Source organism: Pholcus phalangioides, unplaced genomic scaffold (genome assembly GCF_987345545.1).
Source record: "Pholcus phalangioides strain wild (caught in Gottingen) unplaced genomic scaffold, Ppha-v1.0 ptg000011l_1, whole genome shotgun sequence".
Classification (NCBI taxonomy): domain Eukaryota; kingdom Metazoa; phylum Arthropoda; class Arachnida; order Araneae; family Pholcidae; genus Pholcus; species Pholcus phalangioides.
The window spans coordinates 52,699,170-52,816,991 of NW_028301604.1; the positions used below are offsets into that span (position 1 = coordinate 52,699,170).

Genomic DNA, 117,822 nt, shown 5'->3' on the forward strand with positions numbered 1-117,822 from the left:
TAGCTTCACCGCGAAGAAAATGTGAAATTTTCGTGGCAGAAAACCTGTCACCTCTGGCGCTAATAAAAAAAGCGGTATGTTGGTGCGCTTACAGTATAAACCTATATACAGGGTGTCTGTTAACGGACCGACAAACTCAGAGGGTTGTTAATAGGCATCAAGAGGAACAAAAATTGCAATGGAACATGGTGTCGCAAGCCACGTTGAGAGGGTGAAATCGCGAAAAACGCATGCGGGTTTCGAAGTCACGCTGAAACGACAAAAAGTACAATAATAACTACAGAAAGATTTATTTGATTGATTATTACAAGAGTTGTTGGAAGTGGCGTCCGCTGACGTCATTGCACAGTCTACAACGACGTAATTACGATTCCCGGACGCGCTCGAAGATACTGGGTATGCTTTTGATGTCTGCCGCAGGGACGACAGTCCGCGCTATCAGATTCTCCGGTGTGTCCACAGGTGTTTCGCGACGCTGCTTACGTCAGATATGGTGAGCGAACCCACGAACGCATTCAGCGATCACCTGACATCCACCTTTCGTCTCCTCTGGACTCAGAAACTGCATGCGTTTTTCGCGATTTTCACCCTCTCAACGTGGCTTGCGACACCATGTTCCATTGCCATGTTTGCTCCTCTTGATGCCTACTGACAACCCTCTGAGTTTGTCGGTTCATTAACAGAACACCCTTTATTTTCGATTCCCCCTCGAGCGCAGCCGCGTCTGCTGCGACGCAGTGGGATCTCAGCTTTACAGATAAGAACTAGAAAAAGTTCTTAGAATAGGTTACTCTTTTTCCTTTGCAGCCTTATTAAAATTTGCTGTACTATATATATAGATCGATTCCGAAAAATGATTAACAATCTTCTCACACCCGCACATTGCTGTATTTTCTCCATTTTTTGAATTCAAATATCTCAGTGAATATTGCACATAGAAACGTGGATTTTTTTGTTGGCTTCAGGAAAGACAGGGCAACACCTTTCTAATTGGGTTTTTGAGCACAGGGGTGTTTATATGAAAATTTAATTTTTTTTATTTTAATGACTATACAACGCCTTACAATGTGAATGTCTTGTTTGAGGTCCACACGTTATTTGGACGGTTTTTCTTATTGGATCAACAGTTCGCCAGTAATTTGCGGTGCATGCTGTTATATATGCATCCTGTATATAACTTAATGTTTGCTAATAAATTGAAACTGCATAAAAAGTTATAGAAATGTCCTCTCCACTTGTTAGCGCAAGATTCATCGAAAGACTGGTTATTTATGGAGATGATGATTACACACAAGGAAGAAAATTCATCTCTGTCCCCACGGGGACTCGAACTCCGGTTTCTCGGACGAGTGCTCTACCAACTAAGCTATGGAAACAGATAGAGTATTTCAACCTTGGAGCATATATATATGTTGAAAGGCTCCGTAGATGGACGGCGGCAGCAATCAACTAATAGCTCATGAATGACATAGGCCACCAGATGGCCACATGTATATAGAAATGTTCTTTCCACTTGTTAGTACAAGATTCATCGAAAATTCTTCCTTGTAATCATCACATACATATCCACAAATAACCAGTCTTTCGATGAATCTTGCACTAATAAGTGGAGACGACATATCTATATACATCTGATGGCCTATGTCATTCACGAGCTTTTAGTTGATTGCTGCCGCCGTCCATGTACGGAGCCTTTCAACGTGTATATACGCTCCAAGAATGAAATTTGCTATCTGTTTTCATAGCTCAGTTGATGGAGCACTCGTCCGGCAAACGAGAGACCGGGGTTCGAGTCCCCGTGGAGACAGCGATGAATTTTCTTCCTTGTGGTCATCATTTCCACAAATAACCAGTCTGTAGATGAATCTTTTACTAACTGTGGCAGGTGTTATATAAAACTAAACGTCTATAACTCTTATAGACGTTTATAATGTTTTTAGATCGGGTTTCTCGAATAACGTTATTAGCGGGATCAACTGTAGATAAGATGTATATCTAGGGGGTGTTGGCCAAGCCTTAGGGGAAATATAAGCGAAAAAAACAATTCTAAACGGTGTGGCGTTCGGATTCGGTAATAAACTATGTAGGTCCCAGTCTAATTAGCCCTCGTATGTAGAAAATGACCATGGTGAAAAATGATCAAATGCTATTTTATTTGAACTTTAAAATGAACCACAGTATTTTCATTCCTTTGAACGTTTTTGGTGAAACACTATGTATAACAAGTCTAAAAATCGCCCTTATAATTCCATCGCATTGTTTTTATTCCAATCACGAGTGTACTATTAGTTTATTAACTATGATTTTGTAGCCACCTGGATATTAACCATGAGGTTCTTTCACGTGTGTGCCGAGTTTCATTTTCAAGATCACATTTTCTTTAGGTACATGAATAAATAATAATGTAATTTTTGATCGAACGACTCTTTCTAGGTGACTGGTGCAACTTTTTACCGCCAGGAGTGATTAAAAACGAGTAGCAGGACACATGCTGACATTTTTCTTTTCATTCGCGTCATCGTGACAGCGTTTCCAACGGTGGACTTGAACATAGGCTGGGGTCAAAGAGTACAACAGGATTTTCTACTCAAATTCATTTTAACCTTGAAAAAAAATATATGTTTTTAGATAGCTTTCTTTAAAATTCAACAAGCGTATCACCGGTTTCAGATCTTTGGGATGTCTTCTCAGCGGGTGTCCGAGTGAAGAACAACAATATAACACAAGGAAAAAAACTGAAACCTAGAAAGAATTATAAATGTGGAACCACAGATGTTTTGAATTAATTCCCTTCCACCTCTCAACCTTTAACATAAAAACGACATTTTACGAAAACCAAGAAACAAAACGATAAGAAACATAAGCTTTTTAGACGGTTGTGAAATTAGAACAGAATTAGTAAATGAGTGTGTAAATCCATATACTTTGAAAGCTACATCGACAGTTTATGAAGATGAGTAAGAAAAAAATATTCTGGTTATTCATATTATGAGAGGTACCCTTAGGCAGTTTCAGTGAGTTCCAAATTCAGCTGTGAATATTTAGACCAGCTTAGTGAAAGTATTTTTTATCTTATAAGAGAATAGTAAAAGAAAATCGGAAAAATTCATACTGGAATTAAAGTGTTTCTCTATATAGTGAAAAATAAACTTTTATGGGAATTTCTCGAATTAAAGATCAAATTTGGCTTTCAAGAACAAATGTTCCGATGAATTTTTAATCTCTCAAACGTACACAATTCACTACTATCATGAGCAACTGCAATGCCACAAGGCTAGATCACCGAGGGATGTTTCTGACTGAAGACGAATGAATCCCAGTGATGAGCTCCGTTTTAAACAAGCTCTGACCATCAGCGCAATTATGCCTGTAGATGCCCGTGCACTGCGATTATATGAATTTTTAAACTATTTACGAATTTACGAGACACCCTGTATAATGATAAAGTAGATGCATATGTTTACAGCGTTAGTTCTATTGGTCGGAGACAAAAACTTCCAACTGAAAAATATTTAAATGAAGTAAATAGTCATATTATACTTCTGAGTAAAATTAATTTAAAAAAAAAAATTAATATTGAATTTTTATATTTTCTCCAAGGGACCCATAGTCATAATTAGGAAAAGTTTCATCACCGTACAACAAAATAGTAACCAAGATATCATCTCATAAAGTTTGAGAGAGAATGCAGGGGTCGTTCACAAATTGGGTAGCAAAATACCCAAATTTGTACTTGACCAAATAATGAAACATCGGGTTTAAACAGGTTTCTGCTGTTAATAAATTGAGTTATTATGACTGACATTCCACTGGTTAGAAAAATTTTTACATAATAAACTTTGTAAAATTACTTGGCTCAACTTTTGTCGTACGGTGATGAAACTTGTTTTGTTTGTCATATTAGCCAGACACATGGTGAGGTGACCACGAGGTACGGGAGTGCATAATATAGACTAGAGACTAAAACAATTGTATTGTTTTGTTCTACACCGCACATACTGGAGGAGCGAGACAAAGAAGAGAAAGAGGCCACTCAACGAGAGATGCGTGACTTGGAACAATCCTGTTTGTTTTCACCTCGATCTGCTGATTTTCACTATCTGATAGGTCCGTTTCTCCCTGTTTTCTTTCCCTCTTTCGCGGAGGGATTATCATCATACCCTTACATTTCAGAACCTCTTCCGGCCATTTTCTCTATCCTCTTTCTCTTTTAGTATGTGCAGACATCTTTTCCTCCACCCCTATGCATTTTTTTTTCTTTTTAGTCGCTATTCTTGGAACTCGTATCTCTTCGCTTCCCCATGATCGCCACCTTACTGCGAGGATCGACAATTCAGATCGACCGTTTTGTTTTCTGTAATTATCTTGTACGCCAAATTACCACGGCATGCTGTATATCCCGCTATAATAGATTTTTTAACTAGTATTAGTTTTATGACGATGTGAAAAGAATAAAAGAGATGTCCCTTGTTTTATATGGGATAGTTTGTCTTGAGATACGAGTAAACTTCTGCAATGAATTTAACTTTTAAGTCGAAGTACCATCATGTCAGAATCAAATGTACTTATCTCATTGTTTTTTTTAATTAAGAATGTCACACATATGTATACAGTACATAAAAACGTATGTTTATTATAAATTACAAAAGCGTTACAAACATTTATAGCCCAGCAATTAGTTTTAAATTCAGAGTTAAGTTGTCAATGAGTTGAAAATATTAATAGGCCTATCAAGTCATAATAAAAAGTGAAAATGTTTATGGGCGTGTGCAAAAATCGGAAATGTAATTTTTTGGACTTTGAGCACATAATGCAGCGGTACCAAAGTTCGTTATTACGAAACTCTCCACAAATCATACACATTTCAACATCAGGATCAAATAAACCAAAAGCGTCATCATCGTTACCGTCACATAGGCGTTTCGACGGTTTTTTTTTTTTTTTTAAACAATTGGCTGTTGCGAAGATATATTTTGGAAAGAGAGAAAATTCAACTGCCCCTGCGGGGAATCGAACCAACGCCCTAGACCACTAGACTACAGAGGCACCGAATCTCTCAATCTTTCCTTGGGGCTCGTGTACACTGAAAGGGACCGTACATGGACGGCCGGGTGAACCCGGAAAGTGAAAGGACGTGGGTTCGATTTCCCGCAGGGGCAGTTGAATTTTTTCTCTTTCCAAAATATATCTTCGCAACAGCCAGTTGTTAAAAAAAAAAAAAACCCGTCGTATGGTAGCGGAGAGTGAGGTCATCCTTGTACGTAGGCTTTTCTCGTCAACATCTTCTGACGATGATGACGACTGATCAAAGTTGAGCTTCAACTTTGAACAGTCTGTTATTAGCGGTTTTTTTTAAGGTTCTTAGACTGCAATTTATTGACTTTTGCATCTATTTTGGTTTTTTCAGTTTGAATCCTGTTTTTTTTCAACTTTTTTTTTATTGTTTTTGTCGGTCTTATTGTTGACCTTATCTTTCTTGGATGCTCTCTGTTTTTGGGTCCAGGGTCTTTTGCTGGCACTGGTGAGAGCTCTTCAATTGTTTTTTTTAATTATCTTTCCGAAGATGTGCCTGGTTGAGGATTATTATACAAGTCTTCTAATACTGAAAGAGTTGCGCTGGTTAATGGAATCTGCCGTTTCAGAAGCAGCGTTCTCATCTTCAATAACTACTGGTTGGATTAGGGCAATACTGCCACATGGCGGAATTGTCCTACATAGGAGTGGCGGAATTACCCCATTACGACATTCTTGTAGTTTGGACCCTACAGCTGACAAAGAACTGGACGAAAACAAATGAAATTTTCGTACCAAGTACCTGATAATGTGCACTATTTATTTATATTCTAGCAAAACTGGAAAACACCCACCTTTTTACGATTGTCACAAGTTGAACAGATAGTGAAAACTACAGAACAATGAGGAAAATTTACTTATTTGCAAACAGCACACACACACTAGACAACAGGTGCAATGGCGGTACTGACTGAGACTTCCCGCGTTTCCCTCTAGGGCAGTGCCCAACTCGCTTGCGCCTAACAACACGAGAGCCAGTAGAATGGGAAAACTGACACCCACGCCACTCGGGCGTGGTGGTAAGATGCTCGTCTATCACCGTGAAGGTTGTCACGGTCCCGGGTTCGAACCCGAGAGAGAATATAAATAAGATATTTTCCCTAACGAGCTTGAAGTGACCACCCATAGACAACGCCTTCATTTCCAACATATCACATTAATGGCAGTAAATTGCAATGTAGCGATATGGCCAGAGTTGGTGGCTTGGTGAAGTAGTAGAATGGGAGTGACGGATTTGTACCACTCTCCCCTGTTCTTTATGTTTATAGTAATAACATATGCTTTTAACTTATACTCTTATCTGTTCACATAGCATGACTCGATCAAATATAACGTCTAATAAGACAAACACACGTTATTAATTTTCATAAATGCTACTTTTATTGAGCTGAGTGAAATATGTTACATGGCATGAATTTTTTCCTAATTTAATTTCAAAATTTAATGTTTTTTCATACCTATTCAGTCGACACTGGTTTCAGGTTTTTACGAACTAGAACAATTATTTCGAAAAATCGAAAGCTTGTAAATGGGAAAAACGGTCAAAGAAATGGTACATTACTCGTTACTAGAGACCAATTCGTAAAATCGAGCGGTGACTGTATACGTATAACACGCAATCACTTTATTTATTCATTTTATTTTAGGATGCAGAAATCATCAAAAGAAAGGGTAATGAAATTAGAGTTAAGTATTACCAACATATCATCGTCATGAAGTTTTATTTATAGAATAAAAGTTTGATTTTTAGATCATGAAAGAAAAATTTATTTTTACATTTCGACTTATTTAAATCTACCTCATATCTACATCAGAAGTTCGATCACAACATTAAAAAAAATCAGTAATTTTTGTCTTACTATAGGTTATTTAGATGGTCATATATTGCTGATTGACAGCAATTCTTTTGCTTTCTGATGATTGGGAAATTCCGAGAATGAGTATTGCACTTAGATTTGCGCAATGAATTGCACAACTCTTTAAATACCCCCCTCCCGAATGCGCAGTTTTACGAATGGTTGCCAGTTAGTTCAATACTTGGCTTGTGCAATATGCAGAAGAGACAGAAGGAATTGTGCCTGCTTATTATCTTCGAAATTTGTGATTTTATCGTATGAAATTCATTTTCAATTTATTCCGTCGAATCTTCTAACTTCCATCTCTAAAATGCATTATTCTATGGTTATTCAACTTCAACCATTACTTCATAGTTGTCAGCTTCAATTAAAAACTAGGTTACGTGTATGAGAGAGAGATTATGTTAGTGCGATTTATTCATGATTATCGAGTTTAAAAAATGGTTATGAGTACATATGCTTATTTTCTACCAACATTAGCTATTGCAAGTGAATATTAGAAAATTTCATTACCCTAAAAAACATTTTTCTGATTATTTTACTAGTTATGAAAAAATTACAAATATATACATATACACGTCAAGCAGAGCCGTAACTAGAGGGGGCAGTTGCCTCCGGCGGCAAGATGATACAAAAATCCTAGTTACGGCCCTGACGCCAAGTACCGTGTTTTTCCGAAAATAAAAGCGGTTTTATATTAATTTTTGATCCAAAAGATGCATTAGGTCTAATTTTCGTGTTATGTGCTATTTTTCCGATGTACAAAAATCTATATACATTAATCATCTTTGGATATCTACGAATTTTGGCTTGAATTCTTACGATTCCATTTACCGAGAGCCATTGGACTTATAGCTCATTTAATATACCAACAAAATCATGAATCTCGAGATAAGCAGTCATTTCTGCTTGAATCCTTACTCTGAAGGCGTTTACCTCTCGTCTAAGGTACCCATTTGAGTATTTACAGTTATTTCATTGATATTAGATATTGTCACTTATTTTAAGTAAACTGAAATTTAATGCACAAATACCAAAAAACTGTGAAGTAATTGAATTTTTTTGTAAATTCGTAGACTTTTCTTTCATTGGTTTTGTCAAATTTGTCTTTCACTAAAAAGCAGAAGAAAAAATGAACTTACTAACATATGCGCCATCGCTATGACTAGCATATAGTGGTACCTTGAGTTACGAGTTTCATTCATTACTTTTATCATGATAATCTCTTATCTAGAATCAAAATTTCCCATTTGAAATTTTAAATAATAGAGATACCACATCTATACATTATCAACGGGAAACGAGGAAAAGCTTTTTTCATTTCTCAGCACAGAAGACAGTAAACGCGGGTTATAACCCATCCACGATACAACATGATTTATAACAATACTTTCTGTAGGTCTTTTATAGCAGTCCGCTTGTGCCGATGAAAAATAATTCAGCGTGATTATCACACTGAATATCTTTTTTATTTCTCAGTTTTTGTGCTAAAACGTAAAAATGTTGAGATCGTAAATCTTTGATTATCAAATCCAATAATTGTAAAGATGAAAAAAAAAGAATATTTAGAGTATATATATTTGAAAAACTGGTGGTTTTATTTTCAGTTTAAATTTTACTTCAAAGTCACATGCAGGTACCGAAAGAACCACATGTGGCTTGTGAGTCGTAGTTTGTCGATTAGGGGTTAAAAGCGGACGAGACATATGCGGACATGTCGGAAATCGGGACATATGCGGACATTTTATGTTTACCAATAATCAAACGTTACTGGCGAGTAATTCTGGCGATTTTTTAAGGTACGTTCTCTGGTCGCGATCGGGTCAAAATCGGACATTTTATGTTAACCGATAATTTAACACTTATTGGCGAATGATTCTGGCGATTTTTCGAGCTACATTTTCTAAACGTGTTGAATGAGGGGGAGGGGGGGAAGTAATAAGTTCCTGGAAAGTTTGAAGAAGAATCAATATATGTCGGCTGCCGACCCCATGGGAGATTGTACTATGAAGAAGAATGAATTGACTGAGAGCTGAGAGGATTAGAGTCAGTTGTCTCCTTGTTTTCTTGTGAGAAACGTCGTTTTCTAACATTGCCGTCCGTACCTCCAAATACGACTCTTATCCAGCCCATGGATAAAAAAGTAATTTTAAAACTTTGAGAAGGTTTAAATCAGAAGACTTTTAAGAAGGTGTTTTGCAATAATAACTGCCTCAGAATTAACAATCGCTGACTTCCGCAAACATAATTTAATACACTAATACACTACATTCCTCATAATTTTTATTCCTGAAGCTTTGCAAAAAGTGACTTACACAGGGACGCCGTTATCAGACACGGGGCCATCTCAAAAATTTCGAGGCATCAAAAATGTTTAGGACACCCTTAGCCCCGATTTTATATATTTTGTGGGGGGGGGGGGTGAGATCATCAGCTATTATTTCAGAATATGCAGGAATGCTGAGAAATATCCTAAAAAAAAATTTTAAATACGCAATAAAATGTAAATAAAAAAAATTAATCATAATTCAGTACTTAAAGGTAGTTTCAAAGTAATGAGAGGAAACAATATTCCAGAAACTGATGAAAATTTCAGAATTTCAGAATTAAAAATAACTAAAAATGGATCCAACACCAATGAAAATTCAGAATTAATTAGAAAAATAGAGAAATTTAGAAAATTAGAAAATGAACGGAAGAAAAAATTCTAGAATTGATGAAAATTCGGAATTAATGCGAGAAATAATTTAAGAATTGATGGAAGCCTCCAATAAGTTACCGTGAGTCCGGGGCCCGGTGCAAACGCACCTGCCGCACACCTCTAAGGGCGGCTCTAGACTTACAGAACCATGAATTCCGTTTGGGACGCATTACAGCTAGATTGTTTTTCAGGCAGAAATTTCGAGTGCTTTGACACGTAGACTGCTCAACACTAATTTTATTGCCAAAAAATTTTCAGTGATTTCAGGGTTATTTTTTAGCGCTGATTCTGTGTGTGAATCTGGCATTATTTTTTTTCAGACGCTGTAATTTTTAACATAAAGTGAAAACTAAATTTCAGTAGTACTGCATAAGCAGCACACAAATCGCATTTAAATCTGCGAGCGGAGTTTACATCACTAGAAAACTTGAATCAATGGAATGAATAAATTTAATCATGAAAAGTAATCAATACATAAATTGCAAGATAAGTCAATACTGATGATACTAAGGGCCGGACTTGGGCAAGTGTGAAGGTTGGCCGCAACCGGGGCGTTAAATGTTAGGGGCCGCAAAAACGTGATGAAAGAAAATACTTTGATTGCATTTTAATTTAAAAACTTCGTTTTAAACAAAGCGAATGCATTTAAACCTCACTACAACGATACTCAATATAACGGTAAATTACTCTACAACGATATTTTTTCAAGCCTTGTTTGAAAATGCCTATACTCTAATGTTAAACTGTTACCTCTCGACATAACGATATATAATCCCTACATTATCTACAACGACATTTTTTCTTGGTCTGCAGAGTCGTGTTATCGAGGTTTCGCTGTAGCTTAAAATTTTGTCTAAAATCTTTAAAATTCAGACATCGAACCCTATTCCTCTTGCCTAGGGTTTTCACAGAACCCCTTCCTCCAAGTCAAGTAAAGGATGAAGGTGGATCTAGTGCTCCGGACGATGGGTTGCTAAATTCTTCTTTTAAAATTTAATAAATTACACAAGGCATACATAATGCATACTTGCCCGGCCGAAAGAGTATGAAGTTGAGGTCCTGGGTAGGTAATCGGTTCAATTTCCTCGACAGCTCTCCAACCTTTAAATGTCTGGAAGCAGCGGGCAATATCGTTTAAATTTATTGTCGAATAATTTTTTTCTCTGTGACCATTAAATAGTAGTTTGATGTTCATTCTGCCTATGTAAACCTGGCGTGCTCCAGGGTGTTCATGGTTACTCAGGGATTAGGAAGCTCCGTTTTCGAGGGCCAAAAAATGCTTAAGCCCGTCCTTGATAATAAAATAATGCGTACTTGTAAATCAATAAATGCACATCTTTAAAAACACCCACTCAATTATCAGATTTCAATATGCAGGCAATGCACGTCACACAAAATTTGTGGTACATTTATGTTCAGAATAAAAGTAAAACAATATATGTATGTATAATATACATTATACATGTACAATATACATTACACATGTATAATATACATTATACATATCGCGTATACATTTATATATCGTATAATATATGGAATGAAAATAACGGAATATATTTAGGATATCAGAATAGATCAATGCAGTAATGCTATGCTCTATAATGTTGCATTTTGTCCACTAAAATGAACACAAAATAATATTAAATTAATTCAAGGAGAAGCACTTGCATGATTTTCTGTTATGGGTTTTAAATGTCTTTCATAGGAGGCTTCGGTAGAGTAATCAGCCATCATATGCGAGGCTCGAGCTTGCCTTGATACTTCTGTTCAATTACTTTCATATCTTGATGAAACCGCCTCTCGTCATTAAAATGGCTCAGATTGTCTGTGAAATTGGACCAAGTAACTAGGAAGAAAATGCGCCTTTGTGCTCATATATTAACAGTCTATTTTTCAAACGTTTGAAAATTTTTAAATTCAAATTACAAGTTAATCGTATTGTACTGCAATTCTTCATCGTTCTCTGCTTTGTAATCATTCAAAAAATTCTCAACAACCGATACGAAACATGATCAAACTGAAGATTGACCGGATTGAACGGATATAGATAAATATCCGTCAAAAACGCTGAAAATTTCGAATCTTTAAGAAATTTATGAATTTGAGAACCATCAAAAATCCCTGCTCACAGCTTTTCATTGTTCAGTCCAGGAAACGTTTTACAAATTAATTGGAAGCACTCGCCACTTTATTTATTGAGTAACTTTATCAAATTGCTTCACTAAGCCGTGTTTTATATGAAGTGTTGTTGGGAGATGTATTTTGTCTATGAACCGCTGGCTCTCTAAAAATATTTTCTTTGTTGTCCCAGTAAGAGGTTCATCAGCTCAAGATCATGACAAATAACGAATGTCTGATGTGATATACGTAAATTTTGCGCATAAAATTTCGAAATTTCGCAAAAATAAAATTTTCTAAATCGGAGATTTTGCATTTATTCTCAAAAATGAACAAAACTAACGATACATTTTTCCTTCAGGTTTCATTTTGAAACGAAGTAATAAAGTACTTAATTAAAAGCTAATATTTCAGTAGTCTCTCCATATCTCCTTCAATAGTACTTCCCTCTGTGAGTAGTAACGGCGTTGTAGGTACATAATACAGTCGACTCTCGGTTTACGAACTTAATGCGTTCCTGAGGTAGGTTGGCAAACCGAAACACATTTGCCCATAGGAATTAATGTAAAAATAGATTCATTCGTTTCTAAGACCCTGAAGATTTCTACAGTGTAAATTTTTACACTTTTTCACGCTCAAAAAAGTGAATAACTCGAAACCTATTGAAATAATCATACTGACACTAAAAACACTTTTTTCCAGAGAAAATCCAGACTTTTCGAGAAAACGGGCATATATGCTATACATGGGCAGAGCTGTACCCATGTCTTGTCTGATTAATTTCACCTATTAATCTCAGTGTCAAAGCTCTCGAAATTTCTGCCTGCAAAGCAATCTGGCTACAATGCGTTCCAAACCGAATTCATGGTTTTATAAGTCACTTGCTGCCAAACTTCATCAATAAGTTCTATGAGCAATGTGGGACATTAAAATGATGTTTCTAGAAATCAGATAGTAGTAATTATATATGTGTCAGAGGTTATTGCAAAACGTGCTTCAAAAATTTCTTTGATGAAAACCGTCCCAAAATTTGAAATGACATGCTGATCTATGAGCTGGATAAAAGGAGTCGAATTCGGAAGAATGTATTAGAAAAAATCGAAATGCGGCCGTAGACACTACAATTTCTCCATTATCATTTCGAATTTAGTCAAATATTTTCCTGCTTGCGTGTTCGTAAACCGAATCAATTTTTGTTGTTGGTAAACCGAATTTTACGCAAACCGAGACGTTCGTAAACCGAAGGTTGACTGTGTCAGCATTCTTGCTATTAGCGGGACCACGAAGACTTTGAATAACTGCCTTTGCAAATTAGGTAGCAGAATTTCATGTGCATGGCCATCAACAGAAGTCTTTTAGATGACTACTGAACGTAGTATGATTCTATTTATCAATGACTTCATACCATGCCATAACAAAAAATATTACCTTGGAGAAGCTTTCCAAAGTACAAAATTTGGATGCAAAGTTGATGTAAGTGTTGTCACGACGTCAGATAGGCCCAGCATAAAACCACTGTATATGCTGCAGAGGTTAATTTGTTGCGTCGAATATCGTGTAAAAAATAAATGTATTTAAACTCTTCTGCTGCTGTCAAACTTTTTTCTGTCTTTTCGAAAAAAATGGCTGACTTTTGCGTTCATGAGAAAACTAACTTGATGAGCAAAACGTGCGCGAATGGATATATAGTTTGGTCTTTCTATAAATAGTCAATAACATCCATAATTTTCGGAAAGAACTCAGAAACGGAAGGCAACTGAACTCTTAATTCACGAGTGAGAATTCAAAAGCATTTTGCTCAGCAAAATCCCAACCTATTTTCGCTTAAAATTGTAAATCTTTAAGGAAAAGTTATAAAAATCAAAATTTTCGTATTTATTCACCTACATCGGCTAATTTCACTTTTATCGCATTTATTCCGTAAATATGAAAATTACGCTTCCTTAATGATGATATGAATGCAATAATATTGAGAATAAGTTAGGAAAATAAATAAAAAAAATAAAAGGAAAGTAAAAACAAAAGTAAAAATTTGCCACAAAAAATAGTGATTACACGTTGCATTGGAATGTTGGGAATATGTACTATCTCAAAACTAGAGTCATTTCGTCAAAACCAACACCAGTTTTGGAATCAGCAGCCCACTAAAACCTAAAACCTTTACCCTAAAACTGTTGAAGTTTCTTTGGTAAACCGATTTTTTTTTTGTTTTGGGCAGTGTTATAGAGGATATTTTAACACTTCTAACGAAATTAGACATTCCCTGTGTCTGCCCCAGTCTGGCTGGCTCTCTCTGAGGGAATTCGCGCGTTTTTAGTTTATTCAAAGTTCTTTATGACTTTTTTTCAAAAACGCTATAAGCGGGATCCGAATTGGACAAAAACCGAGACTGTCATGTAAAACCAACAGATCTATCCACCCTATTTTGTAGGTTAACTATCAGAAAAAGTTTACCCCCCCCCCCCCCGCACTCATGAGAAAATCTTACGTACACTACTGAATGGAATTCACTGCACACACAATGTACTTACAGTTCCCGTTTGAACTAGACTGGGACAGAAGGAGTCTTCTCCTGAACTGGGGTCTTCCGTGTACCTATAATAATTAGCTAAAATTTTTCACAAGCATCTTTATAGTTAATTTACTGTGCTATCAAACAAAAAATATGGCATTCATATATCTGCAAACAATGTCAGTCTCTCTTATAAAGATTTCATGGGTCTTCGCAGTCCTAATCTGTAACGAATTAAGTTATTGAATTAATAACAAAGCAGGGGAGATTGTGTCTGAATAGGCAGGTCCAAAGAAGGGAAACTAGAAAAATAATTGTTTTAATGTAATTATTCTACAGTATGTCATCAAATGGAAGTAATTTCCTTATAGCCGTTAACTGCTCATGTTTCAAATGCCGCTACACAAATAGAACGCGGATGGGGCTCCAGCTTTGTGACCCAGGATAAACGTAGTATTTACTTAACATTTTTTATTATATTTACCTTTAAATAAATATAGCCCCCCCCCTCTCGAGAGTCGTTTTCTATCGTTTTTCGGATAATCCGAGTCGGTGCTGTGGGTTCTGAGCACCCATGGTAATGGTAATTTTTGGCATGCATCCGACACCTGCAGAATCGATCAGAAAGCAAATTTATTTGTTTAAAACAAAGATGAGTACCTACTGGTTCAAAACACTTCCGAAACTCCTGATCTTAGTCCTTGGTAATTTGAGGTAGTCTCGGTGCCATTCACCCCCAGATTTTCGACCAGTGACCCCAGTAATTTTTCTCGAACGATTGAATATAAGCAAAGGGTGTCCGGCCTCCTCCTCCGGTCCATACTCCTCTGGAGCATTTGAAATAAATTTCTTAGTAAATGTTTCTTAGTTATTCGTGCTCTTCACCCATTTTCGGACAAGTGTAACTAATGATGGTTCATCAATAAGAGCTGCAATGTGGATCAAGTTATCAAGCATAATCAAGAACAATAAAAAATCCTGGACCACAAAACGGATAAGTTTATTCAAACGTGGGACGTATGGTCACGCTTATTTTTTTCTTCAATAAGGTGGAAGCTAGCATGAATTACGCAAGTTCCACTAACTGAAGGTTGTACCTAGACCAGATACGTATTGAGCTCCTGAATGAGACAAAGAACATGGAAAGAGAGGAAAAATAAGAAAATAAGTCGTAAATTTTATGATACATTACTATATAGTTGGGAGTAAATAATGGCTGAGACATTTTCTTGATTACAGACGTGAAACTGGTAACGAGTGTTGAAAACAAAATTGATTCCATAAGTAATATTGAAATACAGTACATCATCCTTAAATTTGATTGTCATTATCTTGGCAATAAAAATCTTTTAATATTTATTTAAATAATAAATAGTATAACTAAAATTCAATGTCAATCATTTGAAATTACAAACAATTTTATTTTCAATTAAAAACACCAGTTTTATATACGATTGTGTTGAATTTTAAGAAAATACATACTCGGCCGCCGAGTATTCGGTTATTCGCTCAAATCACTATTCGTCCCATCCTTAATAAGACAGTAATAGAATTTCAATTCTGAATCAATTAAGCATGAAGATCGCATGTATCTAATTGATATCTATCATTTCGATTCATTATGCTCAACTCAAAGATTTTTTAATAGACCACCTATTATATGCAAATGCATAAATATTATATAATACAGTGGATCCCGCTTATAACGTTTTCCAAAAAACTGTCATGGAAAACGTTGTAAGCGAGAACCGCTTTAAATGGGAAATCTTAATGAGAATTACAGTCGATCCTGCTTATATAGTTTTCCCGCTTAGTACGACTTATTCTGGTGTTTCCAACTCACTAATTCGCTCTAAGATTTTCCATTTAAAGCATTTCCCCGCCTACAATGTTTTTGTGACAGGTTTTTTGAAAAATGTTATAAGCGGGATCCACTGTACTTAGAGTTGAGACCACAGAAATAAGTCGTACTAAGCGGGAACGTTAAAAACGGGATTGACTGTAATCGGAATAAGTGTGTGTGTGTGCATAGTTTTAGATCACTTCATTAGAATAAAATCTTTTTTTAATGTTTCTGTCGAACTAGTTCACATGTTTTCTATATTATCATATTTCTATCCACGTGAGGCATCTGTGAATTGCCGTGATTTTTATTGATTAAATTTAGTTCAGTTGATGTAGTTATTTTTATTTTCCCACGATATATCTTGCATGTACGATCAATCGATATCGTTTATGTATATGATCGTATAAGTGCTCATTAATTTATGTATGATTTTACTAATTTTCCCTCTTATGAAACAATCAACTTCCTTTGGTTTGTCAATGCCGTAGTCCACGCACTGTGCTGATAATACTCAGGCGACATTAGTTGTAGAGACCCTTCCTAGGATAGAAATGCCTCGGGATAAGGACTTATGATCACCTCCGCGCCGAGCCCAGTAATAATAATGACAATAGTTTTACTGAAGCTATATATTATTATAGTGTTGGTTATGTCGGCGTTTTTTTTTTTTCGTGTAGCAATCCATCACTTGTCAGTGGTTCAAAGAGGACGGGTTTTTCTTAACTTGTTCTGGCGACTGGTAGACGACTCATGTCTTTCATTGTTCAAATTTCATCAAAAGTTTCTCTATGTATTGTCTTTATAATGTCCATCCAAGAGAAAATCGCCACTTAGCAGCTTGGTGGAAAAATTAGGGATAAACCGCCAACATCGCCGGCTCGGCAAAATTTGTCCGATTTTCACCCGGTTTCTTGTTGTATTCATTTTGTCGCCATTTAACAGGTTGGAGAAACAAATGGGAGATACAGCGCCAACATCGAGGGCGCGGCAAAATTTGTCCGATTTTGACCCTATTTCCATGTTGTCCGCATATGTCCCGTCCGATTTTGACTCGCTACCAGTTTGTCGACCTTTGGGCTTGGCCATTTATTGTATGCTATTGTTCATCCAATACAATGACCTACAAAGACCAATCCATCTCATACGATGACCGAACCTAGTTCTGCTCTGCCTCTGTTTTATAAATTCATTTGATCAGTTTTGTCACACCATGGTCATTTTCTGCACACGAGGGATCATTAGACCAGGACGTACAGTTTATTGTCGATTTCGAAAGGGCAGCAGTTTTTCATACTCATCGAGAGGTTGGTGCACTAACTCCTCGGTGTGGGACTCCCTGCGGTAGAAATTTTTTTCTGTCATTTCACCGTTTCTGTTGTACTCCTGGGTCAGAAAAGTTTCTGACAGGACGAACCCCGGCTATCGAACTCGCAACACCTCTATACATCCTTTGGTACTTTTGGCGAGTATCTTATTGACCTGGGCTACAGCACCCTTTGTAAATTCACAAATAAATGTACAAAATCCGCGTCAAAATAATGTTTGACCTTGATATTGTAGAATTCAGTACACGGGTTCGTGCGTGTTATTAATTATTAAAATTTTATTATATATATATATATATATAATATATATATATATATATATATATATATATATATATATATATATATATATATATATATATATATATATATATATATATATATATATATATATATATATATATATATATATATATATATATATATATATATATATTATCTGATCTGATGTATTTTCACTTTTCACTGAACTGCTCAAATTAAAACAAAATGAATAATTTTTATTCCGTCCAAATACAAATTCTCTTAATAAACAAAATTTTTTAAGCATTCGATATAACGACCTCCCAATGTCCGTTTTTAGTGGAACGATGGGATTCGTTATAATGAGCGTCGACTGCATTGCTGTAGGTATTACGGAGATGGCCGAAACTATTGGGGAGGAGCTCAGGCCCATGGGCCGGTTAGAAGTTTACGCCTATGTCAACAGAACGACAATATTGTTTTTTATGGGGAGGGGATGTTATAGATAAAAGAGTAAAGTTTGACTCTCAGAATAATCATAGTTTTTAGCAATTCCTTCGAATGGATTTACATCATTTATCAATATCTTTGATTTCTACGAAGAATGTAAGGAATAAGACGAGCGGGAAAACTTTGTTACCTAACTTGATTTTTTCCTCGTGTGCCTGATTCATTTATAGCAATTTCTGGTTCACCCTGTACAGGACGAGATCGATGGCTGTCTCTCACACAATGCGATTAAAAGCTGTAACTTTCATGGGTATTAGTTCAAACTACAAGTATGCAGAATGAACTCGAGTCATCGAAAACATTGAAGTTCTGAGGAATCTACTTATGATTCATAAAACACAGAGATAGCCTGTGATAAAAACTTTTTACATAAACAAAACAATTTTTAAACAAGGGAAAATATGTAACAACATGAAAGTGATAAGAAGAGAATGACATCAGTTTGGTGCAGTGGAACAAATGAGATTTGCAGTTGTATAATTGAGATTCATTGAAGAATAGCTGAGTGAAAAGTAAGTGAGAGCACACGACATATATATGTAAAAAGAGGTCATGTGGCCCATTCAACCGTATAGCTGCTTTTCTTATTTAGCACATGACTCACAACTGAAAAAAATGTGACATTGAATGTTCTCCAAATTCTTGTCATTTGAGTTAAAATAAATTTTCTTTCACGTTTAATTTTTCGTTTGATGCCTTCTTTTTAACCCATGCTGACGGGTATCTAGGCTCTGGGGCACAGATTCGACAAATAACGGAAATTGTTTATTTTGGACATCAGTATTGCACAACGATAATATTTATTCAAATACGCAAGTTCTAAAAAACTAAGGTCATATTCGTAAAATTTGACATTTTTACGAACACACGAGTCAGGAGCGTACGCAGGATTGATCTTTGGAGGGGGCACTCAAAATTCGTGGGGGGGAGCCGCAAGTAATCTCTTTCAATAATTTGAGTTTATAATAATTAAAAAGAATAGTACATTACTAAATTTAAAAAAATTAGTTAAGGTAACATAAAAAGGCATTATCATTCGATATTTCTCTTTTACGAAAATATTTCAGAATATTTTAATTTTTTATTGCCTCGGGGGATGGGACGGTACCATATGCCCCCTTCCCGCTCCTGCTCCTGAATAGAGTTGATTCCTCTTTGAGTGTCCTTTTCCCAAGTGATCCACAGTGAAAATTTCTTATAAAATGGCCTGCCAAGCTGGTATGATCGAGTATCCTTTTAGCGGTCGTTCTAACCGGTGATCACCAAGATTGCACAAAAGCATTGCCGTTGAATCGAAGATATAATGCGTCCTCAGTTGGTAGAAGGTTGGCAACACCTATTTGCTACGGAGACATACAGTTTGCGTAATTATTGAAGATTTGAGAGAAAGACCATTGTGAAGAATGACTTTTTGCTGACAAACAGTTCCGCGAGTTCTTTGTGGCGAACACACACACATTCTTAGGGGCGCGGTATATGTGTCGGTTTGGCGACCGGAGTCGAATACTAAAAAAAATGGAAAAAATGCAAATTCATCATTTCGGTATAATCTACACACACACACACACACTGTTATATTTTATTATTTAGTTTAGATATACAGTGAAACCTCGATATTTCAATATTCAATAAAAACATTATTCTACGGAATATGGAAAGAAAGAAATATGGTCGGTGGAGCTGGATCATCCGATTTTCCAGTACTTTATCGAAAAACAAAGTGGCGTCACCTGATTCTTCACGTGAAATGGCTGTTGTTTAATTTTTTTGCACTGTTTTAATCCACACAACTTTATCTTTTTTTTTTATCAGATATGCCACAGATATCACTTACTACCAAGATATTTTTTCATTTTTCTGAAATTTATTTGTTTTTTGATGAATTTCTTCCCTATCTCGCGCATGGAATGTTAAATCAATCAGAACGTTGGCGAAACAGATCCGCACGGTGCATTTCCGCATAGGGGAGAATTTGGACACATTTCCGCACAATCAACACTTTATCGCACTTACTGATTTAGCGTGTAGCATGAATTTGAATCCTCAACATAAATGCTATATTTGAAAATAGTGTGAAATACTAAAATTTTGACTTTCACGTCTGAAAAAAACCTTGCTTTAAAATTTTCAAAAGCACAATTACATGATGCTGGGGGAAAAAATCAGAGCTCCAAATAAGAAATCACGGTTAAATAATAATCGAAAATTTGCCTGCAAAATATTACGTTTACTTAATTCGACAGTAATTCGGTGCTATAATGAAAAAGCATAAAGAGAATATTTTTGCACATTTTTAAAGTTCAACTATTTTTCATCACTAGAATGTCGAATTTTTTTTTTGGAATATTGCACTCCAAACTATTTTTTACCCTTAATATTGCGGGAAAGTTGCTAAACTTGAGATTAATTAGAATGATCATAATCACTGATCGCCTCGGTGAATTCGATGAATTTTAATGTGTTTATCACTGATTATCCATAATTCCTAATTGAAGTCGGTATATTTGATAGATGTAAAAAAAAGAAATTATGACTTCTGTTCTCTTCATTTAACCAGTTTATTAGTTTGCGATACGTCTATATACGACACGTATTTTGCTAAAGATTAAATTAAAATAAGTGTCAGCCATGTTGAATGCACATTTTATCGGAATTAACTCAGAAAATAAACCAATAATTTACCGATTTGAAATCTGAATATTTATGCTGATGAAGAGTCATCATTGTTTACAAAATATTTAAAAACCCTTTTTTCCCCTTCAAATGAACAGTTTTGTCGCTCCGCCCATTTCCTCTGGAATAAATCGTTTGAAGGTGTACTTCCTAAAATTTATCACACTTACTGATTTAGCGTGTAACATGAATTTGAATCCAACATAAATGCTATATTTGAAAATAGTGTGAAATACTAAAATTTTGACTTTCACGTCTGAAAAAAACCTTGCTTTAAAATTTTCAAAAGCACAATTACATGATGCTGGGGGAAAAAATCAGAGCTCCAAATAAGAAATCACGGTTAAATAATAATCGAAAATTTGCCTGCAAAATATTACGTTTACTTAATTCGACAGTAATTCGGTGCTATAATGAAAAAGCATAAAGAGAATATTTCGGTTGGAAAGAGAAACACGGCTAATAAAATCTGATTAATTACGAAGTATTGTAATTATTTTTTCATTGAATATTTTGTTATTTCCTGGTTTTATATGATCAAACACATACTACAGTTCTGTTGCAAAAGTTCACTCTAATTTTTCAATACAAGCTAAGGATTCCGAAAATGTTTTAATATGTTTCGTGCTCTCATAATTAAGCAGGATGTTTGAAATGCGTTTGCGCAGTTTAGCGAACCTTTTGCATCTTTTTTTGAATCCTAAAAATCCATCTCTGCTCGACTCACGAGGAAGTGACTATTTAGGTTCCTCTTCCAAACCCAGAATAAGCATCAGATCTTTAGATTTGGTTTACCCATTATGGAATGCATGGAAGATAATTTCAGTGGCACAATTTCATGTGGATATAGCCAGCATCTGATATAGCCCCCTATAACTTCAGTCCATTTATGGTAGAGAAGAAAAGAAGGAAAAGACAGGAAGAAAGAAAGAAAGACGAGAAGGGTCTTTTTTCGCAAGTGCGGGAATAGACTGTGAGGATTTGTCCCCAAATTCCACATGTGCGGAACTGTTTATACATCGGTCTGACTGTATATAAATGATTCCCAGTGGGTGAGCCATATGCACCCCCAACCAACCAAGAAGGAAGGCCCCACAGGGCTCCAGGCTGGAGTATCGAAAGAATTTTTTTCGATTTTCTTCCATATATATTCATAACGGGGGGGGGGCGGCGCCATCAGAAATCCTGCCCTGTCACTCACAAAATATTTCAGTCCAGAAGCCCTGTCCTGTTCGATGAGGGGGGGGGGGGAATAGCTGAGAGATACTTTGCAGATAAAATTATATTGAATGTACTGTACTGTATTTTTATAGGGCTGTGATTACCAATCGGTTTGTCACAGCATTTATAAGCGCCACATACACCAGTTAATCGAACTAAGAGTGTAGATCATTGTTATCGAGGGGGGGGGGGGCTCTGAAATAAATGTAATTGTGCTTCACCTCCACTGTAAAAGTCAATCATTTTGAAAAGTAGCTTTTGTTTCCCCCGAAATTTGCCGCCCTCTCAAAATTGCTGCCCGTGGTCGAAAGTTTTTATTACTTCTCGAAACATCACAATGTTTTACACGCAACACGTCATTTTTTTGCAAAGACTGATGAAACACTGATACTTAAATAAAATTTAATTTCGTGCAGTGGCCCGGCCCAAAAGCTCCCGAACCGTTCAAATTTTTCATTTGTTTTTAATTTTATTTATTACTTCTTTTTAAATATTATGTAGCGACACCTCGCTACAACGATATACGCTATAATTATCTCTACAACATTTTTCAAATCTTGTTGGAATCGCTCAGTCTAATATTAAACTCCTCTCGATATAACGATGTTTCACTTCGATAAACGTCTCTATTACCATATTTTTTGAGGAAATTTCGAAACCGCTGCAACGATATTTTTCATAGTTTTGCTCGAAATTTTCTTAAATATATTTTTAAACTTGTCACATATTTTAGTTCTTCCGTGTAGTCTAATAATATCGGTATGTGCAGAGACGGAGTTAACGGCGGGTGCGCGCCCTGGGTCCGGACTTCTAAAAGGCCACGCAGAGCCCAAAAATTTACACATTTTCTTATAATTTAAGAGACCCAATATTTTCTTCAGCGCCCGGGTTTCAATCGGATTTAGTCCTCCTCTGCCTCTGAGTGTTTGGTACCACTGCTAACGATTTGTGTTGATGAAGTTTTCGGTGTCACTCCTTTTTGTGTGATACACCACAATGTACTGCGATTAACCTCTTTACAGGGGCAACACATCAAACCAAATGTTATTTACCAATTAAAATTTTTCTGAGGTGAATAAATACTCAAAAGCGCATTTTTTTTGGTGGTACTAACAACGCCGATTCAAAGAAGATGCAAACAGCAAGAAGAAATTTGAGAGCACGTGATGATAACGATCCCTTGATATAACGATAATCCCTCTACAAGATATTTTTCCTTGGTCAGCAGAGTACCGTTATATTGAGGTTTTACTGGTATTTAATTTCGCTATTGTTTATTTGTTTCGGTGTTATTAGTCATACAGTATTTTGTCGAAAATGTTTCGGCCCCGGGCTCAGAACTCGATAAGTAAAACATGGCTCAAAAGAGTGTACTCTTACTTATTTTAGTTTCAATCATTATCGGCCAATCAAAATTGGTGTACTCAAAAGAGACTCTGTGTGCCCTTCGAAGATTTGTACATAGCATTAAGAACTGAGGCTTTTCTGTTTCTTTCTATATTTTTTTGGTTTTCTTCATTTTCGTATTTTTATTTTATTTTTTAAGTTTTTTTTTTTTTTTGCTCTTAAACCATGTTTTTTGCTTCTTTCTTCTCTCACTATTTTCCTTTTTCTAATTTTATTACTTTTTTTCAAATTTTAAAAATTATTTTTTGTTACTTTATCTGTTTTCACATTATTATTATTATTTGTTATTACTATTAATTAATTTTTGTTATTATATTTTTCTTTAAAGACCGTTTTTCTCTTGTGTATAAGTTATTATAATTTTTCTTTTGTTTATTTTTCCACGTGAAATTTGTATTTACGAATGCTGATTGTACCATTATATATGACCTTATACTATACTGTGTGGTGCATACGGAGATGTCTTTGTGACACAAAAAGTAAAAAAAAAAATCATTATTGGCCTATTTTTTAACCGTTTTGCCCCTCCTGCATCGTCTGGACGCCTCCTTCCCAAAAGGGGCACGTTTAAACAAAAGAAGAAGAGATGCTGTTGAGTTTTCGGGCAGCGTCAACAAGAAAGGACCCCCACCCCATATCGTCTCCAGATGTCATCCAGATATTCCTTCGGGCAGAAACGATTGGCAGGGCCGCAACCAGATGCTTAGTCACACGGGGCAAGCGCGCATTTTGACGCCCCCTTGTAATGTTGAAGGAGAGGTTTCAGAATGAAATTTTCTCCCCTTCGGGTCCAGCGCCCGGGCACGAGACCCGCCTGTTCCCCCCTAGTTGTGGCCCTGACGATTGGCACCGAAGGGAGAATGGAACTGGAGATTAAGTGGCAGGGGGTGACCGTGAGAAAAATACTACAAATTGCCCCAAAAAAGAAAGTAAAGAACAAGTCAACTGCGGTTTTGAAAGAAGTATTAAAATAAAATTTTGAGCAGATTGTTTTTACCAAACTTTTTTTTAAACAATTTTTTTTTAATCATGAAAATTATTTTTCCGTGCCAAACATGGGAAACGTAAGCACGTGAATTTTGGGGGAGGGGGCTGAGCCAGCTCTTCAGAATTATTGGGGGGGGGGGAAGCTCGGGCCCATTGGCCGGATGCAAGTTTACGCCTATGGAGGCAGAGTATGTAAAAACCTTATGTAAGAAAAAACTTGTCATCAATATATTCATTCATTTTTTAAGTATATATGCTGCGATCAACATTCTTATTTATTTGCGCATTATCACTATTCAGATCTTGAACCAAAATAATTGATAGAGAAATCAAATCTTTCTGATTTGGTGATTTGTTAGCATCACGGTGGCACAGATTAATAGTGAAATTATTTGCTTTTTGAATTTAAAAAAAAGGTAACTAAAACTCAAATTTTGTTTGTCATATTCTTGGCAACCGGATGGCGCTGGCATCGCTTCGGTCAGCACGACAAAGAGAAAGACCTGTAGCTTGCTAAACAGGTATGCCAACAGATGGTGAAGGGCTTCTTTTCTCTTGTAGTGAATGACCCGTATTCACTAGACTGCGGCATTACCCGAGAATTCGAAACTCACAACCGTGATGCGGTTTATTGTGTGCCTACTGTTGGCCGCTTTTCTATTTCTGTTCCCGGGAAAATGCTGCTATGGTCGAACAGCGGATGGAGATCTGGAACAACTCGTCAATTTCATCCTCGACCGCAACAAAGATCGACACAGGGATTTCCAGCTTGCGGTCAATGAAACGGTTAGGGTTGCGGTCGATGGACTTATGGACCGTCTTCGTTGCGCACAGCAAGGACTTACACATCTTCAGTGCGTCGAGGTATGCCATCAACTTTAATTTTCTTGGTTGAAAGCTTTGAAAATTCGAATCGATTTTCATTTCTAACCAATATTTAGCTTTTATTTATTTATTTTCGGCATGCGCCGAGCAATTAAATTTCAGTAATCGAATCTGCTTGATATGAGTGGTTATGATGCCATTATTCCGAAACTATTTTTTTCACGCCCCGTATTTTCTGCATAAGGAAACCCAACATATACAGTACATACTCCGTAAACACATGTAAGAATTTATCACCTCCTTTGATAATTTCCGGGTGTTTTTGCAAAGGAACTCAATCTGGTCACGGAAGCTGATAGCTTAAATATGGTGAAAGGAGTACAGAGAAATTTGGACAAGGACAATTATTGGGATAAATTCAACATATTTTCTCGTTTTTGTTGACCAAATCTTTAAAATATGGAGCAGGTGGTGCGGGGGGGGGGGGGGCGGTACTTGTCCCTTTACCCAGACCTCTGGCTTCGGCGTCCCTGAAAGTGACTTATCGGCATTGATTGCATTTTATCCCACTTTTCAGTATTTTGAATATTTCTGGAAAAATAGTTGCTGCCAATTGGCGAAATCAACATATGAGATTTAAAATACTTCATACATTTCAACAGCCTGATAAAAAAGTAAATACTGTACAGCAGTCATCTTCAACCTGTTGTTCGCGACCACCAAGAGTGCTCAATGCACATGCTAGATTTCGTGCTCATGAGTGTTTGATCAACACTTCAATTAAATACCTTGTAAAAATTGAATTGAATTATACGATCATGAAGATTTCAGGCTGTAACGCTGTACATAACACTCATGTATGTAAACGCTGTCGCAAGGGTGCTTTCTGTTCAGTGCTCGCGACTCGAAGAAAGTTGAAGATCCCTGCTGTACAGTATTATAGGTTTTTATGTCTATTAAAACTATCAAAACTTCTAAACTATGAAAAAGCATTTGATGAAATAAAAAGTCACTTTCGTTTAGCCATAAAGATTGTGTATTACGCTTCAGGTCACTCATACCTGTAAATACAAAACACGGTTACAGTATAGCGTTGTTAAAATCAGCACCTGTTTCTCTCTAATCGTATCATAATATTTTTCATTAGGGATGTCCTTCGGTTTGTCGATTATTCTTCTCATGGAAAGTAACTGTATAGAAAAATCTGTTAAATATTACACACGATTAAGTTGTGCAAAGTAAATATATTCAAACAGCCATCAATCTTTCACTGGCTACTGAAAAATGTACAAATACAAATACAACGCCACAACAGGCAAAATGCCCAACGAGGTGGCTGATAAAAGGATGCCCGTAAAAATATGGATGTCATATTTAAAAAAAAAACAGCAACCCAATTAAAAATGCAATTAACACAAATTATAAACAATATATACACGTGATAAAATATTATACAATGCCCATAAAGAATACTTATGGTTGTCTTATTCTAAGAATGGATAGCTTCTCGATTTACCCCAACATGTTTATCGTATTTCTTTTTAAACGTGTCAATTGTGTTAGATTTGCAGTATTATGCAAGTATTTGCAATGTAGATTTGCAGTATTTGCAATGTAGATTTGCAGTATTATGCAATGTAGATTTGCAGTATTTGCAATGTAGATTTGCAGTATTATGCAATGTAGATTTGCAGTATTTGCAATGTAGATTTGCAGTATTATGCAATGTAGATTTGCAGTATTATGCAACAATCAGTTCATAGCATCTATCAGAACAAATTTTGAAAGTTATTGACGGAAGCTTGTTAAGCTTAAAGTTATTATTTTTTTACTTTCATCTTTTTATTATTTCATATGAATGCATTTATACTACGCCAATTAAACATTTACTTGGTACAATCTGAATACGACCAGAACCATTTATCTGAACCAAGACCGTAACTAGGATTTTTGCCACCCGGGGAAAACATGATTTTTCCGCCTCAACAACTTTAAAATTCGATAATTTTATAACGGTGTTCTTTGCTCCTACCTAAAACTGCCACCCCTCCCGCCCCCCCACCCCTAGTTCCGGCCCTGATCTGAACCACCAACCTCCGGTTCGACAGGCCTGAGGTTGAATTTCGGTTAAAACATGGAAGAAGCTGTATATCAATTTATTTGATGAGCGTCAAGATGTAAGTCCTTGTCTAACCAATCTCGAGGGGATAAAAAAAAGCCACATACAGTACTCATCATGGTTCTATACCCACCTAGCTCTTGAAACATGAACATGCTACAATCGGTTGTAATGAGTATATCTGTTGCTTTTTAGTTCAAATGAAGTTAAGACCGGACCCTCTCCTTCTCCACTGGTCTAATTAGATATTTGTAAAGTGAGCGTGTGATGTAGAAAAATAAAGTAAATTGACTATGAATGAAAATTTTCTAAATATGTCGGATTAAAAAGAGTGCACCACCGACTGTTCAAATGGATTTTTTTTTTAAGTTTCCACATTTGATCTTCTCTTAACTGTTGCACCTTTCGCAACAAAGTTTGATGATGTACTGTATAAGTTGCGTTTGCAGCGATGAATATAAAAAAGTGACATCTTTTTGTCCACCTTCAGGAAGTAGCAAAAAAGAGATGATTGAAGTTGATTGTTATTTTGTTATCGGCCAATGTATCGAGCCCATCCGCATCTTTTTCCTTTATTTCATTTGTTATTTACTTGGCAAAAATTAATGTCTCTCTCTACTCTCTTATTCTCTTCATTTAAAAAGAAGAAAGATACCACTACTGATGTGAATTAAAAAAGTGTTTTTCTTTTACCTCGCCCTTACGGTTATTTAGAAAAGTATTTCAGAAGTAAGTTGAAAGTATAACCAGTAAGTTTTTCTTCTCCGTACTAATTGCAGATTAGGACAATCTAACTCGTCCATGTCACAAAGCGGTTAAAATAATGCACTCGAACATACGGCTTACTGCTGTAGACCGATATGTACAACTTATGGAACAGCCATTTTCTCTGACATAGAATTATAGCTAACGGGAGAAATGTGATACTTACACTACTTCCAAACTCAAAATTAAACTTGAAATAGATGACGAACAAAAAAAGTAATAATAATTCAATTTAATACCATCGCTCCCCCCCCCCTCCCTTCAAAGGGGTAAAAAAAAAATTGTTGCTTTGGAGAAAGATTTCGTATCTTTCGTTCATAAGCGCCAAGTTTTCCTCAGTGTTCGCAAGTTTCCAATCGGAACATTTTTCCGGTAAATTTTCTTTCCAATGGCAGTTTTTCGATAAACTGGTATTTACTCGATTGTTAACATTCCAAAAATAATAGGATTTCAAATATTATTTCACAACATCACGTTCCACATGCATGCAATATGCTTAGTTGTAAAGTAGGTCAACTACTTTTTCTCCACACGTGTAGTCAATGAATTCAGCATTTCTCTCAATTATCGTGTCTTTTGCTTTTGAATGATTAATCAACATCAAGTCACATACGAATTAGATGAATTGCCAATTTTTAAGATCGATTTATCATTTTTTTGGAACTCATCTCAAAGGTGACTCATCTCTAAGTAGACTGTACAATTTGCAACTGCAGATAAAATCAATAAAATAAATAATTATCCCTAAAGGCTCATTTCGTAAAACTCAATACATGCAAATGATTGTAGTACGGGAGTTTCAGTGGCATATCTTTTGTCATGATCAAATGAATTTAAATGAAATAAATATGTATATCGTTCAAGTTCTTTAAATTTCCATTTCACTTTGTCTCTACATAAAAAAAAGCATTAAACCTTTCCAGCCTAACTACTAGATCATAAGCTTGAATAGTATAACCTCTAATGTTCCGCCAAACTTAAAAAATAATGTAAAAACTTTAGTATAAAAGTATGTACAGGGTGTCCTGTGAGTGCAGGCATGGCCTTTATGTCATCAACCGTCCGTCGTAGAGGTATGATTCCAATTAATTTAAAAAGTGCTCAAAAGGCGTTCAAAATTACCCCGTACCAGTTTTGAGAGTGAAAATACAGTGGTCACAAAATAATGAGATCTAAATTTTTTTACGATCCTGCTGTGCTCCAACTTCCAATTGAAAAGTTGCTGCCCTGTCTCTCCTGATGCTAACAAAAAAATTCATGTTCCTAAGTGCAATATTCACAGAGATATTCGAATTCGTAAAACGGAGGAAATTTGAGAAAGAACAGCATTAAATGCGGGAAAACCGTTTTACTCGCATTTAACGCTGTTCTTTCGCAAATTTTCTCAGTAGATCACGAGCCCTCTAAGGGGAGGCCTAAAATTCCTCTCCCCACAACACTAGTTTGACGCTCGAATAAGAAAGACTTTGACTTCTTTCCAAATCTTTCATCATCCTTGCCAAATTCAGAAAAGACTTCCAATTTTTATGATGGAGTGCGATCAAGAAAAGGCATACTTATTCATCAAATATCAAAAATTATCAAATGATCAAAATTTTTGCATTTATATTACGGTGCTAGTGTACCGTATCAAAAGAAGGGAGATATTCAAAGCAGAAAATATTTCCAAGGTACGCCGTAAGTGATCCTAACAGTATACTGGTGTTATGATCAGAAACAGACATTTAAACAAATCAACTGAAACTATTTTATTTACAGTAAAACCTGTGTAAATTGACCACCTACGGTATAAAAATATTTCCTGATCAACTCAGGCAGGTAGTTGACTTACAAAAGTGTAGCTCTGTGCAATCCTTTAGTCCTTCTTTGAAAAACGGTTCAACTTACACAAGTGGAAAACTGATGAAGGTGGTCAACTTAGCAAGTTTTACTGTAAATAGTTTGAATATGATGCTACTTGAGATGATTCATAACTAGAATAAATGTTGCACAGTGTCGAACCAACCAGTAATATCAATAAGACTGAGCTGTGTTTCTCCTGTCTTTCATTTCTTTTTTCCCCATATATTTTACAGCCATCCATCATCACTAATCGAAGGAAACCTTTTTCCTACGGAGTCATTATTAAACAGACTATCATAATTTGACTAAAGCAGTTTGAAGTTTTTTCGACGTGATTGATATCACACCAGCTCTTTACCGGTGAACTGTTTCATGTTACGATCGGCAAACGTTTGTTTCTATGCATGGTCTATACCAGTAGGTCTCAACCAGTGCCATATGGCCGGAACTAAGATTTTATGTTGTTTGGCCGCCCGGGATAAACATGATTTTGCCGCCTCACTTTAAAATTCGATAAATTTATAACAGTGTTTTCTGTTACCACCTAAAATTTGTCGCCCGGAGAAGTTGCCCCATCTGCTCTGCTCAGGGGGACCTAGGTTATTCCAGGGGGCCACGGATGAAAATCTCGCAAAAGGGGAGCCACGGTTGCTGATAGGGGGGCCGCGAAGAAATTTGTGAAAAGAGTGAACAAAAAAAATTTATTTTCAAACGACATGCATAGAATATAATTTTCACAATTTTTCTTCTTATTTAAGTAACATTAACATAAGGAAGGAAATCAAAAAATTGTTGCATGTAATAACTGTGGTTTCACGACTTGGGCTGACATACGCCCTGACACGAACTATAGAAGATTCTTCAGCAAAATGGAGTAACTGTAGACACGAAATTGTGTGTGTTCGAAGGCTTTTCATTCAAAGAGGGCTGCCGCTAACAAGGCAGACAAAAATTTCTTGATCATTCATTGATATTCTTTTGTGTGCTGGCTGTAGTGATGGTAATGAATGTAATCCAAGAAGTAGAGAAGTGAAAAATGAAAGTTTGTGAAAAAAACCCCCATCATTTTCAAGCAATTACAGACAGATCGCCATCTAGCTTAGTACAAAGCTATCCTCAGCTGGGTGGTGTATAGACAGTTCCGCACGGTGCATTTCCTCAGATGTGGAATTTGGTGACGAATCCTCAGTCTATTCCCGCATTCGCGAAAACAAAGACCCTTCTCGTCTTTCTTTTTCTGTTTTTCTTCCTGTCTCTTCCTTCTTCTCTACCATAAATGGACTGAAGTTATAGAGGGCTATATCCACATGAAATTGTGCCACTGAAATTATCTTCCATGCATTCCATAATGGGTAAACCAAATCTAAAGATCTGACGCTTATTCTGGGTTTGGAAGAGGAACCTAAATACAGTCACTTTCTCGTGAGTCGAGCAGAGATGGATTTTTAGGATTAAAAAAAAAGATGCAAAAGGTTCGCTAAACTGCGCAAACGCATTTCAAACATTCTGCTTAATTATGAGAGTACGAAACATGTTAAAACATTTTCGGAATCCTTAGCGTGTATTGAAAAATTAGAGTGAACTTTTGCAACAGAACTGTAGTATGTGTTTGATCATATAAAACCAGGAAATAACAAAATATTCAATGAAAAAATAATTACAATACTTCGTAATTAATCAGATTTTATTAGCCGTGTTTCTCTTTCCAACCGAAATATTCTCTTTATGCTTTTTCATTATAGCACCGAATTACTGTCGAATTAAGTAAACGTAATATTTTGCAGGCAAATTTTCGATTATTATTTAACCGTGATTTCTTATTTGGAGCTCTGATTTTTTCCCCCAGCATCATGTAATTGTGCTTTTGAAAATTTTAAAGCAAGGTTTTTTTCAGACGTGAAAGTCAAAATTTTAGTATTTCACACTATTTTCAAATATAGCATTTATGTTGGATTCAAATTCATGTTACACGCTAAATCAGTAAGTGCGATAAATTTTAGGAAGTACACCTTCAAACGATTTATTCCAGAGGAAATGGGCGGAGCGACAAAACTGTTCATTTGAAGGGGAAAAAAGGGTTTTTAAATATTTTGTAAACAATGATGACTCTTCATCAGCATAAATATTCAGATTTCAAATCGGTAAATTATTGGTTTATTTTCTGAGTTAATTCCGATAAAATGTGCATTCAACATGGCTGACACTTATTTTAATTTAATCTTTAGCAAAATACGTGTCGTATATAGACGTATCGCAAACTAATAAACTGGTTAAATGAAGAGAACAGAAGTCATAATTTCTTTTTTTTACATCTATCAAATATACCGACTTCAATTAGGAATTATGGATAATCAGTGATAAACACATTAAAATTCATCGAATTCACCGAGGCGATCAGTGATTATGATCATTCTAATTAATCTCAAGTTTAGCAACTTTCCCGCAATATTAAGGGTAAAAAATAGTTTGGAGTGCAATATTCCAAAAAAAAATTCGACATTCTAGTGATGAAAAATAGTTGAACTTTAAAAATGTGATGTGGATACAGCCCTCTTATACAACTCCTATCCACTTAAGGAAGGGAATAAAAGAAAGTAGGGGTAGAGAAAAAGGGGGGAAAAAAGATATGAAGAAGAGGCTTGATTGTGCGGAAATGTGTCCAAATTCTCCCCTATGCGGAAATGCACCGTGCGGATCTGTTTCACCAAACCTCACTGAGGCGCGGATCCCCTTGTGCACAAGTGGAATTTGGAGGCATTTACGCCTCTCTCTTGGCCATTTTTTTCTTTTTTCCCCCTCCCTTTCTTTCTTTTATGAACCAAAAACCACTTGAAAGCAGTTTATCACCCAGCGAGATATCAGATTTTCAGTTAAGTTAACAAACCGATAATTTTGTTATTCGAAAATCTGATTACTTATATTTTCTGATGGGCTTAAAATCCTGATAATGAATCATTACATGTTCACAAATCATTTTTAAACTCGGTTTTTTTTTTTCTCAAACGAACAGTTTTGTCACTGCGTACACGATTTCTCTGGAATGAAGGTGTGGTTCAAACAAATATTTTAAAATTTTTTACACTTAATTTATTTTTTTTAATTCAGAGTAGGGCATGAACCTTTATCCTTGATATATGTATTACAATTAAAAATGATGTGAAAGGTTGAACTTTTAACTTTCAATCGTGTGTGGCTACTTCATCATTACTATTTTATCTGCATGAAGAGAATAAAAGTAGTAAAACTGTAATTGCTACCACTTTTACGATTTTTATCATTCAATTATTATGATTATTATTATCATTATTATCAAAGATTGCTTGTTTTGAAAGCTACAACTGATAATTCTGAATAACATTGTGCCGTCTTCAAGCGAAAGTTTACATTGATTGAAAATAATTTATTCTATTTTTTTTACTATATTGTATTATGTTTATTTTGCTTTTTCGTTATTTTCAGAAATTCAAAGTTAATTAAATTAAAACATATTTATACTTCAAACAATATTTGAATAACTATCTTCTGATGGGAATGCGAGGGAGGGGGGTTGATAGGGGTAGGAAATTAATAATAGTCGCAAGGGTGCCACAGGAATGAGAAATGGTTGAAAGGGGGCCATGGGCAAAAAAAGGTTGAGAACCACTGATCTATACTTTTCTTTATTTCGTTGGAACGATTAATGATGATTTAAAAAAGAAGTGTGCCAGCAAACTTTTTAATTCAATTGAAAATTTTTGGCACGCAAAATGCAAGAAGTTGTATAGTTATTAAAATGAAAAATAAAGTTTTTATACAGTCTCCGTATGCTCAAAAAAAACACAGAAAGTTGTTGCCCTATCTAACATGATGCCAACTAAAAAATTCCACGTTTGCATGTGCAATATCCGCAGAAATATTTGAATTCGAGAAACGGAGGAAAGCTGGGAAAAAACAGCAATAAATGCGGGTAAAACGGTTTATCCGTATTTAACGCTGTTTTTTCCTAACTTTTCTCCGTTTTTTCAAATTTTTGAATATTGTAGCGAATATTGCACTCAGACACGTGGAATTTTTTTTAGTTGGCATGGCGTGAGACAGGGCAACATCTCTCTAATTGGGTTTTTGGGCACACTGGGACGGTATAAAAACTTAAATTTTTTTGTAATAATATATATATAACTATACAACCTCTCGCAACATAAATGACATATCTGAGTAATACATGTTATTTGGATACTTTTTTCTATTTGAAAGTATACCTCTAGCATCAACGGTTCGACAGTAAAATGCCATACGCCGTGTCACCTATGGACCCATTATACAGGGTGATTCAAAACTCGACATACAAATTTTTAGGGGAGATAGAAAACACAAAAACAAGACAGAATCACGTAGGAATGTATGATCGGAAACCCCAACCTGATCAGCTGGAGGATAAACGAAGATGCGGAAATGACAGGCCAATAATGGGTGGAAAAACTCTTTATTTAGCCATACGTTACACGAGAACAATACGTGTACACGTCAAGTTTCACAATAAGTGTTCACCCTAGTAGCACAACGACATAGTACAATATCTGGACGATATTGTTATGTATCAGAATGTCAGAGGAATATCAGATGTCATAACCACGATAAAGGACGATCTCGTCCTATATGGTGCAAATTATTTGACATTAATTGATTAAGTATTTAATTTTTCAGTCGAATATGTATCTGATTCCACGTGAATAATCTTTGCTTTGAAGGACAACAACTTGGAACAATAAGTTATCTTAATATAGTTTGAAATACACATAGATCTATATCGTGAACCTGACAAAGATATTTATATCAGGTACACAATATGTTGATGTATCAAAATCATTTCATTAATTACAATTGAATCCATATATATTATTGTGTATTTTTTATATCGTAGATGTTGGTATTTTAGGACGAGCATGAACTTATCTACCGTAGCTTTAATTGTCATTTTATAATTGCACATAATTTTTAATTTAGAAAAATTTGCTCTTGCTTGTGTTGTGTGAATGTTTTTCCTAAAATTGTTTATTATTATTTCTTTTTCATGTTTTGTTCATTTTGTACCATACATTGAGAATTTTGACTTTTTTGAGATGCGTGTTTTTTTTGTTTTTTTTTTTGTATTTTTCATTCTATCAGTATAAAAATTAATAATTTTAAATAAATAATTAATACATTACACAATAAATCAATTTTAATACATTACACAATAAATCAATTTTAATACATTACACAATAAATCAATTTTAATACATTACACAATAAATCAATTTTAATACATTACACAATAAATCAATTTTAATACATTACACAATAAATCAATTTTAATACATTACACAATAAATCAATTTTAATACATTACACAATAAATCAATTTTAATACATTACACAATAAATCAATTTTAATACATTACACAATAAATCAATTTTAATACATTACACAATAAATCAATTTTAATACATTACACAATAAATCAATTTTAATACATTACACAATAAATCAATTTTAATACATTAATTTGTCTTCCTTTATTTTGTTTTTTTGTTTATTTGTATTATATATAATTTCCTTAATTATAATTTTTTCAATCATTTGTCTCTAGATCATAAATATGTCTCAAATTTTTTCTTTTGTTATTTTTGTGTAGACATAAAAATGAATAAATTTGATCTGATTTGAAATAAAAGTTAAAAACCGTTACTTGTGAATTGATATTATAATGGCAAGATGTAATTATAATTTCGAGATGTAGCCAATGATGTCGTGGCGGGTTGGTAAGTCATGAAGTTGGAGGTGGAAAGTGTTCAGGGGCCTGGTATTCAAACCACACCAGAGGAAAGCTATAATCCATTTTTTTTTAATTTCTTCTGATAGGGTGCCATCTATCGGCCAAAAGTTGGAAATATTTGTATATGTCGCATTCACGATATAGATCTATTTATCTCTGACTATGCCTTTTTTAGCCAGAAAGATATCGTGGCCCGATATAGATCAATATTGGAAACTGAAATTTTACGATATGGATCTATATCTTTGTGCTACTGAGGCAAAGTTCATACCATCCACGTCGGAAGAAGCTCCGTCGCAGCTGCGTATTTTTGAAAGGATTCGACAATCAATGCGTCGCCGTTGTGAAGCGTGCATAACTGTGGATGGTAAGAACTTTGAGCACTTGTTGTGAAACTTAACGTGTACACGTACTGTCCTCGTGCAAAGTATCGTAAATAAAGAGCTTTTTCACCCATTATTGGCTTGCCATTTCAGCATCTTCGTTTATCCTCCAGCTGATCAGGTTGGGGGTTTCCGCTCATACATTCCTATGTGATTCTGTTTTGTGTTTTTGTGTTTTCTACCTCCCCTAAAAGTTTGTACGTTGAATATTGAATCACCCCGTATTTACTTATACTACAGGAGGTAAAGTTTCATGACAAAAATCGAGAAGCTATCCATACTCGGATAACAACAATGGGTGGTGTATTTTCCTTCCCCGAAAGCTTTTTAAATTTCTTTGATAGTTTCTTTCTCATTATTCATTTATTTCGTATTGCCTTATTCAGGTATTATGGACACATCCATATTTTTTATGGGCATTTTATTTATTTTTTCAGCACCTCGTTGGAAAATTCCCCTGTTGCGGCCTCAGGTTTTATATTTGTGACAGGAAATGATTTTGTTCGTGTAAGATAGCAAAGAAGGAATAAGCATTATTTGCCTCCGAGACTGAAAGCGAAGAATAAATTTCTAATCTTGAATAGTATATCACTGAGTAGATTGATTTAGGAGATATAACATGGAAGAAATCTTTCGTGCACTTAAAAGATTACTTTTAAAAAAAAAAATGTATTGTAGATAGTGCTAATGCATCGTTATGAGATTCTCTTCACGAACATTCTCACCTGCTAAAGAGATCTGATGATCGGGAGGAGGTCATTGTGGTAGATATATACCGAAGGAAACAACTACGGAATACGGAATGTACATCCACTCGTAAGACTCCATTCACTACAAATGTAGACGATCACAACCTTGAATACGAAGGTCATCTGGTCTACAATGTGACAGTTTTTATTCTTATATTTTATTATACCAACGAATGTCTAGCTTTATATGATAAATGCGATGCATTGGCACTTCGAGGTTTTTCGTCTAAATAAAGTTTGTATTGTTGGAGTATCATTGTTTCCTTAAAGAAAGTAGTTATGACCGGAATGTTTCTCGAAAACAAAAACCTTCTAAGTTTTAAAATTCTACGTCTGAAATATTCGCATATTTATTTCGTGTAAAAATTTAGAACTGTTTCATTTTTGAACAAAATTCAGTAACATCCATTTTCAAGCAATGAATACTCGCCAGTATACATTCCTTCGAGCTAGTGTTGGGAATACTGATGCAAACTTATGTAGAGTTTCTTTAAATTTCACTATCGTCGCCCATATGTAATGACATAAAATACTCGTATGAATATATATCGATATTTTCAAAAACTGGTTGACCCCATAAATCATTATCATTGACAAATAAATTATTTACTACATCTATACGCCGTCAAGTTACATTAATGGGATCGCTAGTCTTTATATGTTTGATCATTTTTTGCACACGAGGACTAATTAGACTGGGACCTTCAATTTATTGCCAATTCCGAACGGCAGGCTTGTTTTATATTCATCGTTCTTTCTACCGAGGGACCAAACCCTGTGGTAGCAATTTCTTCCTGCGGTCATGTCACCGTTTTTGTTGTACCCCTGCGTCATTAAATTTTTCTGACAAGGACGAACCGGGTATCGAACTCGCGACACCTCTAAACATCCTTTGGTACTTTAGGCGAGCATCTTATCGACCAGGGCTACCACGCCCGCCTTTACCCAGATAAAAGGTTTTGCGCAGTCTTAGAAGCAGTAAGATGGTATATAAGTGACAAAATTCTGAAAGGTTGTTACGTTTATATAAGAGCCAAGAAGATGGCAGTCAATTAAATAGCTTCTTGAAAGTACTTGAGAGAAGATCTGTACAGAAAGCGGGATGAGATCGAATTGGTGCAAATGTGCTCGATTGGATTCAAGTCTAAAGAATTAGAAAACAAGAAAAGAGTGCTGGCAAACATTAACTATGTTTTGTCAACAATTTTCAGACATTTCACGGTCACACGGTACGTCGTATTACCGTTCTTGAAGATTCCATACTCCCCAGGGTAAACCTTTATTGATATGTAAATGATCTTCAAGGATGAATTCATAGTCATAACGGTTGAAGCATCAGTGAGCCTATATACAATACAACAACATTTCTCAGCAATAGTACTACACTATCACTAGCTTGTGTTCTGCCAGCAATGGTGAGAGTTGCTGTCTGGGATTTGCTCGCGGATAAGACAGCAGGCAACCATTCCACGCTGTGTATAATGTGACTAATCCGAGGAGGCAGAGCTCTGCCAATCAAAAAAGCCTAATTTTGATAACGCCTTGTAAATTGAAGTCATTTGTACTAAAGAAACTTCACTATCATGGGTGCAGGATTATTCATCTGCTGCGGAACACTATACACAGCAGGATTCACTCAACACTATAATAATATAATTTGTGTATATATGTTTTTATCTGGTATGTAATTTCTATAGCCGAGCCCCGTACGCCTATTTTTTTATTTATTCAAAGTTACTCATTTATTTTTATTATTTAAAAATATTTATAATTATTTTTTTCACATTAACTTTTTTTAAAATATTTTCTTCGAGTGATCGCGGAGCTCCTGGAGAGTACACACGGAGCCCTCAGGGCTCCGCGGAGCACCCGTTGAGAAGCGCTGATTTAGATAGTGAATCGCTGATATTACGTCGGTCGGCCCTCACGCGTCTTCTTAGTGAACGTCCACCTCTCGCATCAACGTCACTTTGTGCTCCACTGCCTGTAGTTCAGTTAATCACACTGATGCCATATTGTGCTGTGTTGATTTAAAAAAAATTATGATCAAAGAAATAAGCATTGGAAGAAGTGTCGACATCGTTTTATCCGTGAACTAAGAATGAATTGAGTCTGGAATTGGGTTAGGTACTCATTCACTGGATTTACCTCCTTGAAGTGTTCTAAAGATAAACTTTTCTGCTCATATTCATTTATAATTCACTTCCGATCTATTTATTTATTTATTTTTTCTATTTATTTATTAAAGAAAACAGATAATATTTCATTTCTTGATTCCAGAAACTACATTCGATGCCAGAACAGGGATGTGATCTAGAGTTGGTGGGGGCTACTCACTTTGCACATGGTTATCTAAACAGCAGTAACAATTTACGTAAATGGATTCTTTTTTATGCTATTACTGGTTATTTCTGATGTTTTCAAGTCATCTGTTTCGATCATACGAACAGAAGTTGACGATAATAGCTCTTGCGATCAAGAAAAACAGTCAAGATGAACCTTAAAACTTTCTCTTTTTTTTTTTGAAGCACAACACTTCACCCTCATTTTAGGAAATTTGACCTCAATTTTTGTTGTTAAAGGAAAATAAGTAAATAAAATAGGACATGTCACACACACACATTTTCAGTCAATTGTTTTAAATAAGTTATGGCTTTTTAAAATTAATTTCAAATAAATGTACGTAGAAGCGATATTAATAAAAAGAAGTACCCGTATGCTATTCAATGAGATTTGTGTTTCAGCTAAATATTGTAGGCTTATAATGACTCGTATCGATAATACGCTTCACTGATTTCGGTCTCGAATATACAATATTATATACGTACAAATATGTATTTTTATCGGATGACGTAATGCGTACCTAACAATAACTCAAGTTTTTCACTGACCTAAAAAAATGTGCTGTGTATGTGAGACTAATAACTTTTGTTTAGGTCAGCTCATCACAACTTTTTTTTACTTGCCCGCAATAATAACGAAGATAAAACGAACGAAAATTTTTTAAAGCAACAAAAAAAGGTTTCCTTTTTATATATGAATTGTTGTTCTTTGAAAAAACACCAAAAATGGAGAATGATGTGCAAAAGTAATTCATTCAAAAAATTGAAAGAGTCACCGATTTCCCTTTCTCTCAGAAATGCAACAACGTTTGCATGTAACATTAGGACAAAATTCGCAGTCTAGTCAGGAGTGAATGCGTATTCATTGAAAAGTCAGAAAAGAGCGACTACAAATTACACGTAAATCTCTTTGCAAAGTCTCATCTATGTACATCACTAATTGTATCTGCCAATACAATACTGTATACGTGTTTAAAGCAGGGCTGGCCAGATTAATCGAATTAATTAACTACCGATTAAGTAATTGCTAAACATTTCAATTGAGTTAATCTACTCGATCAATCCGATTAAAATTCGATCATTTTTTCATTAAAGGTTTGTAAATCAATTCGATTTAGGCCCATTTGACGAACGATTTGATGTATAAATTATGTTTCTATACATAATTTAAGATCTCTCTCAAGACATTTATACATTTAAGATAAGGACCATGCTTAAAAATATTTGAATCCATATTTTATCGAATATACACCAAAATTTATTGTCTCCACATTGAACAGCAATTTTTATGAATCGACTCTGAGCAGGTCATACAGGAGGGATATTCCTTCTGATATTTTCTTTAAGGAAGAAACAACAATTATAAAGATCAAAAGTAGTTTTAAAATTAGTGATCAACCTAAAATAAGTGATTTTCTGAAAAAACGACGAGATGCACGTGAAGAAATTCCAGGATTTTACAAACATGTTTTGTATATTAAATTGCTTCAAGCGGGTAGCCTTTAATTTCATTAATCGATTCCTATATTTATTTTACATCAAGCGAATAAGGGCAGTATTCACCGACATGGTTTAAACTGTAGTCACAATTTTTGGATAAGAGATCAACATAGATTGGTTAAAAACCTGAATTTAACCAATATCCGTGTCGATCTCTTATCAAAAAATTGTGACTATAGGTTAAACCATGTCGGTGAATACCGCCCTAAGTGTGTGAAAAATGAATAAAATATATTTTTATAGCATCAATCAATATTATATTACTGTAGTTACAATAGTATGTACCGTACTAGGTTTGTTATGCTGGGATTACATCATAAAAGTTTGACGAAATATCTTTTACAAAACTTGAAAAAAAAACAACCGATAAGCCTATTGATTACATTCGCAATCCCGACCTTATAAATAGTCAGCATTTGGAAATATTCGATTAAACAGTTGATAAATCTATTAAAATGCTTTTATTAACCAGTTAAAAATTTTAATCGATTCCCAGCCTAATATTGAGTGATAGCTATTAACGAAATTTGTAGAGTTGTTTTTCCGCTGTGAAAACGTAAGTTTTTCATTCCAAAATTTCATTCAGTTTCTGTGAATGGTATGATAGTTAGGGGCCCATATGTCGGGATAGTTTTTTTATAATCACCCCGTACTTCGATGTTTTTGAATCTATTTTTTTAAACCAGCTGTGGCTTTCAAATAGCAAATGCCACCATATATTAATGTGTTTAATGTGGTATTGATGCTGTACCACGAATTCTCTGTTGAAGAAATGAAGCTGACAGATTTTACAGAAGCCGAAATAAATTTAAAAAATAAAATAATGGAAATTTTTTTGAAAGAACCTTCAATCTATTTGGGAAATGTTTAGTGATGAATTAGAAGACACTCTGGATTTCGAGTCATCGGTTGACGAAAGTGAATTTGAGAATTCTGATTTTGACATTATATAGATGAAAATGATGAAATGTATGTACGTGAGTTAAATGATTAAGTCCAGAGGTATCCCATTTGAAACTAAAAGAGCAGCCATTGAATACTGGCGTAGCAGTAAAAAAATGAAACATCGAACACTAAAATCTGTTCAAAGCAAGTATAGATTTGTAAAAAGTTAGTCTCATATGTATTTGTGGGAAAATCAAGTCAACAAATTTGGTGATAAGAGGCCCAAACTGTACGAAATTCAAAAATGTTTTTCAAAAGTTTCAGGATGCGAGGTTCAGGCATGTAAACGTGCATGACTCCGATTTGAAAAGCTGGGCTTGTAATAAAGCTTTGCCCCTAAAAATGCCATTCAAAGCTTCCAGGCTGTAATTTTAAACAGAAATGTAGAATTGTAAGCAGAAAAATTACTAAATGATCGCTCAAAGTCAGATTTATGGAGAGGATCATATAATAAATGCTTCAAAAGCATATGTAAATGATGTATTTTTTTTTAAGAAATAACAGTTGTAGGATAACCAGATGTTTAATACTGATCAATCGGGTTTTAATAAAGAAATTCATTCGGCGAGAACACTCGATTTTTTGGGTTCAAAACAGATTGAAAGTGCTGCACAATCTATCCATGCTACGACCCATTCATATACTGTAATACCAACTATCAGTAAAGATGGAATGCTGCTATTGCCTTTACTTATTGTGCATTCTGAACCTAAAGGACAATTCGGAACCCAAGTTCGGCAGAAAATGTTTCAAGCTGACAATATATTTACACCGTCACTTCTCTCGAAATCGGGAAAAATCGGATCAAGAAAGAACTGTGCGAATATTTATTGGAAGTGTATTTTAAAAACACACCCGATGAAACCGTACTTTTAGTGGATTCTTGGTCACCTTTCAAAAACAATGATTTGATTGATAGTATTACGCCACCGGGTAAAATCGTTCATGTGTTTGTGATGCCACCTAAACTCACTTATCTAATACAACCGCTTGATAGGTACGGTTTTCGGGTGTGCAAATTTCGTTCGAAAAATTTCAGATTTAGTTATACAAATACAAATACAACGCCACAACAGGCAAATTGCCCAACGAGGTGGCTGACTTAAGAACATCATGGATCCCCGAGCCATTTTTTGGAGGCCCTACCTACTACTGCTACACCACACATGCAACCCCCCCCCCCCGCGAAACCCCCCAACGAATCGGTACATGCGGGAATGTGCGTGTACGTGTAGTGCAACCTGACGTAAAGTTTGTTTCTGTGTAATGCTTGTTATGTGTAGTGCTGTCATCTGCCCCCAGTTTTTCTAACTATGCGTGAAGTGTTATGATTGAACGATTTATCGTTGTAGGACTGTTGCTCTCTGTGGCGAGACTTTTTAACGGGGAGATCGGCTCGCATTTGCGCCTTGAAGTTGGGAACCACAGAAAACCAACTTCAGCCGACCACCACTGTGGGGTTCGAACCCGGATCCTCGCATCACGAGTCCGGCACTATAACCACTCGACCACCACAGCGGATTGAACCAATACAAATCTATTTGTTTCATCGAGACAATATTTTTGAAGTACAATCCATTGCACACATAACCCCAGTTTTCTTCACCACGCTACCCGTCAACATGTGGAAATATTCATGGTATTGCATGCTCATACACAGAAACGCATCCTGGGTATTTCGAGAATCCTGTTGATTTCATATTTATTGCAAACAACGCACTTGGTTGCTGGAAACAAAACTGCATCCAAAATATTCGCTCGCTGGTGTAAAATACGTTTCTGCTCTTTATGCATTTCTTCAATGAGCCACATACTACTTATAACACTTTCAATTTATGAAGAAAATTTCATTCTTTCCCTTTCATTCGACATGAATCAATTGTAATCGATTATACCTGTTGCAAACTATACAAGATACTACTGATGCATCTAATCTGCCTATTCTGGTTTTCGAGTGATAATTTTAAGAAGCTATTCTTCTAATATTAACGTCTCTAAATACAGCATAAAGCACGTTTTAATAGTATAAACGCATTAGATGTTTTCGTTAATTTTCAAGAATGCAAAGTCGCCAATCGACGCTAATTGTATGGGTTTGGCATCCCAGACCCAATTTTCAACATTAATTTACTCCTCTCCTAATGCAATTCCGCAGCTACTTTTTTCACAGTATATTTTGAGCCATCTACTAACGCCTGTAAAATTGTCGTCGAATTCTATGAGTTTAGCTTGGGAGCGTTTCCTTGTGAGTATACAATGCATGCGATCAGCGATGATTGATAAGGATCGTCTCACATGTAATACTGTGACAACATAATTAACACGGAATTTCAATACTGGGGTTCCAACAAGCATCACTATGAGAACTATAGCCCCGTTCACATGTGCATGATTGGGGGTCGCTTTGGTGATAATTACCAGCATGGCAACTTTTTTCCTCTCATAGGGAAAAAAAGTTGGGAGAGAAGCTCATCTCAGAAAAAGCCCATCTTTCTTGGGGTGGATTGATGGTCGACAACGACCTTCTCTCCCATAATCTTTTGCGCCGCGAAAACTACTGTAAACTCCTTCGTCAGCCATCTTGAATCAACCATTTCCGTTAAACCCACGTAATCAGTGACGACTTCCAAAAAGAAGAGGGGATTACCGGCATAAACTAAACGTCATGTGAATGGTTTGTAGCGAAAATTTCCGTTACCGGGAACTTCCCGGGATGTTTTATTGCACATGTGAACGGGGCTTATGAAGCATTTCCTTAGTGACATACATACAGCCACGTACCAAACCTTTGTATTCTTGCCGAATGACCGAGACAGAGCTTTGCCGCGCCTGGGTACTCGATGATTAGAAACTAGAAGTACAGTAGAGTGGTCTAACGTGTGTTGCATTTGTATTTTCAATAAGCTAACGGAAGTCAAATAACATTAGCATTTGTTTTTATTTATATTGCCACGTTTATTGTTTTATTTCATGGATAATGGCATTGTGTGCGTATGTTATTTTCTATAACAATGTACAATGATACGTAATGCACGATGTGTGCTTCTATACTGGGTTGCTGTATTTTGGTTATATTTGACACCATGGTGGATGTCATCTTAATGGTCAATCATGGTCAATGTCTTCTTAATCGTCATAAATGGTCATGTTTTTTCAGCCACCTCGTTGGGCATTTGTTGCCTGTTGTGGCCTTTGTGTTTGTAAAAAATAAATTTCATTTTTTAATTGAATTTTTCATTTCTTGCAGTGCTTGAAGCCATACACTATCCTAAGCATGCTGGGTCCAGATGCCAGATCACCTTTCACTAACCATCTAGATCTTGAACACGTGAGCGTAGTGCTTTTGAATCACGCTTTAACTTTTCGATACGTCTGTCGACCTAATCCCAAAGACGGCAAAATTAGCCGCTGCGCAACCTACACAGCATGTCGAAATCAACTTCGAATTCGCCTTCCTATGGAAAACCCAACAAACAAACCAATGAAGCTCCTGGAAGACATAGAAACTGTACTACGAGAGATCAAAGCTTTCTATGAACCTATAGCAGGACAGAAGGTAAAAAAAAAATATTTTATCAAGTGGTGTTATCGTCAAGATCGAAATTACCAGGCATGTAATGAACACAGTTTGAACATAAAATACGTTATGTAAGGTTTGAAACATAAATTGCAGTTTTGTTTTGAAAGCATTCCCAAGAACATATTCTTTAGGGGAGAGGGTTACTTTTTTTCCTTCCCGATGGGTGGAGGATATATTTTTGCCACAGATAAAACACAATAATCTCATTACGCAAGGGAAGCCTACCCCTCACCTCTTGCGTACACCAGTGCTCCCAAAACTGTCACACCTCCACCCTTTGCCTGCAAAACAAGAAGGATGCATCGCTTCATGAGGTTTCCGTCACACACGCACTTTCCCATCGGTATAATGTGTAGATAAAAAAGAACCTCGATTCACATCTGACCAGATGACTCGTTTCCAATCATTAACGGTCTACTTGAACTGGGATCTTGCGGTCAACGGGGGAAAATTGTGTGGACGTCTGCCATCATGCCTCGGTTTTGCCATGGTACGATGAGCAGTCTTTGCACATAGGCTTGTAGGTGTACCTGCATTAAATGCTAAAGCGATTCGTTTCAAAGAACCCTTTCTATTGATTGGAAATATGCGAGATAGCCTATGATCACTACGAGAATTAAAGGCTCATTTACGACTTTAGTCTATTCTTTAAACTTGAGATTTTCCACATTTCGTATAGCCTAGACATACACTTGCTTCTGTATATATTACATGAAAATTCCAAAAGTTTCGCAGCTGCTGAAATCAGAAGTGTAGCCTTTCTCACACCTTCAATATGCCGCCATCAAAATCACTTATGTCACTACCTTTACCATGATGAAATTGTTATTCGTGATTTCCAAAGCTCGGATACATAATATATTCTAAAGCTCCTTGAAATACTAGGGTGACTACTCCGCCATCTTTGAACAAATGAGTGACGCCAGTATTATCGCTACAGCCAATCGCTGTTCCTTATCTTGCTTTTTTTTTTTTCAACGATTTCCGAAACACCACTTGGAGCGCTTCTTTGCTTAAAGAAAGACGACGAGTCTGCTCTCGGTTTTAAGTGCGTTAACCGTCTGAGTGGCACAGCAGAAATTCCTGAACCCTTTTCAAAATGTTATATCTTTTATAATAAAGTAGGCTTCGGCAACAAATTATAGGTCCCGGTCTAATAGCCCTCGTGTGCAGAAAATGACCGTGGTGCGACAAAAAATTATCAATGAAGTAGGCTTTCTTCCAATTTTCAGCAGGTGCGAACTAAGGGAAGAAAGGAAAAGTGTTCCATTGAGGAAATCAACTTTACAAAATATCTGGGCTTGTCAATGCTAAAATAAAAGGTTTTTAAGGAGGCGAGATATCTCGTCAACGCCACTTAAAGGGTTAATATGTTATGCCCATTGCCTACGCCAGCTTGACGCTGTCATTTGATTGGAAGTGCTTTTGCTGATTTGCATATTCCTGCCCGGGTGATTCTTTCCGGAACTCACGAAAAGCAGCGGACTAATTTTTCATATAAGAAATTATAAAGATGTATAAAAATTGCTCATAATCTCTCTCTCTCTCTCTGATATTTAGGAATAGCACAAAAATTCAGACTAAGAGCAGACATTAGAAGTAATAATCAGATACATGAAATAAAATTTAACACAATTGGAGAGATTAACTTCACACATAGTATAGCAAGCAGTGAATGATTAACGAGCCATGTCTACGTTTCCAGTTTTTTTTACACTTATTTACTGTTCGATCACTGGATAAGTTCACAATCTGGATTGCTAAAACTTGAACATAAGTAATTTATCCGTTCAATGCACTGTAATTTTTTATCTTTTCGTGTTAAATCATTATAATTATTGGTTTTATTTTTTTAAAAGCATCATGCTATGATAGTTAAGAGAAATTATTCAATATATACGCATTAGTTCTTTAATTAGATTATTAGTTAATCTATTTTTCTTCCGAGAAAGTATTTTTTAAACATTGTTTTTTTTTGAGAGATTTTATAAGACACAGAAGTATTCCAAGAAGCGTCATTTCCAAAGAGAAAATAAATAACCTCAGACACCGAGGAATTTTCATTGTCAAGGTCATAAGGTCAAAGGCACGTCATTATCTTTTTTCACGATCTGCTTTTTCCCTTTGATGATAAATTGTATACTTGAAAAGGAACCTTAAGCGTCGTCATATTAAATAGACAAAATATTTTATTTATGCAAAATGAAAAAAATTTACACACATTTGGAAGTAAAATACAATACGTACACCGAATCAAACCTTTGAAGGAACGTCGAAATGCAAAAATAGCATTTGCCCCTTGTTTTGTAGAAAAGACGTTGCGCGCGCGTGTTTAGACGTTCATCGTCATCTAAAGTTGCTCTTTTCACGTCTTTTTTTTCTTCTTTTTCATATACTACTGTATCATTTGCTCAAAGACGACGAAGTACCTGGTTATACTTTGGTGCTCGTCGGCGATTCCTTCCGGAACACACGACAAACAGCGGACTAAATTTTCGTATAAGGCCGAGATTATACTATAAAAGTTTTGTAAAAGTGCTTTTATAAAACTTGAAAATACAATCACAGTAAGCTGATCGGTTACATTAGCAAATGCAACTAATCAGCTTATTTGTTGTATTTTTTAATTTTCATAAAAAAACTTTTTAAAACTTTTATAGTGTAATGCCAGCCTAAGGCCGGGATTACACTATAAAAGTTTGATAAAAGTTATTTTATAAAACTTTAAAAATGTAACCAATAAGACTATTGGTTGCATTTGTGCGAATATAACCGGTACGATTATTGGTTGCATTTGCTCGAATGTAACCTATGAGCTTAATTGGCTGGATTTTTCAAGTTTTATAAAAGGGATTTTATCAAACTTTTACAGTGTAATCTCAGCCTAAGGACGGTATTACACTTTAGAAGTTTGGTAAAAGTCCTTTTATAAAATTTGAAAAATGCAGCCAATAATGTCACCGGTTGCATTTTCTAGAATGTAGAAAAATCTAATAAGATTATTGGCATGTTTTATAAAAGGGATTTTATCAAACTTTTAGTGTAACACCGGCCTAAGAAACAATACACATGTATGAAAGTTACTTGTAAACTGACAATTTAGGAACATCAAATTTGTAGTACTATATTTGAAATGGGTTTTAGTAACTTTGCACCAATATCATGATTCACATAAGCTAAAAATACAAATAGAAAAAGAATGGTCAGGGACGTCAACGCAACCGCAAGTTTTGACGTGACTCTTTTGTTTGACTCTTTTGACTCTTTTGTTTCCATCGTTTAGACGGCAGATAATTACTAAATTTCAGCTTGATATTTCAAGTAACGTTTGTTTTATAATCTGTTTAATATTAGCGTCTACTCATGTTAAAGTAACGAGAGTGAAGCTAGATATTTATTTAAATATCTCGTTCCGCAAACGCAGTTTGTTGAAATCGAACGGGACTGTATATTCATTCATATCATTAACTTCTACTTGCTTCGTACGTTTCCAAGGTACAGTTACACCGAGGGTTATATAATAAGGGCTGTTTCGTGACGCGCCGGAGTCTGTACCAACGGACGTAATGCGTGACGTCTTTGCCCTGACAGAACCGAGTGTGGTGCGCCCGCTTTGCTATATTGTCAATTACGATAGTATGCGATCGTTATACTGCTAGAAACTTAAACTGAATTCTTTCCAAAATTATCTTTTTGATTATTGTCATTGGTATTTTTATATTTATTAGTTTGCTTCTTTCAACCATTTAAACATTTAAAATAAGAAATTTTGCATTTGCTTATGAGATAACTTCCACTAAAAATATTTTTCTCGGACCTATTTCAGTTGAAATCTATTCAGTTAACTGACGTACGTGAATCACGTACGTAAGTTAACGTTTATTGGGTTCATTGCAATCCAACTGGAGGCAGTTATCTTTTGAACTTTCTAGAATTTTTAATTATCCTTTTGTTTCAATTTGCAATTAGGTGTAGCTTTCAGAAGTGTTGACTTCAATATTATCAAAACAACTGCAACATAAAAACATGGGAAGCAAATAAAAAAAAAAATCCTAATACACAATGTTTGAAGTTATTAATTTCCAATGGCATATATATAATACCAAAAGACACCATCTATTCGTAGGTTTAATCCATTTCTTAGCTTATAGATTATAAAAATACCATACTAGTGACACTAAAATAACACTATAACGAAAAATCTGTCACTTAAAACAGTAAAATAAGTAAATGAAATTTAAAATCAACCACGTCATTGCAGCACGTTTTGTGTGCTGATGTCGTTTGACATCTGCTAAAAAAAAGGAGCCATCATAGGAGCTCAGAGATCAAATCACTCCAACTGAGCCAAGGCAATATCACACTAGAAATATAGTTATAGATCAATATATATATAAAAATTACTTTAGTGTGGGGTTGGCCAAGGCGGCAAGCGCGACGACTTCAAAGGGATGAAACAGCCCTTACTATATAGCTCTGGTTATACCTTGGTACTCGTCGGTGATTCCTTCCGGAACACACGACAAGCACACACAGCGGACTAAATTTTCTTATAAGAAACAATAAAAATGTATAAAAGTTACTTGTAAACTGATACTTTAGGAATAGCAAAAATTCAAACTAAGAGCGGGCATTAGAAGTAATACTCAGATACACATGAAATAAAATTTAACATAATTGGAGAGACTAACTTCGCGCGCGCGCGTAGCACAATAAGAAGTGGGGAGAAACGAGTTATATCTATGTTTCCATTTTTTTTTAAACCTATTTACTGTTTGAACACTGAATAAGTTCACAATCTGGCTTGCTAAAGCTTGAAAACTAGTTCCTGAAGTTAGCAACGACTGCTGGTCAATTGACTGGATAAAAACTAATGTGCTAAAGAGCACGAACTTAACGATTATATAACTGAACACGCGGGCCACCAGAGGCGAGGGAGATCCTTGTTCATGAATTAAAAAGCCCCAGTGTTTCCTTGTAAATTAGTTGACGTGTTCCGAACACGTGTTGAGAATTTTAGGTCCCGTCAAAATGCGATGATAGACGTGTTTGACGAATACCGAAATATGACCATATAACAGTGATTCTCAAAGTGGCTCCTACAGATGTCGTCAACCTTTTTAAGGGGTGTCGCGCCAAGTTGGCAATGTTAATTAGTGCCTGTTCGGTCCTTTGAAGTAGTTCTTTGTTAGACTATTCGTGGTCCCCCAACATGGGGAATGTTTTACTTTTTTTTCCCCGCCAGTCCCCACAATTCTGGTCTATTGGCATTGCAGTATATATATATATATATATATATATATATATATATAAAATTTACTGCCGTTTTACTCCCGAAGACGACCATCTGCCTTTCGAATTGACAGTGAGTGTCATATGTAATGAATATACGATTGTATAGTAGATCTGATGTGACTGTGATGAGACTAGCTCGCATTTGTTTCTAGGGAGACCACAGAAAACCAAATCCAGCCGACCGAAACTGAGATCGCGGGGAGCACAGTACACTTATAACAGCACCCAAGTATGAAGCTTTCTTTTCCTTTTACTTCACACAACCCCGGTCTATCTCTATCACCACTAAATTAATTTACTGCCGTTCTAATTCCGAAGAGCTGAGTTGTGTCTAAATATTTTGTTGGTAAAGGTAAATGAGTTTTCGCGTAATTGTTTCAGATACAAATGACCGTAACAATGTTTCCTTCTAGTAATAGTATTCGAGTAAATATTATCGATAAATTCAACTTACAATTAAATTCTTGTTCTAGTCTAAGGAGAGGAAAATTACTTATGATGGATTAAGTGAAACCAGTCGAAAGTGATATGATAAAAAAGACCATTTTTAGAGCGAGACAGCTTCTTTCTCAGCCCAATATATCGAAGAAATAGACATTTTCTGGATATTATGCCGAGGTGAATTCGGAAAAAAAATGCATCTCGTCTCCGAATCATCCCATCTCGTTTGCAAGAGCACTGGGTCAATACCGTCTAGAGCAGACCATAGACTAAAGATATAAATAGACCGCGCACGCTATTCATAAAACTTGTCGAACGTGAAGAAAAGATGAGCAGTATTGTCGGGGAAAAAACAGGTTCTGCGCTATTACATTTGGCTCGTTTTCGCAGAATATAATGATTTCGTGTTAACGCAAGGATGTTGCTGTAACGAAATTTGACTCGATCGAGTTGATGCAAACTTTCCTTCATTTGTTCAATGAATTTCATTCATTCTTTTGTAAAATATTTAGGGAATGAGGGATTCGAAAAAAAAATCAATTCTATATAATATAAACAAATATAAGATATAAAAATAATAAAATTTTTTTTATTTTCCAAAAGGGATAATTCCTAATAATTTAAGACTTTTGAGTTTTTAAATCTTATTATATAACCTACCTCTTATATATACAGTCTATTTCATTTATATTTTTAAATATTCTCTTCTCATTTACTTTGTCACTTTTAATTTTGAAAATTTATTTTAACTAGGGGTTATTAAAACATAAAAATTATCTTCCAAGAACATTAAAATTACTTTAATCATACATTTATTTTGAGTATATAAGTATAATGCATCATATTATGTTATGTAATGTGACACATTCACACTCATACCATATTCAGTCATGAAATATTTAAATAATAAGTAAAAGTTTCATTTCCAACATTTTCTTGAAAAACCTTTTATAACCTTATCACACAAAAATGTGTGTATCACACTTACATAATATTTCAGGAATAAAATGAATTTTTCAAGAAAATTGCAAAACCTTATCATCAATACTTTTTCTAAATTATAAGAAATGAAATTTCGTGTAGCGTATATATGTAATAATTTAGAGTACGTAAATGTATGTTACATGTGACATATGTGTAACCTCTTCGCTCCAGAAGTATACATATGTGAATCTTCAATTTTTTTAGGCATTAAGTAGTTTTTAGAATGATTCTTTCTTCAAGTTAACATCTGAGGTACACATAGTGACTTCGATCTTAACTAAGATGGTCCTAATAAAGATATTGACTGAAAATCAATTAATCAATTAATTAATTGATTTTTTTCTTGTTTGAGGGCAATTTCACACAACACAAATTAATCAATAAAAAAATTTCTTTTCTGTAATAGTTTTATCTCAGGCTTGAAGAGAGGTAAAAATACTATTTTTAGAGGTAGTTATACATTTTTATGCAAAACTGCCATTGTCTAGAGGGTGAGTTTTCATTACATTCTATTTAAATAAAATATTTACCATAAATTCCTCATTCTGAAAAGCATATTTTCTTCAAGTTGAGCGAAACTCGAATAAACTCACTAGCTCGCCAAATCTCGTGGAGACGTACATTTCAGTTAAAAGTTAATAAAACTCATTACTTCAATCATCTATTACCAAAAATTATATTAAAACATTTAATAATGGCTCATGACATTTGAATTTTACTAAAACTTGGAACTTTAATTGAATTAAATCCAAAATGGAATCGTTAAAAACTGAGACTACGTCAGAAATCCATTGAATCGTCAATTTAATATTCCAAATTTGTAATTTATAAGAAGGAGAATAAGCAAAAAAGTATTCCCTTGTGAAAGGATACTGGCCCCCCTTTCCTAAACCGTTCAGCACATCCGAAAGCTGCGCAAGTGTTGACCATTCTAATCAAAAATAAGACAGCACGTGTAGATCGTCATAAGAATAGCCATAAGGAAAGCATTGCCAGCGAGATTCCCTGACCAGCCTTTTGACCGGAGTCACGTGACTCCGGATCTTTGCTTCACATTGTAACCCCTCGCGCGCTCTATATTATTCTTACTCTGTGGAGCAGACTGACACCTTCTGCTCTAGAAGGTACTGACTGGGTTGAAGTCCCGCGGAGACGAGATGACTTTGCTTCCGAGTTCACCTCGGCATAATATCCAGAAAATGTCTATTTCTGACCATTTTTAATTATGATTATCTAAAAAGACCCTTCAATTTTTAGTCTGTGATCAATGTTTTGTTTCGTTTGTCTTATGAACATAATTAATAATCGCACAAGAAAAGCAAAATATTAAAATAGTATTTAATATTTAATTTAATAATTTTATTTAATTTATATTTTTATATTAAAAAAGCTAAGCAGCTTGCAATAAGGGCAGATGTCAGCATTTAAACTTCGAGTTATAAGATTTCGTTTTTATCTTCGGTGTCACAGTTTTCAATAAATAAGTGGTATTTTAATGTAAGGTTTGAAAGGTTCTCGCAAAAAATTGAGCATTTCAATCCGAAAGTTCGATTATACAGCATGTACATAGTGACCTTTCAGACTTGTTGAAGAGTGAAGGATATTGTATGACATCGTATCGAGTAAACCACAGAATGTTTGATAGTTTTACACAGGCGAAATGAAAATAATTGCATAGGCGTATACGAGATAAAAAAAATGAGAAAATATCACGGAGATTTATGATGATTATTAATGATGTCCACATTAATACTTTATTAACACCCGTTTGAAAGTTCAAAAGGTCGATTTTTTTTCTAGACGCACTTGTAACTGAAGTAGTTGCGAGCAATCCCGTGTCACTATGAGAAAATAGCAATCGTGAGGATTACGAAATAGAATAATGGTTGTGAGCAATAATTTGCTGCACTATCTAGTCTTTTTAATAGGAGGAAAGCAATTTTCCTTTCTACCCTATTTTTACTTTCCGCATTTGCAAAGTGCTAGTAATTACGATTCGGCGTGTTGTGTGTGGCGCTAAAACTTTTGTCGAGGAAAAGGAAAATGATGCACACAGTTTCAGTTTACAAACCTGAATAACCGCTTTTATTTTATTGGAAAAACACGAGATAAAACCAACTCACAGTAAAATAAAATTGGCTTTGTATTTCTCGCAATGAGTCAATGCTTTCAGCACCATTGAAAAAAATTTTCCAGGCAGTTGTGAAACAAGTTTTGATCGTGGTTGTTATATCATTTTTATTTATGTGACTTATTGGCAAAAAAAAATAAAATTGCGCATTCATTATTTTCAATATAAAAGTTTCTGTTCAGATTTTTTTTGTACAAAGATTGCGATAGTTTCTTAGGCTGAGATTACACTATGAAAGCTTGATAAAATCCTTTTTATAAAACTTGAAAAATCCAACCAATAAAGCTCATAGGTTACATTCAAGCAAATGCAACCAATAATCTTACTGGTTGAATTTTTCAAATTTTATAAAAGAACTTTTAGAAAACATTTATAGTGTGATCCCGACACATTTCACAGTTAAAACTTTTCATATATTTTTTTACTCGCGTTATCAATTTTCAAAGACCCTCTTAACACATAGGTCCACCTGGCCTGAGATTGTCCATGCTAAAGAGATCATAATATAAAAATAGTGCATAATACAAAAGAACAGGATTTTTTACCGTTACCTTTGTGGGCAACTTTTGTTAAATGTCATAAGCCTGTCCATACTGTAAACAATATTTCGGAATAATAACACGCTCGTTAACTTGATATAATTCGTTTCTCACCCACTGCTTATTATGCTATTAGCCTCTCCAGTAGTGTTAAACTTTATTTTATGTATCTGACTATTACTTCTAATGTTTGCTCTTAGTTGGAATTTCTGCTATTCCTAAACATCAGTTTACAAGTAACTTTTACACATTTTTATTCTTATATGAAAATTTAGTCTCCTGCTTGTCGTGAGTTGCGGAAGGAATCACTGACGAGTATCGAGAGCTATCTTAACCAGGACCAAGTAAGGGCTGTTTCATCCCTTTGAAGTCACGCTTGCCGCCTTGGCTCAGTGGACGTAATCTTGGAGCTGCTATGTGACGTCACGGTCCGTTTTTGACGTGAAAACGTCTTTAAGGCCGTTATTACACTATACAAGTTTGAAAAAATCCCTTTTATAAAATTTGAAAAATCCAATCAATAAAGCTCATAGGTTACATTCAAGCAAATGCAACCAATAAGCTTATTGGTTGAATTTTTCGTGTTTTACAAAAGAACTTTTTAGAAAACTTTTATAGTGTAATCTCGACCTAAAATCGATGCCAGAAAGGAGAGACTATCGCGCCCAAATGAGTGACAGTTTCTGTCGAAGTAATTTCAAACTTGGTCTTGTTTTAAAAAAGAAAGAATGAAAGTTTATGCCAGTAAGTACTATTTGATATGCAAAGCACACACCCCGGGGTGTGCTTTGTAAACGTCGGGCCAGAACCAAAAACCATCATGCAGTACTGTCGCAAATATACAAAGCGATGCCTTGAGTCCCTTGGCCGCACATCCCTGGCCAACCGTTGATCCTAGAGGCATACTACCAATTGCAAAAAGTATTCAAATAATGCATGAAACTCAGTTGTGTGCATTATTCATGTTGCAAGGGGGTGTGTAGTTATTAAATTAAAAAAATAACTTTTTATACGGACACTCAGTCCCAAAAAACCCAATTAGAAAGTTGTTACCCTGTCTCACCTGCGGCCAAAAAAAATAATCCATGTTTTCAAGTGCAATAATAGCTGAGATATTTGAATTTAAAAAATGCTGGAAAAGTGGTTAAGAACAGCATTTTGAGCTTTTCCGGTTAGTTTATGCCGTTCATTCCCTTATTTTCAGCAATTTGGAATTGAAGTATCTCAGCGAATATTGCATGAATTGTTTTGTTAACTTTAGGAAAGAGAGGGCAACAACTAATTGGATTGTTTTAGGACAGCGTGACCAAATAAGAAGCTAATTTATTTTTCATTTGAATAACTATACAACCCTTTTGCAATATGAATGGCGTATCTTATCATTTTTGTGATTGTGTTTTTAATTGGGTTGCTGTATTTTTGACATCCATATTTATTATGGGCATCTTTTTCTCAGCCACCTCGTTGGGCAGTTTGCCTGTTGTGGCGTTGTATTTGTATTTGTTTGTATCTGAAATCTACACGTTATTTGGATAATTTCTGCAATTAGAAGTATGCATCTAGGACAGTGGTTTTCAATCTTTTGTCACCCTTGGCTTTCTTGCCCTGTTCATGATTCATCTCCGGCTCCCCAGAATAGTTTAGTAGATATTTTCAAACACACACACTTAAAAAAACCACTTCAATGCATAAATAGACGCACAAATCAATACTTTCATCAAATCGTGACGCTCCTGACAAATGTTGGTGACGCCCACTTTGAGGAACACTTGTCTAGTATCAACGGTTGAAAATAGATGGAAGCAGTGAAAAATAAGACACAACACTAGATACGCACTCAGGCTGTCGGGTACACACGTTCACACTTCCAGCACAACTCACTCATTAGTAAATTGCACTGGCGATAGGACCAAAGTGGTGCTCGGTTTGAAAGAAAAAAAGAAAGGATCAACGGTTCGCCAGTAATTAGCGACAAAGGGACTTGAGGATTCACCCTGTAGGCAACGTAAGCGCGCTCGGACAACTCAGGCGCCATCTGACGAGCCTGGGTCAAGTATGTATGTGGATATATTATGGATTACAAATATTCTGTTACATTGTTGAAGTATCTAAACTAAAGCTAAGATCCCCATCATAGCCATTCTCTAGTACGAAAAAAATAATTTCAATTCACTCTCTATACACGATTAACGTTTTCACGAAAATAATTATTGGTTTTTTTCAGAAAGAACAGAAAAAAACAGCGATTTCGTGTGCTGATGTTCTAAAAGCTAATGTTATTGTATTATTCTAACACAAAATGATATTGCTACAGTGTATTGCTTTATTTTTTTTCTGTCCAGTGTTTCAGTGCTGAAACGATCTTAACAGAAATAAAGACAGAAAACATGGAGCAGTTTCATTTAGAGGAGCTTTCTACGTTAATAGTTGCACATTTGTTAAACGGTACGTACCTCGTTAAATCATGATATACGGGTTTTCTTAGGCAGACATTACACTATAAAAGTTTTAGAAAAGTTATTTTATAAAACTTGCAACCAATAAGCATATAGGTTACATTTGAGCGAATGTAACCAATATTATATACTTTATCTGCTTTATTTCTGTCACCCCGAGATATTTTGACTTCTAAAAACGCAATGAAGCTGTTTTTACAATAAAACATATTTTCCATTTCCCCCCCCCCAATCAATCAACTGCAGTGGGCGAAGTCAGCTCTTCCGAGGAGAGATGATGTCACTCTCCTCTATCCACACGAAGGTTTTTTAAACAGCTGGCTGATGCAGAGATATATTTTGGAAAAAGAGAAAATTCAACTGCCCCAATGGAGAATCGAACCCACGTCCTTTCAAAAGGTGATTAGGACGTGAAAGGACGTGGGTTCGATTCTCCGCAGGGGCAGTGGTATTTTCTCTCTTTCCAAAATATATTTTCGCATCAGCCAGCTGTTAAAAAAACCTTCTGAAGTCAGCTCTTGTTCAACGTTAAATAAGGAGAAGCAAAAAAGAAATATACTCTCAGTATAAATGATGCAAAAGCAATTTCTCTTCCTAGAAAGTCACAACACATGGCAGGTGTTTTTGTATCATAGTCAGGGGAATAAAAGCTATTTTCGGAGTAAATTTTCTTGCTGGGGGGAGGGGGGAAGCAGTTATCTGCTGCAGTCCAAAAAATTCTTAAAATACGTGGCAATTTGAGGTGGTTTTGCAATTTCAAATGTGGCAGTTATAATGCGGATCAGGAAAATTTTAAAAACCTCTTAAAGGGTAAATGCAGATATCGTTTCGCTCATTGGGTTATAGACTTTCTTTAGGTTTTGTGATCTTATTGCAAGATACAAAATGTCAAGTTGCTATCTTGATTCGATGATTCTTAAAAATATGTTAAATTTGTTATATAGGTGAATGCATCGATGTAGGAGAAGCCGTTACAGACTTTTTGGAAGACATATTTCTACATTATGGAGATCGCTGCAATAGAATAATCACGGAACTAGGTGGGTGAATGTAACCTACAGAATAATAAACCATTACTCTTAAATTACTGAGAGGGGATTTTTTTTGTTATTCATATTTTAATTTATTCAATATTTTAATATTTTGTTTTCACTGACAGAAAATATCTTGGTGTCAATGTGAGGATCCATTAAATTTTGATTTCCATATTAAATTCTAATAAGTATTAGAATGCTGTATAGGAATAATTTTCACGAAATAATGTGATGGTGAACAACAAAATGTTCACATACAGTAGATTTCTTAGCAACACTGATTCTAAACAATTGAAATTATTTCTTGCTTTCTCACTCGTACCGTCAAATGTATGGGCCAAAATTTCAAGTCCGAGAAAAGATCGGGATTGATTATGTCAATAATTTTTTTGTAAAAGCCTAAGGGCAAGAACATGAACAGAATGTACGTTTTCTTAACTGAATATTTGCAGTAAAACTATAAAAGATAAAATTATAAGAAGCGCCCCTAAAGAAGGGTGCACACTGGACCGATACGACAAGCGATACGATCTGCGACGTGAACAAAATCGACACAGATTGGTTAAGAATATGGAATCAATTCCGGTTTCATGGTTTTAACCAATCTGTGTCGATTGCATTGCGGATTGTACTGCTTGTCGTATCTTTCCAGTGTGCACCCTGCCTTGAAGTCTAATACAGTATGCGTCATGCCAGCAATTGAAAATTTCGTTCTGAATAAGCATAAATAATTGCTTTCACACACATATTGTGAATCCAGTTTAATGATGTCAGACCGTATCGTTTTTAGGGTTCGAAAGACTGATGAATGACCTGAGAACACAAGACCGTGATGACCACATTGATCACGATGTGACCGAAAGTGCTTGTCTGACTCATTCTTCTGAAAATAAATTGACTGAAAAGACAGACAGTATTATCACCATGACAGAAATGGGTGGGATACCAAAAGAGATTCTTGATCAAAATGTATACCGAACACAAAACCCAAAAGAAGTGAATAAAAGGGCTATCCGGGGTTCTATTGGAGCCTCCAACCATAAACATAAAAGTCTTGCTAGTGAGGTAAGTTCAATGATTGCAAGTCTTTCATCTTCTTCGATGTTGTGGGGAAACTAAAAAATCTACGTTCATATAAAAATCTCTACCGGAACCTTCGCGTGAAGATAACAAGATATTCTCAAAAAAAGTACATAGTAATTAATTTTTTTTATATGCAAGATTTTCTTATATGTTGCTACCTCTACTTAGCTTCGAACGAACAGCTCTATCACATGCGGTGTATTGTAGTAGTGCTATTCGAAGTTTCAAGAAAAATCTTGAAGATAGATGACGTTTAGCAAATCAACTCCCGAGTATGGTCCAGACATGGATCCACACTATTATAAGCCAGCATATCAAAATAATAGTAATAACCTGACGTATCATGACGAAAGCCCGAGGGTTAGGATTTAATGGCGATTACACAGACCTGGAGGAAAAACGATGACGAATTCTTCCTTTAATCTCTTCGCTTACAAGCTATTGGCTAAAAATTCGGATGATCTCTATTTGTCGAACCGGTGATAAATGTGGTAACCTTGTCCTAACCTAACCGCACATTAGAAAAAGAGAAGAAAAAAAAAGAAGAGGAAGGAAAAAACAAATGAGGGGCAAACAGTAAGATAAGTAGATAAGAGAGTAGGTACAAAGTAGATTTTTCTTTTTACCCTCACACTACCTGTTCCCTTTCGCTTTTATATGTATAATATAGTGGAAAGATACATCATATGTGGGAAAAAACACTAACAGGAGTATAGAAATAAACCTATATAAAAAAACAACTTCGCTGTTCAAAAAGGGCTACAACAAAGCTTCGCGGTGACGAGGAGACAGGAAAAAAACAGATAACTGGCATTTGGACGCAATATTAGGTCCCTGATCGTGAAGTGGTTAAATTCCTCTGAACACTGCATTCTACAAAGTAAACGTGACCCGTTCTGCCAAACGAAAGGGGTGACAGACAAGCCCAAGTGGCAACAAGATAACAAGATATAAAACACTCTACCAACCCTGTCCTATTTCGAACCGTTTTCGAGTTATGGTGGATAATCGATTATGGGAAAAAATGTGTCAAGTCGGAAAAACCCAAATTTGTTAAGTTTCTAAAAATACTAAACGCAAACTAAGTACATATTTGCAGAGAGCAGAAAAAATCCTATACGGTGATACAGTTCCACCTAAAGATCTGGATTTAATGGCGAGCTACAAGCACCGAAAGACTGGCGAAGTTCAAAATCGAAATGTTTCCAAAATTTTTAATCGACGCTTCCGCACTCTTCAGGCTACAATCGGTCAAATTTACCAAAAACTTGTCCATTGCACCAGCTTTCGAAAAAACCTACAATAAGCTATATCAGTGATCTAGTTCAGGAGAAATTCGGCCTTTTATTTGCAATATATCACTGAAATCAGCGTTTGTCGAAGTAGATATTCAACAAAAATTAGGAATTGGCAGTTTCAGATTTTGGCGACAATTGGATTTTTCTCAAAAAATCCTATAGGGTGACACTTCTATCTGTAGGATATTGTAATAATATGCATTTAATGGCGTGCTATACAAGCGCTGAGAGATTGATGAAGTGAATATTCGAATTGTCGCTAAAAATTTGCTAAAATTACTTCGACGAACGCAGATTTCAGTAATGTATTGCGAACGAAAGGCTAAATTTCTCCTGAACTAGATATCCGCTATGGTTTGTTGTTAAGCTCTTTCGAAAGGTGGTGCAATAAAAAAGTTTTTGGCAAGTTTGACCGATTGTAACTAGAAAGGTATGGCGGAATTGGCGATTAAAAATTTTGGCTACAATTCGATTTTGAACCTTGTGAATTTTTCGGCTTTTGTGCTCGTCATTAAATCCAGATATTTCGGTGGAATTGGTGTTATGTGTTATAGGATTTTTTCTGCTCTCTTCAAATATGTGCTGAATTTGCACGTATGTTTTCAACAACTTCACAAATTTGGGTTTCTTCAGACTTGGGGAATGGTTTTCCCATAATTGATTATTCACCATAACTCGAAAACTGTTCGATATAGGGCAGGATTGGTAGAGTGTTTCATGTTCCACTTAGGCATGTCTATCATCCCCTTTCATTTGGCAAAACAGGTCTCGTTCACCCTGTATAAAAAAAAAAGTCAGATAAGAGTAAGGATGGGGTTTGATTTGTAATAAATTATAAATAATAATTTTAATCTAAATAATTAGTAGTCATTATCCTTATATTTGGCGCATGATACATGAGTGTATTTTTATTCTCTAAAGTTAGTCATGCAATTTAATACTTATTCAATTTTCATTCTAATAGTGCTTAAGTGCTAACCGATTGTTAAGAAAATTTGCTCTAATACCAACTCAAACGATATCACCAGTAGAGTTTCTTCAGCTGTGTCCAGCATTGGTTCAACAAGTAGCTAGTGGAGTATGTAATTACGCAACGAATGACACTGTCTTGATGAAAATAACAAAACCAACAAATCTGGAAAGTAAGTATAGAATGCAAAATAAGTTATTAAACAACAAAAATAGATAAGAACTCTTATAAAATTATAATAATAATTATAATAATAAATAATAAATTATATATATATATATATATATATTTTTTAATTAATTAATTTATTTATTTTATAATATAAAAACTCTTATAAAACTTTTATAGTGTAATCCTGGCTTAATTTAAGGTAGTGAAGGAGTATACAGTATTGAAAAAAGAAAGAAAAAGAGTACAGAGAGTATTTTTTTTCTCTCCTGTGTTCGATTATTCTCTGAGTTTGGGGGGGGAGGGTGTACTTGCACATGTTGAAAATTAGACGGACTCCTTCTTGAAAAAATATGTGCCAATAGTACAAAAAATTACGACATTTTTTTCATACTGTTTTTTACGTATTGTTTCACGCATCAGAAATGAAGCATGCATGTATATATTTTTATAAATAAAATACTTGAAAAATGCAACTAATAAGATTATCGGTTACATTCGAGCAAATGCAACCGATACGTTTATTGGTTGCATTTTTCAAATAACTTTCATAAAACTTTTATAGTGTAATCCCGGCCTTATTAAGCCTGTATTAGACTGTAAACGTTTTAGAAAAGTTTTTTTATAAAACTTGAAAAATACAACCTATAAGATCATTAGTTGCATTTGCTTGAATATAACCGATATGCTTATTGGTTGGATATTTCAAGTTCTGTAAAAGAACTTTTATAGTGTAATCCCAGCAGTAGACAAAAAGAAGAATGAAAAGATCGATTTCTTTTTATTCTCCCGGCAGAGATGAGTTTTTTCCCTTCCTTAAAAAATCAACATCTCAAAAAATAAATATCTTCGCAACATCCAGTTTTCCGTATATCTTGCAAAAGAAGGATTGCCGGTACTGCTAGTAAGTTGAAAAGGTATGCGAAGGGCGGGGGGGGGGGGAATGATCGATTGAGAAGAGTGCTTAACAAAATTTGTGGGATCGCCATTGCCGAAATAAGAGGCTTTTAAGGAGACAAGATATCTTGTAAATGCCACTGATAGGGGTATTTGAATTGAGCGATTTCTTTTTAATTTATATCTACGCTGTAATGGTCGAGTGGTCATAGTGATGGACTCGCAACCTGGGCTCGAACCCCACCGTTACTACAAATTGGTTTTCTGTGGTTTCCAACTTCCAGACGCAAATGCGAACCGATCTCCCCGTTAAAAAGTCTCGCCACAGAGAGCAACAGTCCTACAACGGCACAATTATTGACACACAATCATAACACTCCAGAATAATACCCTTTAACCTATTTATTTTTATATACCTTTTTATTATACCATAACCTTTTTATTTTTCTCTGGAAAAAAAACGGGGAATTTCTGCCATGGACTACTTTTTCAGCAAAAGCTGCCCAAGAACCGCAACTCGCCAAGAAAAAAAAACTCCTGCTGAGAACTATTCCCAAATAATGATAAGAAATAGCCCGACATTGGAAAAAAGACTGTCAAGCCTATAGTGAAGGGGGGAGGGGAATGGAGATGGCTTCTATTTGAAATGCTAGGTAGATTCTTGCCGTGGTAAGAGTGAATCATGGCCCCCCACATCCTGGAGCAGGGTCCCTAAGCTGGGACCTTTGGCGACCAGACCAGAGTTTTCACAAGCAAAGTGAAATTATAGCTTGAAAAAAAAATGATGAGAATCGTCCCGGGCCTTAAGGCTGCAGCCCCGTTAGCCCTACCATTGTGGGGGCCATAGAGTGAACGAATGAACGTTGAATATTTGTCGTGTTTCTTTCTTTCAAACCGAACACAACTTCGGTCTATCGCCAGGAGCAATTCACTACCAATTGAGTTGTTCCGGAAGTGTGAATGTGTGTACCTAACAATCTGAATGCATATAGTGCTGTGTGGGAATTTTTACTGCTGCCAATTTTTCAAATTGTGAATGAAGTTCGATAATGATCGAATATTTATTCCGTTGTAGGGCTGTTGCTCTCTATGACGAGACTTTTTAACGGGGAGATAGACTCGCATTCGCCCCACGAAGTTTGAAACCACAGAATACCAACTTCAGCCGTAGGGCCGGATTAACCATTAAACAAAATAAGCACGAGCTTAGAGCATCAGGAGAAAACGGGCACCACGAAAAATGATCAGTGTATATTTTTCAATGCACTACACATAACAAGCATTACAGAGAAACAAAAAACTTCATGTCAGGTTTCACTACACGCACACGCACATTTCCGCATGTACCGATTCGTTGGGGGTTCCGCGGGGGGGGGGGGGAGGTGCATGTGTGGTAGTAGTAGGTAGGGCCTCCAAAAAATGGCTCGGGGATCCATGATGTTCTTAAGTCAGCCACCTCGTTGGGCAATTTGCCTGTTATGGCGTTGTATTTGTATTTTTCCCCCAGCGTCAACCACCCGGTAGAAAACCCCAAAATTTTAAGAGCACTTGATTGTACCGTTGAAAATCTTTATCAAAAGGTTGACCAGGGTCCCACAATCAAGGGAGGGAAGGGGATGTGGTGCTCCGGGTGCTGGATCAGGAAAGGCGCTGAATTTACTCGATTTACGTTAAAAATTACGGAAATGTTTCCTAAATAGATACAGACCCCTCCCCGCCAAGTGACCAAATAATTTTTCGTTTCTAGTTGCATCACTGAGGGTGACACAAAAGCAGAGGAAACTAAGTTAATTGCAAACAAAAAACTCACGTTAATGCTCAGTTTTTGGATTGAGATTTCGCTTAATTTCCATAGATTAAGCCCAGAGCCGTCAGAGCAGCATTATAGGCCTCGGATAAAACAAATTTTTCTGAGGCCCCGCCCCTACCTAGCTATAGATACCTGCTTACCAATTTATATACTTTCTCTCCAAAATTTTAACCAGATTAAATTGTCATAAGGCTTCTACGGCACTTACCGACCCGTAGCATCATAGGCACCGGGAAAAATGATTTTTCTGAACCCCCCCCCCCCCACAAAAAAAAAAACCTGCTTATCACTTCACATGCCTACTCTCGAAAATTTTAAACAGATCTAATTGTCATGAGGCCCAGGTCCATGCGGTTAAGGGGATGTGGGCACCAAAATCATTAAAGTGCTTAGGGCCTTCATATGGGTTAATCCGGCCCTGTTCAGCCAATTACCACTGTGGTGGCAATGGGGTTCGAATCCGGGTTCTCGCGATGCGAGTCCGCCACCATGACCGAACTTATTGTGTATATTGCATGATGAGTTTCCGATTTGAATGGTAATTTCCGAAAGAGTGCTTTCACAAACGTGGCGCCTTAAGCGGAGTGGGAAGGTGTATTATCGGAGTTGAATAACATTAAAACCCCATAGAGAGGACAAATGGGTTTTCTAAACAGGGACCCGGTAAGCGGAATGACGTGTTGCCCGGGTGACGCACTTACGAGGTTTGACTGATGTCTATGAAATTTCAGAACGAAATTCAGACTTGAATAGAAACATGTGCTATCAATATCCACAATACAATACTATTTTTATTAGCAAGTTTTATCAGTAGAAGCCCGTTCTCTCACAATTCACTGGAGTAGGTGACCATCATTTTATTGGAAAGGACAATGAGGTCATAAAAATGTTGATGCCATTAAGAATATTTCATATTTTCATAAACGGTGGTTGATGACGTAAGCATCTTTCAAACCCGCCTCCTCATCAAAAGTAAGCAAATCGGAAACCCCCTCCCCCCATCGATGATGACGTAATACTTGAACGGCACCTTGCTAGCTTTTGCGAGACTTTTTAACGGGAGATCAGCTCGCATTCGCATCTGGAAGTTGGGAATCACAGAAAACTAACTACAGCCGACCACCATTGTGGCGACGGTAGGGTTTGAACCCGGGACCTCGTGATGCGAGTCCGTCACTATGATCACTCAACCACCATAGTGCCTAAAAGGAAGATTGCATCTTACATTAGTAAGTGCTCAAAATGTGCTCCGTCCTTTGAGATACATGAAGAAGCATGGCGTGGGATGGAGAGCTGAACCCGCTTCAGCATGGACGGTGTCACTGTTGTCACTGCCGCACGCAAGGCGGCTACGAGGCCTTCGTTCGAGTCAAGCCTATGCCTATAGATGCGCTTATACATGCTATATACATGCGCTTAAAGATGGCCCCATAAAAAAACCGAAAGGGTTTAGGTCAGGGGATCTAGCAGGCCACTGTATTGGGCCACCGCGGCCAATCCACCGATTTGGGTATTCTTGATTTAACCACTCGCGGGCATTCGATGCAATCAGACGTGGAAGCAGATATGGTCCCAGAAGATTATTTATAATGCCGCACGTGCATTAATAATGCATTAATATATGCATTACGTGTTGTAGTGCATCGCATGCTGTATTGCTGGGGGGGGGGGGGTTGGAACCTTTCAAGCAATACAACTAGTTGATGTATAAATTTTGAGACAAGGCATATATATTGATCTTCCAGGGAAAAATTGAAATTGTATCTTGAACACATAGCTGCAAAGTTTTGCAACGAATATGAAAAATTATGAAAGAAAAATTTTCTACTTACAGATAGGAATTTGATAATTAAATTTTCCTAAAAATCATTAAAAATCTTTTCTTTTTTTTGTCTAAAATTATATTATTTTTCTTGAATGTTTCTGAAATTGAAAAAAAGTTTTTATCCAATTTTTCTATTTTTATTAACTTGTATATATATATATATTTTTTCTCAAATTTTGATTCTATTTTTCTCCAATTTCAGCATTTTCTGTTTTTTATTTCTCAACTCATCCACTTCAGCCTTTATTCTGGTCTTTAATTCGATCGCTTTGGGGCCATATTAATTAATATATGGTTTCTACATAGAACAAGTTTGCCCTTTCTCTCTCTACGACGCCAGTCAAGTTATGTTAACACTCTGGAGACGCCACGAATGATCTCAGTTGGGGCAGAAAACCTCGTTTAACTTATCAGAAAGTCTAATTAAGTAAAATTTCAGAAAGTCTAAGGCAGAATTATGAAAGGCTGAGCTTTTCCCGTGTTATTTGCCTTTATCGTAGTTTCTTCTTTATTGCGTTATATCAGGCTAAGGACCTCTACTGTTCTATAATGACTAAATTAGAATGCAGTACATTAAATAGGCATAAGTAAAAAGAAACAAAAGGGAAATTTTTGTGGAATAATTTTAGACTACAGTGTTTCCAAGGTTTCAATTAACATGACATTGTTATATGTAAAGAGAAGCTAGCGAGGAATTTTTGAAAGTTATCTTAGAATGAATAAATTAATCCATTCTCATAAAATTCACTTTGACTCATGCTATTGTCTTTAGGTCATACGACTGTCGATCAACAACCTACGATCCCTTTACTTCCTACAATATCTATCTTATTCCGTGTCACTCTAAACTGCACCATTGCATTTGCGTACAAAACTAAAGAACTTCGTTCTTAAAAGATAGTTTTCTCTTGTATAGAAGAGAATTTGGCTTTTTAAACAAAAAGACGTTAAAATTTTAATTTTATGTTCAAAATAAACATAAGTTATTGAACATCTATTTAGTGATGTACACACATTTATTAACAGAAAACGACAGTTTGTGAAATTTTTGAATTGTCTCAACTTATTTTATTTTTTACTTTCGTTCTAGTATACGGATATGGAAGTCTGGCAGTTTTCGTTATTAGCATGACGTCCCTGTGTGGCATATTTCTTTTTCCTATTCTTGCTAAAAACTACTATAAATTCATCATGATGGGTTTCGTTGGATTGTCTTTCGGAACAATGGTTGGAGATGCTTTACTACATCTTATTCCTCAGGTTAGATGTTACAGATGCATGTATTTTTTTTTTATATCGCTAAATCAATGATCAAGAATTTCGAAATTTGTGCCCAGAAACTTGCCGACTTATCGGGGTGAACAGGGAGATGAAAATTAATTATGATTCTATGCATACATTTTCATCTCGTAATAATATAAAGTTTATGGAGTAATTCATGATTTCAATAATTCAGTGAATGATATACAGCAGTGTTTCTTAACCTTTTTTTTGCCCGTGGCCCCCTTTGAACCATATTTTTTTCTCGTGGCCCCCCTGTCTTACCCAGAGTTTACGACCCTCATCTAGAAGCAAGATACTTTATAGGTATTGAATTGATTTTTTCAGTGAATTTATACTGAACGAAAATATTGCAAATAAGATTGGCCTCCAGACCACTGGCCTAGAATTTGAGCTTCCCGCTAGTCCGAATTTAGTCAGGGCCGTCTCAACATCATGGGCGCTTTAGGCAAAGTGATGCTATGGTAGTCTCATAGTTAGCTGGAAATAAGCAACCTACATATTTCCTACTTATTTTCAAAATTTATTGTACTATACAAAATATCGTAAGGTAGGATCCACTTATGGACATGAGACCTCCGGGCATGACCCCTCACAAGAGTGGGACTGACAGAACTGCAGCCCGGGGCCTGATATGGTTTCATAATTTTTTGTTTTTCACACTATAATTTAATATAGAGGAGGGGTCTGTGCAAAATGTAGCTGAGGGCCAGCAAAAAAACCCCATCCTAGGGATCCTGCTGCAAAATGTAGGCGTGAGGCACGGGTGGGTCCATACCCTAAGACGGTCCTGGGTTTTATGGGTGGTTTTGTTAGATTCTGTAAGTGAATTAATATGGATTAATTAGTGAATTAACACCTTAATTTTTCTTCTCAGCTCTCTGCGGCCTTCCAAACCACCTGTCATGGCCCCTTTCTCCATTTTCTTCTGTGGCCCCCTGAAGTATCCCAGTACCACTAGGGGGCCATATGGCCCCCGGTTGAGAACCACTGATATACAGTATTATAACGAATGAAGGAACACGGTCCTTCCTATAAAGCAAGGGTTGTCAACCTCGCGGCCCGCGACGTTACAACAAAATCCAAAAAAATAGTTTTTTTTTTTGTTATTGAAAAAAAAATTCAAATAATTTTTTTGAACTAAAAGTATGAAGAATGTCAAAAAAATGAAACACAATGAATCGGCATCTACATATTCTCGCAAACAATTTCAAGCTTTTTAGTGACGATTCCTTGTTTCCGAATAAATGATTAAAATTGCAGAAAATGTATGAGTTGATATGAAAATTACTGAATAATTTTTTGAAATATTTTCTATTCACGAAACCACAACAAAGGGAGATATTTCTGACGTCGTATCAAAATGTATCAAATTATACATTTAAGAAAAATATTAATTTCCCTTGAACAAACTCATAGCAGTGAGAAAGGGTGGTACATCAACGATAGCTGGTAAAAATAAGTTTTGCTGAGACTTCAAGATCACCTGAAGGAAATATATTTAGACATCCTTTAACTGCAATATTCTCATTACGTCATTTATCAGCAGGTCATTTTCTGTAAAGACTTGCATTCAAATAAGTTGCATTCTAAAGCCTGTGACGAACGCTCTGAACTTCACCTAATCCGGAGCTTCAAACAGCACTTATTCCCGCAATTTCTTGAAAACCCTGAGAACAAATTCGATGTGCTACCTCATCCGCATAGAAATTCGTTTGTTGTCTTGTCATGAATTCTAAAAATTATTTTTGTTTTACTTTTAAACGAGGTAAAACTGTTCCTAGAAATGAAAGATCAAAAGGTTTCATTTATTAATAGTGAGACATGGGTGCGATCACTATCATTCTAAATTGCCATTGCAGGACATTTGAATGTAATTAATTAGAAACTTCTCAACGGAAAGATAAGATAATAACACATATGCATGATGCATTAACAAGCTTTAGTTATGAACTGGATTTGCTAAAAGTCCATTCCCATTTGGAATAGAATATGTTCAATTATTTTTCTCCATGTGTCAGCAGGTTGATCGGTAAAAATCTTGTTTGGTAGATAGAATTAATATGTTATAATTTATTTTTAATTCATCTTTCACTTCCCTTCGATTTCAATTGAACTGTTTTTAAAATGTTTATAATTATTTTAATCACTAACAAATTTTTATTATTAATTAATAGATTTTTCAATTAATTAAATTTTAATAATTGGTGGCCCACTTGAGAGATAATTTTGAAGCAAATGGCCAACGGTTCAATTGAGTTTGACACCCCTGCTATAAAGCATAGCTAACTGGATGCAATGGATTTTTGGAAGGAGAAGTTTATAGGCCTATGCGGGGAATCAAATTACCATCCTTTCGCAATCCGGGTAAGTGCGACAGATCACTACGCTACAGCACTGACATTTTCCTTCCTCAGAGTATACAGTGATACCCCGGCTTACGAATTTTTAGCTAACGAAGATTAGCTATACCGTCCCACAAGGGCGGACGATTAGCTATACCGTTAGATAAGGGAACCTTTATCTGAAGTTAAGAAAGTCTACTAATGCCTCTACTTCAGCGCCTCATGCCACAGTGAGTGAAATAAGGAAGGCAGAGTCGTGTTTCCGGTGGTGTAGATGGTAGCATGCTTCTCCGGTTTGCAAGAGTGTCTGGGTTCGAGAGTCCTGGCGGAAACCAGATGCCTTTTCATTCCAAGTTCACCTCGGCATAATATCCAGAAAATATCTGTTCTATTGATAACGAAGATTTTTTCGTAATTTTTTGCCCCGCGGCTACGTAGGTAAAACTACCACTTTGTGGGCTGAATTTTTTGCGCCAGTCATCACCTCAGAATTACTGTTTTTTTAGCAATTTTTACTTGAGCCCGATTAACTCATGCCCACCCCGGAAATGTACCTTCCTTTCTCTTTCTGAAAGTTTTGGAACCATTTTATGTGAAATCAAATATTTAACCGATAGAAAATGCATTTAAAAAAAAAAAGAAAAAAAAGAGTCCATGTTTCAGGGCGTTCTCGCGTTCTTTCAGTGCAAGACTCTTAGCATCAAACTGAACAGTCTGGACATTCTAGGAGCTTATCTTTTCCATCTTCATGTACGAGACAGGAATGAGCTGACCAAATCACAAATGGATGCGAGCTCTTGCGGGGTGTGTCAACACCAGCTTTGATAGACTAAAGCTGATGTTAGTTGTATTCATTGGTGTACGCAAAGGGGGATTTTGGGGTTCTAACCCCTCCCCCCCCCCCCCCCATGAGCCAAGATTAGTGTTATCTTTCAGGGAAAAACTTAACCCCCCTCAGAAGGGAAAAAAAAATCTGAAACCCCCCCCCCTCGAAAAAATTTTGCGTACGCCTATGGTTGTATTCATAATGTAAAATAAAAAGATCTCTTCAATATCTCATCTTCTCAGTTACACAATTTTGAAGCTGTTCATTTTACGATCAGTTTAGCTATATAACTGATCAGTTTCTTATAACTCTCCTTGGTGTTTTAAAAAAACTCATCTTTAAAGTTTGGGCAGTACCTGGAACGAATTAAACAATTTTTCATAGAAACCTAAAGGAAATCACGTTTCAACGAACTAACGAATTATCTTCGTTAGACGAGGTATCACTGTATATATGTAGATCGAACGGGACTGTGCAATTAGACAGCCTCTCTCAACTCAGCTAATAACTCATGACACTTCCCGGGTTGATCTCTATCCCATGAAAGTGGGAATCAGAATGCTCCTTTCCCGGGATTAGGTTAACCTTGAATATGTGAAAAATTTAAATATTAATATCAGAATATCCAAAAAAATATTAATATCAAAAATTTATTTAGTTATAATAATTAACAAATTTTTTATGTAACTGATACATGATACCTATCAAAGGTTCCGATCCAGTACAGGCTAAAGTGAAGTGTCTGGGAGGGGAGTGTGAGGACTATATTTTTTGTAAATATTATGGTGTAATGTTAGTCATTTCTACCAAAAGGGAACATATCCACCTCGTTCATTCACTTCGGTATCTTTTGTAGAACCTCTCGGTAACGATCAACCATGGGACCGGCCGCTGTGGTGGTCGGGTGGTCATAATGACGGACGCGCATCGCGGGGACCCGGGTTCGAGCCCCACCGTCACCACAGTGGTGGTCGGCTGAAGTTGGTTTTCTGTGGTTCCCAACTTCAAGGCGTAAAGGCGAGCCGATCTCCCCATTGAAAAGTCTCGCCACAGAGAGCAACAGTCCTACAAACAGTACAAATATTCAGTCATTACACTTCACTCACTTCTGAGATATAGATGGCAGCACTAAAAATCATACACAACACTAGATACGCACTCAGACTGTTAGGTACACATACTTACACTTCTGGCACAACTCACTAGGTAGTAAATTGCCCATGGCGATAGACCTGAGTTGTGCTCGGCTTGAAAAAAAAACATGGGACCTAAAATTTTGTTCGCTGGCTGACAAGGAGTGTCTGTTAATGGATAGCCCTGTCGTACTGAGTCCCGTCGACGTAATTCAAAATAGTGTCCATTAGTAGAAGTGTCCGGTATGGGAGGTTCCACTGTAGAATGATCGTGTTTGATATTAATGACGAGAGGACAGTAAGGGTACCAGCCTGGGGTGGGTAAAATCTTCTGGAATCAACAAGTGACGTAGAAACTTCCAATTTTTCTGACTTGACCAGATGCAATTTTAACCAAAAAAGGTAACATTTCCACAAATTTTCTTTCAAAACGGAACATTTCCAAAATTCAGATGTAGATAAACTTCCTTGAATGTTGATCAATGAACATGGGGGGGGGGGGTATTTAAATATTCTTCTATCATTCTTATATGCTACTATTTTATACTTTTGTAAAGCAAACTTTTTTGTTTTTCACTTCTACTGTAAATTTAGTGAGAGTGGATATGTTCCCGTTTGAAAATAAGCTCCTCAATTAATGATCGCCAGTAAAAACATTGGTCCCAACATTTGGTGTTCTAGCGCAGGGCTGGTTCCAGTGAGCCCCTTCTGTCCGAGAGGTAAGATACTCGTTTTCCACCCCATGAAGGTTACCGTCACGGTTCACGAGTTCGATCCGAGGGAAGAACATAGAAAACAAGTTCTATAGCTATCGAGCCTGGGGCGACCATCGATAGATGGTGCCTTCATTTCCCACCCAATTCTATCGGTAGGGAATCGCTGTATGGTGATATGACCGGAGCTGGTGTGTGGTAAAAATAGTGAGCCCCTTCTAAAAAAATACATCGTTCAATTTTGCTCGCCAAGTACTTTCCTATACGTGGTGTATTGGTTCATCAATTATTGCGACCAATCTTGAGACGCTGAGAATTCCTCTATTATATCTTGTTGTATATAGAAATTTACATTCCTTAAACCGTTTATACGCTTCACTGTTGTATTTTACGTGCGGGATCCCGCGGGAGAGAAACCTACTCATAGCAACACAATACACCTTCGAGATGGCAACGTAAAGGTATAGCAGAGTTACCGTAGATCGCTAAATTCATTCCCCACAGAGGTCTGTAGAATTTACCTTCCAAAAATTCATCTTCGCATCGCGCCTATTTAGCTATGATCATTTGATCATTTTTGTCGCACCGCGGTCATTTTCTGCACACGAGGGTTAATTAGACCAGGACCTACAATTTATTGCCGATACCGAACGGCAGCCTTTTTTCATACTCACTGAGGGGTTGATGCGCTAACCCCAAGTTATGGGACTTCCTGCAGTATTAATGTTTTTCTGTGGTCATGTTGCCGTTTCTGTTGTATCCCCTATGTCAGGGAAGTTTCTGACAAGGACGAACCCTGGATATTGAACTCGCAGTTGTTATCTACCTGGGCTACCGTGCCCTATTTGTCTATGCTTTGTATAAATAGAGGGGAGGGTGACATCATCATCTTTATAAGGTATTTCTTCTTCGCAACTCTCAAGTTAATCCTCTATAACACCAGTACTGAATGTTTTTGTTCGAATTTCTCGCGGACTTCTTTTTAATTAACCGATCGGTAGCGGTGATATATAGAAGATGATCTAGCGGCTAGATTCTAGCCTGTATCATCTTTTTTTAATTAACCGAAAAATTAAAAAAAAAAAGTGGACATATCACAAAATATTATTTTAATCCTTAAATTTCGAGTTAAGTAATTACTAAATAATATTTTGTCTCTAGCATTTACCCTAAGGCAGAGTCCACAGTGGACCGATACAATAAGTGATAATCTGCAATGAATTCAACACGGTTTAGTTAAAAAACCTTAAATTCAGGTTCCAATCTGCTCAATCATCTGTAAGCGATCGACGTGATGTTTTAAGTTTTGATAAAAATTAATTAATCTGACTTCTTGGAAAATTATAAACTGCATTTCACCTTGAGATTATAATTCTTCAATAAATGTTTCATACTCGTGCTATTTTCCCCAAAAATAAACTCCACAAAATAAGACTAAAAACAAAGATGGAATTTTTCGCACAGTGAAAGGGTTAAACAGCTGTTTTCCTTTATTATAAAACCAACCGAGTGAAAGACCACTCCTTCAAGAGGCCATTTTCTAAAAGTTCTGAAATAAAAGAAAAATATTGAATTTTTTTTTATGAAGTTATTAACTTTCTTGTCTTTTATTAGACTTCACACTTTACTTTTATTCAATATTCGGCTGAAAAAAAATAAAAAAACTCAAAATTTTCACATCCATGAACGAGTGAAAATAGGTGAATAATTTCACTAACCAGTAGAAATGGGAGAAATAATTTTTAGATCATCAAAAAATAAATAAATAAAAGAGGTATTATTCATAGACCTTCTGACGGTTTAGATAGAAATAAAAATTGAAAAATATAGATCGTATCTTAATGTATCTCTCTTCTCTTGTTACTTATTATATAACCTTTTATACTTCTTTCTTCATTGTTGGTTTTTGATTTTTTTTATACTTATATTTATACAGGCCTTAGGATTACACAGTCACGATGAAACAGAAGATCTTGACGGGAATGAAGTTCATAAAGAATTATCATTGGCTACCATACCAACTTACCTATGGCGGCAACTTGGGATCATGCTTGTCATTTACGTTTTGTTCTTCTTTGAAGCAATTGCTAATGCACTTTCTAATGATTCGCATGAACAGGTGGGAAATTTGTTATGTAATGAAAAAATATTAACTCTGTTGCAAAATGTAATACAGTTTCGAAATTTTTCGACGAGGAAACGTCTTTGAAATTGATGCCGGGTGTGGGGAGGTGCCCAAATAAGTGACAGTTTCTGTCGAAGTAATTTCAAACTTATATAAACGCTAAAAATAGACATAGTGCCACCATCTTGGTCTCGTTTTAAAGAGAGAGGATGAAAGTTTGTGCCAGTACCACTCCAACATTCGTGGCAGTCAGATGTTGAGAACTACACTTATTTTGGTCACCCCGAAACATCTCGGATTCTTAACACGCTTTCATTTCCAATGTGACAGGGAAAAACTTTAAGAGGTGATAGTACACACCAATACCAACAATTGTCATCAACGAATGGATGGTCTAACATGAAACGCAAACGCGCTAGCGCGTTTCGAAATGACCGCTCCGCTAACGTTAAAATGGCATTCCTGTTGAAATTTATAGAGAGAAAAAGAACACCATGTATATATGCAAATTTAACCTGGGGGAGAAGAAGAAACCGTATGTAAATCTGCGCCACAGTGAATAAAAGGCGCGGATGCCAGCCCTGTGAAATTATTCCAGCGTGCAACTGTTCTAACAGTTGTAACTTACGGGATAATGGCGGCATGTAGCACGTTTGCATTTCATTTTAGACCATGCAATCTTTGATAAAAATTGTTTGTTTTTGTGCGCACTACCACCTCTTAAAGTTTTTCCCATTTTTTCTGAATCACCCTGTATATATGTCGCGAGCAAAGTACTGTACAACCAGAATTACAAAAATCGAGCACGAATGCGCAAAACACAAAATTCCAAAGAGAATGACCAAAAAACGCTTGGCCTGGAACGAAAACCAACACGTAGTGCTGTCGCGAATATACAGTCTGATGCCTCACGTCTCTTGGCCACAAATTACAAGCGAACCGTTGATCCTAGAGGCATACTTCCAATTAGAAAAAGTATCCAAATAACGTGTAGATTTAAGATGTCATTGATATTGTAAGGGAGTTCTATAGTTATTAATGGGGCTCGGTTTTTTATGGCATTAAAAATGAAACGTCGTTGATGATCGGTTAAAAAAAACTTGAAATTCAGGTTTTTAACCTATCATCAGCCCTATCTATTAACATTAAAAAAATGACTTTTATTTGGTCACCCTGTCTTAAAAAAACACAATTAGAAAGTTCTGTTGTCCTGTCTCTTCTACGGTTATGAAAAGATTTCATGTTTCTAAGTGCATTATTTGCTGAATTATTTCTTTTTTCATTGTTGGTTTTTGATTTTTTTTTATACTTATATTTATACAGGCCTTAGGATTACACAATATTACTGAAATATTTGAATTCAAAAAATCGCTGAAAAGGTGGGGAAGAATAGCATTGTGATCTTTTCCGTTTGTTTATCCGTTCTTTTCCTCATTTACAGCCATTTTTGAATTCAAATATCCCAACGAATATTGCACTAAGGTTGGTATTCACCGACAAGAAAAGGGTCGGAAGGTGTCATCTTCAAAAAGCTTCGAAAAAATTATCACTAATTCTACTCATTTAAATATGCACAAAAATATAAAAATATCCGGTGGAATTATTATGGGTTACTCAAAAAACAATTGTAAATATAAATATTTTGAACAACAATATAGGCCAAGAATGAAATTAAAATCCCGAGTCTTAGAGTGACGTCATTCAAACAACATATGATTAGGTACAGCCCAGATAGAGAAAAAAAATACAGAAGAAATACAGCGGAACCTCGTCTATACGTCGCTCGGTATACGGTTATGCGACTTTCATGTTTATACGACGTTTGGCTACCGTCGCAATATGTTCCTATACATTTTAATGTTAAAATAATTCATTTATTCACCGCAAAAACTCAATTACTCGACGTTTTCACTTCGACTCGCACACCGAACCTTATGAAAAAACGTCCATCGAACAAGCACAATTTTTGTGTGCAGTAAAAACGCGTTGCTGCAACAGTTTTTCTTGCATATTGTCACCGCAACAGCCATAAATTTTAGGATGTTTACTGACATACGGAAATAGCCAGTGAGCTAGCCGGTGGTCATTTAGAGTGGACTCTCAATGACCACCATTTAGTTTTGTTTGTTTCTGAGAATACGCAGACGCAGTGAGTCTAAATGAAATGGGTTTCAATTGTTTTGACGGCCATATGTCCTTTCAGAATTTTTTTTTTCTCCCAATGTTTTATCACCGCTATCCTCAAAGGGTAAGAAAGTCCACACATTGTAAGCATTTAAGGGTACATTGCTGAAAAAACAGGTCTGCCGATAAGAGACACACACGGTACACATACACATTAAGTTCTTTCGATCGTTTCCTGTGGAATTTTCTTTCGTTGTGGTGCTTTGCTTGCTGGCTGTGTCAAATCCGCTGTTAATAATGTCGAAAAAACGAAAAGTGCTTTCTTTAAAAAAAATAACTGGAAAATTTGGAAGAATTCAATAAGAATTTAAAATTCATGACGAGAAAGTCAATCTTGCAAATCCACAAAGTAGTACGTCTATTCTTTTTTGTTCATTATAATTTCTAATTTGATGGCATTCAGCATATAAGAATATTGTGACATGCACTTTATATTAGGTGCACGTCACTCCCATTTCCGGCACAACTCAGTCGATAGTAAATTGGCCATGACGATTGATCGAAGTTGTGCTCGGGTTGAAAAAAAGAAATCTCTTCCTCATACCAAACTACTCTTAAAATTTTTGAGAGGGATGAAGTTACTCTTCAAAGTTATTTTTTTGAATAATACTTTCTCTAAAATAACTACCATAAAACTAAACGTTTGCGAGTAGATTAAAATCCAAGTTTTACGCCCGAAAAAAACCAGTTTCATGTTCCCAAAGGAAATTTTAATGGTTTTAGAGTATATTGGAGCTGCTGATTACAAAACTGTTGATTTTGCCGAACTGTCTCTAGTTTTTGAGATAATGAATGCATAATATCAATATTTCAATATAGTCAGCAGCCATAATTTTGCGTGGAAATATTTCTTTCAACTTTTTATTTACTTTCTTATTTTATTCAACACATTATCACGAGTTAGTCACTGTGAAAAGAGTAACCATGCGTCCTTCAGTTTGTCCCGTATTTTCCGGAATAGTACCGATTATTTGTTTTTTCTCCGTCCCGAATTTTTTGAAAAAATGTAGTGGTTTTTTCTATTTTTCAGAACTCTGATACAGGTAATTTTCAACGGATTGATTGAATGAAATAATTATCATATAAAAAGGTCCGAAAATTTCATGAATTATCGCATTTTCCTTGGGGAGGCATAGAGCCGTGCCCGGCTTATGGTATTACCATTGAAATTCAACTTTCACTTTAACTCAAAAACTAGAGCCGATCTAATAAAACCAATGTCAGATTCGGAATCAATGCCCTAAAATCACCATAAAACCATTGAGATATCTTTGAGAACAAAATCAGTGTTGAGCAGTGTAATCAATAGAAAAATCCGAAACCAAAAATTTTTAAAAATGCCAATTCATAACGTAATAAGTTTAAAATTTTCTGATTGAATCGTTATTATTTTACTGTTTCCACCAGTCACACCTTCGTCAAGCTACCATTTTGACATCTGGACGATAACTCACTCGAAAGAAGTGGACTGTAAACACTTTTAATAAATTTACGATAATTTTAATTCACAAATATAACAAATTAACTCGCACGAAATCCCGATCGAGGGAATCGTTGTACAATTGACCAGCTCGAGGTCTCAACTCATACTCCCTCACACACACACTGTCACACACTCATAAAAACACTTTTTTCTCTCTCTCTCTCTCTCTCTCCCTGGGGACGGGAGGGGAGCTCTCATCACCTTTTGACCTCTGCTCTCTCCTTACTTTTCTTCTTCTTCTTTTTTACTATTATTATTATTACGCAGCAACATACCGCCGGGCGTTGCAATGTTCTTCGAACATTCAACCAATTGCAATTATAATGTAATAATATATAAAACTGATCGTTTCAAAACCTGAACAAATACAAATTTTAACTAAATACACAGAATAAAGAAAATTGACACACTCAATTACATTATAAATCAACACCTTTCGATACATAATAAAGCATAATATACGATATTTACATTAATTTTCCATAGGTAAAATACACAATTTTGAAATAGGTCGCTTATATGTGCCTGAAGCCGTTTTCACAGCAACCACTCTAATCTTGTTATCCTGTTTGCCAGGATATGTTTCCGTAATTCGACCTATAAACCATTTACAAGGAGGTAAATTATCCTCTTTAACAATAACCATGTCACCTATTTCTACGTTTTCCTTTTCGAAGAACCACTTATTCCGTTGCTGTAATGTACTCAAATAGTCTCGATGCCACCTTTTCCAAATGACTTGTACGAATTTCGTTGTTTGTTGCCATCGGTTAAGCCGATTTTCTGGCACCGAAGTCAACTCTGGTTCTGGAAGTGAAGTGATCGGCCTTCCAATAAGAAAATGACCAGGTGTTAGGGCCTCCAAGTCATTTGGGTCTTCTGACATGGCAGATATTGGTCTAGAATTTAGGACTCCTTCTATTTGAGTCAAAACAGTAAGAAATTCTTCGTAAGTGAGCCTTGTCTGGCCGATGGTTCGTTTTAAGTGGTATTTGCAAGATTTCACTCCTGCTTCCCAGAGACCACCGAAGTTTGGTGTTCGGGGAGGAATGAATTTCCAATCTATGCCATCCGAGGATAAATAGCCAGCAAGGTCCTCATCTGGTTGAGCTACAAGGTTGTATAAGTTTTTGAGCTCAACATTTGCTCCCACAAAATTTTTTGCATTATCTGAATACAACTTAACACACTTTCCTCTTCGAGAAGTGAACCTTTTAAGAGTTGCAATAAATGCAGCAGTGGTAAGATCAGTAACAATATCCAGATGGATCGCTTTCGTCACTAAACATACAAAAATACACACATATATTTTATTCAAGGTACCCTTTCTTTGATTTTTGTACTTTATAGAAAAGGGTCCACAAAAATCAACACCAGAAATGTTGAATGCAAAATCTCTCGTTACCCGATCCTTAGGTAAAACACCCATAATTTGTTGAGCCGTTATAGGTTTAGCTTTAAAGCACACAATGCAATCATGAACAATTTTTCTACATACACTTTTACCATTTATAACCCAAAACTTTTGTCTGAGTTGATTCAATAATGCTTGTGGCCCTAAATGTAGATACTTATTATGATAATGTACAACAATCAACTTGGTTAATCGGTGTTTTGTGGGCAATAGAATAGGAAACTTCTGATTATAGCCCAGTGTACTATTATTTAATCGGCCACCAACTCTCAGATTCCTTTTTCGTCCACAAAAGGATTCAAACTTTTTATCGGACTGTCGAAAGGGACCTTACCTTTTCTTTCAGACCTTTGAGTTCTGGTTTGAACTCCTCACCTTGAATCAATTTCACGAGATGCAGCTCAGCATTATTGATTTCTTCAGCATCTAAAGGACTATATTTTTTCTTGTTTTTACAATTATTAAGAAACCTAAAAATGAAACTCAAAATACGAACAATCTTAATATACACATTACTAAGATTCAAAAAATCACTGATAAATGGTCAAACTGAAACACTAAAAGTTTGTATATCACAAATATTGTCACTAATACTGCAAATTTTGAATTCACGCTGAAAGTCATCTTGTATGACCGCTGACGGGATCGTTCTGTTTGGGTATTCACTGTCCATAAGAAACTTTGGACCGTTCCACCATAAGACACTTTGTTCCAGTCTCTCTGGAGCTAGACCTCTGGAAGTGAGATCTGCAGGATTTTCTTCGGATGAAACATGTCTCTATTGTTGCACAGTTGTTAGTTCCTGTATTGTAGCTACACGATTTGCCAAGAACGTTTTCAGAAGATGTGGTTCTTTCTGGATCCAAGACAGCACAATCATAGAATCACTCCACAAATACACTGCTGAAACGTCGATCTTCAGTGAAGCTTTTATACTCTTCATCAACTTAGCTAGTAACACTGCCGCGCACAGTTCCAACCGCGGAATAGTTGTACGTTTAATTGGAGCTACTCTTGATTTGCTCGAAACCATTTTTACTCTCACGCGTCCGGTAGATGAAGTAGACTTGCAATAGATAACAGCCCCGTATGCAGATTCAGAGGCATCTGCAAACCCATGAATCTCGATCGTAGTTGGCTCAGATATCAAAATACATCTATCTATTTTTAGGTTATTTATAGACAGAAGAGATTCGATGAACTCGTGCCACTCTTGTGCCTCCTTTGCTGGAAGTGGATCATTCCAGTCAATTTTCAGAAGCCACAGTTTCTGCATGAAAATTTTTGCTTTTGATACCACAGGTCCTATCAATCCCAGTGGATCAAAAAGTCTTGCGATGGTAGATAGAACATTCCGTTTGGTGAATACTGTATTGCTGTCAGCTTTCACACTGAAAGAAAAGCAATCTTCACTTGGCTTCCAGGAAATTCCCAGAGCCTTTATTTCACTTGGGTCGGAAAAGGTATAATCACAATCTGAAAATAATTTTGGGATGAGCGCTGGATTATTTCCGCACCACTTATGCAGCTTCATGCCTGCAGTATTGAGGATGCCTATCAGTTGCTGTTGGAGCTCTTTCGCTTCCAGCAAGGTTGGTGCCCCGGATAGGACGTCATCCATATAAAAATCACTGGTTAGGACAGAAGCCGCTAGAGGAAAATTGTTTCCTTCATCCTGTGCGAGTTGTTTCAAGGTTCTCATGGCGAGAAACGGTGCGCTCACTGTCCCGTAAGTTACAGTTGATAACTCATAAATTTTTATGGGCTCGTTCTTGCCTTCCTTCCACAAAATTCTTTGAAGATTTTTTTGACTCGGATGAATTTTTATCATTCGGTACATCTTTTCGATGTCCGCAATGAAAGCAAACTCGTGCTTCCTAAATCGGATCATTATTGAAAAAAGATCCTCTTGGATCACTCCTCCGTTATACTGAAGAGAATTCAAAGAATTGCCCTTTGTGGTAATCGTGGAAGCATTAAAAACAGTTCGTAGTTTTGTTGTCGTTTTATCAGGACGGTATACACCGTGATGGGGCATGTAATATGTGACTTTTGGCTCTGTGGTCTCATTCACCTCACTCATATGCCCAAGTTCTAGATATTCTTTGAGAAAATCCTTGTATAATGCCTGATAATTTTTGTCTCTCTCTAACCGATTCCACAGAGAGTTTAGTTGTTTTAACGCCATACTCTTGGACTCTCCAAGGCACCCGGGATCCTCCTTGAGAGGCATGGTGATTATATACTGCCCCTTATTGTCTCTCATATGAGTCTCCTCGTAATGGGTTTCACAAATTTCGTTGTCCTTTGATACCACTGGCTTTTCTCCAACACTTTCAATTTCCCAAAATTTTTGCATTGTTTTATTCAAGTTCTCTTGTTGAACTAGTCCACAATGTATTGTTTGTTTCTCTTTAGTGGATAATGCGCCACTTACAACGTACCCGAATATTGTATTTTGTAGAATTAAATCGGTGCCACTAGGAGACATTTGTCCTGTCAATAATAGTTCATAAAATATTTCAGCTCCCAACAATATATCTATCTGTCCTGGTTTGTTAAATTCTGGATCAGCTAAATTTACGTCCCTCACCCCCTCAATAGACACTTCTAACTTTTGGGAGGGAGTGCTATTTGTTATTTTCTCCACTATCAAGAAGTCCAATTCCCTCTCATAGTCCTTTCTTTTATTAGCGAGAGAGGCTCTCACGCATCCCTTGATTGGCATTGACGCCCCGTTTAAGCAAGATACAACAAGATTTATTTTTTCTTTCTTCAACTCAAGTTTCTCTGCAAACTTTCTGGTTACAAAGTTCGACATAGAGCCCCCATCTAGCAGCGCTCTACCATTGTGGTATTGACCATCCTTATCTTTTACAAGGCATCTCGCTGTACTAAGTAAAACTGTCTTTTTTTGTTTGTTTCCCATGCAGCTGGTGGCTGTTATGGGGTTGGCATTGTGCTGTTTCGGCGTCGTTATATTGCTCGGGGGAGAATGTGTCATCTCCGTTCTTCCTGCAGGAGCAGCAGCAACAGTTTCTTCTTCGCGGGGGAAATGCAGGGTCACGTGGTGTCTTTTATTGCACTTGGGGCAAGAGAACCTCGACCTGCATTTTTTCACCCCATGGGAAGATGACAGACAATTGAAGCACAAATTATTACTTTTTACAATTTTAATTCTCTCGTCCACTGATTTGCTTCTGTAATCAGAACACTTGTACAATGCGTGAGTTTCAATTCCGCATTGTACGCATAATGAGTCTTTTGAATCCGAGAGAAACACCTTTGACACATTTTTATTATTTTTTAAGTGGAAATTTCCTCGTTGTTTTTGAAACCCACTATTGCTCTCAGTGAGAGATCTACCTCGTGAAGCAAAATATATGTCGCTCTCTTTAGCTAATTCAAGCGGTCGAAACCATTTTTCTCCTTGCCTCACACTAATATGAGAAGCAGTTTCTCTATCTAATGTCTCAAACAACTTATCTGCAACAATGAGGTCTTTTAATGTGTCAAAATCTGACACTCTTCTGAGCTTCAGATAGTAATCGAAACTCGTTTTTAACCTCGACGCAAATTGCACATGTGTTTCATTATTACGATGAGCCCTTCGAAAATTCTCTAGACAAACCTGCGGTGTAGGCTCGTACTCTCGTAAAATAATTTCTTTTACCTTATCATAATTTGACAGTTCTTTATCGCTTATGTGAGACAAAACGTTGGTTGCCTTTTCACCCAACAAATTCAATAAAATTTCTGACTTAAATTTCTCTGGCACTTTTTTTGTGTTAAATGCTCTTTCAAGTGATGCGAAGAAATACCCCCAACCTTCCGGCTGATTGGGTACTCTAACAGTTAGAGTTCTCACACTTTTAATGAGAGATTCAATTGTGTCTTCCTTTACTTCTGTTTTGTTATGTTCGATGCCGTCACAATTTAATTCTACACGTACTCTAACTAACTCTAATTCTGTTTTGACGCGCTCTAATTTCATGCGTTCTAATTCAACCTCTCTTAGTTCCTCTGACTTTCTATCTGCTATTATTGTGGCTAGATAATCTTTTACAAAGTCGGGATCTTTTACACAAGCTTGATTTTGCAAAATAAGTTCTTTTAACTCACTCACCTTCGCATTCTCGATGACTATTTCTCCAAGGTCCTGAGCAACTTGGATTAAGTCCTGCTTTTTTGCTCCAGCGAACATTTTGACGATGAAAGTTACGTATTCCGAATTATGTTAGCACCACTCACAATTCTTTCGTGGTCACACAAGAACTCAACGAAAACAAACTCGCTCCACAGACGTCTTCTCCGATTTGAACGACATTTTTCACAGTTAGTCTCCGTATGAGACGGACCAGATGGACGATAACTCACTCGAAAGAAGTGGACTGTAAACACTTTTAATAAATTTACGATAATTTTAATTCACAAATATAACAAATTAACTCGCACGAAATCCCGATCGAGGGAATCGTTGTACAATTGACCAGCTCGAGGTCTCAACTCATACTCCCTCACACACACACTGTCACACACTCATAAAAACACTTTTTTCTCTCTCTCTCTCTCCCTGGGGACGGGAGGGGAGCTCTCATCACCTTTTGACCTCTGCTCTCTCCTTACTTTTCTTCTTCTTCTTTTTTACTATTATTATTATTACGCAGCAACAACATCCTTCATTGAAGCTTTTTACGCCTAACAGTTTCGATGAAAGTTCAAAAACCCCCAAATAATATTCGTCCGATCCAAAAACGGAAAACACTTTTCCATTCTAGTTTTTCACAAGGAATCCATGTGTAATTATTGGGCGGTCGATAGTTACCACCCTGTATACCATTTGTTCTCAAACTTTTCACACCTGCGACACCCTTGGCCTCGTAATCGTTTATTTGTGGCTCCCCAGAATGGTGTAGAAATGAATTATTTCAAAGCAATGAACGGGCACACACGTAAATACATAAATTCTTCTCGACGCACTTGATAATGTTTTGCGACGCCTGCAAGGAGCCGCGACGCACATTTTTAGAACCACTGCGTTAGTTGAACGGTCATGCATGCGGTCGAACATTTAGCGATATACGGGATCATTTTTTACTCCCCATCATTTTCACTCCACCAATAATCAAAAGCCCAGTGTTGTGAATGTACAAGTAATAATCATCATTTTAGCAAAGTAATGATCGGGGAAACAAGCAACTACAAAGCCCTCTCGTTGGAACGGTAAAAAAAACGTGCTTGAGAAAAAATTATCAATACTTGCTCTGGGTTTGCAAATAAACAAAACATTGGGAAAATAGAGACAAACACTGCCTCGAAATTATTTATCGTATCATTTAGATGACATGATTTTTCAAATTTACTTGAGCTATCAAATCTTCTTTGCTTCATGTTTATTTCAACATATGCTTTCAAACATGCTTATTCTTTTATGAATACAAAAAAAACACTATACAGTTATTTTTATAAATAAATTAACTTAAAATCACCTAATGATGATGTCTATAATTGAAATCGTACATCATTCATTTTGAGATGTATTGTTAGCTTGTCGTGTACTCAAACAAAAAGAATTTATATTCTCTAGTTTTCAACTTCATTCACATACTTTCAATTCACGTTAACCTACTGCAGAATTATAACAATTGTGAAAAAAACATTTTTTTATTTTTATCATTTTTATTTTTATCATTTTAACTCCCTCATGCAAACATAATACACGTTCCTGACTAGAGGTGCAATTTCCATTCATTAAAGAGAAATAGTGCCAAGACCGATCACGCAGCTACCACAAGAAGTTCCCACACCGTGTATTTAGCATACGAATTTTCCAGAGAAGGGAGGTGGTTCAGAATCGGTTCTAAACTGTTAGCTCTACGCATAAAATGCCTGTGGGCATAGGCTTAAATTTGTACCGGCCCATGTGGGCCTCAGCCCCCTCCCCAATATATATATATATATATATATATATATATATATTTGCCACCCCATCTCCATAGTAACCTATTAAAATATTAGGCTGATCCCCCTCCCCCCAATAATTCTGAGCCCTCAAAATATTTCTAATATTTTTACGCCGGGGGGGGGGGCGACAAAAATGATGAATCAAATTTTAAATATTCTTCTCATCTTTTTTATTTATTTATTTTGTCACTCATAAAAAAAACGTTTTAAATTATGTACATTTATTTTTCCATTTAAGTAAATATTTGGTAATATTTTCAGCATGGACACAGTCACGTTCCAGATAAATTGCCTGAAACTTTAAACTTGAAAAATATGAATATTTCAAACTCTCAAGGACTCTCGGTAAGAAATGCTGTGAATTTTTTGCGTTTGATCACGAAAAAATATAAATATTCTGTAAATAACAATTAAATAATTTGTGTTGCGATTAATTTTTTCTTTCTGATCCATTGTTCGTGACAACCTGTTGTTTGTAAAACAGTGACTCTTAATTTAGTACTAATAAAATGCAGTGAATTCTATTTTACGGATTTGTGCCAATGTGTGTTGCAAAGAAACTAATTTCCGTTTACTGTTTCATGTTACAACGAATCAAAACCAAGGCGGCAGTTAGATGCTTGGGTAGTCGGGGCATGCACGCATTTTGGCGCCCCCTCGTTAAGTTGAAGGAGACGTTAAAGGGTGAAAAACGCACCCTTTCTAGTCTGCGTCAGGGGCAACAGACCTGCCTGTTCACCCCCACCCCCAGTTGCGACCCTGATCAAAATATTCACTTATTCAAACAAATAAACTACAGTTAAAATAAACAAAATATCTCATCAAGATGGTGAATTTTTATTTACTTATTTGCTGCCAGCTAAAATAATACAATAAGGAGCATTTTAAGCTACTAAAGCCGAGATTCAAAATTGTCATACCCTTATACTTCTGATTCTGTGACTAAATGGTGTTCGCGGTTTAATGAAGTTTGAAGACCTCTATTAATCGAACCAGTATTAAAAAGGTTAATTTTTCTTAGATTAGCTTTTTCGTTTATGATTCAGTCAACTAATTCGAGTGATGTTTGTCACTTAAAGCTTTTGATTTTTGTCTATCGTGCATTTTTAAATTTTTCTTGGATCCATACATCATTTTATGAAGCAAAATAGATCAAAAATATATCATTGACTGTATTCTTCTTTTCAGTCTAAAATAAACCAACAAGGGGAAGAAGCTGCTTCAGTAAAAATTGAACCAGTGATAAAATCTACGAAAGCATTTTGCGGTAAGCTTAAGTATGATATTTTATTCAATTACACTTAATTTATATCACTAAATTTAGCTCCCAAACAACTTTAGTAGCCCCTAAGTAAATTTGAAACTAATCAAATACATTTGTGTCGACGCCTCAAACCTCTGAACCTTAAAGACAAAATATATTTTGTTAATATTTTGTTATTTAAGTTATATTTTGTTGGTACACAGTTTTGAAAATAGTAAGTCAGGTCCCTCGATGTGCCTTTCAAAAGAGGTGCGAACCATTCCGTGGAATCAGTCATCGTCGGCAGAAGCGAAAACGTTTTTCGCCTCATTGAAAAAGCGAGACATGTACTTACTGAGGATAGACGAAGGAAGAATCGAGATTCCGACTTGGCAGCTAAATGTCAGCGTTGTTCTCTAAAACAGATTACGCTTTACTCATACGCTGCATTCATTCTAAATCATGGAATATCTCAGCTGCCAAAATGATGATCTATACTGAAAACAAACCCAAATCATGTCGAGTCTTTCAAGAGGAAAATTTAACTTGTAATTTACGCAAAGCACCATCTCAATCACAAGTATCTTGAAGCACATAAATGGTCTCGGCGCGCGCGCGCGCTGCAGTCTTTCCAAAAAAAAAAAAATCTCCTATCCTGTTTCTAGTCGCAACGCATAAATGGACGGACGAATTACACCGAAACAAAAAAAACAAGAACAGAAATTTAAAAAAAAAACAAAATGATCCCACTCGGAATATTCGGCTGCCCCTTTATTTACAGGCTTTCAGCAACAGATTTGGATGATTTGCAGTTGAAATAGCGGAGATAAATCTCAAAAACTGCTATCGTTGTTTAAACATGGGAAGTGAAAGAAAAATATGGAAAGAAACTGGGTTAACGTTCTTTCTCTCAGCTATCTTTTTCCTATGTATGTAATACCCTATTGTTTTTAATCATCAAACCATAGCGAAGGAGAAAAGATGAAAAATTACTGTTGAGATGAAGGAGAAAAAAAAAAGACAAATTTCTTTTCCAGGGTTACCAAAATGGAGAGACCCGAAGGAAGGGAGAGAAAGCTTGATTGTATTTTGTCTATTTACAGAGGACCGAAATACCTTGTCTCTAATCGTGTTAAGGGGTTAAAGTAAGAAACCCCAAGCTAACAATGTTAAATACAAATACAAATACAACGCCACAACAGGCAAATTGCCCAACGAGGTGGCTGATCCCCGAGCCCCTACCTACTACACCACACATGAAACCCCCCCCCCCCACGGAACCCCCCAACCCCCCACGGAACCCCCCAACGAATCGGTACGTGCGGGAATGTGCGTGTACGTGTAGTGCAACCTGACGTAAAGTTTGTTTCTGTGTAATGCTTGTTATGTGTAGTGCTGTCATCTGCCCCCAGTTTTACTAACTATGAGTGAAGTGTTATGATTGAATGATTTACCGTTGTAGGATTGTTGCTCTCTGTGGCGAGACTTTTTAACGGGGAGATCGGCTCGCATTTGCGCCTTGAAGTTGGGAACCACAGAAAACCAACTTCAGCCGACCACCACTGTGGGGTTCGAACCCGGATCCTCGCATCACGAGTCCGGCACTATAACCACTCGACCACCACAGCGGAGTTATAGAAGTTATAGAAATTCTATATGCACATTCTGTTATTATATCGTCGTTATCCCCCTTATGCCAGAAGCATGAATGTGTAAATTTTCACTTTTTTTTGGTTTATTAGCTGTCTGGATCCTTTACTTTGCTATCTGTTTTGACAGAAACATGAATGTGTATCCCCTATTGAAACAATGTTACCATACATTTTAGAAAAATAACATCCATAGAATAACATGGGTAAAGTAAATGCATTCAAACGTCATTTCCCGTGTTCTTCCCCCCCCCCCCCCCAAGAATGAGCACATTCATGTTTCTTGCATAAGAAGGAGGACGTTATAACTAAAACATGCATTCATTCAATGTTATCGTTTGGGTAGTTTTTGGATACCATACAACGTACGTTACCTGGGATGTGGTATCTCGAAATTTTCCTCGTGTCATTCATATGCAGTGAAACCTCGATATAACGATATTCTGCTGGCCAAGAAAAAATATCGTTATAGAAGGATTATAGTTATATCGAGAAGCAGCAAACGCATTGTTATCAGTACCATCAGAAAAACGCACTTTGAAGTATTTATTCGTCGTGAAAAACTATTCTTAATTAGTTTATAAACGAAATTCATTCAGATGCATCGGCCTGTAAAGAAGTTTACCAAATTCCATTTTTGTGTCTTACAGAGAAAGTGGCAATAGCAACAGTTTTATCAACATTTTCGGTGATAATGTAGTGCAAAACACCGATGTTATTGGACGCTCTTGGAAGAACGAAAACAAATGACGATGTTAAAATTAAATTCAATACGATTTTGGTTTCTTTTAAAATCTTTTAAAAATATCGTTATAGAGGGATTTATCGTTATATCGATTATCGTTGTAGCGAGGTTTCACTCTTGTTGACACTTGCTCTCGATGATGTGAGATTATTATTGCGAGTGCAACTTGCGATGTACTTTTTTTTCTAAAATGAAATTCTTGAGCTGACTGGGTTCTGGGATTGTTTGGGTTCCCCAGCGTTCCATGTTACTGAACCCCAGAAGCACCAGTTAGAAACCTATGGTCTTTATTTTCACCAAATCTACCCAAAAATACTTTACATGTGGTCTTTTGTGGGACTGTAATTATTTTTTTAAATGCAACTGCATGTATCTTAAAAATTTATGCTCCCATAAATTTACTAGTAAGATTTTTAAAGAAACATCGGTACGCGAAAAAATGGTCTCGCGATCGGCAGAAATATGAGTTACGATCTACTGGTCGATCACGATCGTCTTGAAGCATTGTAAAATATGTACATTCAATTTACAATTTTTTCTAATTTATGATCGGATCTTAATAATCGGTAACTTATTCTTAAAATAGAAAAAAAATTTCTCAAAGTGTTTGAAATTACTTTCTAGTATTGATTAAGCAGTAGTTAACATTTACCAATAGAATACACAATCCAAAATAATCAAAATTTTTTTTAATTTAGGTTTAACAACTATGGCAGTGGTAATTGTTATTGGAGACACTCTTCATAATTTTGGAGATGGGTTGGCAATAGGAGCTTCATTTGCACCTGGTTTAAAAGGCGGACTCTCGACATCTTTGGCAGTTCTAACACATGAGCTTCCACATGAGTTCGGTAATTGTATTAGTATTGCTGTGTGCCGTTTTTCAGCTAGTAATTTATCAAATTTTCAAATAGAGCAATGCTTCCCAATGAGGGTGATAACACCTACGGATACAATGTAGGATTCTATGGGATGGCTTAAAAATGGGGGGACATTAGAAAACTTTTTACGATTCTTATAATTTTATGATTTTTCCACACTATAAATACGTCATAAAGGGGCCCGTGAGAAGTCTGGCTGAGATGTCCGCTATAGATCCCAGCCTAGAGGCCCTACTGCAGTATGTGGGGTTGAGAGGCCATGGCGGCAGTAACTAATCACATGAATAATAGTGAGAAGTCAGCTAATTATAAGACCACCCAAGATTTCAATAAATTTATGAAAAAACACGTAAATGAAAAAAGTCACCAATCCATTTCAATTTGCACGTTCAGGTGTACACACTCATCAGTAAAAAAACTAGGTTAAAACAAGAAATACGCCTGTGACGAAATTATAACACCACCCTAGTTTTTATGATATTTTTCCAGAGTGGTATGTAAATGGCTTTCATCCGGGTGTGACGTCATTAGCAAGTGAGGAAAACGGTTTTTTTTTTTTTCGTTTTTTTTTAATTTTGTAATACTGTAATATTGTTTGTTCCAAAAGCTTTAGCTTAAAATAAATATAACAAATAATAAAGCAAAATTAACAACAAATGATCTTTTAATTTTTTGCCAATTAGGGTACTTTAATACCATATCTATAGTTCATGTGAAAAGTTACAAGTGTTAAATCAAGCATTATTTTTTATGGGAAATAAAAAATTCGACATTTTGACTCTGTGTCCCAAAAGTTTAAGCACAACACAAAGAAATCCTATACAAGTACTCACACAATTGAACGTTGGTGATGTTTTCCTGTCCCAGTAACGCTTTAACCATTTGAGCGGATCTTAAAAAATTTCCCTGATCCGCATTATAACTGCCACAGTGGGAAATCACTAAACCTTCTGCAAAATGTCACGTCTCTTTTCAGAAAGAATATCTTCTTCCAATTTCATGCAAGTGAAAATGCTACTGACCCCCCCCCCCCCACCAACACCAACTCAAAGAATGATATAAAAAAAACCAAGGAAGAGAAAAATACTCTTTTTTGATTATACAGGGTGTCCTATAAGTGCTAGCATGGCCTTTATCTCTTCAACCGTTCGTCGTAGAGGTATGGTTCCAATTTAAATGCTCAACGGGCGTTCAAAATTTACCCTGTACCAGTTTTGAGAGTGAAAATACAATGTGCAGCAAAATAAAAAATCTTAATTTCTATACCATCCCGCATGCTCTAACTTCCAATTAGAAAAATGCTGCACTGTCTCTCTCGATGCCAAAAAAAATCCATGTTTCTGAGCTCAATATTCACCGAGATATACGAATTCAAAAAACGGAGGAAATTTGGGAAAGAACAACGTTATAAATGCCGGTAAAACGGTTTTTGCACATTTAACGTTGTTTTTTCCCAACTTTCTTCTGTTTCTTGAATTCGAATATCTTAATGAATATTGCACATATAAACGCGGATTTTTTTTTTTTTTTTTTTTTTTTTCCTTTTTGCAGCATCAGGAGAAACAGGGCAACAACTTTTCGAATTTGGTTTTTGATCACACGGGGACTGTATAAAAAGTAAATTCCTTCATTTTCTTATGTGTACGACCCTAAAGTAAATTTCCGGATTTTAAGTAACTGACGTTATTTGAAAACTTTTTGTAATTGAAAGTATGTTTGTAATGTGTCAATGGTTACAGAGATATCCACTGTGCAAACAATTTGGGAGAGTTCTAGAGAATCTCGCATTGCTATCCATTCTTGGAAACTTCACGAGTAAGAATACCGCAAAGATTCTCCATCAAGTTAAGATCCGTGCTCGATGCTGGCCAGTTCAAATAATTTTTTTTTTTTTGTGGACTACCAATAATTTAGTAAATAGGTGTGTGAGATGAACAAATGAAAATTTTTATAGCATCGATCACTATTATGTATAGTTAGTTACCAATACTTCGTTTTCTTTATTAATGATTGACATTTAATAATAACCGATAAAAAATTTTATTAATCGATAGAATTTTTTGATTAACCAGTTGAAAATTTTAATCGATTCCCATCCGTACAAAATAGAAGGAGCCTGCATTTTGACAATTTTTTAAACGCATCGAAGCATGTGGTTTAAGTAATAACCCTTCCTTGATCATATTAAATACAAATACAAATATTTCATTGCAAAAGTCAGTTTTTTTATACAAATATTTTGGCCTTTTTTTTCTAACGTATTACGTTTTTGAAGTTTACTGCATGCGCTTTGCATTTCAATTAAAATTTCTATGTTCACATTCCAGGAGATTTTGTTGTTTTGCTTTCAACTGGGCTCTCATTTAGTAAAGCACTGCTAGTCAATTTCATTTCTGCGCTTTTCAGTTTCATCGGTTTGTACATTGGCATTCAGTTAGGTGAAGATCTATCAACAAGAAAATGGATTCTTTCTGCTACTGCTGGAATATTCCTCTACGTTGCACTCACAGAAATGGTAAGAAAGCACACATGCCAGTTGAATGCTCCAAAGCTATAAAAAAAGGTTTATGTTTAATATCCTCTGTGAAAAAAAATTGTTGTAGTACTGAATTGTTTGAAATATACATGGTGTCCTGTAAGTGCCAATGCGGCCTTTAGCAACCGTCCGTCGTAGTGGTATAGTTCCAATTCAAAAAATGCTCAAAATTCGTTGAAAAATTACCCTGTACCAGTTTTAAGAGTGAAAATACAGTGTATAACAGAATAAAAATCTAACGGTCCCCCTGTGCTCTAACTTCCAATTAGAAAGTTGTTGCCGTCTCTCCTAATGCCAGCAAAAAAATCCTATGTTTTTAAGTGCAATATTCACTGAGATATTCGAATTGATAAATCGGAAAAAAGTTGGGGAAAAGGAGAGCATAAATGAGGGAAAGAAGCATTATACGTTAGCTTTTGCTGTTCTTTCATAACGTTTATCTGATTTTTGAATTCAAATATCTTAGTGAATATTGCACTTAAAAGCATGGAATTTTTCTGTTGGCCTCAGGAGATACAGGACGACAACTTCCTAATTGGAAGCTAGAGGACGGGGGGGGGGGGACCGTATAAAAATTTAGGTTTTTTTTTTGTAGCACACTGTATTTTCACTCTCAAAACTGGTATAGTATAATTTTTGAACGATTTTTGAACACTTTTTAAATTTGAATCATACGATGGACTGTTGATAAGATAAAGGCCGCATTAGCGCTTACAAGACACCCTGTATAGTGAAAAAATGAAAAATATCGGCAGGGACATTGGAAGTGTTAAATACCTGTGGGTACTCGGCTTAAGCTTTGTACCCACAAATAAAATATATTAATTTTATGAATGAATTCTGGGGGTTCTCGGCTGCATACAACAAAATACTGTGGTTGCTCGAAGGCCACGACGCACCCTCGGCTACGACGCCACTGAAGAAAAGTGAACCATAAATGATAGTAAAACAAAGGATGTCAGAAAAAAATTGCAAGTGATCGAAAAGAATTATATATGAAGTGACTTCTTTTATCTATTTTTCCCACTCACATTATTGAAATTTTTGCCTGCTGTGGGCTTGGATTTTGTATACACTGCTCAAAACAATTAGGGGAGCACATGGTTTTAACAAAATTACGTGAAGATGTATACCGATAAGTAACATAAAATGAATCATCCATAATTTAAAGCCTAGCAGGAAACGGAAGAAGAAAACTTCATATGCAAATCAAAGTTCATGACGTCGAAAACCAGAAAAAGGAGATAAGGGCAGAAATTGGGATGTTGCAGAAACGTCTGTTTTACTGCCGTAACTGTGAAATTCGATTGCGCAGTATTTTTTTTTTGAGACAAGGTGACTTGAGGATGTCTCAACAACGTGATTTACCGGAATCCATGGCATGGCGTGTTATAGGCAGACTGGAGACTGGAATCCGATCAAACACAACGTAGTGTCGCGGACGCTGTTGGAGTCGCCAGAAGTGTTGTTGCAAGGCTGTGGAATCGATTCCAAGAAACAGGAAATGTCAGACGACGGTTGCTCTTGGCAACAGGACGAAGGGTGTCCAGCCAAACAGTACGTAATCGGCTTCATGAGGGAGGGCTCTATGCACGTAGGCCAATGGTCTGCATTCCGTTGACCCCACGCCACCGTGCGGCCCGAAGAAGATGGGCTGCTGAACATCGAGATTGGGAGCAACATGATTGGAGCCAAGTGCTGTTTACAGACGAGTCCCGATTCAGTCTGGAGTGTGACACCCGACGTGTTTTGGTATGGAGGGACAGGGGCACTCGAAATAACCCCGCATTCGTTCGTGAAAGGTCACAATACAGACGAGCTGGTTGGATGGTATGGGGTGGAATCAGCATAGGCGGACGTACGGACCTGCATATCATTCGGAATGGCACTTTGACGGCCCGAAGGTATGCAGACGAGATACTGCGACCTCATGTCATCCCTTACGCTGGAGCCATTGGAGATTCCTTTGTTTTCCAGGATGATAATGCCCGATCGCATAGAGCTCGTCTGGTGGAGAACATGCTTGAAGCTGAAACAATACAGCGTATGGAATGGCCAGCGTGCTCTCCTGACCTGAATCCAATCGGACGACGCATTGCTGCGCGACCAAGGCCGCCTGTTACTGTCCGAGACTTGCAGATTGCACTTCTTGAGGAGTGGAACAGTATTACCCAAAGTCTGATCGATAACCTCATCGCATCCATGGCAAACAGGTGTGCAGCAGTCTTAGCTGTTCGAGGAGACCACACGCCCTATTAAAACTCATGCATCATGTCTAAACAGTACTTTTTTTTATCGTTTACATGTAACCAAATTGTTGCCCTAAATCATCTTTTCATGTTTTTTCCATATTTTCGAAGAATTAAAGCTTAATTCCAAATTTTTTTACGTCTTTTTTCTGTATTGCGCATTGATACGCGTGTACTATCCATTGTATGCCAATACGTGGCTGTCTCGCACGGTTTTCTTCACTTTTTTGCTTGCTCCCCTAATTGTTTTATGCAGTGTATTTTCACGAAAAGCCAATTCCGATTTTTTTCCGTTGAGGGGATTGTTCTTACCGTGACTTACAGCTCAGGGATCAAAATAAGGAATCATGTCCACTTAAGAATAGAATTCAGAGGTATAGTTATGAACAAGGTGTATAGCTGTAGCAAAAATATACAGGGTGTTCTGCTAATTCGCTGACATATTTTAATTCAAAACCGGAGAAAAGTTGGTAAAGAACAGCACAAACTAACTGACAATGCTCCCTTCCCATATTTATGCTATTCTTCCCCAAGTTCTCTCCGATTTTTGAATTCAAATATCTCAGTTTTCACTTAGAAACGTGGAACATTTTTTGTTGGACTCAAAAGAGACAGGGCAGCAACATTTTAGTTGGATTTTTAGAATAAGGTGTCCATATAATTTTTTTTATTTTGATAGCTATACAATCTCTTGCAATATGAATGACATACCTGAGGTCTATACCTTATTTGGATTATTTTTCTAATTGGAAGTATGCTTCTCTAGAATCATAATCAAGTTTGATGAATTCCGTTCATACACCATGAATTTGTCTTATTTACTAGTTAGTATGCATAATCGCCTGTCGCATTAATAAATGTGATAAATCTTAATAAATCGATATAGTTTACATGACTTTGTGTAATGAAATTGTGGCCCTATATGACGGCGAGCTTAATCCTGGATTTGCTGAATCATCTATGAGCGATTGACACAATATTGTGAAAATAAAAAAAAAGTTCAAGATGTGTCTTAAGGAACTATATACTGCGATTCCTACCGAATGATGATGATTACTGAACTCCACGAGTGTTTTGAAGTAATTTTTCGTTAACTGAAATTATAATGAGAATGAAATTCAGGGATTGAATTTTTTGCCCACATTCAAAAAAGTTAATCTATACACAGGGTGCATTGGTGATAGGGCGTATGGCGTTTTACGGACGAATCGTTGATCCTAGAGGCATACTTCCAATTAGAAAAAGTATCCAAATAACATGTAGTACTAAGATATGTCACTCATGTTGCAAGAGATTGTATAGTTATTAATATAAAAAAATTAATTTTTTGTATCGTCCCCGTGTGCCCAAAAACCCAATTAGAAAGTTGTCATCCCTCGTGATGCCAACTAAAAAAATTTCCACGTTTCTAGGTGCAATATCCACTGAGATATTCGAATTCGAAAAACTGAGAAAAGTTGGTAAAAAAACACCATTAAATACGGATAAACCGTTTAACCCGCATTTAACTCTGTTTTTTCCCCAACTTCCCTGCGTTTTTCGAATTCGAATATCTCAGTGAATATTGAATTTAGAAACGTGGAATTTGGATAGACAGGACAACTTCGTAATTGTGTTCTTGAGCACACTGTGTCCGAATAAAAAAGTTTACATTTTTATTTTAATACAACCCCTTGCAACATAAATGACATATTTAAGTACAGGGTGGGCAAAAAGTTCGTAGAAACTTTAAAAATTAATAAAAACCGGAAAAAAAAATAAAAAACGGTTTGTAGGGTTAGCATCGCTAGGTCACGGGAATTTTTTTAAGACAAGAAAAATAACTAAAAAACAGCCGATAGGTGGCGCTGGTACGAGCAACTTCTGTGGTAATATGCAAATGAGATGTTTATAAGAACTTGCGCTCCTGATCCACAACCAGTTCACCGATGTAAACCGTTTATGTCGACGTGCTGCACTCTGCCGTTGCTGGATTTGTGACTCGCTTGCAATGTGTTATCCCTGTGGTGGTGGCCATGTGGAGAACACATAATGCTGTAATAAACGATTTGGAGGCATTCTGTTCGTTATTTGCGTATCTTTTCTTTGACTTGTGTACGTCAGCACCACCTATCGACTGTTTTTTGAGTTTTCTTTTTTTTTTTCCTGTCTTGAAAAAATTCCGTGACCCCAGCAATGCTAACCCTGCAAACCGTTTTTTATTTCGGTTATATTTCCGGTTATTATGAATTTTTAAGTTTCTACGGACTTTTCGCCCACACTGTACTACACGTTATTTGGATACTTTTTTCAGTTGGAAGTATGACTCTAGGATCAACAGTTCTCCAATAAAATACTATACGCCCCTGTTACCTATGCACACTGTGTATGCGTATATACAGGGTGATTCTAAACTCAACGGACAAACTTTAAGAGGAGGTAGAAACACAAAAACAAAACAGAATCACAAAAAAAATTTGTGTATAACTGTGGATGGTAAGAACTCTTTGAGCACTTTTGTTGTGAAACTTAACGTGTACGCGTACTACTGTTCTCGTGTAAAGTATCGCTGAATAAAGAGCCCCCCCCCTCCCCCATTATTGGCTTGTTATTACTGCATTCGTTTATCCTCAAGCTGATTAGGTTCGGATTTCCGGTCATACATTCCTATGTGATTCTGTTTTGTTTTTGTTTTCTACCTCCCCTAAAAGTTTGTATATCGTGTTTTGAATCATCCTGTATATATAGGATAGTGAATTCGACAAATAAGGTGATTTAATAATGCTTTGCTATGCATATTTTATTGTGTGCCTGAAGAAAGCTATTATTACGAGACTGATATCTCCCAGATAACTTCATCTCCATATTTATTTTCATTTAAATTGATTTTAATGAAACACCACGTAGTTGATGCGTGTGTATCAACGCGAATGGCAATACTGATACTTGGTGTGATAGAGATTTCTCGTACAATTCTCGAATGAAACTTATTATTAGTATTCGTTGATTTCTTTTCCTACATACATTGTGTTTCAAAAGTTTACGCACATTAAAGGAATTACTATAAAAAGAAAAGTATTTAACGGAGAAGAAAACTTGCCGTAATTTGCGGTAAATAAGCCCTTGGGATGTATAAGCCACATTAAGGAAAACGACTAACTGCAAAAGAAGAAAAAAAGCTCGCATAAAAACGCCGTGGCTTTTTACACGCCGTAGGTTCGTATAAAGCTGGTCATTCACTGGAAGCTACTACGAACGAAAACAAGTCTCGTGTAATCGCAAGACCAAGCATATTCGAATTGAGTTCGTTCTTCCAGTGAACGACCGGCCTAAGTCGCTTCTGATTTTCAATAAAAAACCACTAAAGTCTCTCGAAATAATTTCAACAACCCGTATTCACCGTACGGTGGTTAAAATAACAAGAGTTGGAAAAATATTTTTACACATTCATGATGATGCGTATGCAGGGCCGTCATGAAAGCATCATGGGCCCCGGGCCAAGTAAGTTTTTTTGAGACCCTTCCTGGCTAAAAATGCTTGCCTGTTAATTTACTTGCTCACTCTCGAAAATTTCAATCCGATCTCATTTTGAGTTCCCTGGATCGTGCCTGGGTGGGCCCATACGTTAAGACGGCACCGTAAGTATGAAAAACATATTTTGAAAAGTATGCAGAAAAATCCATTTGAAAGAAAAAATATTCAGCAAATATCTATCAAAATATTAAAATCGCTTTTGAATTATGTATATATCACGATAAAAGCCCGAAGACCGGTAAAACCATAGAGTAATAATAGTAGTATAGAGAGAGCATGAGGGGTTACAATGTGAAGAAAAGATCGAAGTCACGTGTGTCCGGTCGAAAGGCAGGGAATCTCGCTGGCAGTGCTTTCCTTATGGCTATTCGTATGACGATCCATACGTGCAGTCTTATTTTTGATTAGAACGGTCAACACTTGTGCAGCTTTCGGATGTTCTGAACGGTTTAGGAAAGGGGGACCAGTATCCTTTCACAATTGAGTACTTTTTTGCTTATTTCCCATCTTATAAATTAAAAATTGGAATATTAAATTGATGATTCAATGGATTTCTGACGTAGTTTCACTTTTTAACGATTCTATTTTGGATTTAATTCAATTAAAGTTTTGGTAAAATTCAAATGTCATGAGTCATTATTAAATGTTTTAATAGAATTTTTGGTAATAAATGATTGAACTAATGAGTTTTATTAAGTTTTTATTGAAATATACGTCTCGGCGAGATTTGGCGAGCTAGTGATTTTATTCGAGTTTTGCTCAACTTGAAGAAAATATGCTTTTCAGATTGAGGAATTAATATACATTCGAATCCCGTAATAACGGACACCAAGAGACCGGAGAAATCGCTTCGTTATAATGAAATTTCGCTATAAAGGAATTTCATTGTTCCTATGCAATCTTATCTGGGGGTTTAGAAAAGTGTTCGTTACAACGGAATTTTCGCTATAACGGTATTCGTTAAAACGGGATTCGACTGTATATGACAAATACTTTATTTAAATAGAATGCAATGAAAACTCACCCCCACCCTCTAGACAATGGCAGTTTTTGCATAAAAATGTATAACTACCTCTAAAAATAGTAGTATTTTTTTACCCCTCTTCTCACGCCTGAGATAAAACTATTACAGAAAAGAAATTTTTTATTGATTGATTTGTGTTGTTGTCTGTGAAAATGCCATCAAACAAAAAAATTAATTAATTAATTAGTTAATTAATTTTGAGTCAATATGTTTATTAGGAACATCTGAGTTAAGACGTAAAATCATTATGTGTACCTCAGATGTTAACTTGAAAAAAAGAATCGTTCTAAAAACTAGTATTTAATACCTTAAAAAATGAAGATTCACATATGTAACTTCTGGAGCGAAGAGGTTACACATATGTCACATACTTTAAATTATTACATATACAGGGCCACAACTATATGTTTGGTCAGCCGGAGCAAGAGCGCATTTTGGCGCCCCCGTGTAATGTTGAAGGAGGGGGTTGATTGGTGAAATTTACGCCCCATCTGGTTCGGCGCCCGGGGCACCAGACCCGCCTGCACCCCCATAGTTGCTGCCCTGTACATATATACTTTACACGAAATTTCATTTCTTATAATTTACAGAAATTATTGATGATGAGGTTTTGTAATTTTCTTGAAAAACTTATTTTATTCATTGAAACATTGTGTGTTATAAGGTTATAAAAGGCTTTTCAGGAATATAAATGAAACACTTTTGCTTATTGTTTGAATATTATTTTATGACTGAATATGGTATGAGTGTGAATGTGGTACATTACATAACATAATATGAGGCATTATAATTATATACTCATAATTAATGTATGATTAGAGTAATTGTAATGTTCTGGAAAGATAATTTTTTTCTGTTTTAATAACCCCTAGTATAAATAAATTTTCGAAATTAAAAGTGACAAAGTGAATGAAGAGAATATTAAAAAATATAAATGAAATATGCTATATATAAATAAGATTTAAAAACTCAAAAGTCTTAAATTATTAGGAATTATCCCTTATGGAAAATAAAAAAATTTCGTTTTTCAATATTTGTTTTTTTATAGAATTGATTTTTTTTTTTCAAATCTGATACTCCATAAATAGTATTTTACAAAAGAATGAATGAAATTCATTGAACAAATGAAGGAAAGTTCTCATCAAATTGATCGAGCCAAATTTCGTTACAGCAACATTCTAGCGTTAACACGAAATCACTAGGTTCTGCGAAAACGCGCCAAATGTAATAGCGCAGAACCTGTTCTTTCCCCGACAGTACAGGGGGTCTATTACGCTCTCTCTCTCTCATATATATATATATATATACAGGGTGATTATAAAAAAACTATCCCGACATATGGGCCCCTAACTATCATACCATTCACAGAAACTGAATGAAATTTTGGCATAAGGTATTTTGATGTATGCGCTCAAGAATGATATGGAAAACAACAGTGTCACTCTAACAGTTACGGTTACAGTGAGAAAATTTCGAAAATATCAAATGGCAATACCAAGTTTTTTGTATTGGAATGCGATCTCCATACTGAAAAACACTAAATAGCGTTGAAATGGCAACTGTAGCATGAAAATCACCGGCGGTAGATCGGCTAAAAGTGAGGACAACCAATAAGGACAGAGAAGCAGCATAAAATAAAGCATTTTATTGTGTTTCACAAATTCTCCACATGACCTTGTGGATCAGGCTGGGATCTCAGCCGAAGAAACGGTGTGACGAATGAAACGAACATTAATGCTCTGGTGCACGGCAAAGTCCTTTTTACTTTTTCCTTGCCTAGCTCCGGGGATTTTCGTGTTACAGGTGCCATTCCAACGCTATTTAGTGTTTTTCATTATGGAGATCGCATTCCATTACAAAAAACTTGGTGTTGCCATTTGATATTTTCGAAATTTTCTCACTGTAACCGTAACTGTTAGAGTGACACTGTTGTTTTCCATATCATTCTTGAGCGCATACATCAAAATACCTTATGCCAAAATTTCATTCAATTTCTGTGAATGGTATGATAGTTAGGGGCCCATATGTCGGGATATATTTTTATAATAACCCCGTATATATATATGTCGTTATTTTTAGGGAAAAAAGGGAAAAAGATGGCCAAATCTATTGTTCTATCACTTCGCCCCCCCCCCCCTCCCCGAACGAAATTTCTGGCTACTACGAAAATTCTACTTCAGCTTACAGTAAAAAAATTAGCACAGAATAGAAAAAACGACGATATGATAAAGTACACAAAAGACAAATAAAAAGTAACAAAAATTACGCAAAATAAAAAAAAATTCTACACAAAGATATATACAACGCAATCACAGCAAAAATCTTCTAAAATCTGTAACAGACGAATGAAAAATATCCAGATGTTGAGGAAGCGCATTATAAAATTCGGAAAATCTGTTTACAGCACAGTAATTACCAATATTAGTATTGAATGACGGCAAATAAATAATTAGATCTTGTATTGTGGCACTTGATATTGAAACAGATTTCGTTAAGAATGGATATGCAATCAATTTCTTTAGTCAACAGTTTCTTGAAAAAAATAACGAGAAAGTACTCTCTGCGTTTTTGTAAGCTATTGACATTGAAACTGTTTCGTAGATGAGTGGCAGATAGAATATTGTTATAAGGACCATGTTTTTTGAAATATAAATACCTTAGAAAATTGTTTTGAATGATTTCGAGACTCATAATATGGCAAGCATGAAATGGGTTCCAGATAATTGAAGCATATTCAAGTTTAGATCTTATAAGCTTATTAAAAAGGGATATTAACGTATTACTATCCTTCAAATCTCCTGACATTCTTTTAAGCAAACCAAGTTTTTTATAGCCCCGTTCACATGTGCAAGATTGGGGGTCGCTTTGGTGGTAATTACCGGCATGACAACTTTTTTCCCCTCGTAGGGAAGGAAAAGGTGGGAGAGAATCTCATCAAAAGAAGCCCATCTTTCTTGGGGTGGATTGGTGGTCGACACCGACCTCCTCTCCCATTATCCTTTGCACCGCGAAAACTGCTATAAGCTCCTTCGTCAACCATCTTGAATCAATCACTTCCGTTCAACCTACGTAATCAGTGACGACTTCCGGAAAGAAGAGGGGGGGATTACCGGCATAAACTTAACGTCATGTGAACGGTTTGTAGCGAAAATCTCCGTTACCGGGAACTTCCCGGGATGTTTTATTGTACATGTGAACGGGGCTTATATGACACAGAGCAAAGATTTTTAGTGATCAGCAAAGTTAAAATTGGTACTATAAATAACGCCCAAATCGGTCGCAGAGGTTCTTCTAAGCAATTGGCTATTATTAATGTTATACGTAAATAAGATTGGATTCTTTTTGTGAGTGAATGAAAGAGCAAAACATTTATTACACAATATGTTGTCGAGAGAGATTTACCAGTTAAATAATATTCTTATATTGTAAGATGAGTTTAACTTAAGAATAAAGGCATTTCCATGAAAGATTTGAAAAAAAATATCGTTGTAGAGAGATTTATCTTAGTACCGAGTACAATAATTTATAACGATTTATCACTATGAATAATTTTTTCAATCAGTATGTGTAATTAGATAACATTTTAAACGATAATGCTGTATCTGAATCATGTTACTAAATTAAGTAACGTAATTCAGAAAATCATTATTCATTATAATGAACAACTTGATAAATCAATAATGAACAACTTGATAAATTAATAATGAACAACTTGATAAATTAATAATGAATGAGTAATTTCCAATTCTACTAATTTGCCTCCGTTGCTCTCGCCTTCATCGAAAAATGTACGTGCGAGCGGCCATGTTTATTTCCGTAACGCAAGCTTAACGAGTGCTTTCCAGTCGCGTTATCTACAGCTTCCCATAACGATGACGATAACGAAAAGCGCTAGTAAAGCCAGGTTTTCCTAGAAGCAGGTTTCTACAGCGCGTGCAGCGTGAAAACTCTGATTGGTCAAAAAAAAAACCTGAATTTCAAGTTTTTAGCCAATCAACTTTTTCACGCTGTACACGGGGCAGAAATTCTTCTCCTAAGAAAACCCGGCTTAACGATGTGAGAAAAATCAACCTTTAACGATGGTGACGTAAATCTATCCCACAATGCACAGCAAACCCCAAACACGTTTGAAACGCGAGCATAACGACATGAGCGTAATAGACCGACCCCCTGCTTATCTTTTCTTCACATTCGACAAGTTTTATGAATTGCGTGTGCCGTCTATTATATCTTTAGTCTATGGGTAAAGCCTAGGTCAACCTGGTAAGTTTTATCTAGTCGTGTTGTTAAAAGCCCGAAATACTCTTGTTAACGTTTTCATTTCGGTCGTTTACCAATTCAAAGCCTGTTTTTAATTAATCAATTGACCATCATGAATTTATTAGTTTTCGACACTTTTAATTAATAATTATAATTAATGGTTAATAAATTAAGTCGACTCTCGATAATCCAGCCGCTCGCTAATCCGGACGTCCAGTAATCCGGCGTTTTTAGACGGGTTTCCTTTGAGCCCCCCCCCCCCCATAAAAGAGGAAAAAATGTCACTGCCTGAAAACTTAATCGATAAATGGTATCGTAATAAACAGCATTCGCCAGTACGAATATTGATGCGTGATTCACGCATCCAAATTCAATTTTACTCCAAATTTCATTGAGGAATGAAAGTACTCCTTCAAATTTTATATAGGTACTTTTTTCAATAAAGTTAGTTGATACTGATAAAGAAATACCCATTAAAATTTCGGCGAGTAGTGAAAAATTACTCTTCAAAATTCTTTTTTCGGAAGAAAACACTGGTAACAAACAAATCATTATCTTCTCTGACTCTGATAACCAAGCAGCATTAATGGCTCTTGACGTATTCTTCAAGTTTGAATTGTGTGTCAACTACTTCAGTGATACGTTGAATAACTTAGCAGCACTTGACAGCAATATTAACCTTCACTAGGTCCCTGGACATCATAGGCGTAAACTTATTGAAAATGTTGGGGGGGCTCAGGCTCTAATGGAACCTCGTTTATACGACGCGTCGTATAAATGCGAAAGCAGTACTGAAAAACGAACTTTTTCCGAAAATTACCCCCCCCCCTTTTTTTTACAGACGTTTCCGAAAAAAAATTTTGTGGAAAATCTGTCGTTTTGATTCAAAATCTTATGCTTGAGAAGAAATATACTTATAATACTATCATAACATTACTGTTGCTAAAGTCTCACGCAATTTTACGGTATTCATTTCAAGATTTAACAAAAAAAAGTGTTATTTAAACGTTATGTAAAACGTCCTTTACTTGACAGAGAACACCGTTACAAAATTATCGAATGTGGGGGCGACAAAAATCCCAGTTACAGCCCTGGCTATCAGCATACCGTAGCCCGTTCAATAATTATTTCAGTACCTGTCAAAAGCCATTGAACACAGGGCCACAACTAGGGAGGAGCAGGCGGGTCTCGTGCCCCGGGCGCTAGACCGGATGGGGTGCAAATTTCATTCTAAAACCTCTCCTTGAACATTACAAGGGGGGCGTCAAAATGCGCGCTTGCCCCGGGTAACCAAGGATCTAGTTGCAGCCCTGATTGAACCAGTCAATCATTTTAAATTTTATTACTTTTTCAGTAAAAAATATGCATGAGAAACTACAGTCGATCCCGCTTAGTTTTTCCGCTTACAACGTTTCTTCATGATGGGTTTTTGAAAACCGTAAAACACTGTATTTCAGTGACACGTTTTCACCAATTGAAAAATTATGTGATTCGATTGATAGAAAAGGTGTTTTCCAAAGACTTGGGAGTTCGAATCGAAATGAAAACGTCGATTAATTGAAGTGTATACAGGCAGGGTCCTGGGTAAAGCAGGAATTAGGAGGCTCTTGCGACAAGAGTCAAAGATGTTAATTGGTCAGTGAATGTATGTTGTTTGAATTTCGGGGGCTCAAAGTTATAAAGGCTTCATTTGCCCATGAAGAAATTAGGCCCTGTATACAGGGATAATGTATAGAAATGTATAGCAACTGAAGCAAAACCTCGTACAAATAAGTAAGGTCAGAAACGTAATAGGGAGATATATACAAAGGGTTCCATTACATTTTCCTAAATACAGTAAAATCTCCACAAATGATCACCTGCACTCAAACACAAATATGCATCAGTGGCCGCCTCTATTTGGCGTAAAATTTCTATGGTGGAGCCCCGTACGCTCTCCTCTTATATTCATTTATCGAATTTACTGATTTATTTTCTTCGAGTGGGTGCGGAGCCCCCGGGAAGTGTACACGGAGCACCGGTTGAGAACCGCTGCTTCAGTGAAAAGTTTCCCAAACTTTTTGTGTTCCATAGCTCTTCTTTAAAAAAAATTTCTTTCTCATTTCTCCCAACTCAAGCCCACCCATAGGATCCTATACTAAACCCATAGCTTCTATCGACCCTTTGGACAATTGCATCGACCCCTTCCCCCAGGGGTCGATGTTTCACACTTTGGAAAGCACAGCTTCAGTGGCCATTCTTGGTTATTATACAACTTAATTTAATGAAAGGTCACGGGAAATTGACCTTTTTATTTTTGATTTATTCATTTTTTTTTTGCACTATTTATAAATTTGTTATGATTAGTCCTGTTTGTTGCATTTATATAAATTAACCTCTTTTTAGCATTAATGTGTGTATAAATGTATGTAATTGAAGAATTTTCAGAATAAGTGCAAATTTTCAAGTTGTGCGGAAGATTAATTAAATTTTTGTAATTTTTCAAATTAATATTGCTCATAAATACAATAAAAGTTCGTTATAACAACAGCTCACAACCACAAGAAAAGTTTTCGCTGTAACGTAGTTCTCATTATAAACGAATTTTCACGTTTCGCTCTGTAAGAACATAAAATTATTGAAAATTGCTGCTTTATCTGCATTGGGACGTCTTTGAGATCATTTCGTTCTAATATTAACGATTGAACGGAACTCTAGTCATGTGAAATTGATTTTTGATCTCAAATCAGTTGATTCTCTAAGAGTATAAGACGTTTTCCATAGAATTTCGTATCATCAAAGCGGTTTAGATGACCAACTGAACAATTAAAAGTCTGAACTTATTACATTCATGCTCACTTCCATGGATTTATGGATCAGGCAACATCGTCTATCGAATCGGAAATTCGACATTTTCAAATAGTTTGGTTGCTCAACTCCAAGGACCTTCTAGCTACAATGGACCATACCCGAAGCCCGGGTGCTTTATTTGCTTGTCGTTTCTTTTTTTTCAAGTAAAAAGAAGTAAAATCTCAGGAGAAAAATCCGCCTATTTTTGACATTATTCATGTTTTGTTACTTGTGTGCACGTGTAGTTTGCTTCTTTTTCGAGCAACTTTTTCTTTCTATTAGTGAGCAGCTACGGTACTAATAACTAGAAATTCCTAAATAAAATACATGTAGAAATCATTTGCATGAGAATGTTTTTGCAAATGAATATGCACCGAGATAAATAGAAAAGATGCATTTAAAAACGCATTTGCGTTTTTTGCTTGGTTATTTGTTCTTTAGCACATATTTTCTCAGTTTTAGTTCATATTTAGCCATTTTTTTTAAGTGGAAAATTCGGGCTCTAATTACAGGCGAATCCCGTTTTAACGAATACCGTTACAGCGAAAATATCGTTTTAACGAATGGTTTTCTAATCCCTCTAATAAGTATACATAGGAACAATGCAAACAATCTGAAATTTCTTTATAACGAAGTGTTTTCTCCGGTTTCTTGGACTTCGTTATAACAGCATATTCGACTGTATAACAATCATTTAATGTATTGTTGCCAAAGTGAATGTGACAAGGGCGTAGCCAGAAATTTCGTTCGGCAGGGGGGACCAAAGTGATAGAACAATAGATTTGGTCATCTTTTCCCCTTTTTTCGGTCATTTTCTCACATTTCGGACGAGGGGACCAGACCCCCAAGTCTTCCTCTTCGCTACGCCCTTGGAATGGGACTACCCCTGAGCATGAGCGTACCCAAGAAAACCAATCTATTGGGGGGGGGGGGGACACACGGAATTTCTTCCAGAGAATTTTTGAGTTGGTGCCAATTTTCCAAAAGCATTTAATTAACAAAAATTTATTTGATTGTTGGGGGCGTAGCCTTTGCCCTTGAGCCCCATTCTAGTTTGATCACGGTCCAAGTAAAAATATACTTTCATTCTCTCTCTCTCTCTCATTGAAACGAGCACAACTCCAGTCTATCGCCATAGGCAATTTATTCAGATCTAGTCATGCCGTAAATCTGAGTATATCCTGCCAGGATCCCCCAGATCTCATGAATCCCGATATCCCCTGGGCGGGGTCATGAAAATGACTATATACAAAAAATATATTCAGAACAGTATATGCATCTTTATTTATTCCAAGGTTGGACAAACCCCAAGTGCCAGGTCACCATGGTGACTGGAAAATCTGTATTCGCGCCTAAAATTTTGTATATGTGATTGCTAAATCAGAATCTAGTGATGGCTCAAAATTTTCCGATTTCATAATTGTCTTCCAACATAGAAAGGAGCAGAGCCACAACTAGAGAAAGTAGGTAGGTCTGGTGCTCCGGACGCTGGACCAGAATGTGAGTCGAATTCACCCTTTAACTGCTTCTTCTACATGCAAGGGGCGCCAAAATTCCGAATTGCCCCAGATGACAAAGTATCTAGTTGCGGCCCTGGGAAGGGGGTCATCAATTCCCAGAAAGGTTGAAAAAAGATTATTTAAGATACTTTTCTCGTGAAAAAACCATGCTTGGCTCTTACAAAATTTGGCTGGTGCCTAAATTTTTTAATGATTTTTGTCGAGCCCTGTATTTATTTATATTTTATGATACAGTGTATATTTCCCCCAAAATCAAATTACATGTCACTTATTTAAGATTTATTTTACTCTCATATATCAGGTTTTAAATTAGAAAAATAATAATTTTTTTAGTTGCATAAATTTCTTATTAAAAACTCGATTCAAATATTGTCCCTTTTACAAGTATGCAAGAAAAATGGAGTTTAAATTTTTCTTAAATAAATTTTAAATATGATTGAAAAAAATAAAACATGGTAAGTTTTATTAATTTATTGATATGTCTAACAGAAAAAAAAGTATTTTATACTACGCTTTATTGATTATAACTATTAGAGGGCTGCAAAATCTAGATTGTTTTTGAAGATTCTGAATAAATTATCATTAAAGAAAATGTTTAAAATGCATGAATTTATCAAAAATGTGTAGCTATATTTAATATTGCTTACTTTTTCTGTCAGGAAACTGTGCGGAATCACGAGGAACTTTTCCGTTTTCTTGTAATACAACATGTTTTACTAACAGAAGGTTATACTGTACGTGCACAACCGAATGTGGTCCACACAAACCATAAAATACTGTGGAACTGTCTATCTCAACATTTGTGGGGGTTTTTTTTCAGGGGAAAAACAAGGAGTTTACTTCAAGTGGCTCCAAACACAGCTATTCTTATTTTGCAGAATCACAAACCTCGTCTAGATTTTTCTTCACCACCGTAATTTCTTTATATTCCAATTAGGATCATCTATGTCGGCGTCCTTCACGGATGGCCATCCATTAAGCACAAAAGCTTTTAAAGCCTTGACCGGCGGCGTCAAGAAGAATGTAGTTTTCAGGATCAGAAGGGGGGTCCCCATATGGACGGATGCCTCCAGGTGACATATTCCCCACATAAGCGACACGCTATACACTCCCCGTCCTTCTAATTAGGAAATGGTGATTGTATTCAGTAAACCTGCATTGAAGCAGCCGAAACTGAACCCTATTGAAATGCTCTTTGTCAGCTGCAGAAGGGGCGGCCCCTTTATCATGAAGAAAAAAAAAAATACATGGAATAAAAAGTCCGCCAAAGATCCCAGGCTAGAAGCCCTTCTCCAGTATGTGGGAGTCCATGGCCGTGCTTATAGCTCGCTGAGTGCCCCCCCCCCCCGGGAAACACGCCACTAGATGCCACAGACGGGCTGTAACTAGGAGTGAAGATCATTTTATTGTCGGGAAAGGGGGGGGGGAAAGCATCGAAATACCTCCTTGAGATCGACTGTGATGCCGCAAGATATTTAAAATTTCTAACAGTGCTGCGAACGTAAACAGGGTATGTAAAACCCCCTCTTTGCGGTCACCGGCTGGACAAATAGAAATTCGTCCGTAAAAAAGAATTGATCGGGAAAGGAGGAACCCTATTAAAACCTTGAGAATAATTCTTCATTTTGAAATAAACACAATTTTTTGAATAACATAAGTAAGAAATACTACATCCTTTTTAGAAAAATTCCCCAATATAATTTGCAATGGAACATAGAAAAAATTACAGTATTTTCCGATAAATAGAGGTCGCATCCTGTAAAATGGCCGGAAAAAAGTGTTTGTGGAAAAATCGCCACTTTTTTTTTTACATGTCACAGCTTCGTATAAAGGCCGAAACTCACTGTACTGACGTGACGTGATTATTCCGAGTCTAGGTGTGGAAAACGTATCCATGCGATTTTTTTTGGGGGGAGAGGGGAAGATTGAGCCAGCTCTCCGAAATTAATAAGGGGGGGGGGGAGTCTCGATCCCATTGGCTTAAAACAAGTTACGACTTAATGCACTTAACATACTACTTAATACAAGTTACGCTTACGACAGGTCCAAGCACTTCCCTGTGAAAAATCGGGGTCCTCGCGAAAGATCTGTCCAAAAGCCCGGTCCAACCGAGACAGGATCATTTTAGTCGTAGAGGGAGGGAAGAGTATGTAATTTTTTCACCCTCTCCCCGAATCCTCCTCCGATCGAAATGATATTTTTCGTCTTCCACCCCCCCCCCCCACCCAGAATTAGCAGTCCCCACAAGAATTCCGCCTGTGAAAACTGCCTTCTTCCCTAGTTCCGGCCCTGGCTACCTAAGTGTTGGAGTACTGGAAACAGGGCTGGGGGGAGGGGTCAAATGTCTAGGGTGCCGGACCAGAGGGGGGGGGACGCAAATTTCACCTTTTAACCTCTCTTCAACATTTATTGAAATACCGTATTTAAAATTTCTATATAAAAGTGCTGCTAACGTAGATAGTTTGAGAATCCCTGATTTATAAGGAGGAAATTTCATATTCCTAGTATTAGAATGCAATAGTACCCGGCTCAGGGGGCTTTGAAATTTTCCATTCATTTCTTATTTTCTTTTTTTTTTGTGTGTTAATTTTATTTTACTATTATTTATTTGATTCCCCTCAAAGGCACCGGAACCTAGGAGTGGAGGATATTTGAGCCCAAAAAATTTTGTAAGGCGGTTGAGCCCCCCCCCCCCCAATAGTTTTTAGAAGAACAATGCAGTGCGTCTCTCTCCACCCAATGTTAATTTCTTCATGTCAGCGCCTCTGTTGTGAAGAACTTGTTAATAAGCTTAATCATTGTTCACTTTACCTCCTCCCACTTTTTTTCTTTTTTTGTGTTGCATCATGTCCCCATCCCCAAGGGTCACACTCAACAAAAGAAGGAAGAGATGCTCTTGAGTTTACCGACAGTGCAAGCAAGAGAAAGGATCCCCCGCCCCCAAGTTATCTACACTGGTGCCTTCAGGCACCTCTGGGAGGACGCAATTTAGGATGAATGGATGCAGGATTGATTCGGAGATAAGACTACTATTGTCACAGAACAAGTGCGTTGAGATTCTGAAGAAAAGTAAAAAAATAAAATTTCGAGCAGATGGATTTCTACTATTTAAAGAAATTTTTTGTCAAAAAGTTTTTTCTGAGCCAAGTGTGAGAAACATATCCACTCGAATTTTTGGGGGGGCCGAGCCGGCTCTTCTAAAATGGTGGGGGGGGGGGCTCGGGCCCACGGGCCGGATACAAGTTTACGCCTATGTTCTACCCCCACCCCCAGTCAAATTTTGTTGTGAAGGGGCTTGAAAAATGTTTCGGCATCGGTCCTCAAGATCTGTTATGAATGGGCATTTAGAATGTGCTTTTTTCCCCAATATTTTTCAAAAAAACATTGAGGGGGGGGGCCTAAAAGTTATTGGTCCTCCGCATATACGAGACTCAAGCGTGTACGAAGGAGAGGGAGAATGCATTGCACAATGGTTTTTTTCAGTAATTACTGGGAGGCTCAGTCCCCTTACAAAATTTATTGCGAGGGGGGGGGGGGCTCAAATGGCCTCAGCCTCTAGGTTCTGGCACTTATTCTTTATAGAGTGTAATTTATTTCGGTTTCAATATCATTGCTTCCCAATTTTCAACCTTCCCCCTCCCCCCACCATGCATCTTTGGGCTTATTTTCATGTCGGCGCCATGGCCGTCCTCCGGTCGCAGTGAACAAAAGAAGAGACACTCCATCGAGAGACACTCAGTTTTTGCCACAGGCAAAGAAGAAAGAGCCCCCCTCAACACCGCAAAGAATCTTCCTCTCAGCCGTGCCTTCTGGCAGTAACCGATGGAGACCGATTGGAACCGATGGAGGGTGCAATTGGGGATTGAACGGCAGGGAAGAAATGAAATAAACGTATTGTCATGGAACAAGAAAGCCAAAGACCATCCAGATTTTTTAAAAGAACTAAAATTTTGTGCAGATTGTTTCCATTAACTAATTCATAATTAGGACAACTTTTGGTTAAAAAAAAATTTTTCATCATTGCAAAATGAATAAGCCATATTCATACGAATTTTTGGGGGGGCTGAGCCGCGTCTTCAAAAATGTTGGGGGGGCTCGGGCCCATGGGCCCTATAGAAGTTTACGCCTATGCTGGACATGTAAACTTCCATGGAAATGAACTTACAGAGCAAATAGCCAAAGAGGCTATTGAAGTGAATCTGAAACTATATGGACCTAGACCTATAGTCCTATAGACTTCTATCCTGCTTCCATGTCAACCATAAAAGGAGATACCAAACGAAATGGATAGAAAATAAACATTATCTTCAATGGTACCGAAGGCAGACAAGGTAACTGACCTTGGGAACCCAACCGAATGTTGCTAAAAAAACTAATTTCACTGAATAGAAAACATTATACCAATCATCACTGGTCATACTGACGTAGCGAAACATCTACACAATTGTGGCTATACAGATTCGTCTATCTGTCCTGTGTGCGGAGAAGACGATATGCCACTTCACTGTGCAGGACAATGTCCTGCATTCTCTATCCCGAGAAGGAACTACTATGGCATCAGGTGACGCTAAATGAAGTAGTAAATGCAGCCAGCATTTACAACTTGGAAAATTTTCCTAATTATACTAAACAACGCCTGAACTCATAGTGAGAATCAATTCTCTGCTTTGATTCAAACTCTCTTGTGTTATTTTTCAATAACTTCATATCGAGTTTCCGGCCATATTCCAAGGATATCTACTCTGCTCCTCCCCCCCCCCCCAAAAGGGTATCGTACATAGGAGCAGCCTCCTCATCCACTTATATATGGCCAATATCGTTTGCGGGTATCTCTTATATGTCCCACTTACAGGTTCTAGTATTCGACAGAATGGTAACAGTTACCATGCTTTTCGTGCCCAACACTGTTGCAAAAACTTCTGGAAAACCCCCACAGAAGAATACTTCTTCACATCTGCACAGGGGCGTCGGAAGTGTTTCGAACCTGTGGGTGCCCGTCTTGAGATTCATGTAGGAAATTTCGATTTTTGAATCAATTCTGTGGGTGCTCGGACCCTTTCTACAAATTTCCGTGGGTGCTCGAGCACCCACAGCACCCCCGGCTCCGACGCCACTGCATCTGCATGACCCATAACTCGTGTTATATTACTTGGTGTCAGAGCAATGAACTAAATTGCTAAGCTCTTCCCTCTTGGGATACCAACTATTGATGATAATGAATCCGGCAATTTCAGATTACCGGATTACATTAATTAAACGCTGACATGTAGCCAAGTTTTGATTCCCCTGTACTCAATATTATTAACTAATAGATAATTATAATTATCAGTTAATTTGTAAGTGTCAGGAACTTATGAAGTCTATGAAGGTTAAATGATTCATTAATGTGCTTTTACTGTTTGGAGTTGATTCATTAGGGGCCGTTCAAGTATTACGTCATCATCGATGGGGGAGGGGGTTTCCGATTTGCTGACCTTTGATGACAAGGGGGGAGGGGGGGTTTGGATAATGCTTACGTCATCAACCACCCTTTATGAAAATATGAGTTGGATTCAGAGGGGCAGAGCTGATGACGAAATTTTGCTGACAAGGGGAGGAGGGGGTCAAAAATGGCTAAAAAATTGCTTACATAATATTTGAACGGCCCCTTAATGATAATTAATTCATATGTTGATTATTAATTACTTATAATTATTAATTAATCAATACGCAGTAGGGACTAAGTTCATGATGGTAATGAATTGATTCATTAAAAACGGGCTTTGACTTGATAAACGTTAACAAGCGTATTTCGGGCTTTTACCAACTCGCCTTGGTAAAACTTAAGTTTTATACCAGTCTTCGGGCTTTTACCGTAACATATATTGTTTACAATTTTTGTTAATTGCATTTTTAATTGGGTTGCTATATTTTTGAAATATATGGCATCCATATTTTTATGGGCATCTTTTTCTCAGCCACCTCGTTGGGCATTTTGCCTGTTGTGGGGTTGTATATACATAATTGCCAGTGAAAGTGATAAATTTAGTGATATTTATCAAACTTACCGAGAACGTTTTTGATTACACATAATCGCCCACTCATTATTACTCATAATGTTTATCACTTTTACCAAACACACGATATATTAGCACTGTAATCTTTTTTTTTTGTCTTGTTTTTAGCTGCCTGAACTGAAGAATAATAAATCCGAAAGCTCTCTAAAGATGTTCGTGATCAAAAACATCGGAATTCTGAGTGGTGCCATAATTATGGTTTTGATTGCAATTTTCGAAGATCATTTCCACATCTAAAGTTTAGTAGTTGAAATCGCTGTGATGTTTGTGTTGGTTGTAAATATAAAATATTTTTCTTAACTTTTTCTTCGTGTATATAGTTTTCTCTTAATTAAAAATCTATAAGTAATATTTAAGGCAGATCCACACTTTACGGCACGTCAACATAATGTCTCATACCATAATAGGCACCGGAACCTAGGGGCTGAGGCCATTTGAGCCCCCCACCCAATAAATTTTGTAAAGGGGCTGAGCCCCTCCAATAATTTCTGAAAAAAACAACGTAATGCACCCTCCCTCATCTGCGTATGCGCTCAACAACTTTCAGCCCTCCCAATGTTTTCTTCATGTCGGCGCCGTTGTCTCATACTGGTAACGTAACGCAAAAATATTGTTTTGCATGGTGGTGTTCACATAGACTGGAGACGTCGCTCTCCAGCAAAATATCTAAAAAGAAAAAATAATTTGACATTATGTTTTCCTGGTTGGTGCTGTGCCGTGCAATTCTGGTAGTGAAAACTTGTCACCTTCAAGTGAACGTTTGATGCATAGTTTTGTGTGTGTGTGCGCGCGCGCAATGAAATTAGCCTCCAGATGGCGGACACAGAAGGAAACGATGAACCTCTCCGCTAATTGTACAAAGTACAGATGATGCTGAATTAGGCTGTCCATTGTGCACTCCCGTTCAGCCCAAAGGAACACAGTGTTCTTAGGAAGGAAAATGCCTGTTCTCTATAGTTTAATGGTAGAACACGCGCCCGGAAAGTGCGAGGTTGGTGGTTCGATTCCCCACAGAGGAGATTGTGACTTTTCTTTCCAATTATCTTTTCGCTTGGTATCCACACAGTCATCTGTACTTCGTATAAGATTCTAAGAGCAGTGACGCTACCAGATGCCTGGTCAGCATCTTGGTGTCCCTTGTAATGTTGAAGGGCAGGTAAAAGGGTGAAATTCACGCCCCCCCCCCCGTTTCAGTGGCCTGGATACTCATAGGCGGAGATAGACTTGGAAGTCTGGGGGGGGGGCACTGTGATGATGATGTCATTTCATATATACATTTGATCAGTCTACTCCACTTTGACGCTGGAGGGGCAATGCCCCCCCCCGCTCCCCCCCCCCCCCCACTATCACATCGCCCTGGATCCGCGCTTGGTCATGATTGCCACATTAAATAGCTTACGCATGAACTCTAGTCGCCAAGAGAGAGAGAGAAACCACACACACACACACACAGAATCAAAAGTTTACCCCCATACCCGATTGTGGAATTACGAACGGGCCCAGATAGGCTTATGAAGAAAGGGCATTAGATCAGTCGACTCCACCTTTGACGCTGAGGCTCCCCCCCCCTCCCGTATCTCCGCTCATGGTCCAGGTCATGGTCATGGCTCACAGATTTATGCCTGTAGAAAGGCAGGTAGACACTAGGCAAAAACGCGACCACAACTCATCGATGACGTGTTGTTGTTAATGAGAAAGAGAGAGATGGTCTTCTCTTGCCAACTCTCAAAATATCTTGTCTTTTCTTTATCAAGAAAACTGGATCACTATATTTTTTGTATTTTACGGTATAAATTTTTTTTTTCAACTTCTCGCACGTTACAATCAAAATACGCATTTGGTGGGATTTGTTTTAAAGAAATGTTAAAATATTTTCTAAATTGCGAATTTTCATTTCAAAGAAAATTATTCACTGATGAAATACCTCGTTTTGGGAAATATGGTTGCTTTACATCAGTGCCAAACTAACAAAAGTGTGAAATTGGCCGTCGCACCAGGCCGCAAAATACTATTAGGGGTCACAAAATAGGATCAAAATGTATCGATTAATGAAATTAATATATGATAAAAAAAAATTCCATTATGTGAGTTCAAATGCTTGCAAAAATTTTTAGACCATAATTTTATCGATTTATAGATATGTGCCTATGGAAAAATATGTTTTACGCCCTATAACATACTAAAATATGACATGACGCACATACATACAGATGGGATCTCAAGACTCAGGACCGTCTTAAGTGAATCATGAGCCCCTCTGCAAATCGAATTTTTTAAGCTCCCACCTCAAATGATTGCTTACCAATTCGCATGCTCAATTTAGAAAATTTCTACGAGATCTTGTTATCATGAGCAGGACCGGAACTAGGGGGGAGCAGGCGGGTCTGGTCAACGCCATCTATAGCTAGAGGAGTTAGTTATAGGAGGTGTTGGTCCAGTACCCCGGACCAGAGGGGGGCGCAAGGGGGGGGGGTGAAGGAGGTTATCCTTTAACCTCCTTCAGGTCTGGACACACATATCCGCGTGCCCGACACGTGTGTCGCCGAGTGTAGGTCATCACTCGATCAAAGAATTGCTCAATGATAAGCAATGCAGCCGTTCACATATCTCCGCACCGTGGTCGTGCACCGTCACCGCAACGAGTCCGCACCGTCAGCGATTTGTTTATAAAAATTTTATTTTAGTTTATAAAATATTATTTTGTTAGTTATTTATTTTTTTTATAGTTTATATTTTTTTGCGGTGACGGTGGAGAGAGAAAGAGAGCAGATACACATTTTTTATAAAAGAGGAGAGCTCATTTATTTTATTTCGCTTCTCAATTTGCATCAATTGCGGAATTATTAATTCCATTTATTTCTTGATTTTCATCATCTGGAATTATTACTTTCATTAATTCTGAATTTTCATTGGTAATGAAATTATACCTTTCACTCATTTTTAATCCATCGATTCTAAATTTTTCATTAATTTCAGAAACGGTTTCTCACATTAGTTTAAAATTACATCCATCAATTTTTGTGTTAATTCACATTTACAACACAAACACTTAATTAATTCACATTTAATTAAGTGTTTAGTTTTTTTTTTTTTTTGTATGAATATATCTCAGCGTTCGTGTATATTCTGTATGCGATTCCCCTTCCCCACAAAATATATGAAATCTTGTCAAAGGGTGGGGAGTGTCGTAAACATTTTTTGTGCCCCGAAATTGTTGAGACGCCCCTGGCCTCGCTTTTGTGGCCCTGGCGGAATATGAACAAAACACATGGAAAAACATTTTTACAACTTTGATAGGAAAAGAAAGTTTAAAATTATGTTTCATAGCATATAACAAAATTTTACCGGGGGGATTTTTGTTAAAATAATAATGTAAACTTGGAAGTCTAATTGTGTTTAATTTCCAATGCTCTCTATAAATGTATCATTGTTTTGGTTTGAACATACACTAAATAGAAAACGGTTAAAAATTTTTGGTGTTTTTTTTTCTTATTTGAAAATATAGGAGACATTTTAAGTCGGTACTTACATCAGATCACGCAACATGTTAAGTCATAAATGCCCAACCCATGTCCTATAGGTCAAATGTGGCGCTCGG

General features: G+C 36.5%; 1 protein-coding gene across 2 annotated transcripts; it reads left to right on the plus strand.

The window, feature by feature from the left end:
* The first annotated feature begins 24,987 nt into the window (after window positions 1-24,987).
* On the plus strand, window positions 24,988-114,529 carry LOC149080553 (metal cation symporter ZIP14-like). 2 transcript variants are annotated; one of them, XR_016193604.1, is made up of 13 exons: window positions 24,988-25,339; window positions 44,988-45,296; window positions 57,053-57,155; window positions 58,111-58,206; window positions 58,991-59,265; window positions 61,546-61,723; window positions 67,342-67,511; window positions 74,486-74,668; window positions 85,981-86,064; window positions 86,908-86,986; window positions 90,055-90,207; window positions 92,644-92,752; window positions 114,333-114,529. XR_016193604.1 is itself a non-coding variant. In XM_089239660.1 (13 exons), the coding sequence occupies exons 1-13, from the start codon at window positions 25,097-25,099 to the stop codon at window positions 114,459-114,461; spliced, it is 2,190 nt and encodes a 729-aa protein (XP_089095786.1). In that variant the 5' UTR covers window positions 24,988-25,096; the 3' UTR covers window positions 114,462-114,529. The 2 variants fall into 2 exon arrangements, 1 of the variants encoding a protein (XP_089095786.1); XM_089239660.1 differs by having other exon boundaries at window positions 92,565-92,752.
* Window positions 114,530-117,822: the final 3,293 nt, after the last annotated feature.

Bases quoted from the DNA above. Each gene is read 5' to 3' on its own strand.
- LOC149080553 (XM_089239660.1), top strand. From the start codon at position 25,097: ATGCGGTTTATTGTGTGCCTACTGTTGGCCGCTTTTCTATTTCTGTTC. The intron at 59,266-61,545 runs GTAAGTTCAATG...TCATTCTAATAG, and splicing joins ATAAAAGTCTTGCTAGTGAG to TGCTTAAGTGCTAACCGATT. The intron at 61,724-67,341 runs GTAAGTATAGAA...CTTTCGTTCTAG, and splicing joins AAAACCAACAAATCTGGAAA to TATACGGATATGGAAGTCTG.